Raw genomic sequence first — 141643 nt, forward strand, 5'->3', positions numbered from 1 at the left:
CCGCTGAGGTGGGCGAGGGTCCGCAGAAAGCCGGGAAGCCGGCCAGGAGCTCTGAGCAGATGAGGATCGGCACTAGAGGGCCCCCAACACCGCCTAGGTGTAGGGAATAAGGGGGCGGAGACGCCGCGGGGAGATGCAGACCCCGCGGGGAGGCGCAAAGGCCCCGCCTCCGGCAAGGGGAAGGCGCTGTTATGCTCGGCTTTGAAGCGCCCCACGCCGAAGCTCCGCCCCCGGCAGTGACAAGCCCCGCCCCCAGCGGTGCAGCCCTTCGGTGTAGGAGGCCGCCGCGGCTCTCTAACCGGGCTCGCACAGAGGCCCCGCCCCCGCCCTTGCGGAAGCCCCGCTCTGCTTTGCCGCAGGAACCCCCACCTCGTCTGCGCAAGACGTCACCCCCTTTTCTCCCGGGTGCGACCTCCTTTCCGACTTTAGCCCTGTTTCGCCCTTCAGCCCCAGGGCTGCAAGGAGCTTGCTCTATTTAATCAGCCACCAGGTGTTGGCGCTTCGTCCTTCCCTGAGTCGTTGGGGGCGAGAGATGGTGCCAGGCCTGGGTAGGCCTTGAACGCTGCGGGGGCCGGGTCCACTCGGGTCACCTTGGCCTGCAGTGTGTGAGCCATTATTTCCGGCAGTAGGAGGCAGCTGGCAGACGTGTGTGTAGGGAGAACAAACCGGTGGGCTTAGATCCTCTGAATGTGCCCGTGCCAGGATCTCAGATCCCTTTTGACTGAATTAAGACTCTATTTACAAACCCACTCTTCCGGGGGGATTGCAAAGTCGTGGCCCTCATGTTAAATGTGGCCTGTAGTGATGTTTACTGTGCTAGCACAAGGTTTAAATTCTTCTCATTTGGTTCCAGTTAGGGACAGTTCCTTTCCCTCCCTATGGTATTCATCTCCCCCACTTCGCTCATTTTTATGAACTACCTGGCTGGTAAAGCATCGGAGTTTGCCACCTCCCCTCCTGCTACCAGCACCTGGTTCCCATTTATAGGTGCCAAAACCAGGTTCACCATCTGGCTTGTGGGGAGGTTGATTCCTCCTTCCTGGGTGCCAAGCCACACACCTGGTTTTCTGCTTGGAGACCAATGTTCTCCTCTGCCAGGGTCACTTTTAATGCATGCCAGGCACAGGCCCAGACACATCCGCAGAAGATGCCAGCCCTGTGTCACATGGCAGTCCTGACTCTGGGTACACGTGTGAGAAGACACAGCTCATGGGTTCCTCCCTTACTAAGGGATGGAGCCATTTCTCAAGTGCCCAGGATGTCCCCAGCATCGAACACTTGACTCCCTTAATTTTATTTGAAACCATTCTCAAGGGTTCCTGGTTATTCTAACGCCCCAATTTATGGATGAGAGAATGAAGGCCAGAGGGGCAAAGTTACCTGCTCTAGGTCACAGTGCTGGGAAGTGGCAAAGGCCACATTCAGCCCCAACTCTGAGTCTGAAGCTCACCTCCTTTGGAATTTTCCAAAACGGACTTGCTCTGAGAGAGACAAACAACACCAACAATAGGGAAACGTGGAGGCAGACACTCATGCAATTTCACGGGGACTGCAAGCAAGGCGGGGGTGCTGAGCTGTGTGTGACGCAGGCGTCTCTGTGTTCACGCGTGTTCATGGATGTTGCCCAAGCGTGTTGTGTGCAATTCTTTAGTCCCTCAACAACGCCTGCACTGCTCTTAGACACCAGGGGCTGCAAGCAACAGTCTTGACGGAGCTCACAGCCCATGCGTCAACAAATACCTGGAACAAGATAATTTGGAGTTTTGTGACAAACATCAAACAGAGTGATGTGAGAGACTATGACAAGGAGAGGGTGGTGACCAGGATTGAATTGGGGTGATCAGGTCAGGTATCTGAGGAGGTGAGGTTGGAGCTGAAACCTGAATGAAAAGGGGGTTAGCATGGAAAGTTCTGGGGAGAGGGGCACTGCAGCAGAGGAAGGGCCGACCTCTCTGTGTCTGGGTTACGTGGCGGGTAGACGGTCTGACCCGGGCCGGGCCTCCCCAGTCTGTGGGTCCAGCCCCACCTCACCTGACCCACACCTTCCCTTCCTCTGCCTGTGCTCTTCCTTCCACCTGGATAGCTGCCCTCAACTCTCCTCCTCTAATCTTTCCCTTGTCCTCCAACCAGAAGTGATTTCTCATGACCCCTCTCCTGCTCAGCTGGGCACCAGAGACCCCATCCCCACCCCTGCTCCGCACCCATGTCAGCCCTCGGAGGGGCTTTGTTGCCTGGCTCATCTGAAAATTGCCCTCTTCTCCTGATGGAGGGCTGAGGGCTGTCCTGGTGTTCCTCGCATTCGCCTGTCTCCCTCGCGGTCTCCCCACCCCCACCCCTAGTAATTTGGCTCCACAGCTTTCTCTGGAACTTTATTTTTGTTTTCTCCCTTCCCTATTTATAGCTCTCTCCCCTCCGAACCATCCCTGCATCCATCCCGTTGCCTAGAAACTGGCTCTGGGCTGAGGGTGGGGGAAGGCCAGGCCGAGCCCAGGCAGGGGGAAGGAAGAGCTGTCACCCACTCCCCCTCTCAGCACCACCCCCAGGCTCCCAGAAGCCCACCCCGCCCTCTGCCCAGCATCCATGGGTGTTTTTTAAAAGATACAACAAAATGTAAAAACCAGCAGCTTTTGTGATGTCCTTCACAGCCTCTAAAGGGCATGACGCCTGTGATTTCCCTTGTGCCTCGAAATAGCCTAACCCTGTCAGAGGCCTGGACCCATTTTTTCAGATGAGGAAACTGAGGCTTCGGGAAGCAAAAGCCCCACACCTGAGGTCTTCTCAGTAGCAACTCTGCAGCTCTGGATTTGTTAGCCTCAGGATATTGGCCTGAAACACTGAAAAAGAAGATTCAACAGTATTAAAAAATTCCATAATCCGGGAGTTGCCGAGGGTAAAGAGAAAAATGTTGTCATGATCCTGCCGCACACTAAGCAACCGATAATGCCTCTGCCATACCCTCCACAGTGCCCCTTCCATGCTGCTCCACCAGCATCCCCTTTTTTTAGACGGGGCAGGGGCAGAGAGAGATTCTTAAGCAGGCTCCACACCCAGCATGGCACCTGATGTGAGGCTTGATCTCACAACCCTGAGATCATGACCTGAGCCAAAATCAAGAGTCGGAGGCTTAACTGACTGAGCCACCCAGGTGCCCCCACCATGCCCCTTTTGCTGCCGCAACCATGCTTTCACAGTCCCCCTACCATGTCGCCACTATACCCCACCATGTCTGTAGCTCATCTCTGGCCCTAACGCTTATCTTCCACAGATTGGACCAGGCATCCTTAGCTTGGTTCCTGGCTCTGTCATGTCACCAACTGGGTGACCTTGGCTAGTTCATGTAACCTCGGCTAGTTCATGTAACCTCTCTGAGTTTGTTTGCTCGGCTCAAAAGTAAGGATACTGATTTTCACCCCATAGCACTGATAAGAGAATTAAATGAGATACTGATGAAAAGGTGTTTTGCAAACTGTAGAGTGCTGTAACATGTGAGTGATCAATTAGAATAGTAAATGTTGTTATTGTGGTTATTATCAGGGCCAAGAGATGGGCAGGGCAACCAGAGTGGGCCCTGGGATCAGAGAGGGAGCCCATGACCCATGTCCGAGAAGAAGGAGCTCCTTCCCTGGCAGAATGAAGGGCAAGGGTGGGAAATGCCTGAGAGCACCTTCAGACCACTGAGGAGTAGAGGACAGCTCAGAGGCCCTCTTGTGCCTGATTCCTCTTTCTCAAGCGCCCCTGTTCCCTGTCCCCATCCCCTACTACCCCCTCTTCCTGTCCCCCGCCCCAAGGCCCACCTCTGCCTTCAAAATAGGCTCTCTGGGCAGAATGGGAGAGAGGGCTGCCAAGGAGCAGCTGGGCCATGATTCAGCCTGAGTCACCCATCCAAATCCCAAGGCCGCCCCCAGCTGGGCCGGGGCCTGCAGCTGCCAGAGGGAGGGGGATAGAGAGAGGGAGGGAGGGGGCCTATGTGGGCAGCAGACTGTGCTCATAGGTGCCTAGTACAGGGGCTCTCCTGATTATCAGGGCAGTGCTGTGAGGGCCTGGGAGTGATGCATATGAGGAGTCCAGGGTGGGTAAGGTCACTCCATGGACATCAGCTATCTGGGCTGACCGAGGAGGCAGGGTTTCTGTGTGTGTGTGTGTGTGTGTGTGTGTGTGTGTGTGTGTACGCCTGCACAGGCATGCGGTGTCACACATATATGTGACTAAATGAAGAAGGGCTAAGAGTGTGGGCAAGAGTTTTGCTCCCAGCTTTCTCACTTTCTAGCTGTGTGACCCTGACAAGTTACTTAACCTCTCTGAACATGTTTCCTCACTTATGAAATGGGAACAATATTATCAATCTCAGGTGGTTTTCCTTTAGTATTAAATGTAATAAGATGATGATTGTGAAACACCTAGGCCATCAGTGGATGGAACACCACTACCACCACCATCATCATCTAGGGTATAGTGGATTAGACATTGCTTGCGTGAGCATGGATACATAACTGAGTGTTCATATTCAGGTGTGTCTGTACAAGCCTCAGTGGGGATGGGGGTCTGGATGAGTGTTTCTTGAAGAACTGCATGAATGTGTATTGTGTGTATGTCTCTGAAGCAAAGATAACCCACTCTTCAGAAAGTGGGTTTATATGGCACTGTTTGCCATATCATCCCACCCCGTTCTCTCCCCCCCCCCGCCACACACACACACCCCACACCTTCCCTAGAGGCCACGATTTGCTGAAATTCAGCCTAGATCAGGACCAGTGCTCAGGCAAAGGAGCTGAGAAACTGGATGCTGTTATATTGGGAATCTCAGACTTTCTCGAAAGCCTTTCACCTCAAGCAAAGCTGGAATGGGTGTAAAAGGGGGAATGTGTGTGGTGGAGTGGACATGAACATGATATGAACACGAGAGAGCACGAGGTGTGTGTGTGTGTGTGTGTGTGTGTGCACGCACGCATGCACACGCGTGCACACTGGGGTGGAATTGGGGGGTGGCTGCGTCTCTGCTCTGGTACAGTGTGCTTGTCTCCATGGCGCCTGTTGCCACACACGCTTGCTTTTCAGAAAGTCACTGGGATTGTTTATTCCACCCCCAGCCTGGGTGCCAGCCAAGGAGCTGCAGGCACTTGTTTATCTCCTGGTGTGTAAGAGTGTGTATGGCTTCCCAGCAGCAGACCAACCTGAGACACATGCGCACACACTCACATGGGTGTGGTGACCATGTTCGTTATCACCTGGGCCCCCGCAGATGGGCTCCACATGGGGACAGAGATGACGCCCCAGCAGCTCCAGGTAGACACACCACTGATTTAGCAATCCCCAAAGCTCCAGGGACGTGTGAGCGCCAGTTGCCCTAGCCCCACCCCCAGAACTAATCACTGCATAGTGGTTGGTCAGGCCTAGGTCACTGCCCACCCCTAAAGCTGACACTAGGCCCATCCTACCCCACCACCTGGACTGGAGTGGGAAGGTGGTTCCCCAAGGAAAATGGAGGTGCTGTGGTCAAAAACGGGTGCACAGGACTGGCCTTGCCACAACCCTGCCCTCTACCATGAGTGCTACACTGTGCTTGCTGCTTGGTGGTTTTATTTCTCCCTGTATCCTCTTCAAAGCCCTGAGAGCTGAGTTACATAGGATAAAGTTGAGGCTCAGACAGACCTCAATCAAGGCCACAGCTGGTTGCTGGCAAAGTCAGGATCTGAACCCACACTGCCTACTTCCATGCCCTTTTTGAGCTCCCACTCTACCTTAGCAAGCGTTTTGTTTTGTTGTCTGGAAATTATCATTTTTTAACATGTTTATATCAGTAAGTCCCCATGGAAAAAAAGTCATTGGACAGTGTGACAAAGGGCACAGATGGAAAGAGGCCCTGACTGTGCCCATGTAGCAGACACAGCTGGAGATCTGACCACATCCCTTCAGATGCCCTTACAATTTCTGTGCCCGCCAGCAAGACTCCCAACAGGCGATACCTGCATCTTTGTCAAAAATCTGTCCCTGGGCTCTAGAACCCACTTTACCCACATGAACTGTGGGCCAGAAGTGCCTGGGAATTAACAGATAGCTCTATGGGTTGGCCCTTCATCAATGTCTCCCAGGTGCTGGGATATAAATACACCAGCTCCCTTACCCTCAGCCAGGGGAATTCTGAGGTGTACATTTACCCCATTTTCTAAAACTTCCTGCAGGATTATGCTTCACCCACCCACTACGATAGCTGGCTTAATAACCACCTCTTATTGGATGACTTCCCCTCCTGGGTCACCTTCCCACTCCCTTGCTGGTGTCTCTGCACCTCCCAAATAAACCACATTTCCTCAATCTTCATCTCAGGATCTGTGAGCTGCCCCAGGGCTCTGGATCCCATCCTCTTCTTTCACCCTGAGCATCTGGGCCCAGCCATTGTGCTCTTCCTTCCTGGCATCTTCCCTTTCTCTCCCTACTGGCCCCTCTCATCAGAATTTAAATGCCTCCAAATCTCCTCAATTTAACCTCCTGTCCCGCTGTAGAGATTATGATATTGCCTGTCTCCCTCCAAGCCCAACTTTGCTGAGATAGTCATCTGTTGCTCTCTTTACTTCTTTACTCCAATTTACTCATCAATTCCCCCACCCCAAGTCTGCCTTCCACCCCCAGCACTCCACTCACTGTACTTTCATCAAATTTCCATTACCTTCTTTGCAAAGTCCAGAAATCATCTCTCAGGCCATATCTTGTCTTCCTGATGCAGTTGACCCTGCCTTCCTTCTGGAACATTCTCTCCCCTTGGTTTCTAAGGCATCATTCTCCTGAGTTTCTCCTGGTTTATCAGATTGCTATTTCTCATTCTTTGCAGTCTTTTCCCAGCTGGTACCTTAACGTTAGCATTCCTCAGGGTGGACATAGGGCCCTTGTCTCATCTTATTTGGTCTATACTCACCCTTCTTATACTGACACTCCTCTCATGACTTCCATCACCAGAACCCTGGTCTGTCTCCAGCCTGGCCACTCCAGAGCTCAGTTTTAGACTCAGACTTCTCAGCATGGTGGCCTCACAAAGCTCCTTCTTTCCCCAGGGTTCATCAGGTACCTGTCCTCCATCCACTCAGCTCCCCAAGGCAGAACTTCAGACACACAACAGAATCCTCTCTTTCCTCACAGCCACAACCACCCATGACCAAGACCTGTTGATTTTAACCCTAAATAGGTATCAAACCCTGCCCCTCCTCTCTATCCCAACAAACACTGCCATGTTTCAGGCATCATCATTCCTCACCTGGACAACCTCATGGCGTCCTCACTCATGCCCTGGTTCCACTCTTATCCACCCTCACCCTGCCCCAGGAGTAGCTTTTTAGATCACAGGTTGGTCCTTGCCACTTTTCATGTCTTGTGAATCTCCCTAAGACTCGATGTCTTCATCCGTAATATGGGGCCAATAATGTTTACCTGGAAGGATTGTAGGGGGAATAAAATGAAACAATAAATGTAGAATAGGGCATGTAAACTGTGAAGTGCTCCTTTGGGCAGTGAATGAGCAATTTTCAGGGCCTGAAACATAGAGAAGCAGCACTTGTGTGGGTGTTGTCCATGGTACTGAAACCTGGTCCTGCATCCTGAGGTTTTCTGCTTCCCTGGGATGCTGGCTGAAACCCCTGGTCCCATAGATTCTCTTCATTCACTACCTGGATTTTTAAAATATCACGGTGATTTATGATTCACCAGGTAAGCGGGAGGAATAGAAGCTAAAGGTTTAGCGTGAGGTTTCAGGAGTTAGCTCCACTATTAACTAGCTGTGTGAACACAAAGTAACCTACCAGTATTTCAGTTTTCTCATCTGAAAAATGGGGATATAATAAATAGTAGTTGGAAATTGAAATTTTATGACACCTGTAACAAAAACTTAGCACGGTGTCTGCTCCTAAATAAATGTTACATTAACATTAGTTGTTACCATTTTTAATAGGTGGCCTTACTGTACAGGTGAGAAGATTTTATCACCTCTTGGTAATTACAGAATTATTTGTTCTCCTCTGGGAGGTCAAAGAGAAAGGGACTATTTCTCTGCGAAGAAATGCTGAGGAGGGTGGTAGACAAAAAGGCCTCATGTTTGCAGTTCAGATTCAACTGAAAACCCCTGAACACCTACTTTGGGCTCCTTCATCCTTCCAAGACCACTGTGAGGTGATTAATGTTAGTCCCATTTTATAGATTGGGAAGCTGAGGATCAAAAATGGGGAAATAACTTGCTCAAGGATACCCAGAGGGAAGAGAAACGAGGTTTCATAGAACAGAGAGTGGGCGGGCACCGTGGCTGGGGACGCCGGTAGCAAGGGAATCGAAGGAGCCTCGCTCCCACCCTACTCGTGTCCCCTCAACTCGCGGGAGCGTGGGCGGTGGCGAGACAAAGGGGCGGGGGCGGGGCGGGGTGTGCGGAGAGAAGGCCGGAAGTGCGGCCAAGGCGGAGGAGGGAAATTTCCGCGCAGGGGGAGCTCGGAGATCGCGCCGACCTGGGTCCCTATACAGGCGCTGCGTGCCGTTGAACAAGTGGCTTTCCCTCTCTGAGTCCCAATTTCCTCCTCTGTAAAAGTAGTAGAGGGTGTTCTCGGGGCTGGATTGAGTGAGATCTGACAGGCAACGCGCCCCGCCCGCAACAGGCGCGCAGCAAATGGGCAGGCGCTCCGCCCCTCAGTCTCCCTGTCTGTGAAATGGGAATTCGGTCGAGGAGGGCGGGGAACCCAGGAGCCCCCGGACCGCGGTGAGGAGCGCGGGGCGAGGGGCGCCCCTTCTTCCCTCCCTCCCTCCGGCCTCCTCTGCCTCGCCGGCACCGCCCCCTCCCGGCTTCGGAAACCGCCAGTCGACCAGCGCGCATGCCCGGGGCGGGGCGCGAGGCGAGAGCGCGGAACGGGCGCGGGGGACGGCGGCGCGGAGTCCGCGGGTCCGCCCGCCAGCCCCGCCGGAGGCAGCCGAGGCCGCTCGGGCGGTGGCGGCAGCGGCGAGAGCCGGAGCGCAGCGCGCCAAGGAGACGGAGCGGCAGCACTGTCGGGTAAGCGCCTAGCCCGCACCTGCTGCCCGCTTTGGGCGGGCGGCATCGACCCCATTCCTCTGTTCCCAGCCGCCTCGGAGCCGCTGTCCAGGGTCCCCGAACCACCTGGGTGGCGGGGCTCGCGCACCATGCGTGGCGGGTGCCCAGCGTGCGCCCGGGGTGTGTATGTGCGCGCGCGGCCGGGGGCGGCGGGTGTCCATTTCCAGGCTCCTCGCCGGGGCGGGGCGGGGGCGGGTCCCGCAGTCGGGGGCCGGGCACTGGCGGGGCCCTGAGGGCCGGCCAGCCCCGTGTGTAGGACCGGGACACCGCGCCCGGCCTCGCCTCGTGCGGCTGCATTGTTCGACAGGGCTGTGCGGGAGGGGCGCTTCCCGCCACCGCGGGGAAGGGGGTCCGCCCGCGTTGATTCATCTCCCCCCCCCTCCCAGCGAGCTCTGTGCTCAAGTGGCTCCACCGGAACCACTGGCACCAATGAGCACACTCGCTGTCGCACGCTCAGTGTGGCACACACTCTGGGGCACCATCACACACCCCATCACACACTTAGCGCGTTCACACACCGGCACCTCACACCTGGGTGAGGCCACGATCTTCACACACACACGCACACACACACACGGACCCTTGGTCATTCCATCACACTCATACACATGGCCACCTGTGCACCCACCCAGTACACCAAGTGGGAGCCTTGCGTATACACCCAGGCATAGCTACGCATTCACACCAGACATCGCCTATCACAGCACACTCACAGCCACCCTGCTCTGGCCTGCTTGTCCTTATTCACACTTGTTCATGGCGTCCCTCATGTACCCCTAGACCCTGGAGTAGGCTGTGCACACACTTCCTCTCCCATACTCTCCATCTCTTAGCTTGCTGCCCATCCCCTGCACTCACTCAGCCCAAGTGTGCACACCCCTGCAAGTCTACTCTTGCCCTCCTGTGGATGAATGGATGGATGGTCTGGGGGCCACTTCTGGAAAAAGGTATGGCTATCACCCTTTGTTAGACTCTTTCTCCCCTACAGCCCCAGACAGGAGGTTTTGCTGCTCCAAGGATACTAGGAGACAAGGGGCCGAGAGGGTGAGGGGCAGCAGACCAGGATTGTCAGACACACACACGCTCACACCTGCTAAAGCGCTGCAAGCCTTTGTTGGTCTCGTCACATGGGAGGAGGTGTTTGCAGGTGCCTGGCAGCCCTGGCTTCATATTGGGAAGAAATCCTAGAAGAGAAAGAAAGGGCTGGCCAGGTCTCTGGGCCAGAATAAGCATTCACAGAGGCTGCTCTGCCTAGGGGTGGGGACAGGCACCTGTGCATGCAGCCAGGCCAGCTCTTTAAGAGACGCTGAGGCCATGCGGCCACGCATGTGCACACCCACAGGGTCCAAGTGGGCCCCCCCCACAAGACATAAATACACAGGCCATTGTGCACATACAAGTTGCATGTATACACACCAAGCTCTTCGTAAGCAGAATGCAGGGGCCAGGTCCTGGCTCTCCAGCTGGCCTAAGCCGGCACGGACATCCATAAGCAGTCTCCACGTTCCTCTGCATGCCAGGTGAGCTGGCCCACACACCTAGGGGATCATTTCAATCTTTTACCTCAATCAGTTCACATAGCATGCAGACTCATCTGTTCACCTTGGTGGGTGTGTGCATGTGGGGACACTCATACTTCCTCAGGTCCAGGGGATCGGGAGGACCCTTGGCTTGGCCCCAAAGAGCAGAAAGGGGCTTCAAGAGCCAAGCGTCAGTGTCCAAAATCTTAGCGGATACAAGCAGGAAGAACCCAGGCTTTGGGTTCAGACACAGCAGGCTTGGAACCACAGCCTCCTGCCCCAGCTGTGTACCCTTGTCAAGTCTTTTCTCCCTCTGACCTCAGTGTCCTCATCTGTGAAATGGAATGACAGTGCCCCCCTCATGAAATCATTGTGGAGTCCAGACGACCAAATGAGCCTGAGAGTGCTGGGCCCAGTGGGAGATGGAGCTGGGTTCCAGTGGGAGGGCTGGGCACAAGGAGGGGGCACCCCAGGCCCATGCTGCCTCTTGGAGAAGTGGCTTGAGGGTATCGAGGATCCCTCGAGAGCCAGAAGCACCCAGTAGAACTGTGAGCGGCAGAACCTCTGAGAATGGTATCTTGGCAAATCTTAAACCCAGGGCTGGGCCAGCAATTCTAGATATAACTACCTCCCTTCCCCCATTTCACAGACTGAGGCCCAGACTGTGGAAATACTCAAATTCATGGAGCAAGTCAGTGACCAAGCTGGCGCCTGACCCATCTTTCTAATGCCCTGGCCAAGCTCTTCATCCCTACCCCAGACCTTCTTCCGTATCAGAGAACTGCACGCTGGGAACCAAGAAGCCAACCTTTTCCACAGGGGTTTTCAGAAGAGACGTGTTATCAGCTGGGCCATACCAGCCTCTCAGTTTCCTCTTATGGAAAATAAGAACACAGGCCCTGCCTGGCAGGTGTATGGGGTCTGCACAGAGTAAACGTACTGTAAAGGCTTGATGTATGCGAGGTCACCTCCCACCCTTCTCAGCATCCAGGTCCAGCGTCAAACGTCAGGTGGCTGTAGGCCAGGGGGATAGTCCACATGAGGGGCTGGCTATAAGAAACACGAGTCAGTGATGGCCAGCAATGGGCAGTCAGCCCCAGTGTCCAGGACACCATAGGGAGGGGTGGAGATTGTGGCTAATTGGAGAGCACACCCCCATCCAAGAAGCAGCCACTGCTTGGCTCCAGCTGACTGTTGCCACGCAGGAAGCATGCTCAGATTGCCAAATTTCAGGTTTCCAAGAGAGTCTGGAAATCTGACTTTCACATGAAGTCTTCTAATTTTTAAATGTTGATCAGTTAACTCCTTTAAAAATTTCTTTTCAGCACTCTGGTCAAACAAGCAGGTCTGAGGCTAGATCTGGCCAGTTTGTGCCTCTGCTACAGGCCGTTGGTCCCCTGCCCCCTCCTGGGAGCACAGCTGGGCTCTGACAGGCTGAGGAGATAAAAACAGGCCTTTCGTGTACACAGCCCAGCCCTAAAGCGAGCAGAGCCCCGCACACCCCTCATCTTCTCTAGTCCTCACAGCAGCCTCATGGGAGCAGGGACGGCTTTGTCAGGGTCCCCAGTGAGGAGAAGGGACTTGCCTGAGCTCATAGAGCTGCTAAGTGGGTAACCGCCTCCTCTCTCTCCCCTTCCAACTTCACTCCAGCCACTCCGGCCTTTTCACGGCTGCCTCAGACGCTACCTCCTCAGAGGGGCCTTCCTCGATCAGGTGTGTAAGCCAGCTGCCCCCCTCCCACAGTCACACAGTACCTCCGCTCAGTTTCCAAAGCCAAGTGCCCCATTGTCCTCTGCAGGACTGCCCCTACCCCGGTGTCCCCATGTTGGTGATGACCCCCATCCACTCAAGTCCCATAAGCCCAAAGCCTGGGACACGGTGGTGAATAGTGTCAGCTCAATCCCCATCCAGTGACTCAAGGTCTAGGCAGGGATCCAGGGGTATAAAGGGCAGAGTGACATGTGTCTGCTTAGGGGAAGAACAGGAAGCCATAAGAACTCCCAGGAAGCTGGTGGGCAAAGAAAGCTCCCTGGAAGAGGAGACATTTGAACTGGAACCTGAAGGTTTAATGAGAGTCAGGCAAGAGGGTGTGTAGAGGCTGAGGGGAGAGAGACTGTGAAGCCGGGGATGAGCCCAGAGAGGGTATAGCGCACACGCACACGTGTGTGCCTGCGTGTGTGCGCGCAGGGGTGTGTGTGTGTGTTTGTGTGGACTTTGGGGGAGTGCGTACTAAAAGGTAAAGCTTAGCGGGCAAGTAAGTACACAGGGGCTTGGAAGCACATTATTGAATTGGACTTGACCCTAAAGGTAATAGGGAGTCATTAAGGTTTCTTTTTTTCCTGGTTTTTTTTTTTTTAAGATTTTATTTATTTATTTGACAGAGATAGAGACAGCCAGCAAGAGAGGGAACACAAGCAGGGGGAGCAGGAGAGGAAGAAGCAGGCTCACAGCGGAGGAGCCTGATGTGGGGCTCGATCCCGTAACACCCGGATCACGCCCTGAGCCGAAGGCAGGCGCCTAACCACTGTGCCACCCAGGCGCCCCTTTTTTCCTGTTTTTTAAAAAAATAATAATATATGCACACATAACCAAGATTTCATGCATCACAAAGGGGCATAACCAAAAAAAGTCTCTTCCACCTCCAGATCCCTGGTCTCACTTCCCAGAGGCAATTGCTACTAAGTTTCATGGGTTTCCTTCCAGAAATTTTCTTTTTATAAATAAACCCATATATGTATATCTATCCCTTTTCTTGTCAGCATGCATGGAATCCCACTAGCCCTGGCTTTTTTCATTTAATTTATCTCGGGCATCTTTCCTCATCACTCCACACACTCTGACAGCTCTGGGGGGTTCCATGTGGCTGCCCCGTATTTCACGAACTGGCTTCTGGTTTTTTCCCATCACCAGCCATGTTCTCGTGTACTCTTGGTGCACCATCGATCCATCTTCAAGACCATTCCTGGAGGTGGGCTTGCTGACCTAAGTGCCAAGTGCATTGTAAGCTTTTATAGGAATTGACAAATGTCTTTCCAAAAAGATTACAGCCAATTTACTTCCCTAGCAAGAGCAAGGAGGGGCTGGAGCCAAGGAGTGGCATGTTGGACCAACATCTTAAAAAGATCATTCAAGTTGTTCATTTAACAAATATGCCTAGGGGGCTACTGGCTTACTATATGCCGGTCATTGTTCTCAACCCTGAGGGTATATAAGTAAATACCACAAAGTCCCCATCCTCCTGGAGCTGACATTCTAATGGGAGAGACAAACCATAAGTAATAAACCACTGGTATGTAATATATCAGATGGTGACGGGTACTATGAACAAGAGCTGAGCAAGGCAAGGGGGATGGAGAGTGCCAACCGGTGCTGGGAAGGATGGGTCAGGGAAAGCCGCAGGGAGCAGACCATGCAGATTTTAGGAGGGAGAGCATTCCAGGCAGAGGAAACAGCTAGTACAAAAGCCCCAAGGCAGCCCGTGTCCAAGGATCAGCAAGGCAGGCGGTGTGACTGAAGCAGCATAATCGAGAGAAAGTAGTAGGAGACAAGGCCAGGATGAGTGATGGGGCCAGAAGATGCAGGGACATGTAAGGAGTTTGCTTTTACTTGGCATGGGATGGGGAGACACTGTCTGGTTCTCAGCAGAAGTGGGGTGAGCTACCTTGGGTCTTACTAAGACCCTTCCAGCTGCTGTGTTGAGAATGAGCCGTATGGGTTGAAGGAAAAAGCTGGGATGATCCAGGAGGGAGATAGTGTGAGTTCAGCTCGGGAGAGTGGCCAGATTCTGGCTGTATTTTGAAGGGAGATCTGTTATGTGTTGCTGATGGATGGGACATGGGTGTGCAAGAAAAGTCAAGGCTGATTCTAGGGCTTTTGGCCTGAGTGCCAGCGAGATGGCTTTGGGAAAGATGGTGGGTGGAGCAGGTTTGGGGAATCCAGCGCGCTGCTCGCTCTGGCTGCTGATGCGTGCTGGAGTGAAGTTGCTTGCAGACCCAGCTGCCTGCCAGACGCCCTCCCTGGATGTCCCCCAGACGCCGCACACTCAGCTTGTCTAAAACACAACTCCCCTTTTCCCCAGATCTGCCTCACACCCCCCAGCCCTGGCCAGAATCCTGCGGGCCACCTACTGCCACCCCCTACAGCCGCTGGCTCCTGTCAGTTTTCCCCAGGACCTCTCCATTCTGCCAACTCTCTATCCCTTGGACCTCTACTGTGCCAGCTTTCATCCAGATTATTGCAGAGAAGGGCTGGGTGAATGAATGAAGAACTGGAAGAATGAGAGGTTAAAGAATGGTGGACTAGCCCCTCTCCTCCCACCTCCACACCATCCCAGGGCAGTCTTTGAAATCTCATATTTCAGACTATGTCCCTTCCTCAACTACAAATCATTTACATCTCCGCAGGGCCTGCACAGACCAAAACTGTGGCCTACAGACATATTTTGTTTGACCCACATAGTGTTTTTCTGTTTCGATTTTGAATTAGGATACCTTACGTTAAAGTTCTGGATCTCCTGCTACTCGCTGATACTACCAGGATGCATTTCTGCAGAACAGTACTTGGCTAGTGAAGGAGTGGCTCCCCCTTTAGACAGGGCTTGCACTCTCTGCTTTGCTGCTTTCCTTAGCACTCCCTATTGTTCTATACCCAGCCTGCTTTCCTCACTGAAATTACCTACCTGGCCCATGTGGCATCAGAGTTTGTGACCTGTGGCCTAGAGGACAAAAGCATAACTTCACGGTAGCATGCTGTATGGGGTGGGCCGACAAGGAAGATGAAGGGTGCATGCTGCACGGGGTGATGGTAAATGAAGTTGAAAAGTTAGACCGTGAGGGCGCCTGGGTGGCACGGTCCGTTAAACATCCGACTCTTGGTTTCAGCTCGGGTCGTGATCTCTGGGTGTTGGGATCGCGCCTGGCATCAGGCTCCTAGGTCAGTGTGGGGTCTGCTTGAGACTGTCTCTCCCTCTCCCTGTGCCCCCTCCCCATGTTCTCTCTCTCTCTCTCTCTTAAATAAACAAATAATTTTTTAAAAAGGGAAAAAAAGACTGTGGCCAACTTGTGAAGGGCCCTGAATGCCATTTAGGAAGTCTGACCTTTATCCAGAGGACGACTGGGAGCAGAGAAGCAGGGGAGTGATATGGTGGGACAGGAGAGGACCAGGTGGAGGCAGAGAACCCAGTGAGGAGGCCCAGCTGCTAGGAGAAGGGTGGGAAGGAGAAGATGAAGTCTCCTCCCCACTGGGTCTTCCCTGAGTCTGAGTCTGTTTTCTTTGTGTTTCAGAACCAGATAGCGGCCTGGGGCACAAGTATGGTCATGAGGGCAGTTGGGCAGTGCTGAAGACCCAGCCTGGCTCCAGCTTCTTTGAAAGAACTCCAGCCCCCCAGCACCTCAGCCCACAGCCCTCTGCTGCCCACAGGATGGGAGCCTGGGGGCTGGGAACCCAGCCATGAGGGACTGCTGCCCCTCCCAGCAAAAGGCCAGCCCTGCACCCCCTAGGCACAAGCCCGCCCCAAGCCCAGGCATGGACTCCAGACACAGCAGCCCCAGTGGGGCTGGGGAAGGGGCCTCCTGTTCTGAGGGTCCTGCCGGGAGCCTGGCCTGCCCCTCCCTGACCTACATCCCTCCCCAAGAGGCAGCTACCAAGGAGACATTGGGGGCACATGGAGCCTTGATCTCAGGGACACCAGAAACCACCTTCTCTGGGAAGCCAGAGCCTGTGTCCTCAGTGAAAACTGATCCCTCATCCTGGGAGAACAGAAATCCTATGTTTTTGGAGAAGATGGATTCCAAGTCTTCAAAGCAGGCAGATTCCGCTTCCGTAGGAAAGGAAGAGGCTGGGTCCTTGAGGAAGGCAGATCCCATGTTTGTAGTAAAGACAGAGCCTGCAATCTTGGGAAAAGGGGATCCTTTGTCTTCTGGAAGGATGGATCCTATGACCCTGAGAAAGGAGGATCCTGGACCCTTGGGAAAGGTAGATCCTGTGTGCTCTGACAAGGGGGGTCCAGTGCCCCCAGGGAGGGAGGATCCCGCACCCCCTGCCCAAGCAGATCCTGAGTTCCCAAGAAAGGAGGGGCCCAGGTATTCAGGAAAGGAGCTTCCTGTGGCCTCGGAAGAGGCGGCTGCTTCCTCGGTGGGAAAGGCAGATCTTGTGTCCTTGGGAAAGAGAGATCCTGGGCCCTCAGGAAAGATGGATCCTCGGTCCTTGGAAAACACAGATTCTGCAGCTGCAGGAAAGCTAGACCCTGGGTCCTTGGCAACACTGACCGCAGGGTCATCAGGCAAAACTGAGCCTGTGTCTCCGGGAATAGTGGCTCTGGGGTCCTCAGGAAAGATGGATGCTACTCACTCGGGGATGACAGACCCTGCATGTATGGGAAGTGTGGAAACTGTGTCCTCCACAAAAGAGGACTCTCAGTTCCTGGGGAAGACGGACCCTACCTCCCTGGGAAAGGGAGAGCCCGCGTCTGTGAGAGTGATCAAAACCACATCTGCCGGGCAGGTGGACGCTGTATTTTCAGGAAAGACAGAAACCACGTCTTTGAAAAACGTGGATCCTGGGTCTTCGGGCAGGGTGGGAAAGGTGGATCCTGGGCCCTCAGGAAAGCCAGAACCCTTGTCTCCTGGGCGGGCACAAGCGAGGTCAAGCGGAAAGACAGAGACTATCTCATCACGAACAGAGGACCCCGTGCCCTCCACAAACGTGGATCCCATTTCTGTGGGAAATACAGAAACATCATCTTCTGGAAAAGTGAATCCTGAATCGAAAGGAAGGATAGACTCTGAGCCCTCAGGTCCAGGGAATCCCAAATTCTTGGGGACAGCAGGGCCCTCATCCTCTGTAAAAGCTGAGACAGAGACTGAGGGGAAAACAGATCCACTGTCCTCAGAGAAGGCAGGTCCTATGGCCTCTGGAATGGTGGGTCCCACGGCCTCAGGGAAGGTTGATCCCCTGGCCGTGGGCAAGATAGACGCCGTGAGCAGAGGGAAGGCAGAAAGCGTTCCTCCTGGAGACGCGGACTCTGTGTCTTTGGGAAAAGTGGCCCCCGTGACTCTAGAAAAAACAGTCCTGGCATCCTTGGGAAAAGCAGAAGCTGTCCCAGAGGGAAAGGTGGACCCTCTGCCCCCAGAGAAGGGGAATCCTATGAACTCCGCCAAGGTGGACCCCAGGGCCTCAGGGAAGGCAGAACCCAGGTCTGAGGGCAAAGCAGAAACAAAGCCCCTTGGGCAGGAGGGCCCTGCTTCATCCGGAAAAGCAGAGGCTGCATCTCTGCAGGAGAAGCCACTGGTCTTGGGGCAAGGGGAGCCGGAAGCCTCAGGAAAAGCAGACCCTATTGCCTCTGGGAAGGTGGAGCCTGTGATCCCCGGGAAGGCCGATGCCGCGCCTCCAAGAAGAGCAGAGTCCCCAGCCTCTGGGAAGTTGGCCCCCCTGACTCTGGAGAAGGCAGAGGCCTCCTCCTCCAGGCAGTCAGAAGGCAAACCCTGCGGCCCAGGCCCTTCTCCCGCGGGGGCCAGTAGTGGCGGAGGCCTCTTGGAGCCAGTGCCCGTGCCCAGCACAGAGGTCTCCAGCCTAGGCCGGAAAGACCTGGTGGCCGCTGGGGCCGAGAGAAGCCCCGGCCCGGAGGCCGCAGGGCCCCCGCCTGGGCCGCGGACTCGCGACAACTTCACTAAGGCGCCGTCGTGGGAGGCGAGCGCCCCGCCGCGCGAGGACGCGGGGACGCAGGCGGGCGCGCTGGCCTGCGTGTCGGTGGCCGTGAGCCCCATGTCTCCGCAGGACGGCGCGGGCGGCCCGGCCTTCAGCTTCCAGGCGGCGCCTCGAGCGCCCAGCCCCGCGCCCAGGCCACCCTCGCGCCGGGACGCGGGCCTGCAGGTGTCGCTGGGCGCCGCCGAGACGCGCTCCGTGGCCACCGGGCCCATGACGCCGCAGGCGGCAGCGCCGCCGGCAGCGCCGCCCGCCTTTCCCGAAGTGCGGGTGCGGCCCGGCTCCGCGCTGGCGGCCGCCGTGGCGCCCCAGGAGGCGGCCGAGCCAGTGCGCGACGTGAGCTGGGACGAAAAGGGCATGACGTGGGAGGTGTACGGCGCCGCCATGGAGGTGGAGGTGCTGGGCATGGCCATCCAGAAGCATCTGGAGCGACAGATCGAGGAGCACGGCCGCCAAGGGGCGCCCGCGCCGCCGCCGCCGCCGCCGGCCGCCCGCCCGGGCCCTGGTCGTGCGGGCTCGGTGCGCGCCGCGCCCCCCGAGGGTCCCGCCAAGCGCCCGCCCGGCCTCTTCCGCGCGCTGCTGCAGAGTGTGCGCCGGCCGCGGTGCTGCTCCCGAGCCGGACCCACGGCCGAGTGATCTGCTCCCCTTTTGTACGCCCGGGTTTCCAACCTTTTCAGGCTCCCTTCTTGACCCCAAGATCCTAGAAGGGATCCCCTCAACGGGCGGGAGGCCTCCTGAGGGGTGGGCAGCCTCTAGGGCCTTCTCATCCTCTTCTTTCCAGCCCCCTCCCCTGCCAAACTCACCAATGAACCCTCTCTTGCCCGGCCCCCTCATGGTCATGGGACCACGAACCCAGCTCTGACACCCCCCTGTCCCCTTCCAGCTCTCAGCTCCTCTCCCTCCCTGTCACACTGGGTTACCTCGGGGATCTGCCCAGCAGGCCCAGCCCTGAGAGCTGAGGCAGCCTCCTGAGATGTCCAGACTGGTAGGCTGAAGTCTTCAGTGGCTGCCAGGTCTCCAGAATGGGAGAGATTGTGTACAAAAGGTCCAAGTGTGCAAGGATTGGTGTGTGAGACCCCTGAGAGTTCAAGGCTCCAAATATGGGGCCCCTGGAAGAGTGTGTGTGTCCATGCAGTGGGCTGGCCCCCATGGCCCGGGCATGTCTTGCATGCTGGTAGTTGTCCCCAACTCCTGTCTCCCCCTCATCTGGCCCCGCCCCCAGCCCTGTCCACCCTCACTGGACACTGTTCACAATTCCTGACCGGGGGAAGGCAGCTGCAGGAGTGCCTGGGGCAGCAGTTGAAAGGAGAGTCTCAGACAGGTCTGGGAATCACAGTTAGAAGCTCATGGAAGGTTCTTGGGTCCCAGGCAGCCTGACAGCTGGTCTTGGGTATTGGGGGCAGGACAGAGAGCTCACTCTACAACCACAGTTGTCCTTTAATAGCTGCCCTCTCCCGCCCCTCATCCCTGTGTGTTGTGAGCCCCACGAGTCCCTTGTGACCACTCAATACCCCGTTCCCACCCCTCCAGCCACAGTTTTTGGCTACAAACTGTCACAATATACATTGGTAATAAAATTTCCCCCAATTCTTGTCAGCTGTGATTGGCTACAAGCAGAAGGGGACAGAGTAGCATATGTTATTGTGTTCAGAGAGGGGTAGGTGTGGTTTGGGGTGACAAGACCTCTTCTGAGGTGGACCAGAAGAGTGGGGGCCCACGTGGGGCTCTGCAGCAAGGGTCCTGTGACAGGGACATCACAGGTCTGTGGTGTCCAGGCCAGCATTGGTGAAGGGCAACGCATGCTGTCCGCCTCTGTCCATCTTCCTTCCTGACAGCACCACGCCCAGAGGCTCCGTATCTAGCTCCATCGGACTGTGTAGGGGCTCATTCTGTGGGGAGAAGGAGGGAAAGTGTGAAGGGCAGAGATGGGGTGATTTCCCCAGTCCTTAGGGGAGTCTTCAAGCCCATGACAGATGGCTCCTTAACTGGGGTCCCACCTGCTCTTCCTGGGGCCTCAGGTTCCTGGCTGTGTCCCAGAGGTGACCATGGCCACTAATGGTGCAGATGGGCTCAGGTGAACAGGTGAAGGGGTGGACCTGAGTGGGGAGGTCTACTCTGGCCTTTGCCCTGCTCCACGGACACAGCAGGACTTTGGTGTCCTTCCCAAGCCTGAATAATGCCAGGCTCTGCGTCCTGTGCCAGGGGTCAGTCCGATCCAATTTCTGCCACCTGCACCCCAAGGCAGACACTGTCCTGGGCGCAGTCCATCCATTACCTACAGTACCTGCAGGAACCCCCTGAGGGAGGGATCTTGTACCCCACTTTACAGATGTGGAAACTGAGGCTCAGAGGGCTCTCACGGCCAGGAAGAGGCAGAGCAGGGTTTGGATTACTGGTCTTGTTGGCTCTAAAAACTGTCCATTGCTGCCCCTGGTTGAATTCGGCATCTCCCTCTGCCACCCTTAAAGGGCCACGTCACACCCAGGGTCCCACCTGCAGTTCATCATGGCACACACTCATCTTCCTGCCTTTCCTCTTCCCTCTCCCCATGCAGCTTGCCACACACTCACACCTCCTCACAAGGATGCCCTCCTGTGAACCATCCCCCAGGCTCAGCTGCGCCAGCACAGGGACACCTATGGGGGCAGAGTCCCTGCCACCATCGTCCCCAGGGCATTCCACAGGCTTTTTCCAGACTAGGGCTCTTCCGGACCCTGGTAAACAGTAGAACATCTGAGGGGCCCCAGGAAGGACTAAACAGGGCTCCTCAGAGTCCTCACCATAGACCCCCAGTGGGAGCCGTGGGTGCAGTGCAGCCTAGGAAAATTCAACCTACCCTTGGAGACAGGAGACCTGAGTTCTGGTCTGCCCTTGCCTTGCATGTTTTCTGACCTCAGGCAGGTTAGCACCCAGAGCCTTCTGGCCTTGGTTGCTTGTGAAGGTTGGATTAGATCACCTCTCAGGTCTCTCAGACCTTCCACACAAACGTTTATGGAGGTCTTGGGTAAGTTGGGGCACCAAGAGATCCTCGGAAAAAGACCCCACCTGTGTTCTTCACCCAGAGACCCCCAGGCCCACCCACTGTTGCAGGAGAGGTGGTAGAACCTTGGGCCTTTCATTTCTCTGAAATATAACAACCCCCTGTCATCCTAGGACAGTCTTGGCTCTTTTCTGGCTTTTGAAGGTTGTCAGTGGCCCAGCTTCTCTCCCTCTCTAGACTCTTCTCTCAGGCTCCCTGCCCCTCCCAACCCACAGGTCCAGCCCCACCTGAAATTGGGACTCCACTCCCCTCTAGGGGTCAGCCTTGGCCTCCACCAGGGGTCACCTGCCTGGCCACAAGTTCTAACCCACAAGAGTGTTCTCTTCTTCCTCAGTTCCCCGCAGACATGTTCTTTGGAGTTTTGGTCCCAAACCATCTTCAACCAGAAATGAGCCATCCACCCCACTTCAGCAGTGCCTGGCACCCTGGATTGCCATCCATGACCTCCAGCTTTGGGGGTCTGTTTGGAGGCCTCCACGTTACAGCCAGATCCCTGTGCAACATTCCCACACCCCGCCTGCTGATCTACTCCCTGGTTCTCTAGCCTGCACATTAGAACCTCAAGAACTTTAACAACACGCTCAAGCCCAGGCCCACCCCACCCATTGGATCAGAATCTCCAGGCTGTGACACCTCATTGGCGTGTCTGAAGAGTTCTCCTGTGTGATTCCGGGTGGCAGCCCAGGCTGTGTGAACTGTTGATCTAATTGAACCATCTCACCTACTGAACAAATGGTGGCACTGCTGTGTATTTGAGCCTACCCTCTCTACTAGATTATGTCCACCTCCAGATTTCTTCCCTGCACCCGGCCAGCTTTCATACAAAGGGTATAAACTGAGGGAACCAGATTTTTTAGCTCTTGCTTCATGCCAGGTGGTTTTCATACCCTTTCTAACTTCATCCTCAAAAAGCTCTGCATGGTTAGTGTTCTGATCCCCATTTACAGATGAGGAAACTGAGAACCAGAGGGCAGTAACCCACCCCAAGTCACAGTGAACCAGTAGAAAAGCAAGGATTGGACCCTATTCCAAAGCCATGGGCTTCCCAGGGCCTGGTGCAGAGACATGTGCCTGTCGGCAACAGGTCCTTCAGCTCTGTCCCGAACCCCACCCTTCAGAGAAGGACCCCAAGTCAAGAAGCCCCAGACACCAACTCATCCCCCATCTTGCCTTGGTTATCTCCTTGTCCTTTTCCAGGTCGACAGAGTTGTCATCCAGGGAATTGAGACTGTGGGGGAGATGATGGAGCTCAGATAGTTAGTAGCCCCAGTCTTCCTTGTCCATGACCAAGAACCACCATTGCCTCCACCACCATCAACACATGACCATCTCCACCTCCACCACCATCATCTCCACCACCACCATCATCATCACCTCCACCACCAACTCTGCCACCATCATCTCCACCACCACCATCACCATCACCACCTGTACCACCACCACCTCTGACCAGCATGGCTGTGAGGGTCACTGCTTACCTCATGTGGTCTAGGTCACTGGAGGAGGATTGGGACTCAAAGTTCAGGTCCTTGGTGGGGAGGTTCAGCATAGGGTTGGCCCTGGAGAGAAGTCCTATTCAAGCAGTTGTGAACTTCAGACACCCCATGGAGCCTCTTACCCACTCTTCGACCCCCACTCACCGCTCAGTGGTGTACATGTTCGTCCCAGGGATGGCAGAGGCTAAGGGCATCACCCCTGCCGCTGTCTTCCGGGCCTCCTTGGCAGCCTTCACAGCCCGAAGCTTCCGGTGGTAGCTGTGGAGAACCGGGGGCTGGGGGGGTCACTACTTTCCCTGCACACCCACTGTGTGCCCAGTGCAGGCACTGAGAGCGTGACTTCACAACAACCCTGGCAGGTCAGAGAGTTAGTGCCATTTTACAGAGGGCACAAGTAAGAGCCAGAGAAAAGAACTGACTCGTCAAGGCTGGCCAGTGGCAAGGCCTGGAGTCAAATGCATATATGGCTGCTGACTCCAAACATATTGCAAAAGGAAAAAGAGGCAGCATTTATGAAATGCATAGTATGTGCCAGACATCTTGCTGGTTGCAGGACACACATTGCATCCTCGTGTGCCTTGAGGAATCTAGTGTTGTGCTCATTCTGCAAAGGAAACTGAGGCTCAGGAAGGGCAGATGACCTACCCAAGTGGCCACGACGGTCTCAGAGGATTAAATACAGATATACCGGATGCCTAAACCCAAGCTTTCTCTACCCACCAGATGTCTCGGATGGTGGGAAAGGTGGGGTTGGAGACCCCGGGGGTGATGGGAGCAGTACCTCTTCCGGGTACACAGGAGGGCCGTGGTCATGAGCACGATGACCAGCAGCAAAGCCACTCCCAGTCCTGTGGTGACACCGATGAGCAGCTTTGGCAGGTCCGACTCCTGGCTCTTCTGGGAGCCCTGGAGAAGAAGTGTGAGGGAGGTTGTGGGTGGACACCCCCCCCCAACTCCCGCATTAGCCCCGCCGAGCGGACACTCACCAGCACCACCAGCCCCAGCTGCAGCAGCTGCATCAGTGAGTCCTGGTCGTTCCGGATCATCCTGGCCACAGAGTCCCACTCAGACCCGAGGGACACTGGCATGCCCCAGGCACTTTGCTCACCCTCCTGCCCGCCCCAAGGGGAGCCCCACTCACACACTCAGCTCATCAAGGGTCAGGGCTGTCCCATTCGAGAAGACAAAATAGGCATCAAGGTAGGAACGGCCCCGGGCCCTGGAATGGGGGAGGGGTAAAGAGTAAACAGTCCAGAACCACCCAACAGGCCCCTCATGCTGCTGTTTCTCATCCTCACTCCAACCACTGGGCCTGTGGGCACTCACCGAGCCGTGGATTCTATGTCCTGAATGCTCACAACATAGACAGTAGTCCTGGTGGCCTGAACGAGAGCCCTGAAAAGGGGGCAGATGTCACAGAGGCGTAGGGTAGGGGCCTTAGGCCAGGCCTGTGGCCAGGACTCTGCCAGTGGAATTAGGAATTGTGTGAATTAGAAAGGGGTGCCTCCTCCAGCCAGCTTCACTGTCTACTAAGATAGCACCTCTGTGCAAATTAGACAAGACAGGCCCTTCCTCTGGGGCTGGGTTTAGGACTGAGCAAGCACAGTGCCCTTGTGCAGTACACAGCCTTCGCAACTATACATGGAGGCCCTGTTTAGGCCTCGCTCTGCCCAGCCAACCCTAGGCTTCTAGGAGCACTGGGAAAGGAAGTGCAGGTACAGGTACAGATAGAAGACAGGGACAAAATCAAGTGCAGGTCAGAGACAGGTTTGACATATATTCCGTCCAGGTCTTGTCAGGGACCAGACTCCCAGGCCCTGTTCTTCCCCACAGCCCCCTCTAGGTGCTCCAAACGTACGCGGTAATCTCGTCCATGTTGGCGCCCACCTCCTCCTTGGTCATGGAGAACTGCAACCTCACGCGCAAGCTTTGGTCCACAGTGAAGAGCTACAGGAGGGAGGCGTGGGGCACATGAGGCACAAGGGACCCAGGAGCTGGCAGGGGGTCCCGGGGCTAGAGGCAGGGCCCAACACTCACGTCCAGGGTGATTTTGGCTTCCAGAGCAGGACCCACTGAAGGTGTGTCCTGGGCCTGGACTGTCACTTGGTAAGCGCCTTGGAGAGTGGAATCAAGGTTGGTCACCAGCCTATTGAAGACAGATGAGCACAGCTCAGTCTTGGTACCCAAGCTGGAGTCTTCTGGAACCTACTTACACCCCCCAGGGTGGGGAACTCACTGTCTTGGGACCCCCTTGCCTCCCCCCCATCCAGGGGCTGCCCACAGTTACTCAATGCTGCCAGTGAACACGTTGGCCTCCGAGGAGGTAGTGACCCGGAAGAAGCCCTGGAAAGGGGTCGTGGCCCCATCCTTGGTCATGAAATCCACTTGGAGGATGGAGAACAGGATGGCCCCGTTATTCCCTGAGTCATCGTCTCTGGCCTGGGAGAAAGAATGGACAACACCTAGGGGCCAGGCCAGGCACCCCTCCACCCCCAGCAGGAATCGGCAGCTGAGATGGCCTGGGAGGCTGGTCCCAGCATCTCCATCAGCCTCCTCCGGGCCGCCCCCAACTAAACAAACACCTTAAACGATGCGCTTGCTTTGCAAACCCAGGGTTGGACAAGTCCCTGCTTCTGGCCCCTAACTCAACAAGTTGCTCTCCAAAGTCCATCCCATGTGGAAATCCTGCCCTGCTTCCCCCCCCACCCACTGCCACACACACACACACACACACACACACACACACACACAACCATACAGACACTCAAATTTCCTGAGCACCTACTGTGTTCCTTCCCTTAAATCCCTCATTTCAGTGTTTACTGACATGAGTACAAATTTCCCTAGTGGGCCATGAAATGATTGGAGGAGACGGCATAAATATTCTTGTTAATTCTGGTGCCTTTTAGAGAAACATATAGCCAACACACAGACCCGTGAGCCCACTGTTCAGACTGAGACCAAAGCTGGTGATTAAATTTCAAAAAAAGAGTCAATTTAAAGAAAATGGCTCCAGCCTATGGCCACACTCACGACATGGGAATGCAATTGGCTGAAGATTGGAGGACTCTTTAAGGCTTGAAAAAACCTGGAGAGAGAATTACTATCCCCATTTAATGAGAGGAAACCAGGGCTCTGAGGGAGACCCTGTCCTGCTGAAGACAGCTCGAAGTGGGGAAGGCTGGCCTCCTCCCATGGCACAGGGAGGGGCGCACATACCCCCAACCTCTTCACCCCACACGTCACTGCCAGGACCTGCCAGCTTCTTTCAGGAGAGAAACTGAGCCCCAGGAGTGCAGGCAGCACCCCAGGTCAGTAAGAGGCCCCACCAGACCCGGGCGCCTGGGCTGTGTGGGAAGCCTCGCTTGCCCGCGTGGCACGCCCAGCACCCTCTAACAAACACTCCCACGTCCGACGCCGTAAAATCCTGAAAGTATTTTTATAATTTCACTCTGGAAATTATGTATCTGCAAGGAACTCATTTAGTTTACAGTTGTTATGATTTGTCTGTATGACTCAAGAATTGTGGTGTAGTGAAAAAAAATCTAGCCTACGAATAGTTTTTATGGTCATGAAATTTTTATGACAACCAAATGACAATTAAAGGAGTTTAATCCTATCAATTAGGCAAGTGTTCATCTCCATTCTGGGGTTTTCTTTTCATATGTTGGAGCCAATAAATTTCCTTTCTAGTGTTAAAACATTTTGGGGGCAGCCAAAAGGCCTGAAGGCCTTGGTCCTGTGTCTCCCGGGGCTAATGTGATGGACAAAGGCAGGAGCCAAGGGCTTACCTGGACAGAAGCCACCTGCTGGTTGGGCACCACAAGTTCTGGGATGATAACTACAAGTGTGGACAAGAAGGGGTCACTGGGGTCAGGGCCAGCGCCCACCTGGCTGAGCGCTGATCACAAGCCCAGCTCAGGATGCAGTCTCCCCAAACCTTCCCTCAACCTCTCTACCATCAAAACCCCCCATTACAACAGCCTCTGAGTCATCAGTTAGCAGCTCATCCGCCTCCCATTGTGCAGATGGGGAAACTGAGGCCCAAAGAGGGAGGCCCCGGCCCAGGGTCCGATATGAGTTGGGGCAGAGCTGCGGTCTCCCCTCCTGTTGAAGGCCTTCCTTTCTTTCCAAGGGCGCTAAGGGGGGTCGATGTGAGCTGCTCAAAGGAAATCCCGGCCGAGTATGGAGGGAAAGGCTGGCCGCTTACCAAAAGTCTTATTGGCAGGCAGAAAATAGGGAGCGTTGTCATTCATGTCCTCAATGGTGATGGCGAGGCTTCCTAGAGGAACAAGGTTGGCTGGTTCTGGCCTCTAGGCAGAGGCCTGACCCAGAAAGCCTGCACCTCAGCCATGCCCCCCCCCCCCGCTGCCTCCCTCCCATGCATCTCCTATGCACTGCCCCCTGCTCCTGCCCTGGGGCGCTCACTCAGTTTCCTCTGCGGCACAGAGTATCCTCCCCATACCTCAGAGAGGGTAGCACCTTGTCCGAGATCATCCGGCCGGGACAGCCCGGCCCGGGTACATGCCACCTGGCCACTACATGAGCCTGACGCTTGCTAGCTGTGTAAGCTGGGTTACTGATCTGGCCGCCGTCTGCCTCAGTTTCCTCATTTATAAAACTGGACAGGGATCCCCTACCCCACCAGTTGTGTGGGAGTAACATAAAGACGTGTTTTTAACGGTGCCTGGCCCAGCTCTCGGCTGCGGGACGGTCTCAAAGCAGGCGACTGTTAATATGGTTCTTCAAGCCGTCACAATCAGAGGGGGGTATGAGCACCCAAGACACCAGCGAGTCTGTGCCAGGCACCGCGCTAAACGCTTTTCTCGCGTGTTCTTGTCTTCGCGGTCAACCTACTGCCCAGCGCCACTTGACAGGTGGGGATGGAAACTTAGGGAGGTGTCACAACTTTCCCGGTGACACAGCTGCTAAGGCCTGGGGCCGGAAGTCGGACCCCAGCCCGTGGCCCCCGTGCCACAGCCTCCCGAGCCCAGCGGGCCGGGCCGCCTCACCATTGTCGCTGTAGGCCAGGAAGCGGGGGTCCGTGGTGAGGTCGCAGGCCCGCACGACCAGCGTGACCAGGTCACAGGTCTCATAGTCAATGGCCTCACTCTGCCTGATGAACACCGAGCCGTTGGCCAGCACAGAGAACCAGCCATGGCACAGGCTGCCCACGTTGACCCCAGCCTTGGTACAGATGACGTTCACAAGTTGTACCTCCAGCTGGGCCATGGTATCCACGTCCCGGGCAATCACCTGGGCCACCAGGCCGTGCTGTGAGCCGTTCTCAGCTACGCGGATGCCCCGGAGCGAGGCTGAGTCCAGAGTGGGTGCTTCATCATTCACGTCCTCCACGGCCACAAAGACTTTCGCCGTGGCCTCTTTCCCCTGGGGGTCTGGGTTCTCGGCACTCACTGTCAGATTGTAGGCGGCCTGTGTCTCATAGTCCAGGCTCACGTCCGAGGGCAGCCAGAGGTGGCCCTCAGCCCACCCAGACCCCAGCAGCGAGCCTCGGAGCACGAAGTTGTTGGCGCCGCTCCCCGACAGGCTGAAGCTGATGCGGTTGTTGGCTTCCGTCTGATCCGCATCCCAGGCCTTCACCACGCCCACCAGCTCTCCTGCGGATGAGGGCAGACTTCACAGGGACCCTGGCCCAGCCACGGACGCTTCCTCTGCCCTCGCCTCCCTCAAGTGCCCCTGGGAGGGGTCAGATGCCTCACTGGGCCCCAGCCCCAGTGCCCGGCCTGACTCAGAAAGGACTTACCTGGGTCCCTCTCCTTCACCGAGAAGGAATAGACGGACTGGTTGAAGATGGGCAGGTTGTCATTGATGTCCTGCGGGCAGAGGAAGTTCTGAGCCCGGGGGCCTCAGGAGCCCCCACGGTTCAGCCTCCCCAGAGCCAGACTGAGAAGCTCGCGTTTCCTCTGACCAAGGCACAGACTCTCACTCGGCGTCTCCTCAGTTCACAGATGAGAAAAGGGCCTCTGAGAGGAGAGAACTAGCCCAGGGTGCACACCTGGGGCTCGCAGGCCTGTGGCAGGACCTCAGAAGTTAGTTTTACACGTTCAGGGAGCCCCAGCTCCTAAACCTGTTTCTCCAACCACAACTCAGAGCCATCTCAGACTCTGCTCTCAGGAAGGGTGGTTGAGTCCCTATCGGTGTCCCTGTCTGGCCCAGCTTGACTCCCCATCTCTCAGATTTATTGTGTTGGTACCAATACTGCTGTTTCCACAAAGGCCCCATGGCCCAAGCTTTCCCTTGTCCCCTCTTTTCTCCCGTCCCTCCTGAGCTCAGGCGACCCCAGGACACTTGCTCTGTGCTCAGGCAGAGCTGAACTCCGGGCACCTGCCAAGGCTTAGGCCTGGCCCTGGCCTTAGATGCCCACTGTTTTCTGTTCTCAACTACCCTCTCCGGCCCTGGCCACCCACACCTACAGAGACTGCCACTGCTGTCACCGCACGGAGCTGCCTCCAAACTGCTTCCTCCCCAAACACCGGTGTATGCTGGGGGTGCCCTTGGCTTTTCCAGCCCTTCCCCGGGGCAGCCCACACGTGTCTGCTTCTGCCTTCAGCTTTTTCTAAAGAATGGTTCAACAGACATCTTTGAAAACAAAGCCATCTCCCCCTTAACTAGATGTATTTTCTGCTGGTGATTTCCCAGAATGGCGTTTCTGGCTCAGTGCATGTGGCCAGCTGCTTCCTAAGTCACAGGGGTGGCAAGAGCGCAGCTCTGAGTTAAATCCAGCCCCGCCTCTGCCTCACATGTGACTTGACTTCTCGGAGCCTCAGTGTCTTCATCTGCAGGATGGGGTCATAGTCCCCACTCTAGGGGCGGTTGTGAGGACTAGTTTGGGGGTGTGAAAGGACCTACTCGCTCACTAAACACAGTTCTGCTTTCTTCCTTCTTCATGGCCTACTTCACCCCAAGGACAGCTGAACAAGCTGACAAGTCCTAATTCGGCTTCTGTTTCTCCATTTTCCCTGAGGTCTCCCTCTGATCCTTGCAGGAAAGCAGCACATCCCACCCCAGTGGCACACAGGGCTGCACTGTGGGGTGGTGTGGGCTGTGCACTGCACAGGCTTAGGGGGCGCCATCCACATCACGGGCATTGTAGAGGCGCCCATTTGTTACAACGCTTTTGTAGAGGAACGTGCCCTGTGGGCTGGTGGCAGCCTAAGAACCAGACAGACTGGGTTCAAAACCCCATTCTGCGGCCCTAGACAAGCCTCTCACCCTCCGTGCCTCAGTTTCCTAATCAATAAAATGGTAATAGGGGCGCCTGGGTGGCTCAGTCGTTAAGCGTCTGCCTTCGGCTCAGGGCATGATCCTGGCGTTCTGGGATCGAGCCCCGCATCAGGCTCTTCCAGTGGGAGCCTGCTTCTTCCTCTCCCACTCCCCCTGCTTGTGTTCCCTCTCTCGCTGGCTGTCTCTCTCTCTGTCGAACGAATAAATAAAATCTTTAATAAAAAATAAATAAAGAAAATGGTAATAACCATCCCTACCTTGCAGGGCCAGGTGTGTAGTAAAACCTGTAAGTGCTGATTTCCCCCTTCTCTTTACCTTGAATGGCGGTGAGGTGATAGGAGAGTTTCAGCAGAACTTTGGGAATGGTAATTAGAGTCAATATGGTAAGAAGTTGCTGCCCTATCTGTAGGAGAAACGTTCCAAGGCCCCCGGGAGATGACTGAAGCCACAGGTGGTACCAAAACCTGTATACACTATGTTTTTTCCTATACGTACATACCGGTGATAAAGTTTAATTTATAAACTAGGCATCGAATATACTATATATTCTATATATAGTAGAGATAACTCATAATAAAATAACTAATAATAACTAAAAATAAATAGTTAATAATAACTAATGATAAAATAGAACAACTATAACAATATACTGTGATAACAGCCAATGTGAATGTGGTTCCTCTCTCTCTCTCCAAATATGCGATTGTCCTGTACTCGTCCTACTTCTTAGAGATGATGACATGTGCACGCGATGAGATGAAGTGAGGCGATGACGTGGGCATTGTGACGTCGCTAGGCTGCTCCTGACCTCCTGACGATCTGTTACGTCAGAAAGGGGATCATCTGCCCCCGGATCGCTGCTGACTGCCGCTGACCCAAACTGAGCAAAGTGAAACCAGGAAACGCGGAGGTCGGTGGCAGGGGGTGACTGCGTACACTGAGTACCTTCCTTGGGTCGGGCACTCTGCAAAGCACTGTCCATTCGTTAACTCACTTTCTGGTATTTTTATCACCATTTTACAGGTGAGGGACTTGAGGGCACAGGGAGGTTGAGTGATTGCCTAAGTCCACACAGCTGAGCCAGAACCCTAACCCAGGCAGCCTGCTTCCAGAACTCTCTTGCCCACACGCTGCAAAGGGCAGAAATGTGACTCCAGTTGGAGGGGTGGGGGCTCCGGCCGTCTGCTGGGAGCTCTCCAACACAGGGCCCGTCCTGGCACCCTGCCTGCGGCTGAGCCAGGCCTTACCTCCACGTTGATGGTGACGTTAACTTCAGTGCTGAGGACAGGCACGCCACAGTCAGCCACAAGCACGGTCAGCACAATCCGGCCCCCCAGGGCAGGTTCAATGGCCTCTCGGTCAAGGGGCCCCAGGTTTCTGAGGATCCCTTTATCAGGGTCCACCGAGAAGTTGTGGCTGTAGGGGCCCGGCAGCAGGCTAAAATGCAGACGGCTGTTGTTGGTGTCGGGCTGATCGTTGTCCTGAGCCTGTGGGAGAACCAGCATCCGGACATTAGGTCTCAGGGGCTCCCCAGCTCCCCAGCGCCTCCCCTGCAGCCTGGCCTCCCCCTCCAGCACTGGCCCATAAAGGCAGTAACTGGGCCTAATGCCAGTGGGACACGGGCCAATCTCTCAGCCGCAGTCTCCCATCAAAGAGGGTCCGATCAACAGCTTGCAAGAGCTTCTGAGGTCTTAAGCCCTGAGGTCACTCATCGATCCCACAAACATTCACTGCATACCGACCATGTTCCCGGCCCTGTTCTAGATGCTGGCACTGAGTCATGAGCAAGACGGTGCCCTTACGAAGCTGAGGTTCTAGTGGGGAGGAGGCGTGGGGCAGTATAGCATAGATATTCAAAATTCAAAAACAAGTATAAAATAAGTGTGAAGTCCAACGAGATTCTGGTTTTCCCACAATGACTACTTCAGTGCTGTTTTTTAAAACAGCTGATTCTTCACCCAATTCATGTGCGTGCGTGCGTGCATGCGTGCGTGTGTGTGTGTGTGTGTGTGTGTGTTCCTGGCCTGCCAGGGTTCTGAACGTGTGCTTGGTTTGCCTTTGGGGTGATCCAGCATGAAGAATACAGCAGGTTTGTCCCCGGGCCTTTGCATAAGCCTTCCCCTCACCCTGAATGCCCTCTACACCTCTCTGTCTGACTCCAAGCCAGGTTGGTGATTCCCCAGGGCCTCCGCATCCTTGGAGCTATCTTCAACACAGCACAAGTGACACCCTTGGGTGTGTGGCACCCTCCCCCTAAATGAGAGTCACGTGGGGGCAGGAATTATGGTGGATTCATCTCAGGGGACTGGGGCCCAGCAAAGGGCCTAGTGCACCACAGGTTATCAGCAAATGTGGCTTTGAATCCAGAGCTGGGCTACTCTGACTTGGAACCTCGTCTTGTCCCTTCCTCCTTGCCCATCCCCCACCTTCAGCTCTTTCATTTCAGTTCCTTTGGGATCTTGTGTATTAAATGCCTCCTGTACAGGCAGCCAGAGGTGGTTTTTCCAGAAGCCTGAGCCTGTCTGTTCACCTCTCAGCACTTTGAATTCAGGCCAATTAATTCACCAAGCGCTTCTCAGAGCTCACGCTGGGCGCTGTGGTTACAGCAGCAGATCTAAAATGCTCCTGCCCCAAGGAACCCACAGACCAGAGCAGCAAGAAGAAAAGGCCCAGGTTTCAGGGCAGAAAGGTCTGAGCTCTGGCTTCAGGGCTGCCACCTACTGGCTGTGCGAGCCCAAAAAAGTCACTTAACTTCTCTGGCCTCAGTGTTCTCCGTCTGAGAATTGGGGAGCATTAGAGCATCTGCTTCACAAGTCAGTCAGGACACCGGGGAGGGGACTGTGCTCTGGAGACCTCACAGCCCCGGGAGTAGGAGTGCGCTCTGTGGCCACGTGATTGCCATTCTGAGGACCTGGTTTCTTTCCCACTTCTTCCAAGGCCCCCTTTCAGATGACTCCGGGAGAGGCTTGCCTCTGATGTTGTCTGGAGCCAATCGTGGATTTTTACCTCACGGACCCTGTGAACCTGGCCACTGGTATTTCCTTTTTTGCACTGGCTATCAGGAAGCCCAGAACTGAATTTTCAGCTCCCCTCCTGGCAATTGTGTGGTTCTGGTTCTAACTTTACCTTTGTGCCCGTTAGCAACACCATTCTCGTTTTCCCTTTTTCCTTATTTCTCCGTTTTTTTTTTTTTACCTGACTTTTTCATCAAAGTCACCTCAAATCCTTTTTGGAATGAGACAGGGGCTGGAATTAAAGAGCAGTATGTTTTTGAGGACATGCTCTGTGCTGGGCTTTGTGCTGAGACCTTTACATGTATTATCTCATTATTCCCCAAGTGACCCTAGGAACAAGGACCATGATTGTCCTCGTTTTCCAAAGAGGAGACAGAGGCCCTGAGAGACGGATAAACATTCTCAGGACCCCAGAGGAGACCCCAGACTCCAACCCAGGGCCAGCATGACTACAGAGCCAGGCTCAGTCCCCCGCCCCTGTCCCAGCCGCCGAGTCCAGGCCGGCCCGCACCTGGATGGTCACGAAGACGTCGCCCTCCTCCTCCTGGACAAAGATGTTATAGGAGCCGCTGACCACAGGGGAGTTGTCGTTGATGTCCAGCAGGACGACGTGCAGCGTCGTGGAGCCCGACAAGTTCCCACCATCTGTGGCCTGCAACGTGAGGTAGTACTCGGCCTGCTGCTCTCGGTCCAACAGGTCGCTGTTCCTCACTGTCACTGTGCCCGTGTCCGGATCCACCGCAAAGATGTCTGCCCTGCTCAGCATGGCCAGAGGCAGCAAACAAAGATACGGGACACCCCCTTCAGTTAGAGTTTCAGGTAAACCACGAACAACGTTTTAGTGTGCCCCACGCGATATTTGCCACCTACTTATACTAAACAAATTATCTGCTGTTTATCTGAAATTGAAACGGAACCGGGTGTCCCATAGTTCACCTGCCTGCTCTAGCCCCACCGCGAGGCAGAGAGGCAGGGCTGGGCCTCGCTCGTCCGCCTGCCCCCGCCCACCCTGAGACCTTACCCGCTCCCTGGAAGCAGGCTGTAGGTGATGCGGCCCCCCTCACCCGTGTCAGGGTCAAAGGCCTGTGAGGCAGAGAGATAGGCAATGGAACATGGTTTGGAAACGATGGCACTCACTGCCAGCCACACAATCGAAGGGGACAGGGCTATCCTGCTTCCTGTCACAGAGGGAGAAGGCCCAACGCACTCCGATTCACAAGCAGACACCCCCCCACACATGCGTGTGCACTGGCTCAGGCCTGAGGACATTGGATGATACCGAGACTTGGGCAGGGTCACGGTCCCCAGGTCTGCCCTTCCCCGTGTCTCGACAAGCCCAGCCCCACGGGGTCCCCACCACTCACATGGATGCTGTTGGTGACCACAGTGCCGTTTGCACTGTGCTCCTGGACGCTGAGGTTGTACAGGCTCTGGGGGAATGTGGGCCTATGGTCATTAATGTCTCTAAGGTGGATGGTCACCAGGGCGACGGAGGCGTTCCCACTGACTGAGTCCGTAGCCATGACCTAAGGACAGAGGAAGAAGCAGCAGCAGTGGGATCAGAGTGCCCGTGGACTGTGCTCCCGGGCGCCCCAGAGCGGCCCTCACCTGCACAAGCATCACCGTCTTCGTCTCGTAGTCCACCAGCTCGGGAGCCCTCACCAGCACCTGCACGTCCACGGAGCCTGCTGCCCGCTCGGGGGAGACGCTGAAGGCTGCGGCATCAGGGCCCGCCACGGTCAGCAGGAAGGTGCCGTTGCTGCCCTGTGGAGACGGGCCTGGGGTATAGTCGAGAACCCAACCCCTGCAGTGCACCAACCTGCATCTGGCCCCTAATCCCTGGAGCCCATGAGAGGGGACTTTTAAAAGACTGCGGCAAGAGGGCCCTGGGGAAGCTGGGCTGCTCACTGTTCCCTGCAAATGTGGGCTCATCAGGAGAAGATGTCCCCAGGTGCCTGGGCTCCTGCCTTGGGCTGGAAAGACAGAGCCTGGACATACTGCCCTCACTCCTGGAAGACATCACTGAGTCTTCTTTACCAACCCCCACTCAACACGGTCCACCACCCATACCGACACCAAACACCAGCAACACCCAGCATCACCCCATTACCCACACCACCCTCCCTTCCGCACCCCTTCCACCTCACTCAACTACAACCACCAAATCAACACACCCACCCACCTACCACCACCCAATACCACCCTCCACCCCACATTTTGTACCAACTCAACATCACCAAATACTACCAAACACCGTCCGTAGGTGTTCATTGCTCAGTGCCACCAGCTCACCCAGCACTCAATACCCACCCCACTGAAGAATACCCTCCAACTTCACACTCACTCAGGCCATTTTATGCTCAACACTGCCGCACCCCCAATAGCCAACACCCCAACATCCCTCTCCTCAACACCACTGAACACTATACCCCACTCAACATTACCTAGCATCCAGTATTAACCCACTCAATCCTGCCCTTCTGTTCAGCACCACCTCGCATTGCCCTGAACACAAAGCTACCCACCAGCGTGACATCACCCCACATTTCCAAATATCACCTAACAACTCCGATTTTCCACCACTGTTCAAGTTCAGCACCACAGCCGCCACCACTCACCCCCCCACTCTGCACCGTGGTACCGAATTCTGTGGCTCACTCCCCACCATCACCCTCGCCCGGCCATCCCTTGCTGGGGTGCACCTGCCTTGTCTGGGTCGTAGACCACCATGGTGAGGTCATCGATGGGGATGCGGGTGGACGCGTGCTCATCCACGTAGCCAGTGAAGTTGACCTGAGCCTCTTGGGGGGTGAAGGTGCAGGCTGGAAGGCTGCAGTTGTAGAACTCAGGTTTGTGGTCGTTGACATCTGTCACCGTCAGCGTGACCCATATGCTCACTTTGGCCTCCTGCCCATAGATGTTGGGGTGCATCTCGGTGGCCTGGGGGCCGAGCAGAAACCAGAGAGCAGAAGTCAGAGAACCAAAGCTCAGAGAGAACAGAGGTCAAAGGTGTGGTACAAAAGAGGCAGTGGACCCCTCACTCACCGTGACCTGCACCTTCACCTCCTCATCCTCATCCAGCAACTGCTCACGGTCCAGGGAACCACTGACCGTGATCACCCCATCCAGGCCAATGTTGAACCAGCCGGGCCTTGTGGAGTCTGGGGAGAGGCAGCAGGAGCTGCTATTTCCAGTGGCTCTGGCAGAGCCCCCACCTCTTCCTCCACCTGGGGACACCCCCGTTCTCACTGGAAATGCTGTAGGTCACTGGGTCATTGATGCCTTTGTCACTATCCACAGCCTCTACCTTCAGCACCGACGTTCCCTGTGCAGAGAAGCAGCTGGTTTCAGGGTGCTAGACCCTTTCCCGGCCTCTTGTGTCGACCCAGACCCCTCCGGGTCCCGTGGCACACCTGGGGTGCATCCTCAGCCACAGAGGCCGAGTAAAACTCCCTGACAAACTGGGGGTCCAGGTCTGGCTGGTCGATCACAGAGATGGACAGGAAGACAGGCGAGGAGCACTGGACGATGAAGATGTTGTTGTATGTGCCGCCCGAGTCCTGCAGGGAGACAGGTCTCCATAAGGCCAGGCCTCGGGCTGTGGCGCCCCTCCGTCTGCACCCCCACTCACACAGGCCTTCAGCTCCAGCTGATAGAAGGCACTCTTGTTGTTGTAGCTGAGGCTGCCATTGAGGACGATGGAGCCGTTGGGGAAGATCTCGAAGAGGTGCTGGCTGTCCCCAGTGCTAGGGATGACCTGAGGCAGAGCACAGTCAAGCCAGAACCCCCCTCTGAGACACTGGGGCTCGAACCCTGGCTCTGCTCTTGACCAGCCCTGCCGCCCTCACCACGTCACATGACCTCTCTGAGCCTCAGTTTCCACCTCTGGGAAATGAGCTCAGGTGTCTCAGCAGTGGGTTGAGAGGAGAGTCCATGAGGTAAGGTATGTGCTGGGGTCATCACGGGCAGGAGACAGGAGCTGTAGCTGGCAAACCTGTCTGCAGGAGAACTGGGGTCACGCACCCCCGCTGTCTGTGTGACTTTGGACAAGACACTGTGCCTCTCAGTTTCCTCTTCTGTGTATCATGAACTCAGCAAGGGCCCAAACAGTGGCCCAGGCGAGAGGGTGGGAAGAAGGGTCCTGTCCATGGCAGGCACCCTCCTTAAGTAGTTTAGGCAAGTGAGGTCCAGAGGGGGCCAGCAAAAGGTTTGGGAGCCAGGGCTGGGCCAGCACTAAGACCCTGTCCTCATCCCAATATGCAAAAGTTCCTGCAGGCTGTGTGGGAGATGCTGCCCCCTGGTGGTCTTGAGAAGCAGTGGGGCCCATATTCCCCCAGGACTTGTCCACGCTCACCTCTTCTATGTGGTACACCACCGATCCTGCCGACCCCGTGTCTGGGTCCGTGGCCAGCACAGAAAACACCAGGGAGCCGACGGGCAGGGTCTGTAATGAGGAAGTCCAATCCATCCCGTCTGTGACCGAGCACTCATTTCCCCTCCCTGAGTTCGTGCCCCAATTGTACCACAGGGATAAGGCTTTCTGGAGCCTGAAACCCAGTGTTCCCCTTTCCTTCCCACCTGGGCTGGGCCTCTGGAGACAGCTGGGGGGAGGGAGGGATGGGAGCAGAGTACCCCCTCTTCCTCTCCCTACCACCTCAGCTGGCTTCTGATATGCAGAGCCCCTTGGGATAAGGATGCACAATCATTCCAGAACCCAGGATGTGCCACTCTCCTGCTCAAACAGCCCGTGGATTCTCTCCAGCCATAGCAGTACATTCCAGACAGCACCCTGCAGAGCTGGAAAGTTCTTTGGAGAGGCCGTTGCCCCCTGTGACCTGTCCACACCTTCAGTATTTCCACACAGTGGTCAAAGTGATCTTTGAAAATCGTGAATCAGACCACATCACTCTTGTGCTAAAAACCTTCCGGCCACCTCCCCGACCTCACCTCCTCCTCACCTTCTACTCTCCATTCACACCAGCTTTCTGGTTATGCCTAGAGAACTCCAAAGTCATTCCCAGCTCAGAGCCATTGAACCTGCTGTTCCCTTGCCTGACACATCCTTCTGCTGGGGCATCCCATGGCTGGCTCCCTCTTGCCGTGTAGGTCTCTGCTCAGTTGTCACCTACTCAGAAACGCCTTTCCTGGTTGCTCAACCTAAGCCAGACCCCTTCCTGGTTACTTTCTTTTACTTTGCCCTGTTTTACATTCTTCATGGAGCTTATTTCCACCTGAAATAATCCTGCTTATTTAATGTCTCATTGATTATTATCTATATTCTTCATTAGAATTCAAGCTACTGAGGGTAGTGACCAGGTCTGCCTTATTTACCAGATAGTTTCAGCACCAAGGACAGTGCCTGTATACAGTAGGTGCTCCATCAGAGTCTGTCAAAGGGCTGCCTGGACTTCACTGGTCTTATGTCTGACCTAGTGTGGGGCCCCATACCTCATACACCTTCAAAGCCACATGGTAATGAAGATCCAGGAGTGGTGTTTGTGTTTGCTGCTCAGGGGCCATTGGGGAACCTCCTTCCCGTGCAGGCCGTTCAAGTGCGGCTGCCCTCCCTTACTAGAGGGGAAGGCTCATGATGTAGACCTAGCCAATCAGAGTGTTCCGTACCCCTAGGTTGAGAGGCACATGACCCAAAGTGAACCATGAGAGTCAACCCTGGAGTTTTAGCCAGGACCATGGAGAAAGAAACAGTCTGTGTTCAACTTGCCAAGCAGGGAGCTGCTTTCTTATCACCACAAGAGAGAATGGCCTCCTTACCCAAGGATGGGGGCAATAAGATAAGCCAAGCTGAGAGGTGGAGAGAAATCTCTTCTTGATAACATGGTTTGAGTACCTGGATACACCATGCCTAAAGTTAGTATACCTCTAAATTGTTCAGATACATGAGAAAATCAATTCCTTCTTTAAAAAAAAGTTTTGCTCTCATAACTGAATCATTCTAATACGGTCTGATTGATTGCAACGTGTTGCTGAAACTATTGTTCATGGGGTTACATTCCCCTGAATTTGGTTACTGCAGCTGCCCCTTTAAGGGGTGCTTTTTCCTGATCCTGAACCCCCCCTCTGACTGTCTCTTGTCCTTCGCACCCTGAGAAGAGCTTCTGGGATGCCTGCATCACACACACACACACATACACACACACACACACACACACACACACACACACACACACACACACACACCCTATTAAGGCAGATGTTACCTCATTGATGCTGGTGGAGAAGCCAGTATTCTGGAAAACAGGAGCATTGTCATTTCTGTCCTCCACGATCACCTGCATTGTCCTCAGCACCTGCAGGTGAGAAAACCCAGGTGAGCCTGGAAGATGCGAGAGCTTGAGAAGACAAAGGGAGGAGCGTCTGGGTGGGACTGCAAGTGGGCTTCGCTTCTCGGGCAATTCGGCAATAGTTGGGGTTATCTCATTTTTGATACAATTTCAAACACCAGAAAAGTTGCAAGTATAGTACACAAAACTCTCAATACTCTTCATCCAGATTTCGCCATTGTTTGATTTCTCTCTCTCTCTCTCCACACGTTTACAGAACCATTTCTGAGTGAGTTGCAGACCTAATTAGGTTATTCTTTAAAAATCTGGAATGTGTCCTACTACAGGAATGTTCATTTTAGCTTTGTTTGCTGTAGTTTTAAGCTGTGGACAACCTAAGTGTCTGTTGGAGGACACGAGTGAGAGCATCACAGTGCGTCCCCATGTAGAAAATAGGGCAAGAAATGGGGGACTCATGAGGCTACACGGGCAGAGCTGCAAAGCTGATTGCTGAATGAACAGGGCAGTTCAAGATAATATGTACAGTAGGACCCCGTTTGGGTTTCAGGAAATGCATGGAAACTACAATCTTTCTTCCAGGGATTCATATAAATGTAAATGCATAGTGAGGGGTGTGGAAGAGCGGTGACCAGACGCTTTGGCTGGGAGACGGCAGGTGGGAAGGGTCACGCCGGGGACTCGGGCTTCAGCAGCAGTTTTTGAGATGTTTACGAAGAGAATGTATTCACGAATATCCAAGTCATTAAAGTGATTTTTTTAATGGACGGGGTTTGGGGAATGTATTTTAAAGACAAAATCCTCAACTTCCACAGACATAAGGCACGGTGGTGTCTGCGTGTTTTTTAGAAATAGGAGTGCTGACACCAACACATTCACCTGGGGGAGTTGAAAGTGACTGCCTTGGAAGAGCTAAGATAGGGAGGCATTTAGCACTTGTTTTTTAATTAACATTTATATTAACATTAATTAATATGATTAATGTTATAACATAAATGAGATCTTTATATAATTAAAGTAAATTAATAATAATGTTAAAATCTTGGTAATATTGTGTGACCCAAAATGGACAAGTATAATTGGAATGAAAATAAACATTACATTCAGTTTTTGTTAGCGAGGGCTCTCTCTGCTTGCTTGAGGTAGAGGACATAGTCAGGAAGGGCCCCTAGTCTCCTGCTCTCTGATCCCAGGGCCACCCTCCCCTCCCCTCCCCCCTTCCAACTCACTGGGTTGTTGTGACTGTCGCTCACGGAGATGGTGATGGCGAACAAGTAGAGCGTCTGCGGGGCAGATAGAAGAGGCCCGAGGTGAGCCCCTGCTCGGGGTGGGAGCACAGGCAGGGCCCCCACCTCCCCACCCCCCTGCCGGGGCCTTCCCAGGCTGCTGCCCTTTACCTCGTAGTCCAGAGGGCTGGCCAGCTTCACTTCCCCCGTGGTTGGGATGACATTGAAGAAGTAGGCAAATTGGCCACTAATCCCATAGGTCAGTGGGTCGTTGTCCCGGTCCTGAGCTGCCAACCAGAAGGCCTCGGCACCTGGAGGTGGGACAGGGAATGCCCACGGTCCATGGCCACCTCCTTCAGCGCCAGCCTGGCTGAGCTGGGCTAGGGGAGCCTGTCTTCTATGTGTGCAGAAATCGGGGACCTCCCAGCCCCCAGGGCTCTGGCCTCCGTGGCCATAAATGTCAAGTTTGGCTTTGTTACAGCACCCGCTCGGTGGCTTTCATAACAGCATGCTGATTTCCCCTAGGGGAAGACCCCATCTGCACTGGACACGGTGGGGAGGGCTGCGATCCAGGCATCTCCCTTTCTCCTGGCCCTGGAATTCCCTACCTGGAATTCCTTGAAACAAGTCCAAAGAGGGCTGCAGCAGAAGTATCTAGCTGCAGCAGCTAGGATGGGAGATGGCTAAAGTCTCTCTGGAGGTGCCTGGGCCTCCCCGAAGCCCTCCCTTCACCCAGAGAGCTTGCCCAGAGACTGCCAGAAACACCATCTGCTCCAGTGAGTGTCTGCTGCTGGCCAGGAGCACCCGCTCTTTCACTGCGCCCCCAGCGGGCTTGTCCCTGGGCAGAGCAGGGGCTTAGAGATACCGGCGGACTGGATGATCCCAAGGCCATCGACTCTCCAGTCTGAAAGAGACTTTCTACAGATCCATCCAACCCCTCTCCAAGACCTCACCTCCTTTATCACATCCAGCCTCTGCTCAGCCACCGCCAACACGACACTTACTTTCCTAGCCACTCCCTTCCACTGTCGGACAGCTGCCCCTTGGCAAGGGCTGTCTCCATTTCACCAAAATGTGCTTCCCTGTAAGTCCCAGCTGTGGGGACCCAAAGGCTTCATCTGTTCTGCCCATGAGGTGTGGTGCCCAGGGCCATGAGACTTTTAGGAGACCCACAGGAATGTTTCACTGCTGTCATAAAATATAATTTTAGGGGCGCCTGGGTGGCACAGCAGTTAAGCGTCTGCCTTCGGCTCAGGGCATGATCCCAGAGTCCTGAGATCGAGCCCCACGTCAGGCTCCTCTGCTGGGAGCCTGCTTCTTCCTCTCCCACTCCCCCTGCTTGTGTTCCCTCTCTCGCTGGCTGTCTCTCTCTCTGTCAAATAAATAAATAAAATCTTAAAATATATATATATATATATATATATATATATATATATATATATATAATTTTAATATAGAGTCAGGGGCCCACAAAGGAAAAGAAAATATGGGAGGTGAGTGGATGGGCTTAAGCCGTATGCATATGTATTTGACTAGGGGCATAGAAAGATGTATCAGGGAGGAAATGCTCTTTAAAAGTTGACCTGAAGGGGCATCTGGATGGCTCAGTCAATTGAGCCTTCAACTCTTGATTTCGGCTCAGATTGTGCTCTTGGGGTTTCAATCTTGAGGTTGTGGGATCGAGCCCCATGTCAGGCTCTGTGCTTGGTGTGGAATCTGGGCGTGGATTCTCTCTCTCCCTCTGCCCCTCTCCCCGCTCACACTCTCTCTAAACAAACAAACAAACAAATAAACAAATAAATAAAATCTTTTAAAAAGTGGCCCCAAAAAAGAAGTTAAATGTAACAAATCAATAAATCTACAAAAATAAAAGACATCTATTAGGTCTCTGTATATTAAGAATTCTATATGTTTGTCACTAAACTAAAATTGATTTTTAAAACACCATAATTCTATATTTTTAAAAAGTCTGCCTGATAAAGCAGAACTATTGTATAGTGTTAGTGTCAGGAAAAGAGGTCTTGTGTAGGGGAGAAAGGACAGGGAGTGAGTGACCTAAGGGACGAGAGAGGGGGACCTGGGGGTGTTGGCAACATCCTAGTTCCTGATCCAGTGGTAGTTACATGGGATTCGATGCACTTTTCTGCACATATATTTTACTTCAAAACAGAAAGTCTAAATGACATAGTTTTTAAAAAATCTGACTGGGGCACCTGGGTGGCTCAGTCGGTGAAGCGTCTGCCTTTGGCTCAGGTCATGGTCTCAGGGTCCTGGGATCCAGCCCCGCATCGGTCTCCCTGCTCAGCAAGAAGCCTGCTTCTCCCTCTCCCACTCCCCCTGCTTGTGTTCCCTCTCTCGCTGTCTCTCTGTCTGTCAAATAAATAAATAAAATTTTTAAAAATCTGACTGAAAATCCTTTCCCATGTTAGGAGAGCCATAGAATTTATCTCAGGAAGAAGGAGATCACCCTTTGGTTTAAGAAAGCGCAGAGAGGAGCCATGTGGTTATCAAAGAAGACCCTCATTTGGTCTGGCTCAGGGACGGAGGCGCGCTGCTCTCAACACTGAAGTTATTCGTTTTCTGTTTCCAGGGGGGTTGCAGAGGGCCAAGCGTGCCGGAGCCCCAGGGCTGGGGAGGTGAGGACACGTGCAGGGGCCCGGTGACCTGGCCAGGCCTGGAGAGGACACTCCGGTGACAACCGAGAGTGTGGCTTCCTGACTCATGCTGCCGTCTCCTCCCTTCTCCCCACGTCTTCACGAGGGCCTGGAGCTGGCTGGAGGGGACCAGGGACTGGCCAGGGAGCAGCAGGAAGGAACGAGAGGTAAGCCTCAACCTCCAAAAGAGCACGCACAGCAAGAGCCTCCGAAATTAAGATGAGAATTCCAACTGTTTTATTTAGGTATTAAAGGCTCACCCGGACCATGGAGCTCTTGAGAGCATTTGGGTTATAATATTTGCAACATTTGTTTGACATTTGTGTATGTGTTTTATCTATGACCAAACAGCTGTGAAAATATATGTCAATATTGTTCACATATATACATTACTTCTCTTTTGGACAAAGAACATTTATAGATCTCAAATAGTTTGACCTCAGCTCAATCTTCCAGGGGAGATTGTGCCATCTCAGAGTATAATGAGACTATCACCTCCCTCATCCTGGGTATTAACTCTTTACTAATATAACCCTAAATAAATTTTGCTATCCTGGCAACCACACTCAAATGCATGTGGCCTTCGTGCCTGCAAAGCCTTCCCCCATCCTCTCCTTCTGTACTCTGGCTTCTGAATCCCAGGGCCATCCTCCCCTCCTGTACTCTGGCTTCTGAATCCCAGGGCCATCCTCCCCTCCTATACTCTGGCTTCTGAATCCCAGGGCCACCCTCTCCTCCTGTACTCTGGCTTCTGAATCCCAGGGCCACCCTCCCCTCCTGTACTCTGGCTTCTGAATCCCAGGGCCACCCTCCCCTCCTGTACTCTGGCTTCTGAATCCCAGGGCCACCCTCCCCTCCTGTACTCTGGCTTCTGAATCCCAGGGCCACCCTCCCCTCCTGTACTCTGGCTTCTGAATCCCAGGGCCACCCTCTCCTCCTGTACTCTGGCTTCTGAATCCCAGGGCCATCCTCCCCTCCTGTACTCTGGCTTCTGAATCCCAGGGCCACCCTCTCCTCCTGTACTCTGGCTTCTGAATCCCAGGGCCACCCTCCCCTCCTGTACTCTGGCTTCTGAATCCCAGGGCTGACTCTGGGTTTCACCTTCTTTGATGCAGTCTCTTGTGTCATCTGGTAGCTTTACATACCTGAAATCCCAATTCTGATGCTACGACAAAGACTGTGGCTTGTCACCCAATATTCACACCCTTCCTTTCTCTCAAAGCAAGAGAACCCCGGATTTTGAGCTGGGCACATGGCCAACCAAAATAAAGACCTCGTTTCCCAGGTTCCCTTGCAGCTAGGTGTGGATATGTGGCTAAGTCTGACCAATGAGATGTGAGCAGAAAGAACAGTGTGTAAAATCTGGAGCCTATCCTTACGAGAAAGGGCTGAGCCTGCAAAGCCCCTTCCTCCCAGGCTGGCTGGAATCAGGCGTGGCATGAGCCATCTTGGACCATGTGGATGAGGACCACACCCTAGGGAAGGCCAAGCCTGAAGATGGAAGGAGGGTGCCTGCCACCAGAAGCATAAAGCAGGGAACAGCCTGATGGAACAGAGCCCCAGACAGCCCTGGACGTGTTGCTGTAGATGGCTACATGAGAGAATTGTCAGCCTTGACCTTGTTTACGCCTCTGTTATCTGAGGTCCCGTAACGCACAGCTGAGCCTGTATCCCAATGAACAGAGTCGTCTTCTGTTTCTGCTTCCCCAACCATATCCTGCCTGATGGGAATTAGGTATTCAGTCCCTATGGCTTCTCCCAAAATGATGCTTCCCAGATGTCATTCCCTCTTGTACGCTGCCTCCATCTTTACCATATTCAGTGTCTCATTATTTATGATCCTTCTTTTAATCGACTTATCATTTCACATAAATACATTTATTTTAAAAGTAAGGTTTAGGGGTGCCTAGGTGGTTCAGTCAGTTAAGCGTCCGACTCTTGGTTTCAGCTCAGGTCATGATCTCAGGGTCGTGGGATCAAGCCCCACTTCGGGCTCCCTGCTCAGCACAAAGTCTACTTGAGATTCTCTCCCTCTCCCTCTGCCCCTTTCCCCACTTGTGTTCTCTCTCTCTCTCAAATAAATAAAAAAGATCTTTTTTAAAAATAAAATAAAATAAAAGTAAGCTTTAGATCGTAGCTGTAAATCAAAATCCATTTCACTTGCCATAGATAGAAAGTTAGCTCTATGGACAAAGGCAATGAAAGTAAAGCACAGTTATTAACATCTGGCAAGGAGTGTGTGAAAGGCTTTGAGCCTGAAACCTGCTCCCTGTTTAGGGGGGAGAAAGGCAGAGGGTGCAGGGAGGTTAGCAAGTGCAAGAGGTGGAAGAGAAAGAATGGTCCCACATGGACCCACTCTCTTTGGGGCATCAGAAACACCAGCAGGAGATGGGAAACAGGAAGAATGTTCTCATGGGGTGTCTTGGTTACTTGCAGTTGTGTGAGAGCCCTGACACACAAGCCGAAGAGGGAAAAACAAGCTTCTAGAACAGACTCCCTTCAGGCCACCTTTGCCCCATGATGAGCCCCAGAGCTGCAGAATGGGAAACGAGCCCATAAGGGAGCCCCTGGGACTCTGTGGGTAAGGACTTGACACAGCCTGTGCACAGGGTTGGTGACTCACCCACGGGTAGGTCCTCGGGCAAATTCACTCTCGACATGTTTGCCAAGAAAGTTGGGGCCACGTTGGCTGCCACTGTAGAAACAGAGGACACTTGGAACACCTGGATGCCCCTGCAAACCTGACTCCCAGCTGCCTCCCATGGGAGCCCACCCCAGTCCCAGCCTTCGGCCCGCTCACCCGCCTGGCCTGGATTCGCCCCTAGGCCTCCCCAGGGCCACCGTGCAGGGGGCGGGGTCATAGGACATGGGAGTTTGCTGATGAGGCAGTGTCCCTCTCTCCCGGAGGTCCTGCCAAGGATCTCCAGGCTAGCGCTACTCTGGTGGGGGAGGGGAGGCACCCACCAGACACCGTGAGGGTAAAAAGCAGGAGGCACGACAGCCACGGCAACGCCATCACGTCTGGAAGGACCTAGGGGAAGAGGGATCAGGGAAGGGGCAACTGTCCCCAGGCCTCCCTCCCTTTGGCGGACCCCCATCTGTCGGGGTCTGAGCCAGGCCCGCCCCCCACTCCCACTCATAGTTCTCCAGCTTTCAGGGCCCCTGTCACCCACCGCCCTTTTCCAGATGTTCCACAGTAAGGGGGAACCCAGAGGGGTGGGCAGTGTTACTGAGCCTGGTCTGAAATTCCAGCCTGAGAATGACCCTGAACTTGACTCCAGAATTCAGTGTCCTGTGTAGCAGGGGCTGCTCTAAGCACATTACATGTGTAATCTTGATATCCCACAAGTACAAGGTGGCTGAGAGAAGAAGGGGCATTCCTGAGGCCACAGGGGGAATTGATGACAAGACCCTGCTCTGAACACAGGAGTTTGGGCTCCAGAATTCCTTCCTGCAACAACTACCCTGCCCCGCCTATCTGAAATGTCTAAACTAATAGCATCCTTCAAAATCAGGTGCCTGAAGAGGGACTGTGACTTATCCAGGACAAGCCAGAGGCTCCACGGGTGGGCAGGGTCCTTTGTCCTGCTTGCCGATGCATTTCATAGCTGCCTTTGCAGCCTTTCCCAAAGTGTGCTCCATAGAACCTTGGCCCTGTAAGATGTCCCACAGCAGGGGGGTTCCTTGGTCAAATCAGTTTGGGAAGAACTCAAGAGAAAATGACCCCAATCTATGGCTGATTCCAAAAGACGGGGTTCTCCAAGGGGGAGAGAAAGAGACAGCAGAGCAAGAAGGGCTTCCAGAGCTGAACCTTGACAATGAAACAGCATCAGCACCCAGAAGTCTTCTCCCTCACGCCTCCCTCCCCTCCTTCCAAGTTCCCACCTCAGGGATGCACCCATTTGCCGAGGTCACCCTTGATTCCCCTTTTCTGGAATGCCCCACATCCAATCTATCGTGACCCCTGCATTTCTCTCCATCCCACAGTGGCCACACTCACGGCCACCTTCCCCCATCACCTGGCTCAGCCCTCCTCCAGGCCTCCCTCCCTTCAGTCTCTAATCCAGTTCGCTCAGCCCAAGTGATCCTTCCTCAACCCCTCTGATGACCTCCCTCCCCTGTTCCGAGCCCTTTGATGGCTCCCCATCTCCTGAGTCCAAACTCTATAAAAGGGCTTCCACAGACCATCGTGCCTGTCTGCCGCCTCCCTCCCCAGCGTCACTTCTAACCATTTCTTACCATGCCCCATTTCACCCCTCATGCTTTGCATGGCCACAAGTGCACCCCGTTTTCCCTCACTGCTGGGGTAAACAGGCAATCAGGAGGGTTAGTAATTTTAAATGTCTGCTGACATTTCCTGAGCACCTACCATGTGCTGGGTACCCTGATTCATTCATTCATTCATTCATTCGTTCATTCATTCACTCATTCTTTTAATAAATATTTATGGATGTCCACAGTCCCCTATGTGCCAGACCTTGTTCCCAGCACTGGGGGAGTAATTGCGAGCAAAAGGGCCAAGGGACTGCCTTCACCCAGCTCATGGCTTAGTGAATGAGACAGACCCTAACAGGTAAACAAGTCTAGCTGCTTGCTGTGCTCTGTGCTATGCAGGGAGAGAATGAGGCTGCTGTGGGAGCGTGAGGAGGGCGCAACTTTAGGCAGCGTGGCAGATAAAGAGGGCTGCCAACCTTTTGACTCTGCTCCCAGCAAGAGATGAGGCCTATGTCTGCCATCCCCCCTCCCCTGAATCTGGTACATTCATCATGTTTTTATTTTCTCTATTTATGAGGTTTTAACATCTTCAGAGCCTCACCAGCCTTGCCCAGGTGAGCTCCTTCCTACACTGCCTGCAAAAACTCCTCTCCTATATGAACCAACCAATCTAGAGCCCACACCCCAACTCCCTCCTTTGTCTAACTCATACATCAAGTCAATATTGTCCCTGCCCTGAGTCACCCCAGGGTCAAGCACTGGACAACTAAGGACGACCCCTTCATCCCACCTAAATTATTCCCACTATTCAATCCTAAGCTTGCTCCTCTGCCTGGCCTGCAGCTTCCTTCCCACCTTCCTTCCACAGAACGCAATACGCATGAAGGCTCTGGGGCACGCTTTTTCCTTTCTCCTTCTGCCTCCTGACTGAATGCTTCCCCATGTGGCCTTGCATGGCATGGCAAGCCCCCTTCTCTAGAAAATTGTGATAAAAATCTTCTTCCAATGGCCTTAGTCTTTCCATGTCATTACACAGTCACCTCCATAAATTAAAAATCCCACTGGTTATATAATTAAGACATCTGGGCAGGCCCCCTGACCGATTGACAGAATATGGTGCCAGAGATGCTGTGCCAGGTTCCAGGCCTTGGCCCCAAGATACTGGCAGTTTTCCCTTCCAGTCTCTTGGAACTCAGCAGCCATGCTCTAAGAAAGTCCCAGCAGCGTCTTGAAGAGACTCATGTGGAGAAGAACCAAAGTCCCTGGCCAACAGCCCAGCTGAGCTCCCAGTGAACAGCCAACATGCACCCACGTGAGTAAGCCACGGGCATAAACCATCCCCAAATGGACCTTGCTCCGAAGGAGCCGGCGGCGCTGAGCCCCTCCCACAGGGCAGATTCCTAATCGTAATAAATGACTGTTGCTGTCGGCAGGTAAGTCTTGGGGTGGTGTGTTACGTGCAGTGGCTGATGAGAACACACAGGGCGGAGTCTCTGAGGAAGGGACTCGTCCAAGGGTGGGAAGAGGGCACACTGTGAGGGGTGGGGGAGGGGGCTTCCTCCTCAACCTTTACCTCCACTTCCTCCTTCTTGAAGCCCCACTCAAATGATGGTAAAGATCTTAGAAGTTCAAAAGAGTTGATGAGAGATGGACAACTTTTCAAGCTAGTGATGGTTAAAACCAGAGTGGGGAGCAGCTGGGTGGCTGTCAGTTAAGTGTCAGACTCTCGTTTTCAGCTCAGGTCATGATCCCAGGGTCCTGGGATCGAGCCCCCCCATCAGGCTCCCTGCTCAGCCGAGAACCTGCTTCTCCCTTTCCTCCCAGCTCGTGCTCTCTCTCTCGCTGTCTCTGTTGCTCTCTCTGTCTGTCTGTCTCTCTCAAATAAATAAAATTAAAAAAAAAAAAAAAGACACCTCCCCCAACCACCGGAAATAAAAAACAGAGAAAATGGACCCACTCAAGAGAAAAAAAAACCCATAGGTTCTGAAATGTGGGGGCCTCCATTGGATCACTTTATGAGGTGGTCTCCAAAAGACAGGTTCCCCCACAACCCAGGGATCCCACTGGACTTAGAGCCTTGTTCTTAATCATGAACAGGGAGCACCAGACACTGAAGGGAAGACGGGAGCCATCGCGTGCTGGAGCTGTTACTGAAAACCGCCGGAGCTTCAGGAATTTTACAAGCCGGTTGGCATTGTGTTCGAGGCTCTAAATGAGCCAGCGCGGACGTATTGACAGCACAGAAACAGGCAAATACAACACATTATGGAAACCTGAACACCAGTGATGGACACTGAAAAATCCAAACCCAATCAAACAAAAATATGGGTAAAGGCAACTCAGAAGTGGATTGTTATTATAGATCTTACAGTATTATTTAAATTTTTAAAATTCAGTGCCCAGTCGGTGGAGCATGCCACTCTTGACGTGCGGATTGCGAGTTCAAGCCTCACGTTGGGTGTAGGGATTACTTAAAAATAAAATCTTAAAAAAAAAAAATCAGTCCTGGGGCGCCTGGGTGTCTCAGATGGTTGAGATTCTGCTTTCAGCTCAGGTCATGATCTCTGGGCCCTGGGATCGAGCCACTGCTCAGTGGGAAGTCTGCTTCTCCCTCTCCCTATGCCCCTCTTCCTGCTCGTGCTCTCTCTCTCTGTATCTCTCTGTCTCAAATGAATAAATAAAATCTTAAAAAAAAAATCAGTCCCTCTTACACTGCTAAAGCAAGCACTGTTAAAAGGTTGCTCCTGGTAACTCGGCCAATATGAGAGATGGCCCCTGGCCAACTAAGAGCCAGGTGTGTTCCAGGAATTGGAAAGAGGGGTTCTGTGGCCAGAGCAAAGGGAGCGAGGGGCAGGGAGAGAGACAGGATGAGGAAGCAGGCAGAGGCAGATCGTGCCTGGCCCTGTAAGACTCGGTGAGGGCAGTCTGCTTTAGGCCAAGGAAAACAGAGGGTCATTTCAAGGTTTAAGCAGGGGAGTAAGAGAGACTAATTTACTTTTCTAAAAGATCTTTCTAGCTGCTATGTGCTGGTGGATTGAAATGGTGGCAGCAGGGCTGGCGAGAAGAGGCAGGAATAGAGAGATAATTTGGAGGCAGGACATTTGAAATTCACATAAATTAATCTCCGCAGCAACCCATTTTGCAGACAGAGAAACGGGCTCAGAGGAGCTCACAGCTAGAAGTGAGGGGGTCTCTCCCATGCACAGAGGGAAGGGTGCAGCCCTCACCTTCCCCCAGGGCTCCAGCAGGAGGGGAAAACCCCAGTTCAGCTGTGAACTCCAAACCTTCAAAATATTTGTCCTCTCTGACCTGGTAGTCTAACTGACTTAAAATAAGGAAACTCTTGCAGCAGCAAATTGTTCATCACAAGTGGTTGTTTATAATCATGGAAACCGGAAGTAACCTGAGCGTAGGAACAGCAAGGAATGGTGAACAAAGCTGTCACCAAGGCCTCAGTGGAATATGAGGCAGCTGTTAAGCATCATGACGGGGAGCAGCTACCATGGAAGGAATGTCTACTCTGCACCAGACACGGAGCGGGACACGACTTGACATAAGAACACCTAAGACAGGTACCGCTATACCCACTTTACAGATGGGGAAACTGGAGGTCAGAGAGGCAAATTGCTTACAGCCCTGAGAAGCAGCAAAGGCTCTCTGCGCAAGTCACTGCCCTCCTCTGAGCCCATTTCCTCAATTTTTTTCCCCTAAAACATTTTATTTATTGATTTGAGAGACAGAGAGAGAGCGAGCAGGAAGGAGAGGTTGGGGAGTGAGGGGCAGAGGCAGTAGGAGAAGCAGACTCCCTGCTGAGCAGGGAGCCTGATGCTGGACTTGATCCCAGGACCCTGGGGTCATGACCTGAGCCAAAGGCAGATGCTTCACCAAATGAGCCCCCTGGGTACCCCCACCATTTCCTCATTTGTAAGATGAGACTGACAACTCTAAGAAGTTTAAGGGGTGGGGGAGGGGAGTAGACTGCACCAACTAAGTGCCCTGAACACCGAACACCGAAGGTGCTCAGCAAATGCAAATCCCGTCCTTCTGCCTGTTGTGGGGTCGTCTTTACCTTGTGACTGCTACTCCCACTCCTCCGTGACACAGAGGTGGCCGTGCTCTGGAGGGTGTCGGTTTGATGGAGCCGAGGTCAAGTGTAGTGACTGAGGTGGTCCTGGAGCTGGGCGTGGAGGTGGGGTTGGGACAGTTCTGTTGGGGTGGAGGTGACAGTGGGGAAGGAAGCAGTGATGGGGACGGATGCACTGGTAACATCTGTGATGATGAGGGTGGAGAGGCAGATGGAGCTGGTGGTGGCTGGTGGGGGTGGGGTGGTGGTGGTGGTGGGCACACGGTGGGCCCACAGATGGAGCTGGATGCTGGTGATGGTGGTAGGCTGCTGGCAACCACCCTGTGAGCAAACTCCAGGGCACCTCAACACCGGCTGGATGCAGCCAGCCCTGACATCCCCTCGCTGTGCGGTCTTGGACCTCACCCCTCACCTCTTTTCTCCTGCTTCCCCTTGAGGGGTGAGTCAGCAGCCACAGGACAATTCGTCATTAAGTGTGCAGCCACAGGCGTGCAAAGTGTCCTCTTCACTATGACAAAGTGCCATTGGGAAAACAGGAAACTCCTGCCCTCGGGATCCAGTCCTCGAGGGGAAGGAAGCTGGCAAGGATGGGCCCAGTGCTGTGGCTGGCACTTTGTACCCTGTGCCATTCGGTCTTCGGCACACCATGGTCCAGGAGCAGAAGGGACGTGATGCAGTCAGTAATTGGATCAGAACCCAAAGCAGGAAGTCTGTGCTCTCTCTTTCCCAGCTTCTGGTTTGCTCTTCCTCATCAGCCAGACTTCCCCCAGGCACCGTGGAGCCCCCAAGGGCAAGGCAGAGGGACAACAGCCTTAACTGGCAGCCTCTCCCTCCAGGGTCCCTGAGGCCTCCACCCCCAGACCCCTTCCTATAGCCAGCTACACTCATCGCTCATGGAAGCTTCTTCGACTTCCCCCTCCCATTCTCACGGGGCCTCAAGAAGCCTGGTCTTTCTCAGAGCACCTGCGATAGCCCCCTACATTAGAGCCGGCAGACCCAAAGTCTCCCCCTGCATCTGGTCCGGACCAGCGTCCTAGAAGGGAGAGGTGGCTGTCGATCGCCTTTATGCCTGAGCCCAGGGAGGGTAAGGCTCCCACCCAATGCCCCAAGCCAGCTGGGGGCAAAGCTGGGGCGCCGCTCCTCTGACTCCCATCCCACCAGTCCAGTGCTCTTTCTTGCTGTGGTCCTGCCTCTCCTCTCCCCCTTCACCGCCTCCACGCGGCGTTTCCCACAATCTTGGCCCTTTGCTTGAGACTTTTTACACACACACATACACACACACACACACACACACACACTGATTTGATCATAATGAGGCCAAAGTTCTTTGGTCCAGAGAGTCACCTCTGGATTTGGTCATTTGAGAAAAATGTAGAGGGCCCGTGTAAGCTGGGGAAGGAACAAGAATAAACCTGCCCAGCAGTGAGCCTTCCCACCCACTGGGCGCAGCACTCTGCCCTGGCTCTGGCTGGCTGTGGGACACACTTCCTGCCCACCCCACCCCCACCCCCCTACCCCCCGCCTGGCAGGCTAAGTCCTCACAGGTCCTGAGTTTCTCTTCCCACACAAGCTCCTGCCCTGCCCCCTCCTGTGGTCCAGGGGCACAGAATGCTCCCCTTCCCAGTCCACACCCTCTATTTTCCTCCCTCCAGGTATTTGCATATGCTGTCTCCTCGGCCCTGAATGCCTTCCCTGGCCGTCTGCATCCGTGCAAACTTTCTCCATCCTCTAAGGCCAGGTCAGGTGCGGGGCCACGTGTATGTGTTGGCTGGCCCTCTTCTGGCCCGAAGTTCTTGGTCTCCCAGCAGGGGGCAGGGGGCAGGGGACAGGGGACAGAGCAGTTGCAAATGAACAAGATGTGAATGGAGTTGACTATGGGTTGGGACTGGGGAGAGGCCTTGAGGGTGCCCCGGCCAGCCCACCCCAGGCTTCCACGGTGCCAACCCACCCTGGGCCTGCCCTGTGCCGTCTGCCCAGGGCCTCTGCTATGCCGGGGGCCTGGGTGTGAAGGAGGCAGACTCAGTTCAGCCCCAATACCACGCAGCCACCCCCAGAAGCTCTTCTTTCCTCCTCTCCACCTCTCAGTCTGCCTTCTAAAAAATGGGACTATCTACATTCTAGAAATTCCAGCTTTCTTCCCCCCACACTTTCCTTACTCTCAAAAAGGGCTGCTTGGAGAAGGGTCAAAAAAGGACACAGAGGGGAATCCGGGTGCTCCTGACCCCCCAGGAGGCACACTCACCCTGGGCCTGGCGGCACGGGCTCCTTGACCCCAGCGGGCGGGGGCACCAGCCGCAGCTCCCACCAGCCCAGGGCTCCCAGACTTTCTCCCCGACTGGAAGTGAGGACCCTAGATGTGCCCAGGGCCTCTAGGAGGACCAGAAGGGAGGTGCCCCTCATCACTCACGGGCGCCACCGTGGTGGCCACTGCCGCCTCCAGCTCACCACATACTTTCACTTCCGCTCTGTTTACGTCTCACAGCTGTGCCCCAGGAATTATTGCCCCAGGGTCCAGGTGAGAAAACCGAGGCTCAGGGAAGCTCAGAGAGGGCTGTCCAAGAGCAAGGGACAGAGCATTAGACCCGGGCTAGCTCCAAATCCAGGAGTCCCTGGGTGAGCCTTGGTCTGGGCTCCATTTGACTCCTACCTACACCCACAAGGCAGACGCCAGCTCATCCAGGGAGCCCTGGTGCAAGGATGTAGACCCCAAGGGCACCAGGCTCCCTGCCATAGGGCCCCTCCAGTGCCCATCACCCTGGCTGCTTCAGCGGCAGACAGATAATGGAGTCAAACGGCCCTGGTTCAGATTCCAGAACCTCACTTACTCACTGTGCCCTCCCCCCGCTCCAGGCAAGTCCTTACTCTGGGCCTCAGTTTCCCTGCTGAGAAATGGGGTGAGGTTAAGAGCCACAGAGTCCACACTCGTTTCCATTCGTCAGATCCCACTGTTTCCTGAGCCTGGGCTGGGCATCTGGTACCCCAGCCCCCCAGTGCCTGCCTCAGGGAAGAGGCCCACCCTGCCCCTGCTTCTACCAGGCCTGGAATGAGCCAGAGTTGAGAGCCAGCCTGCAGTCAGTGAGTGCCAGCCAGACACGTCCTGGAGCTGGCTGAGGTGGCAGTCAATCCATCATGGGCCACAGGCCCGCCTCTGCCTCAGGGCTCTCCAGCTTCCTTCCTGCACTGGGACCATCCTGCTTCTACAGATGTGGAAACCGAGGTCCAGAAGAGTTCCAGAGCCCCCCAAAGCCAGGATGGAGCTGGGATCTGAACCCAAGCAGTTGGGGTCAGAGCCCCGTTCTTTCTCCTCGAGCTCTGCCCCCCCCACCCCCGTCTCAGCAACCCTGTCTTTACCCCCTAGTGTTTCTTGTGAAAGAAGCCCAGGCAGGTCAACGCACTTCTCTGAGGGAACTGCCTGCCTTCTGTCCTGTGAAGAAACCTCCGTGTGTCCAAATGACCCAAGGACTTGGAAGGGCGGGGAGCCATCAGAACCTGGGAATAGGTATCATCACCCCCACACGGAGAAGAAACAGGCCTTGCAGTCAGCCTGGGACTCAGCTCCAGGCTGGCCCAACCCAGCACCAGCATGCCCACCCAGCTGGGGGGGGACCCCCAGAGCTCGCCTGGGCCCCCACAACCCCACTCAGCCCCTACCCCCAGCCAGAAGACTCCCGAGCCCCTGCTGCAGCCAGGCTGTGCAGTTCCTACCTGGGCCCCAGAAGGGGCCGCAGACGCGGCAGATGGGCTCCGGCGGGCACCGTCTGGGGCCTGCCACAGAGCAGCCGGCAGACTTTGGCACCATCTCCTCCTCCCTTGAGCAATCATTAACCCTGCCAGACACCACACCTCCCAGGATGGGAAGGATGGGACTGACTCCTCAACAGGCAGGGACCATGACTAGTGAGGGGGCAGGAGGGCAGGACTGAGGTGACCCGCCCTAGTACTCCCAGGACCAGGACAGGAGGCTCGGGCCCCAGCAGAAAGGGCCTGGCAGAGCCCGAGCCCAGAGGACCTGGGAGCCAGGCCCAGCCTTGGGGCAGGCAGGAGGTGGGCAGGAGGACAGCTGACAGTCCGAAAGTGACACCTAGGGCCCTCCATCCCCTCCTGGCTGTAAGAGGCCTCAGTGACGGGGAGCCTGTGGAGAAGGTGAGAGAGTGATTAGGTCAGGAGAGGGAACTACTAAGCAAACATGGAGACTCCGGAGGGCACCTGGGAGGTTTCAGAGAAGAGCAGGGGCAACCTTGAGCTTGGATAATGCACTCTCCTGCCTACTGTTGCTAATACTCCTCTTCACTGAGGCCCTCAGAAGGCATCTCCCCTCCCCCAGGGGTTCATGCACCCCCAGGCTGGCTTTAAATACCATTCAGGTGCTCAGCAGGGTCTGAGCCCCCAAATCCCCCTCCAGCGCCGCAGGCCCAACCATCCCTGTGTTGACACGGGAGAAAGGGGACCCCCGGTACAAGATCACCAGCCTCGTCTATGGGGGTCCTCTCCTTATGGGCAGGGACCACTCCTGACTCTCAGTAGGTACAGGTTAGATGTTACTATATTGATATCAGGCAGTTTCACAGGGATGTTTGCTCCCCACCCCCACCTCCACCCCTCAAATTTAAAATAGGTTCTCAAAGTACACATGCCTTGTGTACACGCACGGTCATAGCATCCTTATTCGCACTAGCTAAACCATGGACACAACCCAGCGTCCATCGACCGACGAGCGGATGAACGAACCGGCGTCCGCTCGCAGTGCGGTGTGGTTCGGCCGTGAAGAGGAAGGAAGGTACCGCGCGCGGTAACACGGAGGAGCTTGAGAACATCGTGCTGAGTGAAAGGAGCCATCACACGAGAGCAAAAGCTATGCGATCGCACTTACGTGAGGTGTCCAAAGTCGTCCGTTTCGCAGGCACAGAAAGCAGCATGGGGGTCACGAGGGGCTGGGGGAGAGGGAATAAGCTATTTAACGGGGACAGAGTTGCAGTTTTGCGAGATGAAATGAGTTCTGGAGACGGATGGTGCTGACGGTTGCGCAGCGTTACCAACGTACACTTGAAAATAGGGAACATTCTGTGTATTTTAGTGCAACTTAAGAAGTGCAAAGAAACTATATGCTTCAACAAGCTTAAAAAGGTGAAGAAACCAGGATGAAGGGGAAAAGTCTGAGAAAAACAAGGAGAATATAGGCCTGAAGAAAATCCGTAAAATACTTAAATATTTGCCTTGAAGTTCTGGCTGCTTGTCAGAGGTGAGTCCTGAATTGCACTCTGGCTTCTCAGCAGGCAAAGGGAAGAGAAAAACAGGATCCATTAAGTGCGGCATCCGTCCACTAAATGTGCGCGCGCGCACACACACACACACACACACACACACACACACACACACACAGCGAGGTGGGGGGTTTGGAGGGGAGGGGGAGAGAGAGCATGCAAATGATAGGATCTGGGAGCCAAGGCGATCTGAGTTCCGATCACGGGGAAGTGTTTCCTCTCATGTGTCTCCAAGGAGTGGATGCTGCCGAAGGCGGACAGCACTTGACACGACTATTGTAAGATGTTGTTAAGGGGGCTCCTGGCTGGCTCAGTGGGTAGACTCTTAATCTCGGGGTTGTGAGTTCAAGCCCCACGTTGGGTGTGTGGATTACTTAAAAATAATAAAATCTTTTTTTTTTTTAAAAGATTTTATTTATTTATTTGACAGAGAGACAGCCAGCGAGAGAGGGAACACAGCAGGGGGAGTGGGAGAGGAAGAAGCCGGCTCCCAGCGGAGGAGCCCGATGTGGGACTCGATCCCGGAACGCCGAGATCACGCCCTGAGCCGAAGGCAGACGCTTAACGACTGCGCCACCCAGGCGCCCCTAAAAATAATAAAATCTTAAAAAGGGGGCACCTGTGTGGCTCAGTCGCTTGGGTGTCTGACTCTTGATTTCTGATCAGGTCATGATCTCGGGGTGGTGAGACAGAGCCCTGCATGGGGCTCCTGAGCTCAGTGCAGAGTCGGCTTGAGATGCTCTCCCTCTGCCCCTCCCCCACCCTCGGACTCCCTCTCTCTCAAATACATAAAATCTTAGAAAAAACAAAACAAGGTGCTTGTTAAGAGATAGTCAGGTTCAGTTGTGGTGGAACAAGTTACATCACCTCTCTAGGCCTCAGCGCCCCTGTCTGTAATGGATGACATATGAGACCCATCTCCGAAGGTGGTGGTGAGGACGAAATGAAGTCGTGCATTTAAGGTCCCGAGCACGGTTGTGGGATCGAGCCCTGCTTCGGGCTCTGTGCTCGGCGCAGAATCCACTGGAGATTCTTTCTTTCCCTCTGCACCTCCCCATGCTCACGCTCTAGATGATAGATAGATAGATAGATAGATAAATAAAATTTTTTTTAAAAATAAAAAATAAAGTTGCAAGCACAGTGTCCAACACAAGGTAAAGTTTCAGTGGATGTTAGTTTCTGTTGTGGTGTGGTGGGCTTGCTGGTGACCTAACACGAGGAAGCAGGGCAGGTAGCTCCCCACGAGGCCCTGGGCTCCAGGCCTGTCCCAGACCAAGGGAGGCAGCCTGGTCTCTCTGCCCAGCTTCAGGTAGGGCAGACCCCAAACCCAAGCCCCTGGTCTCCCTTCCTGCTGTGACTCCTGTGGCCCGCAGCTCTGAGTCACTGCTCCAGCCCCAAGAGGACATGGCCTACCCTGCCAGACCTTTGGACAGCATCTGGATAAGCCAGGTGTGGCCCAATGGTGCCCCGCCCATCTCAGGTGGTACCTGTCTGCCTGCCACAATGCAGCCTGAGAAGCTCACTGAGCTCTGGACTGTGAAAATCCAGGTCTGAGTAAAAGCCCCAGGCCCAGGGTCAGCTTCAGGGAAAGGCAGGCTGCCAGTCAGAGAGTGGGGCTAAGAGGCCAGGATGTGGATTCAGATGACTTGGGTCCAAAGCGCTTCCCACAGCTTACCAGCTGGGGGCCTTGGCCATCTCCCTGAGCCTCAATGTCCTCATCTGTAAAATGGGTGTGACAGCAGAACCCAACTCAAAGGTTTATTATAAAGATTAATCAGGTAGGCGCAGCTCTCTCTCTTGAGCTCACCCACTCTCATTATCTGGAGAGTGTACTTTTTCCTTTCATAAATTTCCCGCTTGTGTGACTCATCCCCTATAAGAAACAAAACAGAACAAAACAAAAGCCTCAGGTAATACGGTGAAGCGCTTAGCACAAGAGCAAGTGATGGAGAGATGTGCACATGATACAGCAATTCAGACACACACCAGGGCTCCTTCCTGGCCACTGTTCTAGGTGTGTGGTTTTTAAAAATTTTGTTCAGAGAAACTTCTCATTGCCTGTCTTTGCTGGCAACCTACTGTGTGCGCCCACTGTGTGCTCAGAAATGGAGCAAGCTGAAATCAAGTCCTCACTTGTCTCTGACCAGCTGGATGACATTGGGCAAGTCACTCCTCTCTGAGCCGCCCCTTGTTCATCTGCAACGTGGAGACACCATACAGCTCCCCTGCCTCCCCCCACACGGTACAACTTCAGAGGTCGAGCTGGAGAGCCTGAGCTGAGAGGGGCTCTTTGCGGCGAATGCGTCCAACCCCTCCTCAACTTCCCAGTCATCCCTCCATGTGCACACAGCTCTGCAGAGTACGAGAATGCTTCCTTGCTCTGTTCTACAGCAAAGGGACTGGCCCAAGAACAGCCCCTCCGTGTCAGAGACTCCCAGCCTCCAACCCTAGAAAGAATTTAGGACCCGAGAAACCAACTCCTCCCCAACCCCAGACCCCTGAGCCCCTTTCCAGGGCACACATTCCCTCTAAAGTACCCTTTCCAGGTGGCTGCTCTGTCTTGCTCGCGTGCCTCCAGTGATGGGGAGTTCGCCTGCTTCCATGGCCTCCACTCCATGACCCCAACTATACATGTTTCAAGTTGAGAGCTGCCCTGACCACTTCCATCCGGTCCACCTTCTGAGAGTACCAGATCCTGCTTCCTGTCTCTGCTGTGAGACAGCTCCTCCAGAACTTTCCCTCAGGCCCCTCCAACCACGCCCCACTACCACCAGAGGTAGGCATAGCAGCCACACAAACCTGGGTTCACATTCCAGCTCTGTCTCATTTCTGGCTGTGTGTCCTAAGAAAAGCCACTCTCCCTCTCTGAGCTTTAGCTTCCACATTAGGAAAATAAGGGGAAAAAAACCATGAGGCTGTTTCCTTTCAGTGAAGTTAGTGGAGTCCTAAGATGGAACATAATGCCTCTGAGCCCTCTAGGAATGTGACTTGATGCCACATGGCCCTCCTGGGCCTCCTCGCCACTTCGGTGTTCATTCAACAGACAGGGATTGAACACTCACTTTATGCCAGACACTGTGCTTGGTACTGGGCACTGGCAGGGTTGAGGGGACCAGGCATTCCTGCCCCACAGAGGGATAATCTGATAATCTGCCACGGAGTCGCAGAGTAGGCCAGGCCAAGAGCAAAAAGGGAAGCCCAGGGGTGCCTGGGTGGCACAGCGGTTAAGCATCTGCCTTCGGCTCAGGGCGTGATCCTGGCGTTATGGGATCGAGCCCCACATCAGGCTCCTCCGCTATGAGCCTGCTTCTTCCTCTCCCACTCCCCCTGCTTGTGTTCCCTCTCTCGCTGGCTGTCTCTGTCTCTGTCAAATAAATAAAATCTTTAAAAAAAAAAAAAAAAGGGAAGCCTAGGCACAGGGAATAGGGTGTACAAAATCCCATTCCAGAAAGAGCCTGACCCTTGGGGGGAACTGAAAGACCAAGGCTGGAGCGCAGAGGCCATTTGCTCAGAAGATTGGGTTTCAAAAACGATTGTACATTTATACAGAGGAATACTGTTCAGTGATTTAGAGACAACTCTGTCTTCATGGCAGTATAATTCACAGTAGCTGAGACATGGAAACAACCTCAGTGTCCATCAGCAGATGAGTGGATAGAGAAGATGCGGGATACATACACAGCAGAATAGTACTCAGCCATGAAAAAAAAGAAGGAAATCCTACCATTTGTGACAACATGGATGGGCCTGGCTGGCATCATGCTAAGTCAAATAAGCCAGACAGACAAATACTGCATGGTGTCGTTAATATGTGGAATCTTTTTTTTTTTAATTTTTAATTTTATTTTTTTAAAGATTTTATTTATTTGAGAGAGAGAGCATGAGCATGAGGGGTAGATGGAGAGGGAGAGAGAGAGACTCTCAAGCCGACTCCACGTCAAGCACAGAGTCTGACACAGGACTCAATCCCAGGACCCCGAGAGCATGACCTAAGCCGAAACGAAGAGTCAGATGCTTAACCAACTATGCACCCCAAGTGCCCCTATACGTGGAATCTTTAAAAACAAACAAACAACTGAATATGTAGAAACAGATTGTAGAATGGTGGTTGCCAGGATGCCAGGGGCTGGGGCATGAGGGAAATTGGGTGATATTGGTCAAAGGGTACAAACTTTCAACTACAAGATGAATAAGTTCCGGGGATTTAATGTACAACATGGTGACTACAGTTAACAATACCGTATCTTATTCTTGAAAGCTGCTGTGAAAGTAGAGCTTTAATGTTCTCATCTTAACAACAACAACAACAACAACAAAATGGTAATTATGTGAGGTAAAGGATGCAACAAGGTTACTGTGGTAACATTTTGCAGTATATACATGTATCAAATCATCCTACTGTACACCTTGAACTTACACAATGTCATATGTCAGATATATTTCCATAAAGCTGGGAGGGGAGGGGAAGAATCAGACTACTAATACACACAATAGATGGATCTCAAAAATACGATGACCATTGGAAGGAGGCGGTACATACGGACCAGCCATTCGGTTGATCTAAAGTTCTAAACACACAAAACTAACTATAGTGACAGGAACCAGATGAGTAGTTATGTCTGGAGGGAACTGACTTGAAGGGGGTAAGAGGGAACTTTCTGGGGTGATGAAAATGTTCTCAATCTTGATCAGAGTTTTAGTTATACAGAGGTATACATTTATGAAAAATTCACTAAGCTATACATGTAAGATTTGTGCATCTTACTGTATATATGTAAAATACATTCTAAATTAGCCCTTAATGTAGATATAGTTCTGATGAAGGGAAGGGGAAGGGAGAAACACGTTTAAGGATGAATCAGAGTAAGGCAGAAAGCAGGCTCCAGGTGTCAGGAGTGAGTAGAAATCTTGGACTCTGCCACTTCCTAGCATAATATCTTCACCTCACTAATGCCTCAGTTTTCAAATCTATGGAACAGGGATAATAATAACTTTTCCTCGCTGAGTTGTTAGACTTTAAGGAATAACCAAGTTAATTCACGTTAGAATATTGCTTTGCACGTGGTAAAAACTCAACAAATGGAAGCTTTAAAAAATAAAGACAGCCTCCGTGCAGCTGGCAGAGGAGCCCATCCCTGGGTTGAGAACCGTGGGGGCCTCGTGGGGCCCTCGTGGGACAGCCTCTGCGAGGCGAGGTCTGCGGGAACTACAACAACGGGCAGGACCTGGTGGGCGCGGGGCAAGCTGGGAGTTGTAGTTCTTGGCAGTCTAAAACGCCCACGGACGCGGGGCCACGAGGCTCAAGGATCCGCTTTAGGAGTGAGGAATACCCGGCCTGAGCAGGGAGCGGCCCGCTCTGCTCCAGGGTGGCTCTAGCGATGGGCATATGCGTCCCGTTGTCACTGGAGTCTCCTAACCTCCCGAAAGAGGTATCAACGCTCCCAGTTCGAAGACAAGGAAACAAGCTCAGAAAAGGGGCAGAGCGGGGAACCAAGATCTGCTGACCGCAGTCTTCACTCTGTATTACCGACCCTGGCCCCTTCAATCCGAAGCGGGGGGAGAGGAACACACTCTCCGGGAAGCCAAGGTTCTTTCACGGCCACGGAGTCGCGTTATGCTCCCCATTTCACAGACGAGACAGAGTCATTCACTCGTTCAAGGTCACGCGTGTATTAAGTGTGCTGCTGGGATGACAGGCCCTGGGCGCTTCGCCCTTGCGCGCCCTTTGCCGCCAGACACCGAGGGGCGTGGCCTAGAGACGCCCCGCCTCCTCCACCCTCTGCTCTGGCGCACTTGGTGCAGTCCAGGTAGTTCCACACGTGCACAGAAGCGGGGGTGACGCTGCGCAGCTGGCATAGGGCCGGGCGCGCGCGCCAGCGCGCGCGCGGGCGGTGAGGTCCGCGGACGGTTCCACTGCGTGAGGCCGGGGGGGGGGGGGCCGCGGTAGGCGGCGCTCGGGCCGCAGCGGGACCGGGACCCCGGGCTGCAGCGGGAGCTACTCGCCGGCCGCCCGGTTGGGGTGGAGCCCAGCCGCGGCCCCAGGTAATGCCTGGCCCCTGCGCCATGCGCCGCAGGCGCGAGGCCAGCGAGGACGGAGCGATAGGGGGCGGCCGCGGGCTGACAGAGTAGCGCAGGGACGTCCCACGAGGCCTCTGTCTGCGTCTGCAGCGCTGAGCTAATTGTCCCGGGACCCGGAGCCAGAGGTGCTCCGCTCATCAGTCCGCCCGCTAGGTCCAAGTGCCCCAGTTCGGGGACGCAGCTACCCCCTGGGAACTACAAGTCCCAGAGTGCCCTGCGCCCCGCACGTGACCCGACCGACCCTCTCCCCCTGCCCTTACCGGCGGGTTCCGGTTTCGGCAGGTGCCCTGCCATCAGGGAACGAGAGCTGAAGACGCCCTGTAGTCCTTTGGCTTCGTAACGTCCGTCCCAAACGTTTTACCAGCAATCCTTGTGCCAGCCGCTGGGGAGCCAGAGCTTCCAGAGCCCTGACCTGGAGTGGCAGCGGGTCCGGGGAACAGGCCACTACACCCCAGAGCTGTCGATACAGCATTCATGTCAGAACGCCGGGGGGTCCAGAGAGGGTCTGTCTTACAAGGTCACACAGCTTCCGTTACCTGTGGATCTCTAAGCTCGAATCAAGCTGCTATCGGGGGGTCAGGGCGTTGGGGTGGGCAGGACGGGGGTAGGAAGCTGGCCCTCAGTAGGAGAGAAACTTAAGGTGGAGAGAAAATGGGGAATTCGGTTGGACTCATTCCCCTGGGTCGGCCGGGAGCCCGCACTCCGGCAGCTCCCGGTTTTCATCTCTGGATCCCACCTTTGCAGACCCTGGGAGTTACAGTGGCCAGAGCTGGAGGGGGAAGGGAGTCAGAAGGGGGAGCCCCTTTCAACACCGTACCCACAAAGCTCCCACATTCAAGTGCAGACCCAGACCCAGAAAGTTGGGCAGGTACCGCCAAAGATGCACACATAGTGAGAGCCACCGTTGACTCTCCTCTGTTTCACACCTGGCCAAACTGAGCCTCAAAAAGGTAGTGACTTCCTCAAGATCACAGAGCTGATAAGAGGCAGAGCCAGATTCCAGGCCCAGACAGGCTGGCTTCAGAGGCTCTGTATTGTTAAATACAGATGGTTACATCGGTGTATGCCTGTCCTCAGTAGCCTACAGGAGATGAATTACAGTGGTGCAGACTAACTGCTCAGTAAGTATCATGTGTCACTAGTGTTACTGTCCTGATTTACAGATAAGACTAAGGTGGAGAGAAGCCAAATAACTGACCCAAGTCAGAACTAAAGGACCCCTGACCTGAGCCCCGGGCCCATGAACACCTTAACAGACGCCCTGCCCTACCCCCATATGCACAAACACAGCCACTTCTTTTTAGGGGAGCCAAAGCTTGGAGCGCAGATGTGAGGGTGGTGTGTTCAGGCATGTCCTGAGCAGAAAGGACTTGGCAGGGAGCCCATCAACCCCCACGCTGGGGTGTGGGGCTCTGGGCTCAGGTCTGCAGTGCTCTGGGGCAGCGAGAAGTGCTGTGTCCTGAGCTGGCAGTGCCAGGCTGTGCTGTGTGTCCCTGGTGATCCCTCAATCTCTCTGCTCTGCAAGCTCCACCTGGGAAGGCTACTGGGCCCTGCATCTGGAGGAGAATTTGAGGGGTCTTAGAAGAAAGGAGGGGGGTGATTTCTGACCCTGAGGAAGGAATGGAGGCAGCCAGCTGTCCCAAGTTCTTGGGTAGGGCAAGGAGGGCAGGGCCCCAGCAGGAATCCGTGACCCTCCCCCCTTCCTGCCAAAGTGTAGTCCCTCCCATCTGATGAGGAGGCTTGGGGCTGGAATCTGGAATGCAACATCCAGTGCTTTGCCCTTGGGACTAGAATTTGAATCCTCAGCGGCCCATCCACCAGTCCATGAGCCTCCATGTTCTGCTCTTGCCTTGGAGTAGCTGTGCTTTTGATGACTGAGCAGCCCTGGGGACTCTGTTTTGACATCTGTATCCCATGAGCCAAACAATGTGAGATTAGACTGTGATCCCAGGTTTGCCCCTTGATGGCTGAGTCACCCCCCCCCCCATTTCCTCATCTGCAAAGTCCTGGCACCTAGCTCTTAGGTCATCAGAGGACCAGTGAGACTCAGGATGGGACCTGCTTAGACGGTGCAGGAAACCCTAGAGCCCTGATTGCTCCACAGAACCTCACTGCAGATGCTTGGGTAAGAATGAGCCACCCTCACCTGTGGCTTCTGGAACCCACTGGGCCTCACTTCCGGGATCTGAGGCGAGGAGAGGCACTTCCTGAACCGCTTCCCTCATCTGTGAGATGAAAACAACCTGTCTTCAAGGGGCAGGGGTGGAGTGGGGTGGAGGGAGGAGAGTGAGGCACACAGTAGGTGTGCAGGCCGCAGCACCACATTGGGGTTCCAAAGCAGAAGACCTGCAGGTGAACTGAGGGGATCTCACAGGAAAGCCCAGACTCCTGGCTTCTCTGGAAACTCTGGAATTGAGCCTCCTCCTCACTGGCTCCAGAGTGAGGCTGCATGTGCCCAGGAAGGTTTTCAGATCAGAAGGAGATGTGTTAACTGGACTCTGGCCCTGGGGGCACCCTGAGGGGCTGTGGGTGTTTGCTGAGGGCCTCCCAGGGGAGTAAGCCAGAGGGTCATGCGTGAGAGAGGACAGAGCAGGGTTTTCCCAGCCCTGTAGCATCAGAGGTGAGAGTCAAACTCAGAGCCCCTTCCTCGGGCATCCGCCACCGTGAGCCAGAGCCTGCTGGGGCAGGGGAGCAGTCCCCATGCAATGCGGTAACAGCCCTGCTGGCATTAAGGAAGGCAGAGCAGCTGACTGCCTGCAGACAGGTCAGGGAGGCTCCGTGGAGGCAGTCTTGGAGCTGAACCCCAAAGGCCGAGCAGGCTTTTGCTGGAGTTAAGGGGTGGTGAGGATGTTTTAATTAGAGTTGTACAGCCAGAGGTTTGGTGGCTTCAAAGTATATGACTTGATTGTGGCTGAAGAATTGAATTCTGAGGGTGCAGGAGTGGTACGGTATTCTCACTGTGGCCTTGGGGAAGTCACTTCATTCCTTGAGCCTCAGATCCTCACCCATAAAATGAGGCCTTTCAGTGAAGGCTAGATGATAGTGCACTTAAAAATGCTGAATCCCCTTAGGCGCACCAGGGGATATGGAGTGAGACATGAAGCAATGTGACTGTGACAGGGCTGTGTGCAAATTAAATGGTAAGAAGTGAACTGGGGTACATCTAGCCCTAAGTTCAGAGATGGGGGAGGTTCAGTACAAGCTGCTGACCCCAGAGCCTCCTGTAAGAGGTGAGATGGGAACAGAGACCTGAAGGACAGAGAAGAGAAATAGATTGGTAGAAAGGAAGAGAGAGGGCATCTCAGGCAGGCAGTCCAGCTAAGCGCAGGCAGGAAGGTGGCAGGCAGGGAAGGCCAGTGGGTGCGCGATCATGGTTGTGGGAGGACTGGGGAGAGGTGAGCCTGAAAGGCTGGGGGAAGCTGGTTAAGCACAGCCCTAGAGGCAGGCAGTAGGGAGCCATTGCAGGTTCTGTCCCTACACAGGCAAGTAGGGGCTGGTCTTAACAAGGTAGCACCTTCCATCGAGGGGAGGATTTTCTAATTACTTTTACATACTGGGAAAAATAAAAGGGCAGAAGGGATATAGGAGAAGGGAGAATTGAGGGGCGCCTGGGTAGCGCAGTCGTTAAAGCGTCTGCCTTCGGCTCAGGGCGTGATCCCGGCGTGCCGGGATCGAGTCCCACATCAGGCTTCTCCGCTGTGAGCCTGCTTCTTCCTCTCCCACTCCCCCTGCTGTGTTCCCTCTCTCGCTGGCTGTCTCTCTGTCACATAAAATAAATAAAAAATCTTTAAAAAAAAAAAAAAAGGAGAAGGGAGAATTGAGGAAAAGGAGTTGGTTAGAGAAAGGCATCACCCTGTACATCTCTGTTCATTCTCATGCACACATAGTTATATCGACAGTACCGCATCATGAACTTGATCTTGCTTAGAAATCTGCAGAGTGCCCCAGGTACCATCTTCAGTCATTGCATTGCTGGCTGCACACCCACTGTGCAGTAACAGATTGTGGCTGGTCTAAACGAAACTTGAATAAGTATCTCTGTTTCACAGACTGCCTTCTGGATTGTTTCCACTGGATACCTTTCCTGAAGGGGGATTTCTTACTTTCAGGGAACAGTTTTTATGCCTCAGAAGATTTAAAACATCTTTCACAGTAATTTTTTAAAATTTCTGTAATTTTAAAAAAGATTTTGAGAGAAAGAACAAGCGAGGGACATGGGGCTCGATCCCAGGACCCCAGGATCATGACCTGAGCCAAAGGCAGACGTTTAACTGTCTGAGCCACCCAGGCACCCCTCACAGTAATTTTCTTTACAATTTTCTGTACAATTTTCTGTTATATCGGTTTTTTTCTTCTTTTTCTCTTTTATTATTATTTTTTCACCGTGATAAGTGTACTCTTTAAGCCCCCCTCCCCTATTTCACCCATATCCCCACCCAGATTGTACAGGGTTTTGAGTGGTTTTTTTTAAAGATTTATTTATTATTTTAGAGAGAGAGCACACAGAGAGGAGGGCAGATGAGAGAGTCTTAAGCAGACTCCATGCTGAGCATGGAGCCTAACACAGGGCTCCGTCTCACGGCCCTGAGATCACGACCTGAGCTGAAACCAAGAATTGGAGGTTTAACGGGCTGCGCCACCCAGGCGTCCTGTATAGGGTTTTTTAAAAAGAGCAAACGTACACAAGCATATACAATAAAAAAAAGTCTATCCTCCTGATCCCATACTTTCTTCCAGTTCTCCCTGAGGACAATTGTTAGTTTCCTGTATATCCTTCCAAAAGCATTCTGTGCAAATATTGTATATATCCAATTTTCAGAAAAATGGATAGTTACATTCTGTTTGGCAAATTGCTTTCCATTTTTATTTTTAAATTTGGGGTTACGAAGTACACCAAAGCAGCATAGAAAATGACAGCACCACACCCCCAGTAGCCCTACACACAGGTTTAACAAATGTTAACATTTGGCACTGGCATCTTATTTAGGGAAGTAGCCCTATGTCAGTGCAGCTCCATGCGGAGGAGTCCGGTTATTGATCATACGCACATTATTCTTTTCAGCCTGTGCCCAGCTCTTGGATATTTGAGTGTTACTGATTTTTCTTCTTAAATAACCGATGTGGAGGTAATACCCCACTTTGTATAAAGTCGCCCCGGTATTAAGGCAAAGGGGAACGAAGCTCGGCTGTGGTTTCGGTTCAAATACCTGTTCAGCCACCCTTCATAGTTGTGTGACCTGGGGTGAGTGAGTGACGCCCCCCTTAATCCTCTTGACCCATCTGTAAAATGCTGTAGTAATCCCTCCGCCTCATTGCTGCTGGGAGGAGTACAGTAGAAAACTGAGGACTTCTTTGGGCTTAGTTTCCCAATACCCTTAAGCAGGAAGCCCTCCCTGGAGGAGACCAAGCTCTCCTGGCCACGCGCCGAAAGCTACCAGAGGCACGGACAACCGCAGCTCAGGCTTCAAACTGTTCCCCGCCCCTTTCCCGGGCCACGCTGGGGGCGGGGCGGTTAAATGTCTCTCTGGCGTCAGCGCACGCAGGACCAATCCCCCTGCCCCGCAGGCGTTAGCTCGTTTGCATGGGTTACCCGCTATTGGTCCGTTGGGCAACCAGGCCGTCCCCGCTTTTTAAAGCTGCCGCGTAGTATAAACAAGGAGATGCTGGGCGGCCAGGCCATGATGTCACCGCGGCGCGGTAGCTCTTGGGGCTGACGTCATCTCCGGGGAGGTTGCCGACCCAAGGCTGTTAGAGCCTTCCTAACCCAGTTGAGCTGGCTTAAGAGGCCGCTCCTGCCCCGTCGAAGGTCAGTCCCATTGCACTTCAGTGTCCCAGGCGGCGCCCCGTTCCCGAAGAGAACACCATGACACAGTAAGTCCGGGCTGCGGCTCTCCTAGGGGGACCCATTTCTCCGGCAGGGAAACTGAGCCTCAGAGGCAGGCGCAAGTGGTTCGCGAGTTTGCATAGCAAGTTCGAGTTGCAGCCGGTTGGCCTTGCCCACCCCGGGGTCTCCCATCTTTAGCTCAGGCCATGTGGCCCCGCCCCTTGCTTGTGATGACGGTGGTCACTTTAAGTGCGAAGGTGGGGGCAAGAAGGAGGTTTTAAAGAAAATCTGCCTTCCAAGATGGCGTCCCATTAATCACGTGCCGAGTCGCGGTGAGTGATTGGTCCTCATAGCCCCCGCGGGGCGGAGCTTTTGGCGGGGCTGCCGCGGGCAGCGGCCGGCTACTGTTTGCCGGAACCTCCCGGCGCGCCCCCGCGAGCCCCCCTCCCGCCCGGCGCGCGACCCCGCCGCTCCGAATGTTGTGAATCAAATGTGGGGTTTGTTACATTCCGCTGCCGCCGCGGACAGTTCTTAAAGGGCCAGCCGCCTGCAGCTGCGCAAACCCGGCTGCGTCCTGCGCCGCCTCCCGCTCCCGGAGGGCCTGGGCTGATAGAGGCAGACCGCGCGTGGGCCTCGCGAGGCAGACGCCGGCGGACCGACAACAAAGAGAGAGCCCCGGAAGGAGCTGGACTGCCCCCGGACCGGGGGGTGGGGAGGGGAGCACATTGTTCCGCAGGGCGGGGGCTCTTAAAGGGTCCAGGCAGCCCCCCTCCTCTCTGTCCCGCTTGGCCGTCCTAGATCGGGAACAAAGGATCCAACGTGTGGCCCGGTGGCCGAAGGTGAGTAGGGGCCAGAGCCCCAACTCCCTATTTCCGCATCCCTGGAACTCCTGTCTTCCTCCCCTGGGACTGGGGGCTGTGATCTAGCTGGCTCCGCAGGGGTTAATCACGGGCGGTCCAGAGGGGGGGACGCAGAGACCTCTAGAATTCAGGAGGATTCCCCCCCAACCCCCAAGGGCCAGGTCGAGTCTCCCTTCTCCGGAGGCTGAGTGCTGCGGTTGGAGAGGAAGGAGCCGCCCCCTCCCCCTGCCGCCGCCACTTCCTTTGTTGTTGCTTTTGTCTCACGCCGAGCACATGGTCCGGGATCCTCGGCTCTTAAAGTCACAGCGCTCTGGCCCCAACGCCGCAGTCTGGCCTCCCGCCCCCCATGCCCTTCCGAGCGCGGCACAAATGAGTGAGGGGGGACGTGGGGGTCTTCTTTCCGGGCGGATGCCTGCATCTTGGCCCCCCATCCCCGGGGAGGGGTGGCTGAGGAAGCTCCCCAGAGTCCCGCAACCTGCGGCTGGCCCAGGTTGAGGAGGGGCCGGTCCTTCAGGAACACTGGTTTCCTCCCCCGCTAATGTGACCGCCTGGTTTCTTGCGTCTTGTTTCTTCTGGCTTTATTTGGGCGTTCTAGGAAGGAGAGATTTCCACCCCCATTTCACAGCTGTGACAACTGAGGCTCAGGGAAGCGGAGAGATTTCCTTGACCAAGGTCACCTAGGGAACCTGGGCTAGCCAAGGACTCCTAGCTCCGAGGCTGATGGTTCTGCCCTCAACTACCTCCAGGGAGCACACATTTGGAGAGCTCTGCTTGCCTACCAGGCAGTGGTGGCCTAGCCTGCCCCTTGCGGGGGAGGGAGCTTCTCATCCTGCCTGAGTCTACTCGGAGTCTCAGGCAAACATCCCCCAGGGGTAAATGACTTGGCAGGGGTTCCCTAGACTTGGTCTGGGATAGCTGCATGGGGCACTGGAAGTAGGGAGTTGGCTGCCTCCTGGGGAAAGGAGTGGATGCAAAGTGTGGTGCCTGCTTCCAGGCAAGACTGGATTTAGGGATGGGACCCTGCAGACCCATTTACCCAGACCTCATTGAAAGCACAGCACACAGGACTATGGAAACGCAGAGAAACTGGGGATGGTCACCTGGCCACCCTTGCAGTTTGACCTTGAGCAAGTTGCTACCTCCAACTCTGGGCCTCATTTGCTTCATTCACCACAATAGGGTTAGTCTTGAGTGCCTACAACAGAAAACTCTCAATCCCCTTTAGGGACTGAAATTAGTTGGGATTAGGTGGTTATTGGGGCTACTGATGCTAATGAGAGAGTCGGGGAGGGGTTGGGGGAATCTGGGCCTTGGTGGCCAGCCAGGCAGAACTAGTTCTGTCTCTCTCTGACTTTGTGGGCTAGAGCAAGTTACTTCCTTTCTCTGGGTCTCAGTTTCCTCAACTGTGAAGTGGGTGTGTCCCCTCTGCGTGGCCTCTGTTCGTAGTAGGACTTCCAAGAACCAGGGGTCCCTCCCTTGCCAGCTGGGGTTTTCCCCTAGGGAGGCATATTTGCCAGCTATCTCTTGCAGAGCTTGACGTGGCACCTGATTTCTGTTTGTGGGGGACAGAGTGGAGGTCAACTTCTCTTAATTTCTAATAGTGATCACTCACACCTACGCTTTGCAAATCATCTCTGCCTTTGAGCAGTTCTTGCCAGTCCACTGGCAGGTGGTTATCTGGCTGTTGCATCTTAGAGCTGAAGAAGCTGAGGCTGAGAGGAGAAGTGATGTGCCCAGTTCTCAGCCAAGATTCTGGCCAGAGTCTGGGTAATGTGTGTAAGAATGCTAGAGTTGACACTTTAAACTTAGGCCCCATCATCTACAGCTGGAGGCCCTACTGGCTGCTGGTTTGGTTTCTCAGCTCCTTGCCACTTCCCTTTCCTGAGGAATGGGTGTTTTTGAAGGGGCTGGCCAGAGCAGATTCCCATGTTCCTGGGCCTCTGTGGCATCCACACCCCCCAGACTTCAACAAAGTAGCCTGGCACAAGAGGAGCCATTGAAGCCACTGCCTGGGTCGTGTCCCAGTGCACTCACAACTCTGGCTGACAAGCTCTGGGCCTCACCTCTCTGAGCCTCAGTGTTCTTACTTCTGAGGGTTGCTATGAGGGCTCAAGATGGCATGTGAGGAGTGTCATAGTTATTACTGTTAATATTCTTCACCAGCAGGACTGTGGGCTCCCAGGATCTCTGAGTTCAGTTAGACCAGAGGTGCCCAAACCTGGCTGTGCCATAGAAACTGCTGGGGAATTCGGTGAAGTATCTAGATGTCCTTGTTCTCCAACCCACCAAAGATTCTGATCCAGAAGGCCTGGAGTGGCCTAGGAATGTCTTGTTTCAGATATTTAGGGGTGTATTCTGAGTATCTCTTGCCCTTGGCTAGGCTGGATTGTCAGCAAGTCAGGAAGGCTGTGGGTGTGCACATGTGTGTAAGGACGTGCACTCAGTTCACACCAGGGGTTACAAACCTTGTCACCTGTGGTGGGCAGGTAGAGAATGGGCGTTGGGTGGCCTAGACAGAAAGCTTATGCTCCAGTGAGGGGAACCAAGCAGAAATGAGGGCCTCATGGGACCAGATTTTCTGCTTTTTTTTTTCCTCGCAGGAAAGACCAGATTTTTATGTAATCTCCCAATTTTTAATCATGGGCACCAATTTCACTCCTGCCAGACTGTGTGATTGGCTCTCGAGTGTACATTTACCACATCAGTGCTGGACACAAGCTGGTCACTGGGCTCTGCCCGCCCTTCTGCCAAGTTCCAGAGCCCAGGTTAGGAGAAACGTGAATTCCAGCTCTTACACTTCGGCTGTGGCCATGGCCAGGTGCGGTCCTAGCAAGTAAAGAGCTTCCCCTGCAGGCTGGCTTTGAGAGTTAGGGCCCAGGCTTGTAAAGCTGAGCACAGAAGACGTGTTCTTACTACAGTTGGCAGGAACGAACAAGGTGTTGAGGGTATGGTACGCTGACTCCCTGGCTGTGTCAACAGCGAGGTAACACTGAAAGCTGGGTGTCAGAGATGCGTAGTTTTGTCAGATGGAGAAGGGGCGGACGGAGGAGGCCTCCCTGTGGCTGGAACAGCAAAGGGCTGGTCCTATTTGATGCACCCTTCAGCTTTGCAGGGCCTGACAGATTCCAGAGTTTTCTCTGCCAGGGCCACATCCCAACCTCTGGAGTTAATAAATGGTCCCCCCAGCTTATCCCACCTGGACCCCCAGCTCTTACCCAAGGGAGGAGACCTGCCCCACCCCATTGCCACTCAACTTCCTCTTTTAGGTTCTTGCTTCCCCTTTTCTCTCAGCAAGCCCCACCAGCACTTGGGGGCTGTGTTAGGCCCCCAGAGCAAGGCCCTGGCTGTATGCCAGACCCATCCATCCACCAGTGGCTACTTCCTTCATCACCTCCTGCAAAGCGCTTGGGCTGCAGCCCTTCTTCCTGGCAGCAGGGTGCAGTGAGAGGCTTGTGGCCAGCTCACCTCCCAGCTTTGACACTTGGGCAAGTCCCTTTCAATCTCTTTGAGCCTCAGTTTTCTGTTCTGTGAAATGAACCTTGAAGAGTAGAGGAAGTCACATGTGGGTAGGCACTGTGGGAGCTGGTTATGGAAAGAAAGAAAACTGACTTGAATTGGGAGCCCCCGAGGGCAGGCACCGGGTCAGAACCTCTTACCTGGCAATAGTGGGAAGAGAAGGCCTGATCGGAATCCCTCCAGAGCCAACCCAGTGGAAGGGAGGAAGCTGGAGTACCCTCCCAGGAGCCCCCAGCTTCCTGGAGTCAGCTGAAGTTGTAGACTGGCACACCAGGACAAGGTGCCCTGGGGACCCCACCCTGAGGGAGCCTTACTGGAGCCACCTGGCCTGGAAGCATGCTGGCCAGCCCTCCTAACTCACCACAAGCCTAAAGGGGAACTTGATCCCATCTCATAGAGCAGGAAACAGACCTGGGCTCCCTCTCCCTGATCTGTCATCCCTGATCCCCAGTGCCCAAGAAGAAGGCCAGACTCAGAGTGCACACTGCACATGGAGTACAGGGGCGTGGTGGACATCAGGAGCCCTTCGAATCAGACTGCTGAGGTCTGATTCTGTCTCCGTAATCCCTAATGGGGCAAGTGACTGGACTCCTGTGTGCCTCAGTTTGTTTATCTGTTTGCCTCCTAGGGTTGTGAGCCCTGGCCCAGCCCCTCCACCCCTCTGCCGCCCCTGATGCGACCATGGGCTCTGGCAGTGACTAGGTGGCCACCCTCTGCCCCTGTGGGTCAGCGGCGGTTCTCTGTAGGACCTGGCACTACCCCGGGCCAGCTCCGGGGAAGGTAGGAAGGAACCTCCTAGTCCTACAGAGCCTAGAGCCCCTGGTACCGGGGCTGTCAGCTTGGGTTGGGGCATAGGGGCCAGGGGTGGCAGGGCATAGGGCCCTGAGTGGTCTTCCTTCCCTAGTGGGTAGTGACCTTGGCTTCTCTCCATGCTGTCTGAATGAGTGGCTCCCCTCAGTCCTGCTGGGGCCTCCTCTCTGTGGTGCAGCCCCGGCCGCGAGGGCCCCCTGGCCAGCCTGCCTGCCCAGGATGAGCGCTTACCCTCCCAGCAGCCACCATCCCGACCACCACACCTCCCTGTAGAGGAGCACCGAGCCTCGGCTCCTGCCGGCAGGAGCCCCCGAATGCTGCACCCAGCCTCCCAACAGAGCCCGTTCATGGTTGATCTCCACGAGCAGGTAGGCAGAATACCCATCACCTCTGTTTCCCCACCCTGCTGGCCCCTCCCCACCAGCCTCTGGCAAGCCTGTGTGGGGAACAGAGGTAGCAGAACCCTGATTTCCCCTTGCTTAACTCATTGCATATTCAGTGAGGCATTATTAGCCCTGTTTTACAGGTTGGTAAATTGAGGCCCAGAGAAGGGAAGGGCCTTCCTTGGGACTATGCAGTGGATGAGTGGTAGAGTTGGAAGCCCCTCCCAGGTTCCCAGAGGGTTCTCTCTGCCCTGTAGGGCTTGGGACAGGGGTACAGGCAGGTGTGTACCTAGGTAGGCGCCAGCTAGAGAAGGGAAGGGAGGTGGCCTAGCGGGGCTTTCTCATTTGGGGGCAGCAGCATGGCCGTTTCCTCCCTACGCTTCCCGGGTTTCTCTCTACCTACAGGTGCACCAGGGACCTGTCCCTTTGTCCTACACAGTCACCACAGTGACGACCCAAGGCTTCCCCTTGCCTACAAGCCAACACATCCCTGGCTGCAGTGCCCAGCAGCTCCCAGCATGCTCCGTGATGTTCAGCGGGCAGCACTACCCCCTCTGCTGCCTCCCACCCCCGGTGAGTGAGTGCCTCCACCTCCTGCCCCATCCCCACTTGAAAGCCCCAGATGTAGGCCAGCAGCAGAAGCAAGTGAGCTTATGACACCCATCCAGGGTGTCAGAGCACCTACCCAGCTCCAGGCCTCAACTCTGCCCAGAAAAGCATGTGTGCATTCACGGATAGTGAGAGAGTACCTCAGGGTTCAGGGATCTTCCTGCACCCCAGTGCCTTATGGTTTGGAATTGTAACTGTGGGTCTTAAGAGTGTAGTGTCCTGCCTAGATAGCCTCTGGCAGGGGTAGGAGGGGCCAGAGGGCTTCAGTGGGGATCTCTCGATGGATGGGATGGCCCCTGGCCCTTGGCACAGGCATAGGCCCAACCCAGAGCCTAGAAGAACATTCTACAGCCCCCCATCCCCTCCCTGTCTTGGCAGCTGATCCAGGCGTGTACCATGCAGCAGCTCCCTGTGCCCTATCAGGCCTACCCCCACCTCATCTCCAGTGACCACTACATCCTGCACCCCCCACCGCCAGCCCCACACCCCCAGCCTGCCCACATGGCACCTCTTGGGCAGTTTGTATCGCTGCAGGCCCAGCACCCACGTATGGTGAGTCTGAGCAATGGGTTTGATGCTATAGGGGTGGCGGCATGGGGCGCAGGGCTTCCCTCGTTACTGACTCTGGCTGGCCCACCCCTGCCTCTTCCAGCCCCTGCAGCGGCTTGACAACGATGTGGACCTCCGGGGGGACCAGCACCCCCTGGGGAGCTTCACCTACTCCACCTCTGCCCCCGGCCCAGCCCTGTCCCCATCTGTGCCCCTGCACTACCTGTCCCATGATCCACTGCACCAGGAGCTGTCCTTCGGTGTGGTAAGTACCGCCCCCAGCCAGACTCTAGGGCGAGCAGGAGACAGGCCCGCTGGGCTGACTTGCACCTGGCACCCCTCTCGTAGCCATATTCCCACATGATGCCACGGAGACTGAGCACCCAGAGATACCGCCTGCAACAGCCGCTGCCCCCGCCACCCCCACCGCCGCCCCCGCCACCGTATTACCCCAGCTTCCTGCCCTACTTCCTGTAAGTACCAGCACATCTGCCCCAGAGCCACGGTGCTCTGGTCTCCTGGGGCCTCCAGTGTGGGACCCACACAGAGCCCCATGGGGTGCCTGGGGCCTCTAAAGCCATCTGGCATCCCCACCAAACCACACAAATTCTCAACACTCACCAGCTGGGTTCCTGGCCCTCCTACAATGTCCTGGGACAAACACTGGAGTCCCTGGTGTGAACGGTGAAGAGCTCTGGGCTTTATTTCATGGAGGGAGTCGGGAACGGCTCTGCACCCCCTTATACCTATTGACCTTGACCCTGGGCCCCCCACACCTGTCTCCCCTCCCCTAGCTCGATGCTGCCAATGTCACCAACAGCAGTGGGGCCTACCATCAGCCTGGATCTTGATGTGGATGACGTGGAGATGGAGAACTATGAGGTCCCGTGGAACACTGTCCTGGGAGGTGGGAGCTTGGGGGACCTGCAGCCCTGAGCATTAGTGACCCTCCCCTCCTGCCTGGATACAGGCCCTCCTGAACCTGGCAGAGCGCCTGGGAGATGCCAAGCCCCGAGGCCTCACCAAAGCGGACATTGAGCAGCTCCCGTCGTACCGCTTTAATCCAGACAGCCATCAGTCAGAGCAGACACTGTGAGTGTTGTGCCCCCATCTCCTGCCCTTCTGTGAGCACAGGGGGACTGCAAGGGGACCCCTTCCTCCAGGGGGTCTTGTGCTATGTGATGAGCCTCCCCCTGATGCTCTGTGCCCTCTCCCAGGTGTGTTGTCTGCTTCAGTGACTTCGAGGCGCGGCAGCTGCTCCGGGTCCTCCCCTGCAACCACGAGTTCCACACCAAGTGTGTCGACAAGTGGTTAAAGGTAATGCAGCCCAGGCCAGATTGCAGGTGTTCATCATGTGGTGAGGGAGGGGGGTGGAGCTTGGAGGCCTTCCCCTGTCGTCATCGAGAAGTTCAGGCTATGTTCAGGGGTGAGGTCCCAGAAAAGCAGACCCAGCTGGGGTGGAGGACAGGCAAGAGTGGAGCCTGATGTGTGGCTGCTCCCCCAGGCCAACCGGACGTGTCCCATTTGCCGGGCCGACGCCTCCGAGGTGCCCAGGGAGGCTGAGTGAGGCCCACAGCCGCCCAGGATACCCTGCCTGAAGCTCTGGAAGCTCGGGTTGGGGGGACCTGGGGAGGACGGGGAGGGAGTGGCCCAGGCCTGCCCCGTCATTCCCGCCTGCATCTCCAGAGCTGGTGCCAGGGTCAGCCCCGAGAGAAGCCCCTGCAATAAGCCCCTGCATTTGCCAAGCTCCAAAGACTCCTGCCCCGATCTGCCTGCCAGTCCACCCACCACGGAGCTGCCTGAGTGTCCCTAACTCAGTCTCCCTCCTGTTTGCCCTTGAGTCCGTCTCCTTTTCCTTCCAGCCCTGGGAGCCAGGGGTCCATCCCCCAGAGCACAGCTGGGGGAGATCCTCAGCCCCAGGATGGGCAAAGGGGTCTCCATCCTGGGTTGCCTGGTCTCTTGCACTGAAATGGTATGCCGTCTGACTAGGTGGCACTGACAGGCGTGTGGACAGAGGGTGGCATGAGGCCATTTCTTAGACCCAGGCCTGGGTCCTCCTGCCTTGACCCCAGACAGACTCAGGCAGCCAGCCCTGCCCAGGCTGCTGTGTGGGTTGGCTCCCTCAAGGACCCTCACCCCAGTCACAACATTCCAGCCCACCCCCAGGCTGGAGGGTATCAGAGCCAGCCTCCTGAGCAGATGGGAGACAGGCCCTGAGCTGGGGTGGCCTGTATCCTGAGGGGGCCTGGGCCATGCAGGGGAGAGTGACCTCCTGTGTTCCTGGTGGCCACCTTTCCTGGCAGTGATGGCGGCCAGACACACGCCCAATGTCCCCTCTCTGTTGTTTTGCATGAACGTGAGGAGCAGCAGTTTTTGTTTATTCATTTGGCCCAAAATCGCGTGTAGGATTTGGGGGTGTGGACTTTTAAATAATATGTTTCCTTTTGGTTTAATGGGGGATGTAGGGACCAACCAGGACCAAGTGCCCAGGGGGCTGGGAATGGTCTGGTGGTGCCGCCTGGTCTGCATGCATGTGTGCGGCTGGGGCTGGGCTGGGCGGCTGGCAGTCATGGGTGGGGTTGGGGGGTGGTCTGTGCTCAGCTGATAACTGCCATGCACTGTACTGCACACGTCCCCAGAACCTACCGGGACCGTACGCTTTTCAGGGCATTTCTCCCTCCAGCCAGGGCCCGTCTCCCACCTGACTGGGCGAGTCTCCTCCAAGGAAGTCCCAGAAGGGCAGGGACCAGGGAGGGCGTGGACCCCACCTCCAGGGGCCCCCTCCCAGCCTGAGCCCTGCCCTCCAAGGTCTGGAGGAGGCCCCCTTTAGGGTCTGGCTGAGCTCCCACCTTCTCTTTCCCTGGTCCCATTCCTTTCCTGTCCTACTCCCAGCTGGGGTTGCTGCCCTGAACGAACCGCGTGTGGGGCCGGCACATCCTAGCAGGCAGCCCCTGGCGCCTGCTGCCTCAGGGATGCTCCAACCACCCTCGTTCTCCCCGCAGCGGCCCTGGCTCCCTGCCTCCCCTCAGCCTGCCATGGGGCCCCATCAGCCTGGCCCCACCCCCGTGGAGAACCCAAAGTCTTACTGTATATAACTCCAGGTGACGTTTCTATATTTATAGCAGTGTTGAAACCCCACGTGTTTTACACAGAGAACCACCCTCTCCAAACCCCTCCCTTTCCCACCCCGACAAAAGGTTTTCAGAACCCTTAAAGTTCCTGGGGCAGGCGGAAACAGGCTCACGGATTGTGTGTCGGCTGCAGCAATGATTCCAACGAGCAGCTATGGGGGGAACACAACATTTAAAAAAAAAAATCATTAAAAAAAAGATTTATAAAACAATTATTTAGGATGTTTGTGATTTGCCGACCTTGCTATAGATGCCATGTTACCAATGATTTCCTGTGGTGGGGGCTTGTCATTGTTTACTCTTTTATTTACCAACTTCTGGCCTAGGCATGACAGTGGGCACCATCCCCCAGCCCTGGCTGGGCCCAGCACCTATGTTCTGTGTTAGAAAGGTTATATATATATATATATATATATAAAATTACATATATATATATATAAAAATATATGTAATTGGGGGGGCCCTGTTCCTTGCACATTTTACAGTTACCTCATTTTTCCCATGTATGTATTTGAGAAAATGCTAATATATAGAGAAAAAAAATGGTTCTTAAAGCTTAAATGTGTGGTTTTTTCCATTGGATTCACATTGGTTTGTAGCATTTAACATAACTAGTATGTTGTATTATATATATGTGTATACTGATTGAAATTTTTAACAGATTTGTACTTTTTTTAAAATGAAAGTTGCTAGTTCTGCTTGACCAAGTAGTGCAATCATTATTTTTTTTAATATTGTTGCTGATTTCAGAGGGATATTCACTAATAAATGTATGATGTATATCAAGCATTGCCCAAGCTGCCTTTGGCTACCTGTGTTCTTTTGGTGGGAAGCAGGGGTAATGTCAGTCTGAGAGTGGGTAGGGGATAGGGATGAGGTGGGCAAAAAAGCCTGTTCTCTGCTGTGGCACCTTGGGGTACCTCCTGATCGAAAAGGCCTGCCAGGCCCGGTTAGTGATGACATTCTGGGCCATTCTGCTTCACACTCAAATTGGGCAGGATTCCATCTAACTGGTTTTACAAAAGCTTCACTTGTTGGTCTGTCATTGCAATTCTGGAGGTAGGTTCTGCCTCAAGCATGACTGGATTGGGCTTGACCACATTACAACCAAGGTCTCCTTCATTTTACAACTTTGTTTTGAAGGAGCTGCTTCTGTGTGGTGGTTCTTGGTAGCTCAATCTCAGGTTCCGTTTCTTCTAGTTCAGCATCATTCCATGGGAAAACCATTTTTTTTCCCCCTGGGATTCTAATGGGCTTTCTGGGACAGAGTCTTCTTAGACCCAGTATGCATTGTGGGTGCATCCCTGAGCCATACACTACCGTATCAGGGAGACACACCAGCATGACTGGCCTGACTTGCATTACATCCCTCCTACCCACAGGCCCTGCTAAGACTACATGGACTTGAGTCCCTCATCCCCAGGCTCAGTGGGGACTAGGGGCCTGAGAACCTCCCAAGGGACCAGGTTGGTGATGCGGTTACATTTCTCTTACCCATGATGGTCTATGGTGCTGCAAGGATATCAGCTGACTTGTTCGCATGTCAAAGCAACATGGTCTGGAGCAGGAACAGTGGGCTGGAGTCAGGAGACCCAGGACCTGGTGTGTGTGTGATGCCACTATCTGTAGCCTTGGTCAGGTTACTTCTGTCTCAGCCTCTGGATCAACTGCAAAATAAGGGACAATTGGTCGAGTGGTTCCCTAACTGTTTCAGAGACAGTGCTATGGGTGCGTAAGGGGGGTTTAGAAGGGCTATGTGGTTAAACAAGTTTGGGAAATTCCACACTAAAGGTAACAGGAGCCTATGTTGCAGGGCTTCTCTGAGGCTTGATTATGCTGATGTGTGTTATAAGCCTCTAGGAGTGGATACTGTGAGCAGCACTTCCTGTATTGGGCTTGTTTGGCTACATGTAGTGCTCAAATTGCATTCTCTGGGGCACAATGGGAAGTGCTGGACTAGACCAGTGATAGCAACAGAGTTCCCAGGGCTCTAGTCTGAAGTCTAGGGAAGTCTCTTAAGCTTTTTTCAGTATTTAAAAAAAAACCCATGGGAGGGGTGCCTGGGTAGCGCAGTCGTTAAGCATCTGCCTTTGGCTCAGGGCATGATCCCAGCGTTCTGGGATTGAGCCCCACATCAGGCTCCTCCGCTAGGAGCCTGCTTCTCCCACTCCCCCTGCTTGTGTTCCCTCTCTCGCTGGCTGTCTCTATCTCTGTCAAATAAATAAATAAAATCTTTAAAAAATATAAATAAATAAATAAACAAATGGGAAAGAAGACATGATCTTATCAATTGATGAAAAAAACTTGCCAAAATTGAACATTTATTCATGATAAAAGCTCTCAGCAAGCTAGAAATAAGAGGGTAACTTCCTCAACTTGGTAAATAACATCTACAAAAAACCCAACAGCTAACATATACAATGGTGTAAAAGACCAGGTGCTTTGCCCTGAGATCAGAACAAGGAAAGGATATCCACTCTCACCACTCCTATTCAACATACTGGAAATCCTAGTCAGCACAATAAGATGAGGCAAGAAGAAGGAAATAAAATTAAATGTACAGAGTGAAAAGAAAATTGTCCCTATTTGTTAATTTGATAACCTATAAATTATCAAAATCCCATGGAGATTTTGAAAATCCCAAGGAATCTACAAAAAAGCCTAGAACTAAATGAGTTCATCAGGTCATAGGTACAAGATGAATATACAAAAATTAATTGTATTCTATATAGTAGCAATGAACAAATGAAAATCAAAATTTAAAACTATATAATCACTGAAAAACCTAACAAAACATTATGAGATTTGTGTGTTGAAAATTAATAAACACTGGATGAAAGAAATCAAAGACCTACCTAAAAGGAGAAACGTGTCATGTTCTAGGGTTAGAAGACTCAGCAACAGGTAAAGATGAGATTACTTCCCATTTTGATCTATGGGTTTAATGCAATTCCTATCAAAATTCTGGCAAAGTTTTTTTTTTTTTTTAGAGGACATTTTTCAAAATTTAAATGAAAAGGAAAAGAAACAAGTAGCTAAGATAACTTTGAAAAGCAAGAATAAAGCGAGAAGAATCACCATACCTGATTTCAGGAGTTGCTGTACATCTGCATTAAGACAACATGGCACAAGGACAGACAAGTAGATCAATGGAACAGAAGGAAGATCCCAGAAACAGACCTGCACAAGGATGGCCAGCTATTTTTGAGCATTCAATGAAGGACAGGCTTTTCAGTAAATAATACTGGAGTAGTTGGACATCCATAAAAAAATTAAAAAGAATCTTAAGTCACAATACAAAAATGAACTCAAAATAGATCATAGATTTAAAGGCAAAACATAAAACTGGAAAACTTTAAAACAAGTAAAAATCTTCACTAGGACTTGGAGCTAGGTGAAGAGATCTTAGACATGACACTGAAAGCAATCCATAAAAGAGAAAAAGTGATAAATTAGATTTCACCAGAAATTAAAAGCTTAATTTGCAAGTCACATATGTGAGAAATGACTCATGTCAGATAAATAAAGAACTCTCAAAACTCAACAAAAGACAGTCCAATTAGAATATGGGCAAAAGACATGAACACGTTAAGCAAAGAGATATTTCATCTGTTCACCACCATAAGCTATTAGGGAAATGTAAATTCAACCAAATTCAATAATAAGACTATTACACACCTGTAAAAACAATGAAAAAAATAGTGACAATATCAAATTTTGGTGAGGATGCAGAGAAACTGGATTTCTCATACATTGCTGGCGGGAATATTAAACAGTACAGCCACTCAGGAATAGAGTCTGGCAGGTGTTTTTTGTTTTTTAACATTTATTTTGATACAATCTATCATAAGTCAACAGAGATTCCACTCTGACACTGAAGCAGCATCTGTGAAGAGCCCTGCACCATTCAACTGATGAGCATCTAAAGGATGCCCCATCTTTTATCCCAGCCACCACACACACCTTCCATGTTGTTCCTGTCCATTAACTGCTTCCAAATCCAGATGACCAAATAGTTCTTTATCCCCTAAGTAAACTAAAAATGGTTGGTTCAGACATTCCAGGATCTGCACCCCTCTTAAATCCCAGGTAAATCATGACAGGAACAAGGCTCCAGTGGGTGGCAAATTGGCCACCCCTGAAAAGCTGCTGCAGCCTCTGCTTGGCCTCTTTGCTCAGCTTCACCATGGTGACAGCCTGGCAGTTTCCCCTAAAAAAACCCATATACTTACTAAATGACCCAACACTCCTGGGCATTTATCCCAGAAAAATGAAAACATGTCCACACAAAAACACGTACACAAATGTTCATAGCTGCTTTACTCGTAATCACCCCAAATGGGGAACAACCACATGTCCTTCAATGAGCAAATGGTTAAATTGTGATCCATCCAGATCACAGAATACTACTTAGAAATAAAAAGGAACAAACTAGGGGCTCCTGGCTGGCTCAGTCAGTGCAGTGTGCGACTCTTGATCTCAAGGTCATGAGTTCAAACCCCACATCTGGTGTAGAGCTCACGTTAAAAAAAAAAAAAAGGAACTAACTATTGATACGTGCAACAACTTAGATGGACCTCAAGGGAATTATGGTGAGTGAAAAAAGCCAATCACAAAGGTGACGTATATATGTCAATATTATGAGAGATGGAGAATAGATTAGTGGTTGCCAGCCAGGGGTTAGGGATGGCGGAACAAGGGTGTGTGTGTGTGTGTGTGTGTGTGTGTGTGTGTGTGTGTGTGTGTGTGTGACTATAAAGGGGTAGCAGGGGTAATGGTTCTGTATCTTGATTATGGTGTGGTTAAATGAATTTATGTAAGTAATGAAATTGACAACTACAAACACAAACAGGTAGATGTAAAACTGGTGAAATCTGTGGATTATATCAATGTCAATTTTCTGGTTTTATGTAAGATGTTATCATTGGGTTATCTAAGGGTTACATAAGATCTTTTTGTAATATTTTTACAACTTCCTATAAATCTATATTTATTTCAAAATAAAAAGTAAAAAAAGAAAAAAAGCCTGTAGGAAATTGGATAAAAGCCAACATTATGAATCAGATTAAAATCCTATCATTTTTGTACTACACATAGACAATCCTAAAAAGTCAACCAAAAACTACTAAAAGTAATAAAAGAATTAAGTGGCAGGATACAAAATTAATGCCCAGAAATTGGCAGTGTTTCTATACACTAATAATGAAGTAGCAGAAAGAGGAATTTAAAAAACAATCCTATTGACAATTGCGCCAAAAAGAATAAAATACCTAGAAATAAACTTAACGAAAGAGGTAAAAGAACTATACTCTGAAAACTATAAAACACTAATGAAAGAAACTGAAGATGACACAAACAAATGAAAATCCATGCTCATGGATAGGAAGAATTAATATTGTTTAAAGAATTAATATTGTTAATATTCTTAAAATTTCCGTATTACCCAAAGCAAGCTACAGATTCAGTGCAATCCCTATCAAAATACCAACAGCATTTTTCAAAAAACTAGCATTTTGACGGGGTGCCTGGGTGGCTCAGTCATTAAGCGTCTGCCTTCGGCTCAGGGCGTGATCCCAGAGGGTCCTGGGATCGAGCCCCACATCGGGCTCCCTGCTCCACTGGGAAGCCTGCTTCTTCCTCTCCCACTCCCCCTGCTGTGTTCCCTCTCTCACTGGCTGTCTCTCTGTCAAATAAATAAATAAAATCTTAAAAAAAAAACACCTAGCATCTTGAGAAAGAAGAACAAAGCTGGCACTATCATAATACCAGATTTCAAGACATACTACAAAGCTGCAGTAATGAAAACAGGATGGCACTGACACAAAAATAGGCACATAGATCAAAGGAACAGAATAGACACCCAGACATAAACCCACAATTATATGGTCAATTAGTCTATGACAAAGGAGGCAAGAATACACAATAAGAAAAAGACACTCTCTTTAATAAATGGTATTGGGAAAACTGGACAGCTACATGTAAAAGTATGCAACTAGACCACTTTTTAACACCATGCACAAAAATAAACTTGAAATGGATTCAAGACCTAAAAATGAGACCTAAAACCATAAAAATCCTAGAAGAGAGTACAGGCAGTAATGTCTCTGACATCAGCTGTAGCTACACTTTTCTAGATATGTCTCCTGAAGCAAGGGAAACAAAAGCAAAAACAAACTATCGAGACTACATCAAGATAAAAAGCTTCTGCACAGCAGAAGAAACCATCAACAAAACAAAAAGACAACCTACCGAATGGGAGAAGATATCTGCAAATGATATATCTGATAAGGGGTTAATTTCCAAAATATATCAAGAACTTATACAAATCACCAAAAAAACGAATCTGATTAAAAAAATGGGCAAAGGACCTGAACAGACATTTTTCCAAAGAAGACATACAGATAGGCAACAAACACATGAAAAGATGCTCAACTCAACATCACTAATCATCAAGGAAATGCAGATTAAAGTTACAATGAGGTATCTCCTTCCACCTGTCAGAATGGCTCAAATCAAAATAACAAGAAACAAGTATTGGCGAGGATGTGGAGAAAAAGCAACTGTTGGTGGGAATGTAATGTAGTGTATAGCCAACTGTGGGAACCTAGAGGGACCTAGAAGGTATTATGCTAAGTGAAATAAGTCAGACTGAGAAAGACAAATACCATGATTCCACTCATAAGCAGAATCTAAAAAAAAATTATTAAACAAAAAGCAGAATCAGACCTATAAATACAGAGAACAAACTGATGGTTGCCATAAGGGAGGTGGGTGGGAGGATGAGCAAAATAGGTGAAGGGGAGAGGGAGATACAGGCTTCTAGTTATGGAATAAGTAAATCATGGGAATAAAAGGCACAGCATAGGGAATATAATCAATGATACTGTAACAGCGTTATGTGGTGACAGCAGCTACACTGTAGTGAACATAGCATAATATATAAACTTGTTAAATCACTAAGCTGTACACCTGAAATGAATATAATGTTGCACGTCAACTATACTCAAATAAAAAATAAATTTAAAAAAAATTTTTAAAAATCCTATCATCTTGGGACTCCTGGATGGCTCAGTTGGTAGAGCATGAGACTCTGGATCTCAGGGTCATGAGTTCAAGCCTCACTTTGGGCACAGAGCTTACTTAAAAATTAAATATTTTTTTAAATCCTATCATCTTTGGGCTGTAGTTCTGTTACTTAAAGATGTGGCAGTTGGGCGGGGGTAGAAGGTCATTCTGGTTACTGTTCTATCAGAAGCTCTGCCTGCCAGCAACTACAATTATGCCTGGCCCATGGTAGCCATTTCTTGAAGAATGAATGAATGAATTGGCAGTAAAGTGTATCTTTAATAATAGTTGGTAGAATTGGTAACATCTCTCCAAGGGGTGCACACCACAGGTCCTTGGAGGGAGGAAGGTGGAGTTCCAGAACAGATACTTTCTCACCCCTTTGGCCCTAGTGCCTCAGAACCCTTTGAACTCAGCCTGTATACTGATGGGAAAGGCTTTCAGAATTCTTCTCTGGGCACAGAAGGTGTAAAAGGCTACATACTCTATAAGGGCAGTTGAACTGCCACTAAGTCCTCAGCACCTTGTAGGATGTGCTTTGCATGTTGTTTGTGCTAAACAAAGTCATTCAAAAGAACTGGCTGAGTGTTTTTGCCCAAAGCCACGCACTGTTCCAGGTAGTGGGGGACCTCCAGTGAATGAGACAAAGTTCCTGCCTCCAGGAAGCTGGCATTCCAGGAGAGACAGACAATATATAAGTAAAGAATAACTTCAAATTATCACAAGGGTCATGATAATGGAGTGGTCTCCCAGAGGAGGCGACATTGAGATCAGTGAGACCTGAATGATGAAAAGGAGCTAGTCAGGTCAAAAGCATTCCAGAAGGAGGGAAGAGAATGTGCATAGGCCCAGAACCAAGAGTGAGTGGGCTTTAAGAGCACAGGCTGAAGTGGAAGAGATGAGTTGAAGAGGAAAGAGGTCAGGGGCCAGGTCCCAGAGGGCCTTATAAACCATGGTGTTTCATTTGCTCTTCAGCTCCCTGAACTCGCGAGGCATGTATTATCTTTGGTTTCCATTTGGAGGAGCTGTGGTTCAGAGAGGCCCTGGGCTAGACCTAGGCCCAGGTAGAGAATGGGAAAATCAGGGTAACCTGGTAGTCTTTCCACTCTTGCATTCTTCAAGTCAGAGAACCCACTTCTGAAAAACCCTAACAGAGGTCTCCTTCAGTCTGTTTTCCCCCCTCCATGCTTCACCGCCACCTTACAACTTCCTGGGATGCAACAGGAAATGGAAGTCCTCTGTCCCTTATGGGATTCTTGGGGATGACAGCCACAGAAGGAGTCTTGTTTCTTCTTTTCCTTTTTTTATGAATGGGGAAACTGAAGTCAGACTGATTGCAGCCCTGAAGATAAACCCCCTTTGTCATTTCACTGGAAGATGGGTGATGTCAAAGAAATGGGGTTCCATACTTATCTTTCCCTCCTCTCACTTGCCTCTCCAGCTTCCCTATGGGAGGGGATGGAGGCAGTAGAACTATTATCCCAATCTGGTCTCACTCTTGTCAGCCCCTGCGTCTCCCTCCTTCCTTCAAGTCAAACCAGGTTCTCATGGTTTCCCGTTTTTACCCCCGTTGTGCATGCTGATCCCCCTGCTTGGAAGACCATTCACATTTCCCGAGTGCCCACCATGCTGCCGAGTTATCCCTCATGGGGTCCTTCTTCAATTTTCTTTACTGTAAAACTGTTACTACTCCCCTCATAGTTCCTGCTGAGGAAAGGGAGGCTCAGAGATGGGAGAGGACTTGCCAAAGATCCTGGGGCCAATACACAGTAGAGCTGGGATCAAAGGATCAAGCCCAGGTCCGTCTACCCACCCCTGCAGCCTTTGCCCTTCAACCACACTATTTTGTCTCAAATGCTTTAACTTTTCCTGGTAAGCACTCTCCTTTTCCAAAGTCCGGTTTGAAAGTCCCCTCCTCAAGTGAGCTCCCCAGATCCCTCCCTCAAGCCAGAGCAGGCCACACTTCTACTCTCCTTCCACAGCCCACCATGCAGATGGCTTTTCCCCACACGTCTCACCTGTTATGATCAATCCAGCTGGCTGCCCATGTCTCTACTTCACTAGACCAAGGGCCATCACAGTTACCACGTTCCCAGATCCTAGCAAAAGGGCATGGACACAGCAGGCATCAGTGAGGGTTTTCTCAACAGGGGATTGAGTAAGTGAACAAATGAGCTGCCGGGAGGGAAAGCATGTGGGAAGTTGACCCCAGTCCCAGGGCCCAGGTGTTTGCACAGGCCCTGCCCTCTCTTTCTTTCCAGAGTCCCAGCATAGTGAATTAACTGTTATCTGTCCCATATCCAATGATCTTTCTGTATGATGATGATCCCTGGCCTCCACAGTTCTGACAAGCTGGGGCAAACCCATTGGCCTCTGCTGTTATTTCAACCTCAGATCAAGTCTCTGACAGATAAGTGCACACTGGGAAAGCCCTCCGAACAAGAGGGCTCACTGCGGGTCAGTGCTCAACACAATGGCAGGTTGATCAGGCAGAAATTAGCCACATCTGAGCATGAATGGGTTTATTTTAACAAATGTATAAACATTTTATGTGACTTTAACCAAAGTATATCCAGGAAAAATAAAACTTGAAGCAAATATGCCGAAATATTAATAATCTGGGATAGTAGGAATGTGAATAAGGGTTATTTTCTCCTTTATACTTTTCTGCAATTTTTTAAAAGAAAAGGCCCTGCCATATATGGGGTGCAACTAAGCACAAAAACCCCAATCTACTTGCCAATTATGTTCCTCCCTCCCAAAGGTGAGAGTCCTGATATCCCAAGGGTGTCCTCTACCTCTGACAACACCCTCCCACCAACCCACCTTTCCTGAAACCTGGACCTCACCCTTTCTGAGATTTGCCTTTCAATTCTGGGACCTACCCCATAGTCTTTCAACACATCAGTTTTTTTCCCTTAAATTAGCTATAATGGGTTTCCTGTTTCTTACTTGCAACTAAATATCTCTGACATAGGCACCGAAAGGTAAGAGCTATCTGAAAAGCTCCAGGTGTATACAGTTACTATGTTCCTAAATTGGTATACCATGCTAATTATGATTTATATCTACTCTCCTTGCCAGTACCTGTGTTACAATAAAAGAGAGTCTTACAAATACGATTCTGGTCTTCCAGAGTCACGTGGTCTAGGCGCTGCCTGGCTGGCAATTAGAAGAGTTTGAGAAATTGACAGCGTATCTTTTAAACCATTTCTCTTGAGTGTCAGTTGTGTTAGTCTATCTCTAGGCAGGAAGTGCATGGTGTGTTTAGGGAACAATCAAGAGATCTGTAATGGCAGCGTGACCTGTGGAAGAACAGAAAAAACAAAGCTGTAAAGTTCTACAAGGGCCCAGAGTTGAAGTCCGCAACTTCCAGGCAGAGGAGCTGGACTTTCATCTGGGACAAAGGGAGTGCTGAAAACTGAATGCCCGCGCGTGACCTCTGCTCCCACCGTTCCTCCTAAGGCCAACCCTTCCACCACCCCAAGGGGCATCTTTCTATTATCCTTTCTCTGTGCATCTTCAAACTTTTTCTCTAAAACCTCAGCACTTTTAACATTTACACATAATGAAGTCTCTCCCACCTTACAACAAATAACTTTTCCTCATTCACAGCTCCTCTCTGGCTTGTTCTATTTCCTCCAATACCTTCCACGAACAAATTTCCTGAGAGCTGCCCATGCTTCATTCTCCCACTTCACCTCCCATTCATAACTTCTGCCTCCTGACACTGTACTCCACTGAAACAGCACATGTGAAGGTCCCAGTGACTGTTCCTAAATGCAGCTGTCAGAAACCTGGACATCATCCTCAATTTCTCACTCCATCACCCTCTGTATCTTATCAGCCTCCAGGTCCTCCCTGGTCATTGCGCTTTCTACCTAGTTCTCATTTCCATCATTAACACCTCACCATCCCCAAGCTATTCCTAATCCAAGACTCTATCGTATCACCTCTTAGTTCTGCCCCCTCCCGTCCAGTCTCCCCAATGACAGAACCAGCTTTCTAAAACCCAAATCTGATAATATCTCCCTTGCTTAAAGCCCCTCAATGGCCCTCAGGATAAAGTGTGATTCCCTAACCTAGTTCACATAATCTGACCCCCAATCTGTGGGCCAGAAACAAGGGGACACTTGCCTCTGTCTCGGGTACCAACTGGGGAACTTTTACATTTACAGAGATCTTGTAAGAGACCAATGAGCATGGTAATTAGGAGGTTACAGCTGACCATAAGAGATGGTCAGTGGGGATGGAAGTTCAATCAACAGGAGGTTAAGAAATAAGTGGAGGCTGGTTGTGCAAGCCATCTTGGCAGGAAAGGAGATAGGGTAGTAACTTGTAGGTAAGATTAAGGTTTTGCAAGGGAGGATATGCCGAACATTTTTAGATGGAACATGAAGAGAGATTCAAGTGATTGAAAAGGGGATAGTTGTTAAAAAAGATCTTTGCAATGACAACACAAATGGAAGACTGAGCACACACTGATGGCAGGAGTGTAAAAAACTGTTCTGGACTACAATTTGGAAATCAATCATTAAAAAAAGCAAAATTTCCATCCTTTTGTGACTCACTAACTTTACCTCTAGGATTTTTTTTTTCCCCTGAGAAAACAAGCATGGATGTGTACATTTAGTGCTACATGGATGTTTATCGATCTGTACTTAGAAAAGAAAAAAGTTGAACAACCTAAAATGTCATAAGAGGATTTTGATCAGTTTATAGTTTATGGCACATCCATTCAGTGAAATGCTGCATAGTCATTTAAAAAAATACAGAAGTTGTGAAATTGAGATAATACAGTATTTACAATGCCATCCCATTTTTGTAGAAAAAGAAGTTTTTATATGCAAAGTCTGGAAAGACATACATTGGAATATTAACAATAGATACCTCTGGACAATGTGGTATTATGAAGTTTTTTTATTGTTTCTTCATACTTCCTAAAGTTTCCTGTCATGAATAGGAATACCTGAATAAAGAAAACAATTTATGGGGTGCCTGGCTGGCTCTGTCAGCTTAGTGACTCTTGATCTCGGGGTCGTGAGTTCAAGCCCTATGTTGGGTGTAGAGATTACTTAATTAAAAAAAAAAAAAAAAACCAGGACCGCCTGGGTGGTTCAGTGGGCTAAGCATCCAACTCTTCATTTCGGCTCAGCTCACGGTCTCAAGATCATGAGATCAAGCCCTGCATCAGGCTCTATGCTGGGTGTGGAGCCTGCTTACGATTCGCTCCCTCCCTCTTCCCTTCCCTCCTCTACCCCAACTCATGCGCTCTAAAAAAACCAAAAACAATTTATAAAATCACACACACACACACACACACACACACACACACACACACACACACACAGAGTGAGTCCATTCATATGAAGTTTAAGAACAAGCAAAATTTCTATGGAAAAAGAAGCCAGAATAGTGGTTATCTCTGAGGAGCTACAGACTGGGAAGACACACAAGGTAACTTTCTGGGGTGATTAAATATACTGCATCTTGTTTTTGGTGTACACATAAAGGTAAAATGTTATCAAGCTGTGGATTTAAGATTCGGGCATTTTACTGCGTGTAAATTATATCTCCTTCAAAAGAAAATACACCCACAAGACAGAAAGGAAAGAGGAAGCAGGTAATATCAACAGAACAATTCTGAAAGAGGCTGAAGTTCTGTGAGAAGCTCTCAAATTTCTCAGGAAGTAGGCTGTTTAGTAATGGACTTAGACTGAGGAGGATGCATGTGGGCTTGGATTTGAGAAAGGGGACAAAGCGCACCAGTGTCTATGCAGTAGAAATGGATGAGTTTTCTAGAGCCGGATCACGTAAGTGGGCACCAATATGCAGGCTCCTCAGTCTACTGTACACTAGGACTCTGCAACTTCAAGAGGAGAGAAATCAAATGGTTCAGTTTAACTCTGGGAATTGTGACAGCACTGGATTGTAGTGGAGGGGGCATGAAGCCAACAGAATTCTAGTAGGGAGAATTGAGAGGAGTGGAGAGGGACAGAAAGGCCATATGGGCAGTGTAGGGACAGTGGAGCTGACGCACTAACGGCTGTGGTCAGGAAGGGTTTGGTTCTGAGATCCTGAGAGTGAAGCAGTTCACACTGAAGGCTAACCTCAAAGCACAGCACTGCTGGGAAGGACAGGAGTGAAGAATGAAAACATTTACTAAGCATCCTTCCACCTACCATCAGGAACTTCACAGACAACAGTCCATTTAAAGAGCACCTGATCTTTGCAAGGATGCACTGCCTTGATGTTTACAGATGAGGAAACGCCCTAGATCATTAAGCAAGGAGTACTTTCAAGTTCAGATTGGACTCAGTCTCTTTCCACTACATTCAGCAGCTACACAAGTCAAACAGGAACAGTAGGACCAGAATTTTAGGAAATCCACATATGTAGATGTAAGAGTCACCTAGGTTGCTGGTGGAGAGGAAAGTATCAGTTGCCACCATCTGGGGGAACGTCCAGTAGCAACCAAAACAGGATAAAGTAGTCCAAGCAGACGGCATGTGCTTCAGGAGCACTGTCCTGGACGACGGTGCGTCAAAGACGTAGAAGAGAAACACAGATCCATTTCCTGGTTCCGAGATTTGAAGGAAAATGAATAGTATCTGCTTAAGGGTTTTTTGAAGTGGCGTCTTCAAGAGAAAACCAGGTTTCAGCTTACCAGGGTTAGAAACCTGGGAGTTTGGGGCATCGTTCGGAGAATTACCAAGAAGGGCAGACAGAAAAGGACAGAAGTAGAGCCGTGAGGAGGAGAGGCTGAGGACAGTGTTGGCTGAGCTCATGGTCAGGAGGAAGAGACCTTGGCGGCTGGTGGCTCCATCAGGGAAAAAGTACATGGAGTTACACCACCGGAGGCATGGGAAGAAAAAGCATCAGGCATTATCTGCCCATAAACAAAGCCTCAACTTAACCTCTCCCCTTTTTCTCTCCTTCATCTGTATCTAGGATGAACTGTTAGCAGTGGGCAAGCTACAGACTGTGCTGAAAACAGTAATAGGAGCTATTACTCACCGAACAGCTACTGTGTGCCAGGTAACTGCAGCAGCAACTCATTTCATCCTGACTGCAAGGCTACAACCGGGTCCATTTTAGAGATGATAAAACTGAAGCCTAGAGAGCTGAGGTCACTTGGCCAAAACCATGGCCACAGCCAGGATTTGAAACCAAGTGTACGTGGCATCAGAGTTCAAATCTTCCTTTACTCTATTAATTGATGGCAAAAATTTTGTACATAAACTTCACAATCAATTGTGAAGTGTTCATTTTTAAAAGTGGACTCTGACCTAAGTTGAACAAACGCTTCTTGCAGACTACACTGAGCAGAAGACATTCTAGTTCACACTTAAGATCTACATTTAACACCCCCCCCCAAAACCCCAAAAAACAAAACAGAAGCCCACATCTTCAGATAAGCAACAGGGGAGATTCTGAAGGCGACAAGAATTCGTAGCTCACAGGAATGAGTTCTTTGCACAAGGTCAGACAGTGGGGAAGAGAAAGGCAAAGAACCGAGGCTTACGTTTCCCCTCAGAAATAAAAAAACAAGCAAAAATACCTTAGGAGGGGAGCTCCGATAGTCCAGACTTCGTTAGATCAAAGGCGACTCTTCTTTAGGCACTCATTCACAAGGACATAGGTCTGTTCTAGCAGGAGACATGGCATCCCTTACGAAACTGACAGTTAAAACTGCAAGAAAATATTCCTTCAAAACACACCCCCATGGAGAAAGGGAACAATGACACCTGTGTTGGATACTTCATATACATTAACCTACAAACCCATCCTGAGTCAGATGGTGTTAACTTCATTTACAGTTGGGGAAAACTAAAGAACTTGTCTGAGGTCAGAAAAGCCCAAACTTGAACCTGGATCTGTCTGCTCTTCCGCTACACCACACCAAGTTGCTTCCTTTCACTGGAATACACCATTTTAACTCCTTGCTCGGTTCATTCTCCCTTGCTTTTCAGCAATGCAAATACCTTATTCCCACCCTCATGGCTTCCCAAACTTGCCTTCACACAGAAGAAAATACCTACCACATCTCTCCTGGACAGAAAGACCCACAACTTGTTCGGAGATTTTTGTTATAAAACATTTAATGTTAACCTACAATACAATGTAAACTTTTATGAAAAAACTTTAAAGTACACTAGATCTCTTCAGTCAATTATCACGTAACTACTCAGGTGCGGTGCAAGTTGGGGCACTGCAGCCTTTGTGGATGGATTTCCTGTTGCTGCGTTCCTCACAAGTCCTTTAAAAAACCAGTTGTAAAGTGGAGCTCCTTGTTCAAGCACCAGATAATACTCCCCTGATTCTGCATTCTGGGGGTTATCACTCCTTCCCACAGTCATTTTCTGAAACTCTTTCCTTGGCCTTGGCACCATTAGCAATTTTCATAATGACTGCTCAGTTGAAGATTCTAGGTTCTTTTTTTTTTTTTTTTAAGAGAAAAATATTCTCCTCTGGTCATTTTTTTATCCAAACATCATAGTGGAGGAAAGCAAGGACAAAGAAGTATTTGCTGCAGGAAATTCTGCAGACGTGGAAGAAAAGACTAGAAAGGACCCACTGAGGCTGCAGAAATTCAACTGACTCCAGCGGGGTGTCTTTGCTTGGTCATTTCCCATGGTTATTCAGCTGAATCTACAACTTCGGTTTGGGAGTGCAGAACACAACTTGAATCAAGTGTTTTTGTTAGGTTGATGACTTGCCGTTTGATAAATAGCTGAAATAACCCAGAGGTGATCTGGAAATGAGCAAATCCTTGCAGATTCTTCTATTTTCTCCCTTGCAGGTCCCATCGAGTTCCCAGAGGTCCTTGGGAGTAACATACAGATTGTACTGGCTTTAAGTGACAAAACATGCATCCTTCATGGAGGAGGAAAGGATGTGGCACCTACGCAGCGGCCCTAGGGTCAGCAAGGAGACAGGAATGGGGTCTGAGCAAAGCAGGCCTGTTTCAACATAGACTAGGAAGGAACGTGTGCTTCAGATAAAACCTCTTGAAACCTAAAGTAATGGGTAGGCCAACCCAAGAACTGTACCGACATAACTTTTTCTTAATATTCTGGCATCTGACCTCCTTCACTGAACAGGTTTTAAAAGGGCAAGAGACATAAAGTGCACATTGTAGAATAAGATGCAGACTGAATTAAGGAAAAAGTTTTATAACTTCCCAAAGAGGTGTGGGCAAGATACTTGGTACACCCAACCTAGTGATGGCCCTTAATATCCTCTCCTCCTGTATACTGCCAGGGAAACAGCTATGAGTCCAACAGGGAGGGAGGCCCGGAGTTAAGTGGAAAAATTCCTCTTTGCATGGCTGTCAGCAGGAAGCAGAATTCACGTAAGGTTGAGTGGAGAATATGCTTTATCTTGGTATTCGCTCCAGATTCCTTTCGTGCCAACACAACATGAGACAGTGATTTCCCACTCATCTGGGCTTGAGGCAGCAGGAAACAAAGTGGAATAATAGGCAGCCAGGAGCAGAATCAAATTTTCCTAGAGATGGTGTTCTAGACACCTGTGCCAAAGCCACTGGGAAATTCCCACGCTCCCCAGGTGCTGTGTGTGAGATTCCTTACTCTGTCCCTTGGTGTTTACCCCAACCACTGAGGGCTGCATAGAGCAGAAGACATGTCACTGCTACCCAAGAGAGTGGCCATTAGATTTTAGGTAAGCAAGAGAAAAAACCTTTGGAGACTGCAATTCTACCAAGTTATGTTTTATCTTGGTATGAACCCCTGGCCTCACAGCATGCTAGTTACTTCAGTAGGTTACAGTGCTACGAGTCTGCACCAGTCTAGCTGTAGAACACTTTGGAGTATTTGCCAGCTCATGCCGGCATCTGTTAATACATGGCCTGACCCATGTACCCATTACCATAAACTCAACCACAGAACGGATGTCCAGAGGTTTAAAAACCCTATTACTTCAACACAGCAATAGAGAGGATTAAAAACTGCCTCCAGCAGGTAGCTACATCAGAAACTAAATGTGCCTTCCAACAGTTTACACAGGCTGAGAGTTCTGTCTTGGCTCCCTTCAAGGTCTCTAGTTCTACCCTTAAACCACCACCACCACCACCACCACACTCCCACTGAGACAGGCAGGGAACTCTCATGGGGTTCTGCTGGTTCTACCATAGGTCCTGCTAGTCCTTTGGGAAAGCACCAAGCTTGGCAATTCAGGAAAGCTCAGGGCTGGGCAGGAAAAGCATTCACATGTCAGAAGAGGAATGAAGAGCCGCTATCCTTTGGTTCAGATCCCATAATAACCACCTGGTACAGATTCCAAGGGAAAGCTGCAGTCCTGTGTATAGTGAGTATACACGGAGTTCACACCGCATATATGGGTATATCTGTACAGACTTTTGGGGTAACGAACCCAGATTTCCTGTCAATACTCCGAGTGGGGCACATAGATGGCAAGAAACGACAGCAAGAGTTGGACCAAAAAGAACCACCTCTCTGGGAATGTGAGAGGGACAATGGCAGAAATAAGCACAAACCAGCCCAGGGCACCTTTATTACACTCTCGTGGGCTAAGGAGCCCAGGGCATGAACTCATGGGCTTAAGAATTGGCTCTTATCAAATAAAGTTAAGGAAAAAAAACACCTATGTCAGCCTCATTCCTTTGGTCATTACAATGCAACAGAAATCATTTAGAAGTTATTCATAAATTGTGGGAAGTTCAAGGAACATCTCTGTTCTGTGCCTTCTCTTCCCTCTCTTCTCCAGTGGGGGGAGAAGCAAGTCCTCAGGAGATGCTGCAGTAGCTGGCTGATGGAGGTTTTTTCACTTTTATTTTCCATAAGAGCAAGAATGAATAAGAACTAGTGGGAATGTCCCCTTCCCCAGTAGGGACAATGACTGGGTTGGAGGTGAAGAGTCTCCTTTCGTTGGAAGGTGCATGGTGCAGAGGCAGTAGGGAAGGGTGGGCTTGCCAGCGGGAACGTTCATTGCTGACCTCGCGCGCACACACAGGTGGTGACTCTTGTAGGCAGCATGGTTTCTGATCCTTCCGTAGGATGCAGCAGTCTTTTAAAAAAAATATTGTATTATAATAATAATAATATGAATTTCTCTCTCTTGTTTTGTTTTTGTTTTTCCATTTCTTTTAGGGATTAGGGTAGGAGGGGAGAGGAAGAAAAAATGTCATTCATCTGTTAGGTCCTGAACAAAGAGAACTTCTGTGTGGCTGAGTCCGGCCTCCTGCAGCGTGGGGGGGTTGGGCCACTCCTCTGAAGGGATGCAGGGTAGCACCCGCCGGGGAAAGTTGGCTTCAATCTGAAACTTTTCTGGGCTTTCTTTCAAGGAAAATAAGAAGTCGTGGATTACCTGCAGATCATATAGAAAAAGGGCGGTAAGAGAAAGACAAAGACAGACAACAACTATGAATCAAATATCCCCCCAACCAGCTCTCTCCAGGATGACTCTGAATATGAAGTCATTGCATGACACTGGAATGCTATTGTGAGGTCCTTCCATTTCACAGAGCAAATACGTAGAGCAGCTCTTTAAAGAGATTACACAGTCCAATGCTAGTTCTACTTCTGAAGTGATTCATCTGTTTTTTCCTTGACAACCTGATATAGAGCTAAAAATTTATTTAGAAATAATCAGAGAGTTACACAACAGTGCGAAGTACAGAACATAGAATTTCTTTGAACCATTTGAGAATAAGCTGCCAACCTGATGTCCCATCACCCCCAAAATACTTGTGTATGTCTTATAAACAGGATGGTCTCCTATATAACCATAATATAGCCCTCAAACTACAGGAAATTTAACTGGCACATTAATGCTGTAACATTAACAATATATATTAAATTATTATTAAAGTTTTCGGGTTTTGCTAGTTGCCTTTTATAGCAAAAGCATCCAGTTTAGGATTATGTGTTCCATTTCACTGACCCATCTTCTAAGTCTCCTCCTTTAGTCTGGAACAAATCCTTACTCTTTCATGGACTTTCACGACCTTGACACTTCTAAAGATTACTGGTTATTTTGCAGAATTTCTTTCAATTTGTTTGCCTAATGTATACTCACGATTAGATTCCAGGTATGTTCTTTGGCAGTAATGTTATAGAAATAATGCTGCATTCTACTAAATGCATCCTATCCATTCCAATTTGCCCAGTACCTATAATGCACCCTTTGATCCCTTCGTTAAGGTGATGACTGCCAGGCCTCTCCACTGTGGCAGCCATTCCTTTCTCCTTTGTAATTAAAGAGATCTTGTGGGGAGGTACTTTGAAACTACAGAGATATCTATTCCTCAAACTTTCAAGTTATTTACTTATATTAACTTAGAGTCATGATTCCCTATTTTATTCAGCAGGGTATAATATTATAATATTTATTTCAATATTCAAATGTTCCAGATGGACTCAGAAGAGCCCTTCCAAGATGGCTTCTGTGTCTTTGTGGCAAGTCTCCATCATTTTTTGAATAATTCCTTGCTTTCTGGCACAAGGTATTCCAGGCTGATCTTGTGTTTTCCTGCCCCAGATCTGGAATCAGCCATTTCTCCAAGGAGCCCTGGTTCTTCCTAATGGACAATGGTATTTAAAAGCCACGATCTAGGTGCTAGGTATGTTCGTTGCTATTGGGGTGTTGCTGCTCCCAAGCACCCTCTGTGGAAAAAAACTAGAGAATATGTGTATATACATACACACATCTATGTCTATATTTCTATGTATGTACAGACACAGAAAACCACGAGTTCGTTTCCCCCTCCTCTTCCAGTTCTCAGGCTCTCACTTTGTGCACTGGACAGTCCCCACATGTGGACACTCTCCTTAATTTGGTCAAGATCTGACATTCTTGGGGCGTCTGGGTGGCTCAGTCATAAGCGTCTGCCTTTGGCTCAGGTCATGATCCCAGTGGGGTCCCTGCTCAGTGGGAAGCTCACTTCTCCCTCTCCCACTCCCCCTGCTGGTGTTCCCTCTCTCGTTGTCTCTGTGTCCAATAAATAAATAAAATCTTAAAAAAAAAAAAGTCTGACATTCTTCATGTGGAGCTCTCCTCTATGAGAATGCCCTGCTCTGGCTCTGATAAAATAAAGGTAAATTCTTAATGAGAAGTAAGGTGACATTAAGAAAACTCACATTGCTAACACTTAAAATGTGAGGTATCTATGGAATAGTCCACCTTTATCACTCCCTGTCTCGTGATGCCACATATTAAGAACTGGCCCACTGGACACACTCTACGGCCCTCTTCGTCTAGCATGCTACTTCTACCAAAGAGTCTAAAGGATGTGTTGTGAAGGGCACTGCTAACCTCCTTTAGCTCAATCCCAAAGACCAGGAACACAACACTCAAGTTACCCTTACTGTTTTGAGGGAATCTATTTTCTTTTTGTTCTACCTCTCAGAAGTTTAGTCCCCTTTGTGCGAAGCAGTCCTTTCCTCATTTGTCTTAAACTTACCTCTTTAGAGCTTTTAAGAGGCCACATATGACTCCAGAATTTAAGGAGTAAATCTATGCTCCTCTTCCCTAAATCCATTCATGATTTTATAAATTTGCATATTTTAATCTATCAACCTCAATCATTTTACAGTTCCTGTTTCTCTGTGCAATTTCCATTAACATTTACTTTTCTTTTCTTATATTGAGATGCATCAATTAGACTTGCAGCAAGTATTACTAGTATGAACCCAACATAGGCTTTAAACAGTATTTTGTTTCCTTTTTAATCTTGCTTGAAAATACTCAACCCTGGTATAAAATTGGCATTTTCTGTTTACCACTGACAATGCACATCACCTCCAGAGGTCGCTTTTGGTTCCTAACAGAAAAATGAGTCCTGGGCTGAGTATAATTTGGATTCGCTCTAATATGCATTCATTTAACAGAAAGTCAGCTGCCACTTTTCTGCCCACCCATGAGACCTGGAGATTTTTCTACAGTTTATTCTTTTTTATCTTAGCATTTTACTACGATCAAGAGCTGAGCTTTGTGCAAACAGTATTTCACTGCACATTCACTCTTTGAGATTATTTATGAAGAGGGGATCTCACAGGAAGATGACACAAAGTCTGATAGAGCATGAAAAACTATAAAAACTATAAATCTTTATGTTATAAACTCCATAAATGTTAAATTAAAAGCCCACACCATCACCACACTTCTCCTTTATACTTGTTTCCCATCTCTGAGCCTTGTACCCACTTATGACCAAGTATTTCTCTCAGTCTGAGGTTTGTTTTTAAAAACTGAGAACCTATTTAAGAGTCTTCACGGATTGGGGGGGGGGGGCTGGGTGGCTCAGTTGGTTAAGTATCTGCCTTTGGCTCAGGTCATGATCTAGGGTCCTGGAATCAAGTCCCACATTGGGCTCCCAGCTCAGCAGGGAGTCTGCTTATCTCTCTCCCTCTGCGCCCCCTCAATCCCGCTTGCGCTCTCTCTCTAATGAAAAAACAAAATCTTAAAAACAAACAAAAAAAGTCTTTCAGGATAAAATAGTTAACAAATGGGTTGGGTCCCCTTTGGCCAGAGCCTGTTCTATTCCACAATTTTAATAGATTTTCTTCTGAAACTCTCAAGAGAGTTAATGTTTGTTAGGTTTTTCACATACACAATTAAGTTTGGGGAGTAGAAGCTCCATAAAGCTCAGGTGTACTATGATGTGAAACTGTTAGTGAACATGGTTGCAAGCTAAAATCCAATGCAAACTCGAGCAGTTAGGAAACACACCAGGGGGAAGGGAATGAACATTTAGTAACCACCTACTACTACATGGTATGTACTATGTGAGGCTCATTCATGTTATCACAATTTAAGAATTCAAAGTTAGGGATGTGAGCACTTCCCTCAACAGAAATAAATGCATAAACGCAAGATGAACAAATAAAATGAGAAAGCTACTCACTTTTCTCTCGCCAGGATGCCTCACTTTTTTACTTTGGATTAACTCTTGGGTCTTACATTCCCCACTGGCCATAAGCTCCATGAACTCCAGAAACATGTCTCACTCATCTGTATAACCCCTAGAGTGCCTAGCACAGTGCCTGAAATATCTTCAGTTTAAAGTTTAAGGGAAGACTGTATTTCCATTTAACTGATGAGGTATCTGAGGCCCTGTAAAAGATTCTGCAACTTATCCAAAGTTCTTTAACAGAAGTAATAAATGTGCTACCTGGCCTCACTTGACCACAGTGCACCCTCATTTCTATTATGCAGTTTACTCTTGACTATTTCGAGTGATCAGGGAAATGGCAGCATCTACTACAATGGTAAATTTGGAAAGACAACATACCAACTATCAATATAAAGAGAAATTTCCTTTTGGTTATAAATACCAAAAAACAACAGTTAAGCATTTGAGTGCGTACTAGGAGCCAGCACAATGTTGAGCCCTTACATATGAACTTAATCCTAACAACAATCCTATTAGAAAGTACCTATTATCATACCCATTTTACAGATGAAGAAACTGAGTCAACAACGTACACTGACCAAGAAAACACATCTATTCATCTTAGAATGAAAAATCTGATCCTTTTTTTAAAGATTTTATTTATTTATTTGAGAGAGAGGCAGAGAGCACATGCATGAGTGGGAGAGGGGCAAGGGGAGAGGGAGCAGCAGACTCCCCGGTGAGCAAGGGGCCCAACACAGGGCCCCGGATTCCAGGACTCGGGGAACATGACCAGAGCTGAAGGCACAGGCTTAACCAACTGAGCCACCCAGGCGCCCCATCATTGTGTGAGACTTTAACAGATGCTGCTTTTAACTATTTACTTCTAGATACCAAATATACAAGGTAGCCAGCCCCACAAAATGGGGCTTCTTACAGGCTAAATGGATAGAAAGGGAGAGTGACAACTGCATGCAAACTGTACAAGCATTTATATTCAGATGTGTAATTTAGGTGCTTTCAGGTCAGTGGAGACAGAGTTTTCTGTGGAGACAGAGCAAGGGGGGTTCTGGTGGGATTCTGAAGCTAATGTAAGCTGAGCAGCATGGAAGAGCCTCCCACCTTAAATACCCAAGTCTTTCATGGAGCTTCTTAGTAAGGTTCACTTCAGAACTCCAACATGATGAAAGAAAACCTTAACAGCTCCCTTGAGTTGGCAGCTAGAAGGAACCTCATGTTTCACTGCATTCCTCTCTCTGTCCCACCCTTTCCTGCCCTGTTCATCAGAGCAACAGATACACCAATACCACTTTCAAGAGTCCTTAAAACTTCCAAATCTATAGCCCAGACCCTACATACACTTCACACAACTTAGGCAGTCCTTACTGTTAGAGACTGGGAAAAGTGGAATCGTCTCTCTACTCGAGAATCATTGGGTAATTTGAAAATGATCTTGACACTTTCAGGGTCATCAGGGGAAGGCTCCGGGGGCAGGCACTCCAACTTCCTTTCCTTTTCCTCTTGTAAATTCTGTACAGACACAAAGCAAAGTTGAGGCTATGGCTCCAACAGGGCAACAGGAACACTATCACCATGTAGGTTTACTGTGCAGCCAGAAGAAATATGAATGACTACTACTGTAAGAAAAACTTCTTGGCAAGAGTCAGAAACACCACAATTCAAAGTGCTAATGCATCACATATATTATTTATTAACTATGTTAGGGTATTTACCTGTCGGAAAAAAAGGGAATAGCTTAAAGACACTGGCTATAATCAAGTAGCAATACATGACGAAAGATCGTGAATGAAATGCCAAATTAGCTAACACTGGCTGGTGCTAAGAAAGAAAAACTATTGCTGTGAATTTTGAACCGCTTGTTATCCATTTACACTTGCTTTTCATGGAACAGAGTTGTTTTACCTGACTTTTGCTCACTGATGTATCTGTTGTTAAACATTATTTAAAAATTTTTTTAAAAAATACTTTTTGTGAAAATGTAGTAAATATAAAAATGGCAAGGAGGGGGCAGCTGGCTGGCTCAGTCAGTAGGGCATGGAACTCTTGATCACAAGTTCAAGCCCCACACTGGACACAGAACTTATTTTTTAAAAAATGGCAAGGAATTAAAACACCCACAAATCCCATCATCTTCAAGTTTTCTTCCTTTCACACTTAAGATCAGTTTGGGAATCACAAGGAGTAAAGACAGGTTCATTACCCGCCGACGTCTCTCCTCTGCCAACTTTTGCTGTTGCACTTCTTCCTCCTTCCGCCGCTTCCGCTCCCGCTCCTCCCGTTTCTTCCTTTCTTTCTCCTGGTCAGCCCTGAGAGAGGCCAGATAGGCCTCATCCTGCTGTTGTCTCAACACCTGGGTCTGGTTTCGTTCTTCCCTGTGGCCAGATCAAAAAGCAGAGAAGGCAAAGAAAAATCTCTTTTTTCTCACACTGAAACTTCTGGGGAGGTAAAAAGGTTGACGATCTTGACAGATGAGTATTTCACACTACCATAAAGGATTCCAAAGCAGAGCATGGCAGAATTGGAATGAGCCATCTCTTTTCCCAGTTTAATTTGGCAGAAAAAGAAAGGGCAAGCTCTTCCTTTCCCTTTTAACTTCACAGATAAAACCACCCTTTTCCCAATTCTAACAAAAGTAACAATATTATTGCCTAAAAGCAATCATCAAGATCATGTTTTACAGTTAAATAACCTTTTGGGTTATTGCGTTTTTGTATATATTGCTTTTATAAAATGAAAAACCACACAGATGCATCTTAGAAGATTCAGAAAATGGAGAAATACCTTGTTCAGAATTCTACTAACCAAAGAGAAAATACTGTAACATTCTAGTGTACTTCCTATTTTCTCTCCAAAAAAAGTGTGTGTGTATACATAGGAGTGAATGAGAGAGAGTAGGTGTCTATAAAATAAAATACACCAGAATATTAAAAGTTGTGGTAGGACTGTGGGTGTCTTTAAATTTCTTTTTTGTGCTTTTCTGTGTTTTCCACATTTTCTACAATTAATGTACGCTATTTATGTAATGGGGGGAAGAGCGCTAACAATTCCACATTTTTTACATTTAAGCTCCATACACGGTTCAGGTGTTCTAAATGACATGATGTATATATTCTTGAGCACAGAGTCTTATCCTTATTTTAATTCACATTTACAAGAACAGATGACCTGATGGGAGAATTATTTCAGTCAAAGTACATAAATATTTTAACACTAAATGGTTTTCAAAGTTGAAAAGTTGTCTGTTTCTAAGACAGAGAATAAGTCAGAATCTGTGAAGCTCTGGGTCAGCCACCCAAATTTGTAGCTGGTCTCTCTCTGTTCCAGAGAGGAACTCCCCTGTACCTTTCAAGGCGTTCTGACACCAGGTAAGTCTGGTTTGCATCCATGATAAATGTCAGCTGGTTAATGAGGTCATCGGGTTGAATGAGGCCTTCTAGCCGTCCCACCACAGTCATTCTCCGATCCTTCAGCATAATCATGGCCAGGAATGGGTAGGTATTCTCTCGTAAAGCCTGTGAGACTGACAGAAAGACGAGCCGACAGGTCAAGGGCAGCCCTTTGTATGAACCAGATCAACTCTCAGACTTTCCATAATGAGCAAGAGAGAAAGGTTTTAATCCAACTTGGGAAAGAAAGGAGATCTCACTTATTCTCTGAGTACCTTCTTTTCCTCCTAGTTTCTTAATCTTTGCTGCTGTTGTTTTATTTTTGTGTCTCTATTCCCAGGTAATTTGATTAGAATAGGACAGGCTTTTCTGGTGGGGGTGGCTGTCGTTAACATGCTAGGGAAGACTGCAGAGGTCAAGGACATTGTCTTTTTGATAAGAAAGGATCTATAAAGAATCTGACTACTGCTGAGCATGATTTTTCCCTATGTCGGGTATCAAGCCTAAAGGAAATAAGGCTCCAAGTCTCAGCCTTATATCACTGGTGATGAGCTCCACAACTGCCTTCTGCCTTTTCTTCCTCTTATTCAATCCCTTCCTTACCCCCTTTCCTATGTCTCCCCCACCTCACACTCACACAAAAGAGCTAGTTTTTCTGTTCTAAAGGAGTTTTAGAAAGTTGGTTTTCCAAATAGCCAAGGTTTTACCATAACGGAGTTTCACTTATGTTTTCCTCATGGTTTGAAAAAAGAGATTTTATAAGCTTCTATAAAAAATATCCTTAGTCTCTATCCACTACCCTCCATCCCCAAAGCCATATTACAACAGCAAAACGCATGCTGTCCAAGCTTATCATATGCTTAAAAAACAATTAGGATTAAAGATTCAGATTTTAAGATGTAGGCAAAACATCCTGATTCTAAGATCTAGCACAGTGCCTAGTATGCTAGTATAGACGCAAGCTGCCGAACAGAAGTAGCCGCAAAGTAACTACATTTTTCTTTACTGGATACCTTTATATGTTATACTGACTTCTAAAAATACTTATCTCCAGTGAAGAGTTATTGTCAGCAAAGATCTGAACTTTCTGAATCCCTATCAGCACTCAAGGTACTCAAACAACTAACTCACTGTGCAAGAAGCTCTGTTAAAATTGCTGATGATAAGAGTAAACTCCTCAGTAAAAAGCCCTTTATATTAAAAGCAAGTTCCTGGGCAGGACTGGGTGTTTTAAAAATAAAACAGGCCCTGCCAATGGTTACCTGTAAAGAATGGGCTAGAGTCTAACAGACCTGAGCTTGCTAACTGTACGATTTGGGGCCAGTCTCTTAAACTCTCTGAGCATCGTCCCTTAAACCATGAAATGGAGATAATACAACCCCCATCTCAGGACTACTGAGAGGATTAAATAAGATAATGTATAAATAATAACTAGCACTATGTCTAACACGGAATAATCACACAATAAATGGCATGTTTTCCCATATTATTCCAAAGATATCTCACCAATCTCAATGAGGAAAAAGAAATACAACTTACCCCTGTATCCCTCAGGTTTATTTGTGGAACATGCCCAGAAAAGCATCCTAGTGTTTATTAGGGAAATAACTTCAGGTGCACAGAGCGTGTTGCTATGGAGAGGGATGAAAAGGACATGAGAAGAACTTGCCTACTACAAAATATCAGCAGATTAAAAAAAATTACACAAATAAACAAACGATCAACCCACTTACCGACAGAACTCATCAGAGTCCTGGTGATCGTCTCCATGAAGATAAACCAGAAGGAAGCGAAGCTCTCGCTTGGCGTCATTAAGTGCCTGTGAGAAACAGAAGACCACTGATTATGATGATGACTGTGCCTTCAGCTTTTAATTAGGCTAAAAGAACAAAAGGAGAAACGAGGAAAAAAAGGTGAACAAGAAATCAGATTCTGGGCTCCTACCTTGACACCCCTGGCATTTTTCTCCCTACAAAAAGTCCACGCTAACAAGCTTTAATGAAAAGGTTTTAGCGTTGTTAGGATTTAAACTGTATTAGGCACATGACAGTAGACAGGCTGACAAAGAAAGGTCCCCAACAAATCACAGAAAAGTCAGTTGTTTCCACAGTCTAAAGGAAGATAAAAATAGGAGAATCTGACCATGTGAAAGGGGAGGTGAGAATTTTGCCACTTTACAGCTACAACATCTTTGTCCATAAAAAATACTGCAAAGATGAGCCTGATCCCAGGCCACACACCAAGCAGGGACGAGAGACTGCGGGACCCAAATGCATTCTAAAGAGCACAGGGTTTAAACGATCTTCAAAGACAAGGCCAGTGCCCAAGATTCCTACGTATGCTTTTGCATAATCCTGAGCACATTACAACTCAATTAAGATTTCCTGAATGACCAATGGCAGTCTAACCTCAGGATCACAGCAATGAGGGTACATGAGAGGTACCCATCTCATTCACATCTGTATCTCTAGCATTGAGCACACCATCTGGCATATATAGTGGGTGCTTAATGCTTGTTGAGTAGGGTGGCAGCAGGGCCACTGAGGAGACCAACTATGAGAAAAAGGCGATATAGGAGAACCAAAGCAGGAAGCAAGAATAAGCATTTTTCTTTTTTACCAGACAGATTCAGGAATACTGGAAGGCTGAAACAGAACCATCCTTTGGACTATGTTCACAATGTTTTTTTCTACATTTTTCTCTGGCAAACTAGAGATATGCCTAACACCCACGAACTCTTAATTTTCACCCCTGAGAGGTAACGGTTCAAAAGCCTGTGTGGCTTGGGTTGAATGAGATGTGCTGCCTTGAGTCTATGGTCTATGCCCTTACTCAATTCTGTGAGGGATCAAAGACGACTTGGGCTTTGCCTTCAAGGGGATTATTGTCTGATAATAGGAGATAAAACACGAACATAATCAATCATAATATAAGGATGAATGTGAAACTGCTTTAAGTTTTCAAAAAAAGCTATGAAAGCACAAAAGAAAAGACTACTATTTTAGACTGCAAGGTAGGCCAGGTAGGACACATCAATCAAAAAGGGTAACGGAAGGGAGTGATATGACCTAGCTGAAGGATGTGCAAGTTTCCATTTAGCAAAAATGCGAGGAAGGCATTCCAGGTGGAGGGAAAAGCAAAAGCAAAGGCACAGAGGTAAAAAAGTACAGAGTATGTTCAGGCAATGGTTTAGCTGGAACCTAGGGTATGGAGAAACAAGTTATACAGGAAAAAAATCTCAAAAGGAGGTTGGGTTAGATCAAGTAGGGCTGGCTTTCTTTTTCTGTAAGCAGTGAAGAGGTATTTAAGGTTCTTGAGTAAAAGAATGACATGATCAGTGCTGGGCTATGCTTCCCTTTGTGGATAGAACCATATCAATAAATTGGCATCTATATGGTTTGTGGCACTGACCTGGCTGTACGTTCCCTGGTAGAAGACAGGGTGTGCCCTCCCATATTTCTCTTCAAAAGAGTGCATAAATGAAACAATGTCCCCAACGGGGTCAGTGACCCGGCTGCGAGGGTCAGGCCGTATAAAACGAAGAGCAAACCTGGGGAGGAAGGAATAAATATCACATGAATCGGCTTACTGTAGTGCAAATGGAGTGGGCCAGTTTGTAAAGATTCCTACAACAGAGCCACAGGCATGGCAGCAAAAGGAGGTGAACGGTCTGTGAATGGACTATCAAACCTGAGAGTAGAGTCTGGCTCAAAAGCTGCAAAGCAGCAAGTGTTTTTCCATTGCCTGTTCAAGACAAATGTAAACTACTAGGATTATAAGTTCCAACACTGGCCTAAACAAATCATGAGTGCTTTTTGCAGAAAAATTCAGGACTAGAAAAACTGGGAAAGGAAGACACAGTCCAAAAAGATCATAGGTCAGGCTGTGCCCCCAGACTCTCTAGAAGGGCACTGTCTAATAAGGCAGCCACTAGACACATGTGGCTATCTAAATTTAAATTAACTAAATAAAATACAAAATAAAATTCAGTTCCTTAGTCTCTTTTGCCACATTAAGTACTCAATAGTCACATGTGGTTAGTGGCTTCCACACTGGACAGTGAAGATACAGAATGTTTCCATTATCACAGAAAGTTCTATTGAATAGTATTATTCTAGAACAGAGCTCTGTCTCTTTCTGGTTGTCCTACTTGCCTCTCCCTCTCCTTTCTGTTGTCCTGGGATTTTGAATTTTTAGTGCATACTCCCAAGGTATTCAAATCATGGACAGGCTTCAAACCCAAACCTGCTGTCATGATTTACTTTTCAAGGGGGCAAGTAAAATTCTGCTTAATGATTTATGGTTAATAGCATCCATGAAGGAAGTTGTAAAACCGATCTAGAGTACACTGGTAAATCTGGAGACCTGGCAGCTACTGTCAAGTTAAGGATGATACCACACATCTGTTTCTAAAAAGCCTATCTTATCATATTTGTATAGCACCACGTATTTACCCTTTGGGTTTCCAAGAAGGCAATGGACAGAGTTTTGATAAGTCAATGTGCTACGTAACATTAAACAAGTTGTTTGGATGATACAGTTGCATTAAAATTAGTCACACATGCCATGCATACTTTTTTCCAAGGAAAGCAAACAATATTCACATACTTGAGGCATTTTCAGCACAGAAAAGGTAACTAAACTATGACACTTTCCTTACCAAATACTGAGCCAATTCCTTAGCCTCTCAAATTCCCCATGTGTATACAATTTCACTGAGAAATTCTCCTGAATAATCCAATCAAATTCACTGACACAAACATTCCAGAGGAAATTAAAAACAAATGTAAGAAGTTGTATATGTGGGGGAATGGTTAGAAATCTTTTAGAAGATTGATATTTTGATAACTTTCTCTGAAATTAAGTATTTAAGACTATCTTATTAGTCTTTTAAGTTTTTAAGTTTTGATGAGCAAATGGATAAAGGCTGTAACTTCTTTCTTTCTAATTACAATATATTCCCATGGCCTAATTAATTCAGGACAATCAGCTTAAAAAAAAAAAGATCTCAATCCAGTCTTTGTTATGATTTTAATGGTTTATATGTGCTCATTTTTAAATAAAATAGGATGGAAAAAGCACCAATTGATTAACTGGTGACCAATAAGAACTTTGCTAAAGCATGGAAGTCATTAAGCAGGCAGACTCCTAAAACACCAAGGAGTCACGGTAAAAGGTATTACCTGACCCTTGCACTTTTACATCTGCCGGGTCCTCACCTCCACAGCCTTTGCTAGTCTCTAGAGCAAGGTAAAGCTTCTCCATATACGGGGGGAAATATAGGTTGCCCTGTATGCAAGGCCCAGACCACATATTTTAGCTCCATCTGTTGGCCTGGATGCCCATAAAACATTTTAGTTCTCTCTAAAGCCTAGATATGGGTTCATTTACTACTCAAGCTCTAAACCAGATGCCCCAAAACTGATATGCCAGAAATTTGGTCCCCTTTGACATTTTCTAGCCCTGGCCCCTCTTTCTCTTCCAGTGCTGAGCTCTCTGAATGGTACATGAAAGAAGCGAGAAGAAAAGTGAAAGTGTGAATCAAGGGGGTATACGTATGGAAGGGTGCCAGTGTCAGCAACCTATGGGTTGCCAGGACAGAGGAGAATGTATAGGAGTGTCTGAGAGGTAAACTGTTGTGGGAGGGGAGAAAAATGGGTAATCTCAGAGCAAGAAAGTTTGTAGGGATTATGAGTAGTCAGATGAAGTTAGATGGTTTAGGGTAAAAGTTGTAAGGAGTGTACTAGATAATGGTGGTTAGAAAGAAAAGGGTGTGAAGATTAATTAGGGAATGTAGAGGTGACAAACATGGTGGGAGGACGGAGGATAATGATAAATGTAGGTAGAATGACTCTGAGAACAAAGGCAAGACTACTTTACAGGGTTAATTTAAAACAGTTCCATTTCACATCATCTGCTATGTTTGATCAATTTTAAATACTGTCATACTATATTAAAAGATTGTTCAGGAAGAGTATTCAATGTGATGACAAATTGGCAAGTCAAAACTGACAGAGCATAAACCTTATTATTCTGGTCTATGTTTCAGCTCCAAAGTCCGCATTATTGGTACTGACGCATAAATACAAATGTACATACCTAAATATATCAAGTATTGTGTAATAGGTAAACCGGAATGGAAGCATTATCAAGTAATAACCCCATCCAAGCAGCCCCTGAAATTCCAAAAACAAAGTTAGACACCATTCTCTCAATCCCTAACACCCTGCAAAATGACTAGTTCAGATTTTCACTCCTTTTTTGTTCTTTCACATGATTCCTCCCTCCCTGTACAATAGGATTCCCTCTTCCTGGCTACATCATCCTACTTAAAGACCAACTGCATTTATCTCATTTCATCTAATACCATTATATTTTTCTCTTACCACATAATTTTTGTATTAAATCTGCTTCAACACTTTCTGCGGCTACTTATGCTAGTTGTCAAATTTAATTACAAGTATGCCTCCCTAAATCATAAATATTCATTCTTTCCTTTCCAGATTTACACATTAAAATATGGTATACAGAAGTAATAAGAAAGATAACCACCATTACTACCTTGGGACATTTGTATATAAATGATAAATAATTACATTAACCACAATTATAAATCTCCATATAGCTGTCAATCTTAGTAATAATACTAATTATTATTTTAGCAATGCTGATTATTGCTGCTGTTATTAACTAGAATATATAAGGGGCTCTATAGTTTACAAAGCATTTCTTCTATGTCATATTGTGTTAACCTGAGACCTTCCCTGTGTCTACGGCCAGGGGGCTCTGAAGCCCCATGTCTGACATTAGGGTCCCAGACAGAGTCAAGCCCAAAACAAACTGAGGAAATATTAGGCATATATAGAATTTCTGGAGTCATATAATTGCTCTAGGAATCTGTTTTCTTCTACTTCAGAATACCTCAAAACAACTAGTTAGAAACACCATCTTTAAAACATTCTCAAGTACTCCACAAAAAAAAGTATGATAATGGAGTAAATTCTAACTGCTGCAAGGTTAAAGAGAGTGCTTTCTTGGAATTCTAAGTCCAAGTATAAGAGGTTGAGTGTAACTCCAAGAATAAGAAAGAGAAACTCCAAAAAATCCTCTGGAGGGGCGCCTGGGTGGTTCAGTTGGTTAAGCATCTGCCTCCGGCTCAGGTCATCCTGGGGTCCTGGGATCGAGCCCCATGTCGGGTTCCTTGCTCAGGAAAAAGCTTGCTTCTCCCTCTCCTTCTGACTGCAGCAATCCCTGCTTGTGTTCTCTCTCTCTCTCTATGTCAAATAAATAAATAAAAATCTTAAAAAAAAAAACAAAAAACCTCCTCTGGAGTTCATTATTAGTATACGTATCTGACTTTCGTAATCAGACTATAAGAGCAATGTGAAGGGGGAGGGCTGGCTCTTTATTCATATCTGGATCACCAACACCAAAATACCAGGTACAATGGAGCACTCTTAAATGTCTGTTGAATTTAAAGGAACCACCATCCCCTCCCTGATACTAGCCCTTGTTCAAGACGAATATCAAAGATACGGCCAAGGTCTCCATAAAGATTCCAAGTAACTTCCCCAGAAGTAGCTTAAAATTAAATAAAACGAAGCAACAAAGAACCAAGTAAACATTCTAACTTAAAAGTGAAAGTGAAAGACCTAGGGCTGCCCGGCTCAGGTTAGAACATGTAACTCTTGATGTCACGGTAGAGTTTGAGCTCCGTGCTGGGTGCAGAGACCACTTAAAAAAATAAAAACTTGAAAAAAAAAAGTGAAAGATCTACTGAACATGCAGCAAACATTTCTAGACATGTAAATAAAACTGTGTACTCAAAAACAAGGTACATACAACTCTTCAAATAACCAGCAAAAAAAAAAAAGATAGTTACTGTTATCAATTCACTGAGGAATCAAGGGAAAATGATAAACCTAATAAATCTATCAAGGAGTCAGATCTAGCTAACAGGTTCACATTCTGAATATTTCCTTTACTCCTGTCATACAAAAATCAATACAACCTAGTGAATGGACTTGTAAAATAAATAAGGGAGAAATTCCAGCTACAAAATAACTTGCCCTTGGTTGCGGTCTTGAGACAACATAACTGTAGATCCTGTGGTCAGCTGTATTAACTTGCAGGGGTCGGGATGGAGGTGGGTTGAAAACACTTGGTACACCTTCTTGCTCATTTAATCGGTCCTGTACAGCAGCCTAAGAAGGAAAAAAAGAGCAGTAAGAGTTTCAGTGATACTCAAATCAACCCAAAAGAAAAGATGAGGCAACCATTGGTTAGTGTTTCAAAAAGGATCACCTGATGAGTATATCTTTATAGACCTTTAACTGGCTATGCTGGGAGGCAATGTGTGGTGATGGCTCCAGAATTCACAAGAGTCCAAGAAACTTGCCTGGAAGCTCCATTTATGCATCAAACACAACTGCTGTTATTCACATGCTATGTGTTATTAAGGGTGGCTGGGATCCAAGGTACTTCACTGTAGGAAGGAAAGCCATCCACAGAGAATACAATGTAGAAAGTGCTCCCAGAGCTGTGCAATGCAGCAGTCATGACAAGGAGTGTTTGATGGAGGGCTTGGCTTTGAAACAGAGAAACTTAGGTCTGAATCTTAGCTCTACCACTCAGAATAGTTGCTTGGCTTATGAGCCTCAGTTTCCTCATGTGCAAAATGAAGGAATAGTATTCTCGGAGTTAATTTGAAAATTTAATGAGATGTCCATATGTAAAGATCCCAGTATAATTCCTGATAGATTATTCAACAAAAACCCTTATTTTCTTTTTTTAATAAAGATTATTTATTTGAGAAAGAGCAAGTGCACACGAATGAGGGGAGGGATAGAAGGAGAGAATCTTAAGCAGACTCTCCACTGAGTGGGGAGCCCCGCACAATCTCATAACCCCAAGATCATGACCTGAGCCAAAACCAAGAGTTGGATGCTTAGCCGACTGAGCCACCAAGGGCATCCCCAAGAACCTTACTCTTAACTCTACCCCAGAAAATGGATATTTGTCAGTGTAGTAAAAAATTTGGCCCTACCCAAAGAGAGATCTGGTTTTTGGCTTTTGATTCTCCGAGATAATCTGTAACTGATAGGAGTGTCTTTGTTACCAGATTTTAGGATGAGAATGGCCATCCCAGAAAGACCAACCATACGGTTTAGGGTGGGGACTTTGTATAATGAGTATCAGCTGACCTGGAGACTGAGCTCAATAGCAGGCAACCAATTAATTCAATCATGACCATGTAATGAAGACTCAATGAAAACTCTGTACCCTGAAGCAGAGATGAGCTTCCCTGGTTGGCAATACTTCATGCATAATGTCACAAATCTTCCACAAAAGAGGAATATGGAAGCTTTGTGTTTAGAACTCAAGATTCTGCCCTATATGACTCTTCCTTTAGCTGATTTTCATCTATATCCTTTCCCTGTAATAAACTGTAACCCAAGTATACTAGCTTTTAGAGAATTCTCCTAGAAAATTCTCAAACCTGAGGGTGGTTTTGGGAAATTCCTGAACCTGCAGTTACTGTCAGAAGTGAAGGTGGTCTTTTAAGAACTTGTGTGCTAACCATGACAGCTGATTTAAACTTTGCAGTATGGCAAACTCCTTCACAGGTAGTTCTCTAAGTTTTCATATTTTTTAGTATTAAGGCACAATTTGATGTAGAAAGAGCAGTCTTCCAACAAATGATGCTGAGACAACTGGATACTGACGTGGAATGAACTTGAACTCCTAAATCACATTATATACAAAAATTAACTCAAAATACATCAAAGAGCTAAATGTAAGAGCTGAAATTACAAAATTCGTAAAAGAAGACAAAAATGAAAATCTTCATGACTTTGTATTAGGCAACTCTTCCATAGATATGACACTAAAAGCAACAACAACAAAAAATTAGACAAACTGGACTTTCATCAAAAATGAAACCTTTTGTGCATCAAAGGGACACTACCAAGAGAATCAAAAGAAAACCCACGGAATAGAAGAAAAGATTTACACATATCTGTAAGAGTGTGGTGTCTAGAAAATATTAAAAACCCTTACAACTCATCATCAAAAAGATAATAACCCAATTTAAATATGGGCAAAGGACTTAAATAGACATTTCTCCAAAGATGATATACAAATAACCAACAAACACATAAAATCATGCTCTATATAATTAGCCATCAGAAAAAATGCAAATCAAAATCGCAAGATAGTACTTCACATCCACAAGAAGGCTATAATATAAAAGATATTAACAAATGTTGGTAAGGATGTGGACAAACTGGAACCCTCATACACTACTGTTGGGAATGTAAAATAGTGCAGCCTCTTTGGAAAAGTCTGGCAGTTCTTCAAAAGGTTAAACATAGAGTTGCCATAGGACTCAGCAATTCCACTCCTCAGTATACCCAAGAGAAATGAAATCATCATCTCCACAAAAACATACACACTAATGTTCACTGTAACATTACTGATAATGGACAAAAGTAGAAACACCCAAGCATTTATCAACTGTGGTATATTCACAAAGGGAATGGGATTCATACAAGGGAATGAAGAGTACTTCACACATTCTATGACATACATAAATCCTGAAAACAACACGCTAAGTGAAATAAGCCAGACACAAATGGACAAATATTGTCTGATGCCATTTATATGAGGTATCTAGAATAGCCAAATTCTGTAGAGACAAAAAGTGGAATTGTGGTTACCAAGGCAGGGGAAGAGAATAATGGGAAATAATTGTTTAGTAAGTACAGAGTTTCAGTTTGGGATGATGAAAAAGTTCTGAAAATGGACAGTGCTACCACTGTCACAACAATGTAAATGTACTTAATGCAACAAAATTGTAAACTTATGGGATGCCTGGCTGGCTCAGTCAGTTAAGCGTCTGCCTTTGGCTCAGGTCATGATCCCAGGGCCCTGGGCTCCCTACTCAGTGGGAAGCCTGCTTCTCTCTCTCCCTGTGCAACTCCCCCTGCTTGTGCTTTTTCCCTCTCTGTCAAATAGATAAATAAAATATTTATTTATTTATTTATTTATTTATTTATTTATTTATTTATTCTAAAGATTTATCTATTTGACAGAGAGACAGCCAGAGAGAGAACACAAGCAGAGGAGTGCAAGAGGGAGAAGCAGGCTTCCCACTGAGTAGGGAGCCCGCCGAGGAACTCAATCCCATTACCCTGGGATCATGACCTGAGCTGAAGGCAGAAGCTTAATGACTAAGCCATCTAGGCGCCCTGATAAATAAAATCTTTAAAAAAAAAAATTGTAAACTTAAGAACGGTTAAAATGGTAAACTTTTACGTTATGTATATTTCACAATACAAAAAAAGGAATGCAGTACTGATACATGCTACAACATGGATGAACCTTGAAAATATTGTTATGTGGAAGAAGCCAGTCACAAACGACCACGTTCTATGATTCCATTCATACAGAAGTCCAGAAAAGGGAGATCTATAAACAGAAAGTAGATTAGTAGTTGCTTAGGAGCAGGGAGGGATAGAAGTGGGTGGGTAATAGCTAAAGGGTATGGGGTTTCTTTTTGGGATAATGTTCTCAATATTCTAAAACATTTTTGGGAAAATGTTTTAAAATTGATGGTGGTAATGGCTGCACAACTTTGTGACTATACTAAAAACTACTGAATTTCACATTTTAAATGGGTGAACTGTTTGGTATGTGAATTACATATCAATAATAAAGCTGTTAGTTAAAACCCACAGCAATTGTTGTCAATTATAAATTAGAGCTTCCAGGCAAAAATTCGAATTTTGAAAAACTTGTATTTGCCATTGTAAACTTGGGAATTTCCTAATACCTTTTAAAAGCTTTTCTGATGAGTAGGGTGGTGCTATTAACACATGAAATTATATAGTAAAATGCAACACTTGGAAGATCTGTATTAATTCAGTGAACACTATTTCCCAAATAACCAATGCTTGAAGTTATGAAATCATGCAATGGTCAAAGATCCTTACAAAGTGCAATGTCAATCACCTTTCAGTGGGACCTTGGGGAGGGGAGTGACAAGGGGAGTGACAACGCAAGCACGAAGCTCAGGATGGTGAAGGAGAGACCGGAAGTAGTTTTAACACAGACACAGTCAAGTTAGACATGAAGTCAACTACCATGTTGGGAGAATACTCAAGCAGTCACATAGAGCATTTCACATGGCAGGGAACTGACAGCCTCCTGCCAACCACCAGCACTACCTTGTTAGATGTGCCTGGATTTCCTCTTTAAACTGGTGCTCATGGTTTGGCTTTCTACAGAAGACAACAATACCTACAGAAGTAATGGGGGGTTAAAGCAGGTGGCAGACACCAGAGAGCTTATCTGATAGCTGCTGCTGCCAATTCCACTTCTGACTCATAAAAGCTTTTAAGGAACAGTTTATTCTTGGGAAACAGGTATGGGGGAAGTTCAACACAGGAAAGAAGGACTAGAAGTATAATTTAAGAAAAAGACGACTGGATCCAGCATCCTGAAGCCACCTATTCCCACACATTCTCTCCACAGGCAAGGTCAAGGCACAAAGCAAAAGGTGAGTAGCCACTGGGCTTCAAGGATGATGGGAGGTAATAAACTGAAGAAAAACAGATCTTAAAAGTTTTCATTGCAAGAAAAAAAAATCTATAACTATGTATGTTGACAGACACTAATCAGGACTTATTGTAGTGATCATTTCACAATATATACAAACGCCGAATCATTATGTTGTATATCTAAAACTAATATAATATTATATGTCAATTACACCTCAATAAAAAACATTTTTAAGTAAAATAAATAAAAATTAAGACTAGACCTCAAAAAAAGAACTGAAGAAAAGTGATGCCCCTCAGAAAATTGTATGTCAAACTACTAAACTACATTCAAAAGACCATTCATGGGGAGCTTGGGTGGCTTAGTCAGTTGAGCATACAACTCTTGGATTTTGACTGGGGTCATGATCTCAGGGTTGTGGAATCAAGCTCCAACAAGAGAGGCTCCCTGCTCAGATGGAGTCTGCTTGTTCCTCCCCCTCTGCTTTGTCCCAGCTCGCATATGCACCCTCTCTCTAAAATAAATAAATAAATCTTTTTTTTTTTTTTTAAAGATTTTATTTATTTATGTGACAGAGAGACAGCCAGTGAGAGAGGGAACACAGCAGGCGAGTGAGAGAGGAAGAAGCAGGCTCCCAGCGGAGGAGCCCGATGTGGGACTCGATCCCGGAATGCCGGGATCACGCCCTGAGCCGAAGGCAGACGCTTCAACGACTGCGCTACCCAGGCGCCCCATAAAATAAATAAATAAATCTTTAAAAAAAAAAAAAGACCATTCATAAGAAACTAAACAAAAAAATGCAAGACAGATCAATAGATTTCAAAGTAAAAGAGAATGAAAAGTTCCTTCATATGGTTTCAAATTCCATGTTACAACTAACCCTTAAGAAACTACCATAGTATCAGAGAACATCCATGGTCATCTGGAAAGGCTATTGAAATACTCCTCCCATTTCCAACTATAATTGGGTGAAACTGGATTTTCTTCACATACTTCAACTAAAATGATGTATCACAACAGGCTAAAGGCAGTGCAGATGAAAATCCAGTTTTTTTCCTCTATTAAGCCAGACATTAAAGAGATTTGCAAAAATTTAACATGTAATGAGTTTACTAATTTTAAGATGAAATAAAATTTTTTTTCAGTTTTAATTTGTAATATGGTAATAAATATCAATTGATAAAACAATATAAACAGAAGCTCTATGGAGGTTCTCAATAATTCTTAAGTATAAACAGTGGCATGAAAAAGTTTGAGAACCTCCGGGTTACCTGGGGGAAAATATACACATATATTTTTAAACAGGCATAAAAATATCTGGAAACAAATTAAAAAATGTTAATATTACTACATTGGGAGTTTAAGACTAAGAGATTGTGATAAGAATGTGATTTGAATGGGATTTTTTTTTCATATTTTGTCTTAGGCTTTGAACTTTTTAAAGCCAGGATTATTTTAATGTATTTCATGTATTATTTTTATGAGTTACTAAAATAGACTAAAGTGAAAAAAACTGTAAAGATGACATAATCCCACTTGTGTAACAAGAAAATTATACTTCAATCTATGGAGTCTTATAAATAAATATAAAAAATCCAAAAGGATATACACTAAAACTTAACACCAGCTATCTAAGAAATGGTGGAACTAAGGGAGAGCATTTTCTTCTTTATGCTTTTTGGAATTCTTTGTGTGGGTATGCACATGTGCACAGGTATTTCTGCAACAAGCTTTTAATATTTTAGTAAGTTATTTCCTATTAAAGGATGGTTGACATTATACTAGGTAACTGAAAATCAATAAAGAAAAGCAGAGGCAACAATATTAACACAACAAAGTAGAATTTAAAGCAAAAAGCACCCTCTGATACTGAGATATTACAAGAAAGCTCTAACAGCCACTTGTCTGTGTCACATAGTCAAAACCATGTAAAATTAGAAAGTGTCTCCCCAAAAATAAAACAAAATTAATGTACTTTATCTGCACCATGCACTGCCTTTCCACAGCATGTACAAAAGATTAGAATTTCTTTGATATATTTGTTATTAACACGGGAAACATATATTAAAACATCAAACATAGGGGCGCCTGGGTGGCACAGCGGTTAAGCGTCTGCCTTCGGCTCAGGGCGTGATCCCGGCATTCCGGGTTCGAGCCCCACGTCAGGCTCCTCCTCTATGAGCCTGCTTCTTCCTCTCCCACTCCCCCTGCTTGTGTTCCCTCTCTCGCTGGCTGTCTCTATCTCTGTCAAATAAATAAATAAAATCTTAAAAAAAAAAAAAAAAAAAAACATCAAACATGGTTATCTCAAGTGTGATTACCAAGAACTTTCATTTTATTTTCTATATTTTTAAGATTTTATTTATTTGAGAGAGAGAGACACACACACACACACACACAAAGCACCAGCGGGCAGGAGCAGAAGGAGAAAGAAAAGCAGACTCCTTGATGAGCAGGGAGCCCGACATGCGGCTCAACCCCAGGACCCTGAGATCATGACCCGAGCTGTAAGCAGATGCTTAACCAACTGAGCCACCCAGGGCCCCTAGGCCCATAGTCTTAAATTGCATAGTTAAATTAGATTTCATTGGACATTGCCTATTTTTTTTTAATTTTTTTTTTAGAGAGTGTGAGCGCACAACTGGGGGCAAGCAGAGGGAGAGAGGGAATCTCAAGCAGGCGCCAAGCCCAGCGTGGAGCTTAATGTGGGGCTCGACCCCACAACCCCAAGATGATGGCCTGAGCCAAAATCACAGTCTGATTCTCTACCAACTGAGCCACTCAGGTGTCCCAAGAACTTTCATTTTAAACTTTATCAACTCTGTATTTTAAACTTGGGGTAGACATGTATTGTTTTTGTTAATTAGAAAAAAAGACACCACCAGTGAGAAATAAATCCGACACAGGGCTCGATTCCACAACCCCAGAGATCATAATCTGAGTCAAAACCAAGAGCTGGATGCTCAACCAACTGCGCCACCCAGGCACCCCAGGAAATAGCAGATTTTAATTATACATGTAATAAGCTTGATTGAATACAGACACCAAATCTATCTCACACAAAAAAACACATTCCTTGATAAACACCTAGTTGTCAATAGTGATTACTTCTTAAAAAGAAGGAAAAGAAAGGAGGTGGGGGGTTGGACAGGGATGACATGTAAGCAACTTACATGGGTGTGATTTTATCCATATTTATTTTTTTTAATTTTTCATTTATATTTTTTACATATGCATTTTTTTCAAATTTTTATATAAATTCTAGTTAGTTAACATACAGTGCAGTATTAGTTTCAGGAGTAGAATTCAGTGATTCATCACTTACATACAACACCCAATGCTCATCACAAATGCCGTCCTTAATGCCCATAACCCATCTAGCTCATACCCCACCCACCTCCACCTCCCTCCATCAACCCTCAGTTTGTTCTCTATCATTAAGAGTCTCTTATGGTTTGTTTCCCTCTCTATAATTTCTTTTTTCCTCCTTTCCATACGTTCATCTGTTTTTTTTTTCTTAAATTCCACATGAGTTAAATCATATGGTATCTGTCATTCTCTGACCGACTTATTTCACTTAACATAATACACTCTAGTTCCATCCACATCATTGCAAATGGCAAGATTTCATTCTTTTTGTTGGCTGAGCAATATTCCACTGTGTGTGTGTGTGTGTGCGTGTGTGTGTACACACACACAAACAACATCTTCTTTATCCATTCATCAGTCGATGGCCATTTGGGCTATTGTTGATAATGCTGCCATATATATTATATATATATATATATACATATATATATATATATAAAATATATATATAAAATGCTGTTATAAACACTGGGGTGCATGTACCCCATGGAATCTTTATTTTTGTATCCTTTGGGTAAATACCTAATTTGCAATTGCTGGACTGTAGGGTAGTTCTACTTTTAACTTCTTGAGGAATCTCTGTACTGTTTTCCAGAGTGGCTGCACCAGTGTGCATTCCCATCCAATAGTGCAAGAGGGTTCCCCTTTCTCTGCATCCTCGCCAACACCTGTTCTTTCCTGTGTTGTTCATTTTAGCCATTCTGACAAGTGTGAGGTGGTATCACATCGTGGTGGTTTTTTTTTTTTTTTTTAAGATTTTATTTATTTATTTGACAGAGATAGAGACAGCCAGCGAGAGAGGGAACACAAGCAGGGGGAGTGGGAGAGGAAGAAGCAGGCTCATAGTGGAGGAGCCTGACGTGGGGCTCCATCCCGTAACGCCGGGATCACGCCCTGAGCCAAAGGCAGACGCTTAACCGCTGTGCCACCCAGGCGCCCCAGGACCTCACATCGTGGTTTTGATTTGTATTTCCCCTATGATGAATGACGTTGAGGATCTTTTCATGTGTCTGTTAGCCATCTGGATATCTTCTGCCCATTTCTTAACTGGATTATTTGGTTTCTAGGTGTTGAGTTTGATAAATTCTTTATAGATTTTGGATATTAACCTTTTACCAGATACGTCATTTGCAAATATCTTCTCCTATTCTCCTTTCAGTTTTGTTGATTGTTTTATCCTTATTTGTTTAAAAGAAACTTGAAACAAGTATTGCAAAATGCCTGGCTTTCAGGAGCTGGAAGGTAAGTACATGGCTTTTCACCTTATCTCTGTATTTTTCTCTAAGTTTAAAATATTAAAAAAATATATCTCGGGGCATCCGGGTGGCTCAGTTTGTTAAGCGTCTGCCTTTGGCTCAGGTCATGATCTCGGGGTCCTGGGATTGAGTCCCATGTCAGGCTCCCTGCTCGGCGGGGAGTCTGCTTTCTCCCTCTCCCTCTGCCCCTCCCCTATCCCCTCTGCTCTTGCTCTGTGCTCTATCTCTGTCTTTTTCTCTCTCAAATAAATTAATGAAATCTTCAAAAATAAATAAAAATAAAAAAATATATCCCATAATGTTAATGCAACATTATTAACCCACAAGGACCTCAATACACGCCTATATGAAATAAAATAAAAGATTAATATAAAAGGATAAACAAAAAAACAAGCTAAGAATTCCAAATATGTTCCTAAATAACTTTTGGGTCAAAAAAGAAAATCTAAACTTTAAAAATGTATTTTCAGAAGAAAATTCACAGCCTTAAATGCAAGAACGAACATAAAAAACCAAGCTATAAAAATGCTAAGAAGAATATAAATCTACTAAAGTGTGAAAGTAGATTTTTCTTTTTCTTTTCTTTTAAAGATTTTGTTTATTTGAGAGAGAGAGAGCACAAGTAGGGGGAGTGGCAGAGAGAGAGGGGGAGCCGGATGTGGGGTTCAATCCCAGAACCCTGGAATCAGGATCTGAGCCGAAGGCAGATACTTAACTGACTGAGCCACCCAGGCACTCCAGATTTTTCTTAAATTAAAAAAAAACAAAAACAAACAAACAAAAACAGAAAAAAAGAACTGATAAATACAAGAGCTATTTATAAACCAAACACACAAAAAATTAAAATAAACCAGTCTCTAGCAAGTCTCATTTTTTAAAAAGGAAAACATAATAAAAACAATGAGGGCTGCCTGAGTGGCTCAGTTGGTTAAGCGTCTCTGCCTTCTGCTCAGGTCATGATCTCGGGGTCCTGGGATCGAGCCCAGCAATGGGCTCCCTGCTCAGTGGGGAGTTTGCTTCACCCTCTCCTTCTGCCCCTCCCCCCATTCGTGTTCATGCTCTCTCTCTCTCTCAAATAAATAAATGAATAAAATATTAAAAATAAACAACGAGGGGTGCCTGGGTGGCTCAGTCATTAAGCATCTGCCTTCGGCTCAGGTCATGATCCCAGTATTCTGGGATCGAGCCCTGCATCAGGCTCCCTGCTCAGCGGGAAGCCTGCTTCTCCCTCTCCCACTCCCCCTGCTTCTGTTCTCTCTCTCGCTGTCAAATAAATAAATAAAATCTTAAAAAAATAAAATAAAATGAAATAAAAATAAACAATGAGGGGATGCCTGGGTGGCTCAGTTAAATGCCTGCCTTTGGCTTAGGTCAATATCCCAGGGTCAAGTCCTGCATCAGGCTCCTTGCTCAGCAGGGAGCCTGCTTCTCCCTCTCCCTCTCTCTGTCTGCCCCTCCCTTTGCTTGTGGTCTCTCTGACAAAAAAAAAACAACAACAACAAAAAAAAAACCCACAATGAGAAGAGGGGGCTAACAGAAGAGATACAGAAAAAAGTAGAAGATATGCTACTTTGTACAGCCTATGCTAAAAAAAAACTTGAAAATCTCCAAGAAAAAAGTATCTCTTAACAAAGCTTATCAAGAAAGATGTAGCAACCTCACACTAGTCAGAATGGCTAAAATTAACAAGTCAGGAAACAACAGATGTTGGCGAGGATGTGGAGAAAGGGAAACCCTCTTACACTGTTGGTGGGAATGCAAGGTGGTGCAGCCACTCTGGAAAATAGTATGAAGGTTCCTCAAAAAGTTGAAAATAGACCTACCCTATGACCCAGCCAATTGCACTACTAGGTATTTACCCCAAAGATACAAATGTGGTGATCCGAAGGGGCACCTGCACCCCAATGTTTATAGCAGCAATGTCCAAAACAGCCAAACTATGGAAAGAGCCCAGATGTCCATTGACAGATGAATGGATAAAGAAGTGGTATGTGTGTGTATACATACACACACACACACACAATTGAATACTACTCAGCCATCAAAAAAAATGAAATCTTGCCATTTGTAATGATGTGAATGGAACTAGAGGGTATTATGTTAAGTGAAACAAGTCAATCAGAGAAATATGATTTCACTCATATGTGGAATTTAAGAAACAAAACAGAGGATCATAGGGGAAGAGAGGAAAAATAAAACAAGACAAAATCAGAGAGGGAGACAAACCATAAGAGACTCCTTTTTTTTTTTAAACATTTTATTTATTTATTTGACGGAGACAGAGGCAGCAAGAGAGGGAACACAAGCAGGAGTGGGAGAGGGAGAAGCAAGCTTCCTGCTGAGCAGGAAGCCTGATGCGGGGCTCCATCCCAGAACACTGGGATCATGACCTGAGCTGAAGGCAGACGCTTAACGACTGAGCCACCCAGGCACTCCAAGAGACTCTTAATCATAGGAAACAAACTGAGGATTGCTGGAGGGGAGGGAGGTGGGGGGGTGGGGTAACTGGGTGGTGGACATTAAGAAGGGCACATGATGTAATGAGCACTGGTATTATAAAAGACTGATCAATCACTGACCTCTATCTCTGAAACCAGTAATACATTATGTTAATTAACTGAATTTTAATAAGTCAAAAAAAAAAAAAAGAAAGATGTAGCAAAGAAATTATGGATGGGGGAAAACATGAATAAGTTAATAAGAGAACTGGCAGAAACAAATTTTTAAGTGCTTTCTTTCAAATCTATGCTATGTACCCTTCTCAATTCATTTTATCAAGTCAGTCATCTTATAAAGCCAGCACATGTTTGAAATAAAAATCTACCAAGAAGATAGCACAAAATTATCATACAGAGCAACATCATTCCCTCTGCCTAAAATGCATTCTCTGCCCCAAATGTTCACATTCATCATTCCTTTTCATCATTTAGTTGTCAGCTCAAATATAACCTCCTCAGAAATGCCTTACTTCACCACCTTATTTAAAATAACTCCGAGATCCTGTGACATTTCCTATACTCATCTTATTCACAGCATTTATTAAAAATTAAAATTATCTAGAATTAAGCTCCCTGAGAGTAGGATATTAGTCTTGTTCTCTGGTATAATACCAGAGCCTAGAATTTAATTCCTCAAAAGTATGTTGAATAACTAAATGTAATTTAGGAATATATTTCCAGAAATCTAGCATCCTATTCAAATAACATACTATAATTAAAACATAGTAATCTCAACAGAGAGATCTACGAATATACTAAGATTGGAAGATAGTCGGCAGATATTTATTGAGAGCGTATGATGTGCTGGAATGTTTTAGATGCTAGGAAGACAGCAGTTAACAAAACCAAAAAAAAATCTCTGTTCTCATGGAGCTTAATTTCTAGTGATCTATTTCAAAATAACATCACACTTCATAATAAAACATTAGAGACATATAGTGAGGTCAGTGTTTGCTATTACCATTATTAAGTGACACTGTTATGAAGTTCTAGAAATTCAATGATCAAGTAAAAGAAACAAAAGATCTATATATTGAAAAAAAAATCATTGAGTTGCAGATGACACAGCCACCTAGAAAATCCAAAAGAATAAACCATAAAATATGTAATAAGAAAGTTCACATTAAGGTATTTGGTTACAAATCAAATATATAAAAATCGAGTTTTCCTTAAGAGCCACTGAAAAAAAAATAGAGAGGGGCACTATACAGAGGGATCTGGTCACCATCTTCCGTAAAATTTTATAATAAACTTTGATCATAATTTTTAGTTTTCCCACACATTTATTTTTAAAGACTAAAGAGCTATAAATTAAAACAACAACAACAAAAAAAACCCCGACGTCTATGAAAAGGATTCCTGCTGTGAAAAAATACATGTCTTTGGTTCATTCTTAAACCAGGAAAAAAGAAAGCAGCTCAGAATGAACCCTACTATACCTCTATGTTCCAGTTATGCTGTTCCAAGGTATGGCGACATTGATCCATAGATTCTATGCCAGTCAGATCCTGAAAAGAAGGAAAAACCAAAAAGTTACATAGGGAGAAACCAACAGTAAATATGTAGATATTTTTACCCCTTGTACTTACGAATGTTGCTGGGAAACTACGCTGGACAGCACTGAAGACAGATGCTCACGTATGGTAAAAATGTCACTCTTCAGAATTTATCTAGTCAGTTACAGCAGGTATCACTCCCATAGGAAAAATGAATGAAAGTTTCTTACCCTTTAAAACTTCAAGGCTTTCAATTAAGATGACTACTGATTAAAATCAATTTCTCCTCTCAAATTGAAGTTTAAAAAATTAAAGATCTTCAACCACTGGGTCCAGCAAAATATTCTTTAATGTTCAACAATTCTGTTTATAATACATAATAATAATGCAGGTTTCCTGCAAAATGTAATGCCTTACAGTAACTTACATCATTGTACCTACTGGCATATAACCTAGCTTATAATACAAACTGTGTAAAACTGAATCTGTTATTCATAGGTTTCCCCATAATAAGTATCTTCCCTATTCCCTTCTCCTTGGACTGTTCTCAGATTTCACTTTGTTCCTTCTCTGGCTCCTCTTCTTCCACCCCCTTAAATGGAATTTCCCTCAGGATGTGTTCCTCCTGGTTTCCATCTCTCTATACCTACCCCTCCTTGGCAATCTCATTTAAAGATTTTATCTATTTATCTATCTACTTAGGCAGGGGTAGAGGGGGAGGGAGAGGGAGAGAGAATCTGAAGCAGACTCCATGCAGAGCACAGAGCCCGACACAGGGCTCAATCTCATGACCCTGAAATGAGGACCTGAATGGAAATCAAGAGTAAGACACTTACCCGACTAAGCCACCCAGGTGTCCCTCTGGCAATCTCTTTTAATCCTTAGTCTTCAACCACCCTTTCTACTCAGATGACTCCTTGTTTAAGCTCTCGGCCTGCCATCTCTTCTGAAGTTTAGCAGCATATTTCCAAGAGCCTATTCAACACTTCCACCCAGATGTGGCATCAATAGCTCTCACGCATCATTTAAAACCACTACACGTGTTAATGACACCACCACCCTCCAAAATATACAGGCAGGGGCTCCTGGGTGGCTCAGTCAGTTAAGCGTCTGCCTTCGCTCAGGTCATGATCCCAGAGTCCTGGGACTGAGCCCCACATCAGGCTCCCTACTCAGCGGGGAGTATGCTTCTCCCTCTCCCTCTGGCCCTCCTCCTGCTCCTTCTCTCTCTCTCTCTCAAATAAATAAAACCTTTAAAAAATATATATACAGGGGCGCCTGGGTGGCACAGCGGTTAAGCGTCTGCCTTCGGCTCAGGGCGTGATCCCGGCGTTACGGGATCGAGCCCCACGTCAGGCTCCTCCACTATGAGCCTGCTTCTTCCTCTCTTGCTCCTCCTGCTTGTGTTCCCTCTCTCGCTGGCTATCTCTGTCTCTGTCGAATAAATAAATAAAATCTTTAAAAAAAAAAAAAATATATATATATACAGGCAAAGACGACCTTGGAAACCTCAGCGTCATTTCTGAGTACTCTATGCCTTAACTCCACACTTCATCAACAATCAAGTTTTGACCATTTTCTGTATTACATCTGTAACCACATTTCATTCCCATATCCTTCATCTTTAATCAAGCTTTTATAACACTTCAACTGAATTGTCAAAATCATCATTTTCGTGTGTGTGTGCATATGTACATGCATGTATGTGTATTACTCCACTGCTCAAAACTTTGATTGGATAGTAAATTCCAAAACCCTTAGCTTGTCATTCAAGTGTTCCTATCATGTGGCCCCATCCTAGCTTTCTAGAGTATTTTCTATTTCCCTTTAGGTGTCCAATACTTAATAAATCTAACAGTTCATACATCTAAAGACCAGAATTTCCACAGGCTAAATCCTAGACTTCTTTGGACGTCGACTGCTATTATCTATTCTCTTTACTACTTATTATGCCCAAGAGATACAGAGATGAATAGGATAAAGTCTCTATTCTAAAGAAACTCCTCTTAACAACCAGCAAGCAACAGAAGAAAAGCGATTGATCTCAATCTCACAATAATGTGGTAACATGCACTTCTGAATCAGAAGCCTGAGGTTCTTGCCTTGATTCTGTACCCTGTAACCATGGACCAGACACATTTTAACTCTTTACGATTTAATTCTAAAAGATTAGTTTCCTTTATGTGCACCACGAGGGACTTAGTTTGGCCTGGTTGTCCTTTCCAGACCTTAAAAAAAACAAAAAAACTGAAGTTTGGATTATTATGGTATGCAACTATTTGAAACAAAAAACAAAAAACAAAAAACCGACCAGTACATAAATTTTGATAGGAAAAATTTTTTTATGTTTAAAATACTGTACAAATTTCAAAACTAAAGTTGAAAAACTCTGTTAATTACTCTAGAGCTCTATTAGTTAGATCCAATGGCTTTGGGATGCCAGGGTGGCTCAGCTGGTTAAGAGTCCGACTCAGATCATGAGATCAAGCCCCGCATCAGGCTCTGCGCTGGGTGTGGAGCCTACTTAAGATTCTCTCTCCTCTGCCCCTCCCCTGTCCTATTAAGGGGAAAAAAACACACAAAAAACACAAAACCACTGGCTTTGACAGTTCTAACAGTCTGGACTTTAGTTTCTGACCATTCCAGGCCTTTTATCAATTTGGCTACTGCCTTTTGACTTTTAATAGGCTCCCCCTTAACTTCCAATTTCCTCACAGCCTTGATGCCCAGGGTTTCCCCTCCTCGATATATATTCTCTGTAAGAATTAGACTCCACTTTTACCTTCTTCCCAGGGTGAATGCCTGCTCTGCTTTAAATTGTTTTCTATCTTTCTTATGTACCTGTTATTTTCTGCCTTCTACTATGATTATTTATACTCACTCCATTGTCTTATCAGAAGATATAGGCTCCCTGAGGGCAGTGTCTGGAATATATCTATAGCACACAATAAAGACTTAAAACGTTACAGAAGTTACTTGGCACACAGTAAGGACCTAAAAAGTTACAGAAAAAGTTAGTTCAAATTAAAAAGACCTTTTTGTATAAGCTTTGATTACTGTTGCTATAAACTGAAATCATCCAGACATTCTCACCAGGTCTCATTGTATATTCATACCCTGGGGCTTTAAAATCCCAAAAGCTCTGACTAGGTGTTAAGCTGGGCGTTACAAACACAAATCTGCAAAATCTTCCTGAAGGTAAGTCAGAGATGAAGCCTGGGAATCTTTTTTTTTTAAAGCTCCTCAGTAAATTCTAACATACACCAGACTGGGAAATTCATGGTATCGCACAGTTCTACATACTATGAGAGGCTATACTATATGTCACTTATTAACTTTTTTTTAAAAAAAAAGAGTTATAAACATTATAGGAGAGAACAAAGTAATTGCACATCTTCAATATACTAAAACACTTAACCAAAGCAAAACTCTTTTGTAAGTAGTGCATCAGGGTAAACTGGAAGCCCAACTGAACAAGCCTGCTTTTGATCACTACTGAGGAGGACTAAAACCACGCACTAGAAATAAGCAACGCTGGACACACCTAGGGCAAGACTATTTATTCATCTATCAACAAATGTCACCGACCCAGTATTCTAGATATCCAGGATACAAACACAGTTCCTGTTTTAAGTTTATATCCTATCAGGGACAGACTGACCAAAAACAAAACAAAACAAAACAAAATAAAACAAACAAACAAAAAACCCCACAACCCCCCACACACAGAGCAAATAAAATGAACACTCTTTTAGGCTACGGGACTCCTTTGGATTGAGTGTTCAAGGAAAGTCTCTACAAGAGCTAACACTTCAGCAGAAAGCTGATGAAAGATAAGGGTCCAGCCATGGAAAAACATGCAGGAAGAGTATTCTAGGCAGGACAACAAATGCAAAAACTCAGACAAATGGATATATGACACTATGTATTTGTCAAAACCCATGGAACTTCACAGCAGAGTCAATCTTAATGCATGTAAATTTAAAAAAAATATTTAAAAGGTCAGAGGATCCTAGGATGGAACACAGATTATGACAAAAGAACCTAATTGTATTATAAATATATGAAACAACCTCACTGAAAGGGGGTGAAAAGGAAAGGTGCGGACCTAAGTAGCTGTGAAAACGAGTGGAATCTGTAAGACTAAAGGCAAAAGAAACTGCACATAAGTGCTGTTCTCCAGTTGATAAAGGTGTTTGCCATAAGGCAATCTGAAGCCACTAAACCTATTGACATTTACAGGCAGTGAATAATTAAGTAAATGGGGGGGGGTCAGTTTCTCAGTGCTGAAGTGGGAAGTTAGAGATAACCAAGGGGAGAAGGCTAGAATGACCCATGTGGTAATGGATTAGAGTTGGAGACATCTGAATCAACTCATGTTTAGCTTAATATAGAATGGTTACAGAGAGAAACCCTTGGCTTAGTACATACACACGTGTGCCCCTGTTCCATCAGCTGGGAGGACCTAGAAGCAACAACACGCACCCCAGTAGCAAGTACACTGATTTTGGTTGCTAACACCATTCTCAAAAAAAAAAGGAACCATGTGGGGCGCCTGGGTGGTGCAGTCGTTAAGGGTCTGCCTTCTGCTCAGGGCGTGATCCCGTTGTTCTGGGATGGAGCCCCACATCAGGCTCCTCTGCTAGGAGCCTGCTTCTTCCTCTCACACTCCCCCTGCTGTGTTCCCTCTCTCACTGGCTGTCTCTCTGTCAAATAAATAAATAAAATCTTCAAAAAAAAAAAAAAAAAAAAAAGGAACCAGGTTCCTTGGAAAAATGGGTGATCCTAGGACTAGGGCAGGAAATATACAAGATGAGCCTAGAGAATCTCCTAGTGCCAGAAAGTAAGGAACTGCCCAAAAGAACCCCACAATGATGGGGGTATATCAGGAGGAGTAAACTCAAAGAGCTACTACTACCAGTAGCCAAAGATGGTACAATTTGAGTAACAAAATAGTCACAGACTATAATACAAAATAAACATCCATGAGTCCATATAAACACATAACTGAATAAATAAACAGGACAGAAGAGACAAACATCCTGTACAAAACAACTCCACAAATAATTGTGTAGATACTATGCCTTCAAGGAGGTAGAACACAACTCTGTACTCCTTAAGTATGAGCTATGTGCAGTGACTTTCTTCCAAAGAGTACAGTATGGAAAAGGAGGGGAAAAGATTAACTTTGTAGTGAGGAAACCCAACACTACCACAACCAGGTGATCAAGTCAATGTAATGGTGATAAATTGTGTTGACATTATGTACCCTTGATAAGACGTAAAGCACTTTACCTCTGTAGTCTTCCTTCCAAAAATCCATAACCCTTGCCTAATCATGAAAAAAACATCAGACAAATCCCAACTGAGAGACAGTCTACAAAATACCTAATACTCCCCAAAACTATCAACATCATAAAAAACAAGGAAAGTCTGAGAAACTGTGACGGCCAAGAGGAGCCCAAGGAAACTTGGCTACTAAGTATAATGTGGTATCCTAGATGGGATCCTGGAACACAAAAAGGAACATTAGGTAAAAAAAAAAGGAAATCTGATTAAAGTATGGACTTTAGTTAATAATAATATACCAATATTGGTTTGTTAATTATAACAAAAGTACCAAATTAATAATGTAACATGTTCATAAGGAACACTGAATGCAAGGGATATGGGAAGTTTGTGTACTATTTTTCCAACCTCTCTGTAAATCTAATTCTGAAGTAGAAAGCTTACTTGAAAGTAAAAAAACAGAAGTGGGGGGACACTTCTGAGGCAGAACAAATTTGGCAAGTTGGCAGATAAGGTCTGAGAAGAAGGCAAGGGACAGAACATTTACCTAGGGTGGTAATTTCTCAGCTTTGCTTGCACATCAGAAGTACCTGTGGGAAATCTACAGATGCCGAGGCTTCTACCCCAAGCAACTTAATCAGACTCTGAAAATGCAGCCTCAGAATAAAATTTTCCTAGGGAGTGGGAACTTCCAGATGATTCTAACGTACAGGGTTGAGAATCAGTAACCAACAGCTTTAATTCTAAGTTCAGCAGGAGTGTCATGACCATATGCAGATTTTTTAAAAAGTCATCCTGGCTGTGCGAAGAATTAAAGAGGGCATGAAGGAGAGCAGGACACTAAAATACTATACAGAAATCGAAGGGAAAGAGAATGATAGTTTAGAATAGGATGGTAGCAAGTGAAGAGGTAAAGAGGACAGACTTGGGGTATATTATAAAGCTAAAGCCAAATGGATTGGATGATAAATATATGGGGGTGGAAGAGAAATACTAAGATGAACTCAAGCTTAAGCGGAGGAATGATAGTGTCATTTACTAAGAATGAGGAAAACTGTTGAAATAATTTTGCGTATCTTTCTAAGAAAAATTTACTTCTGGTAAAGCAAAGAGGTTTTTTTTTTTTTTAAAAGTTATTTATTTATTTTAGAGAGAGAGAGAGCATGAGGGTGGGGGGGGGAGGCGGAGAGAGAGAGAGAGAGAGAGAGAGAGAGAGAGGAAGAAAAGCAGACTCCCCAGTAAGTGCAGAGTCTGACACAGGGCTGAGACCCCAAGATCATGACCTGAGCCAAAACTCAAGAGTCAGATGCTTAACCCACTGAGCCACCCAGGTGCCCCTGGATTTGGGATTTTGATTTCACCTCCATCCAAACTTTTCATTACAGGGGGGAAATGGTTAATGGGCTTTGCTTCTCTTTTCTAGACTATAAACATCTTGAGAAGAATCCATCCACCTTTGCTTTTTGATCTTTGTAGGACACTTCTGGTGTTTTTTCTCTTGGCTTCTGAACCAATCCCTCCTCCACTCCTCTTTGCACTAACCAGCCCCACCTCCCACATCACTGATTACAGTCACCAGGTGAGGAGCTTTCTGTATATTCTCTTCCCTTAAGACTTCTCTTTCCTTGATACATAGAATTCTAAGCACGTACTTAATATATTAAGTAACCATTAGTTATATAATATTCCAATTGGTCAAAACAATTTACATATAGATGTTACAATTGCTTCCGATTTTCCACTATTAAAATAGCACTTTGATGAACATTTTTGCTTATAAAGTTTCTCTGTATTTAGAATTTCCCCCTTAGGATTCAGTTAAAATTATGAGCCAAGGAATATAATTTTTAAAGCTCTTGATACATATTCCCAAAATGAACTTTGAAAGGACTATTTCATTTCACACTAAACCGGGCTGGTTTCAATGTGAGTCAAATATGTCTCAAGCCAGTATTCATTCCCATTTCAGTGCCAAAGTAAGTTCTGCAATGCCAGCTTTGTTCGAACAAAGAATACTGCAGTTTTGGCTAGAGACATTGCATTAGCTTTGCGACCAATTCTTTCCTTACCAAGAACATAATATTTGGCTACTGGCACTTGGGGAAGACAGGTGAAACACAGAAGTTAACGAAATGCTGGGTTTAATAATCTCAGTCACTGGTTTCCAGCCTCTCCCAAATTAATTTCTTTAGATTTCAACAAGTTGTAATGCTATTTTAAAAGGAACTTTTTTTTTTTTAAGTATGCTCTACGCCCAATATGGGGCTTGAACTCATGACCCCCAGATCAAGAGTCGCACTCCACCAACTGAGCCAGCCAGGTGTCCCTCTTTTTTTTCCCCCTGCACTCAAAGGAACTTTCTTTTTAATATAACACCGTATGTTAACTATACTGGAATTTAAAATTTTAAAAAGGGGGCACCTGAGTGGCTTGGTCAGTTAAGCATCTGCCTTCAGCTCAGGTCATGATCCCAGGGTCCTGGCATCAAGCTCCACCTCAGGCCCCAGGGAGCCTGCTTCTCCCTCTTCTGCCTGCCGATCACCCTGCTTGTGCTCTCTCTCTGTGTCAAATAAATAAATAAAATCTTTAAAAAAAATAAAAATAAAATTTTAAAAAGGGAACTTTCTTTTGTGGAGAAAACCCATTTATTTCTGTATCTTCAAGATGTAGTGAAGTGCCTCAGCAAATAGTAGAAAATATTTGAATGAGGGCGCCTCGGTGTCTCAGTCGGTTAAGCATCTGCCTTTGGCTCAGGTCATGATTTCAGGTCCTGGGATCAAGCCCCACATCGGGCTCTCCGCTCAGTGGCGAGTCTGCTTCTCCCTCTCCCTCTGTAATCTCTCTTGCTTTCACTCTCTTTCAAATAAATAAAATCTTTAAGAAAAAAAAAAAAGAAACAAAATGTTTGAATGAATGTATCCTGTTCCTTTGCCAATAATCGACTTTATCTCTGTTTGTTTTTTTTTTTTTTAATCCATTTGAGAAGGGGGGGGGTGGAGAGGAGGAGCAGAGGGAGAAGCAGACTCCACACTGAGCTATGCAGCCCGACTTGGGGCTCGATTTCATGACCCAAAGATCACGACCCAAGACGAAACCAAGAAAAGGTCGCTCAACCAACTGAGCCACCCAGGCACTCCTCAAGATTTTATTTTCAAGCAATCTCTATACAATGTGGTGCCTGAACTCACTATTCCAAGGTGAAGAGTCACAGACTCCACTGACTGAGCCAGCCAGGCACCCCATCTCTCTCTAGTTTTTACATATTGTTCTTCTCATTATCACTTACTCCTACTTTGTGTCAGGATACTAGCCATCTTTACTACATTTTCCTCAACAATCCTATGAGATAGATACTGCCATCATACCCATCATCAGTTGAGAATACTAAGACTCTAAAAAGAATTATGTGGAAGTAACCCACACCAAGTCAGGTAGCACCGTAAGTGCTCAGTTAAAAAGGTTAGCTAAATCTGCTGATCTTTATCTCTTACCTGGCTTGCTTTTCAGAACTCTGGTTTACATTCAGATCTACTGACATCTGAGGTGACTTGAGACAGCACTGGATAAAACAGCCATGGATACAAAGGTTAATTTTAGTACTTGGATATTAACACCGGGACCTCTTTCTCCCTCTAATTTCCCAGGGCCAGCATCTAATGTCAACTGCTACTACAAATCCCCTATTGGGAAGATGCATCCAGGTCCGTCTTACTGAGAAATATCCCTTGCTCCAAGATGGTCTTTCCTTCCTCCTTCTCTCAGAGCTAACTCCCCTTCCATTAATTGCTCTCCTAAGGATTTAGGATAATACCGCATTAATTACAGCAATTTACACAAAAGTGTAATTGATTTATAGCATTAGTAGGAGAAAGGTATATATCTTTAGGGCAAAAAATACCCTGAACCCCAACCAATCTCTAACTAGCAAAATGCATTGGGGAAATTGGAGGAAAGTGTGTGGACTATTCTATATCCTTCTATTCCATCCTTGGTCTCCCTCCTCTCCCAAGTCAGAAGACAAGAGTACAGCGACACCACTTGGCAACCCACTTCCAAAACACTGTAATCCTTGACCTATCCCTTAAGTATGCTTCAAGGAAGATATCACAAACAATAAATGGTGTAGTGTTTCAACTAGATGTCTCATTCAACTATTCGGATATGGCTTAGGTAACACTCTAGATTACCCAAGTGTAATCACTAGAGTGCTTTCCTAAGAAGTGTTTCTCTTCCCACACCTCATCTGTTTATACTAACAGACACTATAGGAGGCTGATGTGAAATCTCAGTTGAAATTTAAGTACTCTCTCAATTCTAATTGGATTGTTGGCTCTATGTTGCTGGGGATGGATATTTTAACTTGTTTTTAGTTATTCCCAGAGAGAAACCTGGCAAAAACCAATGATCTTTGTTCCCTCCTGCCTACTACACAGATACCTTTGCTTTATGCAGTAAGCAATATGCCCTCTGGTAGTGGCAGGAGAAATGGAATTTGAGGAAGCAAACATGCACAGCCTCTGATCTATTACTGAAACTCTTACCCTTAGATCTTTGTTATTCACATTTAATCACTGAGCTCTCCTAAATTAAATACCAGCAGATGGGGTGCCTGGGTGGCTCAGTGGGTTAAACGTCTGCCTTCGGCTTGGGTCATGGTGCCGGTGTCCTGGGATCGAGCCCCATGTCGGGCTCTCTGCTCAGCAAGGAGCCTGCTTCTCCTCTCCCTCTGCCTGCCACTCCCCCTGCTTGTGCTCTCTTTCTGTCAAATAATTTAATTAAATCTTTTTTAAAAAATTAAATACCGGCAGCTTCCATTTACTAAGCACCTATTACTACGTAATAGGCACTGTAAGTAATAAAGCCCTCATTTTTACCACTGAGAAAGCCAAGTATTCAAGAGGTTAGGTAACTTGCCTAGAAATAACAAGAACTGGTAGAGCCAAGACTGAAACCTAGAATAACTACATCCAAAGTCCAGGCTGCTTCCTATGCCACACTGCCTCCCATTATCATTTGATTAATTCATATCAGAAAACAAATTTTCAAAAATTCTCAATTCGGAAAATTTTTTAAAAATTTGTTTGAGAATATCTGGAATGTTTCTAATTTTCATATTAAGGATTAAAGATAAATCGAAGAGAGTAGGGACTCCTGGGTGGTTCAGTCAGCTAAGCATCTGCCTTCAACTTGGGTCATGATCCCAGGATGGTGGGATAGAGCCTGCTTCTCCCTCTGCCTGCTGCTCCCCTGCTTGTGCACGTTCGCATGATCTCTCTCTGATAGAGAGAGAGAGATAAAATCTTTAAGAAATAACAGAAGAGAGTAATTCAACCCCTCATTTTGCACAAAAGGAAACTGAGGCTTAGTGATATGAAAAAGCTTTCCCAAGTTACAGAGCATCTAGAGGTGGCAGAACTATCTGGTCTTTGTATTGCTGGTCACTTCTTTCTTCCTTCTCCTCCCTGATCTGCCTGCCTGCCTGCCTGCCTTCCTCCCTTCCTTCCTTCCCTCCCTCCCTCTCTTTCTAATATTTTATTTTTTTAAGTAACCTCTACACCCAATGTGGGGCTCAAACCCACAAGTCTGAAACTAAGAGTCACATGCTCTACCAACTGAACCAGCCAGGTGCCCAAGGTCCCTTCTTTCTTAATTATACTTATTGGTAGCTAAATATCAGCTCACAGATGTATATAAAATTGTTCTCCTTTATGCCTAGAGTCAACAATTTATTGGTATAGTTTCGCTCTATGAACACAGGGTTTGGTGTCAAATAAGCCTAGAAAATGCTGCATACCCAAATCCCCTTTTTGAAAATTCCTAATACATCTTTAAATGTCTTCCTTTTAGGTAAAAAGAAAAGAAAATTAACTTCACAACTGCACATAGGGAAAGGTCTATTTTAAAGGAATACTATTAATACCCATTGAGGAGCTTTCCTATAGAACTGGCTTGGGAACCACAGATTAGATGCCATCACTGCATGTCAAACCAAATGGTCCATGGGAATCAAGAGAGAATCCTGCCCACCTAAGTAGATTCTTAAATACCTGAAAACTGACTGGACACAATGACAGTATATAGGATGTTTTATGTGCAAATATTTGAATCTACATTAAAATACCACATGGATGAACATTTCCAAAAAGAAATCCACAATATTCTTAATCCAAGCACTTAGAAGTAGGGAGAATAAGTGGTTGACCTTTGTTGGAAAGTTAAGAGGATACCAGAGACATCAATAACGCTTCATTCTAATTCTACTGCTAACTAGCTTGGTAACCCTAGGCATCATTCTGAGGTTCAGTTTATGTCTTTGAGAAACATAAATAAAAACAGTGATTAACTCATTGTGTTGTAAAGACTAAGTATACAATGCTCAATTCAGCTATTATCAAGAAACATGAAGGAAACATTAAAAATGAGAATGCCATCATAAAACTTAGTTTCATGTGGACAAGAAAAAGACATTTTATTTGTACATCGAATGAGTTGATCATGTTGACTCCCCCTTCCTTCTGTTAAGCTGGGTACTATACTGATGGGTGTTCATACTTAGAACCACTGTTGCATTCCAGGAATAAATCCCACTTGGTCATGGTGCATAATCCTTTTAATATGCTGCTAAATTCAGTTTGCTAGTATTTTGTTGAGGATTTTTGCATTAATATTCATAAGAGATAATGGTCTCTAGTCTTCTTGCTGTGTCTTTATCTGGCTTTGGTATCAAGGTAATGCTGGTCTCACAGAATGAGTCAGTAAAGTGGTCTCTCCTCTTCAATTTTTTGGAAAAATTTGAGAAGGATTGGAATTAGTTCTTTTTAAAAATTTATTTTTAAGTAATCTCTACACCCAACATGGGGCACCAACTCACATACCTGAGATCCAGAGTCACATGCTCTTCTGACTGAACCAGTCAGACACCCCTGAAATTAGTTCTTTATACAGCTAGCAAAATTTACCAAACCGTCAGACCCAAGGCTTTTCTTTGTCAGGAGTTTTTTATTATAGACTCAATCTGCTTACTAGTGATAGGTCTATTCAGTTTTTGTATTTCTTTGTGATTTAGTCCTGGTAGATCTTTTTTTTTTTTTTTTTTTTTTTAAAGTCCTGGTAGAGCTTACGTTTCTAGGAATTTGTTCATCTCATCTAGGTTACCCAATTTGCTGGCATTCAATGGTTCATAATACTTTCATACCAATTTTATTTCTATAGAATTGACAATTATGCATCCATTTTCATTTCTGATTTTAGTAATTTGAATCTTTTTTTTCTTAGTCCATTGAACTAAAGGTTTTTAAGTTTTGTTGATCTTTTCAAAAGAACCAACTTTTGGTTTCACTGATTTTCCCTATTGTTTTTCTATTCTCTATTTCATTTATCTAGGCTCTAATCCTAATTATTTCCTTTTTCTGCTAGCTCTGGGTTTAGTTTGTTCTTTTTCTAGCTCCTTAAATTATAAACTTCGGTTGCTAATTTGAGAGCTTTCTTGGTTCTTTCGTGTTTTTATAGTGTATAGTTAAAAATTCACTTCTTGCTGTATCCCGTAAGTTTTGACGTGTTTTGTGGTCATTTTCATTAGTCTCTCCGTATTTTCTAATTACCCTTGTGATTATTTCTTCAATCCATTGGTTGTTTAAAAGTGTGTTGTTTAGGGGCACTCAGGTGGCACAGTCAGTTAAAGCGTCCGACTCTTGGTTTCAGCTCAGGTCTGATTTCAAGGTCCTGAGATCAAGCCCTGCATGGTGCTCCCCACTCAGTGTAGAGTCCGCTTGAGTTTCTCTTTCCCTGTCCATCTGCCCCTTGCCCACTCGCTCTCTCTCAGTCTCTAATAAATAAATAAATATTTTTTTAAAAGTGTGTTGTTTACACAAATTGTGAATTTTTGAGTTTTACTTGTTATTCATTTCTAACTTCACCCAGTTGTGGGTGGAGAAGATAATATTGTACATATCTATGTTTTTAAGTCTATTGGGACATAATTTTTTATGTGTAGAAAACCCCTGGGGCACCTGGGTGGCTCAGTTGTATAGGCATCTGCCTTCAGCTCAGGTCATGATCCCAGGAGTCCCACATCAGGCTCCCTGCTCAGTGGGGAGTCTGCTTCTCCCTCTCCTCTGCCCTTCCCCATCCCTGCTTGTGTTCTCTCTTGCTCTTTCTCAAAAACAAAAACAAAACAAAAAAACCCCCAAAGATCTCACCAGAAAACCCCCAAACAAAAAAACCCTGTTAGGACCATTAAATGAATTCAACAAAGTAGCAAGATACAAAGTCAACACAAATTTCAGTTGTATTTCTTTACACTAACAATGAACAATCTAAAAACGAAATTAAGGAGTGCCTGGGTGGCTCTGTCAGGTAACAACCAACTCTTGATTTTGACTCAGGTTATGACCTCAGGGTTCTAAGATCCAGCCCCATGTCAGGTTCTGCACTGAGCATGAAGCCTGCTTAAGATTCTCTCTCCCAGGGTACCTGGATGGCTCAGTTAAGCATCTGCCTTCCGCTCACGTCTTGATCCCAGGGTTCTGGAATCGAGCCCCACATGGGCTCCCTGTTCGGTGGAGTGCCTGCTTCTCCCTCTCTCCCCCTCTGCCTGCCGCTCTCCCTGCTTGTGCTCTCTCTGACAAATAAATAAAATCTTATGAAAAAAAAAAGATTCCCTCTCCTGTTCCTCCCCCACTCCCACTCTCTTGCTTTCAAATAAATATAAAGAAAGAAAGAAACTAAGAAACAATTCCATTTACGATAATATCAAAAAGAAAAAAAATCAAAAATAATAAATTTTAGGAATTAACTAAGGAGGTGAAAGAAAACTACAAAACATTGGTGAAAGAAATTTTAAAAGATCTGCATGAATGAAAAGACATTCAGTTTTCATGGATTGGAAGACAATGTGTTAAAATGTCAATACTACCCAAAGTGATGTACCTATCAAAATTCCAATGACTTTTTTGGTAGAAATAAAAAAACCAATCCTAAAATTCATACGGAATCTCAAGAGATCCCAAACAGCCAAAACAATCTTGTAGAAGAAGAACAAAACTAGAGGACTCACATCTCCTGATTTCAAAACTTACCACAAAGCTACAGTAATCAAAACAGTGTGGTACTGGCACAAAGACCAATGGGATAATAGAGAGCCCAGAAGTAAAACAATGCATATGAAGTCAAATGAGTTTTGACAAGGGTGCCAAGATCATTCACTGAGGACAGAAGAGTCTTTTCAACAAATGGCGCTGGAACACTGGATAGCCACATGCAAAACAATGAAGGTGGACCCTTACTGTGAAGAGAGAGAGAGAGAGAGAGAGAGAGATCTGCCTCTAGTTCCTGACACTGAGCTCCTAAAACCCCTGTAATTTCCTAAGTGAGAAGCGTACTAGGAACACCTTTTGTTCTAATATTTGGTCTTTGACCTTGGTTCCTGTCAGAGAGATCCTAAAGCTGTTGGAATTTCCTGGATAGTAGCAGCATCTTTTGTTTAATGAGGTGATCCTGATGAGCTCCTGGATATGGACTGCTCACCAGACAAACCAAGCCATGATCAGAAGCTTGAAATTTTCAGCCATACCCCCCATTCTCTAAGAGAAGGAAGAGAAGCTGGAAATGGCATGAATAATCAATCATACCTACAAGATGAAGCCTCCATAAAAACCCCAACAGAATGAGGTTCAGAGAGCTTCTGAGTTAATGAACACATTAACATGTGGGGAGGGTGATGCATCCCAACTCCAAAAGGGACAAAGCTCCTGAACTTAGGACCCTTTCTGGACTTTGCCCTATGTATTTCTTCATCTGGCTATTCTTCGGTATCCTTTATCATATCCTTTCTAAGAAAAAGTAAACAAAAGTGTTTCCCTGAGTTCTGTGTACCATTCTAACAAATTATCAACCCCAAAGAGGAGGTCATGGGAACCCCAATTACAGCTGGTCAGTGTGGGAGACCTGTGATTGGCATCTTAAAAGGGGCAGTCTTGTGGGACTGAGTCATTTCTTGTGGGATCTGACGCTAATTCCAGGTAGCATCAGAATGAACTGACCTGAATCTAGAACTGCTTGATGTGTGGAAACCTCATACATCTGGTGTCAGCAGTATGGTGAGTGTGGTTAACAGTGTGAGAATAAAGGAGAAGTACAGTACTGTGTTCTTCCTATTTACTTAACACCATATATAAAAATTAACTCAAAATAGATCCATGACATAAAATAAGACCTAAAATAAAATTCTTAGAAGAAAACAGGACAAAATCTTCCCAACACTGGATTTGGCAATGATTTCTTGGATATTGTACCAAAGGCACAGGCTACAAAAGACAGACAAATTGGACTTCATGAAAATTTTAACATTTGGGGTCCTGGGTGGCTCAGTTGGTTAGGTGTCTGCCTTCAGCTCAGGTCACAATCCAGAGTCCTGGGATCAAGCCCTAGGTCAGGCTCCCTGCTCAGTGGGGAGCCTGCTTCTCCCTCTCCCACTGCTTGTGGTGCTCTTTCTCTTAAATAAATAGATAAAATCTTTAAAAATAGTTTTAAAAATTTGTGCATCAAAAGATACTATGGACAGAGTAAAAAGACAACACCTACAATAGGAAGAAATATTTGCAAATCATGTATTTATTTTACAAGATTATTTACTTATTTATTTATTTGAGAGAGAGAGCGAGCATGCACATGAGAAGGGTGAGGGGCAGAGGGAGAAAGACTCCCCGCTGAGCAAGGAGCCCAACGCGGGGCTCAATCCCAGGACCATGAGATCATGACCTGAGCCGAAGACGGACACCCAACTGCTGAGGCACCCAGGTGCCCCTGCAAATCATGTATTTGATAAGGGATTAATATCCAGACTACACAGAGAATTCTTAAAACTCAACAACAAAAAACAACCAATCTGATTCAAAAATGGGCAAAGGACTTGAATAGACATTTCTCCAAAAATATACAAATGACCAATAAACACACAAAAAGATGTTCAACATAATTAGGGAAAGGTAAATCAAAACTATGAGCTACCACTTCACACCTAACAGGATGGCTACTATTAAAAAAACAAACAAACAAACAAAAAAAAAAAACAGGAAACGGGGGTGCCTGGGTGACTCAGTCGGTTAAGCATCTGCCTTTGGGTCAGGTCATGATCTCAGGGTTGTCCTGGGATCGATGCTCGATGCTCACAGGGAGCCTGCTTCTCCCTCTCCCTCTGCCTGTTGCTCCCCTTGCTTGTGCTCTCTGTCAAATAAATAAATAAAATATTTTTTAAAAA

General features: G+C 48.2%; 4 protein-coding genes, 1 non-coding gene and 1 pseudogene across 11 annotated transcripts in view; 3 read left to right on the plus strand and 3 right to left on the minus strand.

Moving 5' to 3' along the window:
• The first annotated feature begins 15864 nt into the window (after positions 1 to 15864).
• On the plus strand, positions 15865 to 18916 carry GPRIN1 (G protein regulated inducer of neurite outgrowth 1). Its single transcript, XM_045804004.2, has one exon. The coding sequence runs from the start codon at positions 16024 to 16026 to the stop codon at positions 18910 to 18912; it is 2889 nt and encodes a 962-aa protein (XP_045659960.2). The 5' UTR covers positions 15865 to 16023; the 3' UTR covers positions 18913 to 18916.
• A 932-nt stretch (positions 18917 to 19848) lies between these two features.
• Positions 19849 to 55337, minus strand: CDHR2 (cadherin related family member 2). Of its 2 annotated transcripts, none has more exons than XM_045801079.2 (32): positions 55255 to 55337; positions 46215 to 46281; positions 45874 to 45945; positions 40768 to 40907; positions 40600 to 40653; positions 39290 to 39379; positions 37426 to 37515; positions 36703 to 36828; positions 36485 to 36631; positions 36321 to 36396; positions 36117 to 36232; positions 35778 to 36011; positions 34680 to 34835; positions 34436 to 34597; positions 34093 to 34154; positions 33583 to 33826; positions 31305 to 31544; positions 28577 to 28646; positions 27825 to 28430; positions 27023 to 27094; positions 26604 to 26653; positions 25100 to 25251; positions 24850 to 24958; positions 24671 to 24759; positions 24139 to 24207; positions 23954 to 24031; positions 23799 to 23859; positions 23594 to 23718; positions 22957 to 23070; positions 22795 to 22875; positions 22487 to 22544; positions 19849 to 20165 (listed from the first exon to the last, which is right to left on the minus strand). In XM_045801079.2, exons 2-32 carry the CDS (start codon positions 46264 to 46266, stop codon positions 20031 to 20033), a joined length of 3930 nt encoding a protein of 1309 aa, XP_045657035.2. In that variant the 5' UTR covers positions 46267 to 46281; positions 55255 to 55337; the 3' UTR covers positions 19849 to 20030. The 2 variants fall into 2 exon arrangements, with proteins under 2 accessions (XP_045657035.2, XP_045657119.2); XM_045801163.2 differs by lacking the exon at positions 55255 to 55337 and adding an exon at positions 51535 to 51557.
• Positions 55338 to 62743: 7406 nt separating this feature from the next.
• On the plus strand, positions 62744 to 79367 carry RNF44 (ring finger protein 44). 5 transcript variants are annotated; one of them, XM_045801565.2, is made up of 11 exons: positions 62744 to 62852; positions 73717 to 73868; positions 74047 to 74266; positions 74687 to 74854; positions 75269 to 75442; positions 75543 to 75704; positions 75788 to 75912; positions 76234 to 76321; positions 76410 to 76531; positions 76657 to 76756; positions 76944 to 79367. In XM_045801565.2, the coding sequence occupies exons 2-11, from the start codon at positions 73762 to 73764 to the stop codon at positions 77004 to 77006; spliced, it is 1329 nt and encodes a 442-aa protein (XP_045657521.1). In that variant the 5' UTR covers positions 62744 to 62852; positions 73717 to 73761; the 3' UTR covers positions 77007 to 79367. The 5 variants fall into 5 exon arrangements, with proteins under 5 accessions (XP_045657521.1, XP_045657443.1, XP_045657360.1 ...); XM_045801487.2 differs by lacking the exon at positions 62744 to 62852 and adding an exon at positions 63489 to 68759; XM_045801404.2 differs by lacking the exon at positions 62744 to 62852 and adding an exon at positions 69419 to 69551.
• On the minus strand, positions 79363 to 83315 carry LOC123795178 (mitochondrial import receptor subunit TOM7 homolog pseudogene; annotated as a pseudogene).
• Positions 83316 to 85627: 2312 nt separating this feature from the next.
• TRNAQ-CUG (transfer RNA glutamine (anticodon CUG)) lies at positions 85628 to 85700 on the plus strand. Its single transcript has one exon. It is a non-coding gene; the product is annotated as a tRNA-Gln (tRNA).
• An 8367-nt stretch (positions 85701 to 94067) lies between these two features.
• The window catches only part of FAF2 (Fas associated factor family member 2), a 66868-nt gene continuing 19292 nt past the window's right edge, over positions 94068 to 141643 (minus strand). For both annotated transcript variants that reach the window (XM_045801276.2, XM_045801322.2), the window contains 10 exons: positions 125041 to 125109; positions 111987 to 112121; positions 110017 to 110093; positions 107329 to 107467; positions 105651 to 105736; positions 105457 to 105548; positions 103874 to 104051; positions 102732 to 102903; positions 101897 to 102040; positions 94068 to 96984 (listed from right to left, as the gene is read on the minus strand). In XM_045801276.2, coding sequence (XP_045657232.1) covers positions 96802 to 96984; positions 101897 to 102040; positions 102732 to 102903; positions 103874 to 104051; positions 105457 to 105548; positions 105651 to 105736; positions 107329 to 107467; positions 110017 to 110093; positions 111987 to 112121; positions 125041 to 125109 — 1275 coding nt within the window. In that variant the 3' untranslated portion in view covers positions 94068 to 96801. The remainder of the gene's footprint in view (positions 96985 to 101896; positions 102041 to 102731; positions 102904 to 103873; positions 104052 to 105456; positions 105549 to 105650; positions 105737 to 107328; positions 107468 to 110016; positions 110094 to 111986; positions 112122 to 125040; positions 125110 to 141643) is intronic.

Source organism: Ursus americanus, chromosome 15, assembly GCF_024610735.1.
Source record: "Ursus americanus isolate L20-20 chromosome 15, mUrsAme1.1.p, whole genome shotgun sequence".
Classification (NCBI taxonomy): domain Eukaryota; kingdom Metazoa; phylum Chordata; class Mammalia; order Carnivora; family Ursidae; genus Ursus; species Ursus americanus.

Bases quoted from the DNA above. Each gene is read 5' to 3' on its own strand.
- GPRIN1 (XM_045804004.2), top strand. From the start codon at position 16,024: ATGAGGGACTGCTGCCCCTCCCAGCAAAAGGCCAGCCCTGCACCCCCT.
- CDHR2 (XM_045801079.2), bottom strand. From the start codon at position 46,266: ATGGCGTTGCCGTGGCTGTCGTGCCTCCTGCTTTTTACCCTCACGGTG. The intron at 26,654-27,022 runs GTAAGCGGCCAG...CCACACTTGTAG, and splicing joins GCCTGCCAATAAGACTTTTG to TTATCATCCCAGAACTTGTG. The intron at 24,760-24,849 runs GTGAGTGTTGGG...TCCCTCCTGTAG, and splicing joins AAGCCAAAATCACCCTGGAC to CTCTTCACTGTGGACCAAAG.
- RNF44 (XM_045801565.2), top strand. From the start codon at position 73,762: ATGCGACCATGGGCTCTGGCAGTGACTAGGTGGCCACCCTCTGCCCCT. The intron at 74,267-74,686 runs GTAGGCAGAATA...CTCTACCTACAG, and splicing joins TGGTTGATCTCCACGAGCAG to GTGCACCAGGGACCTGTCCC. The intron at 75,913-76,233 runs GTAAGTACCAGC...CCCCTCCCCTAG, and splicing joins AGCTTCCTGCCCTACTTCCT to CTCGATGCTGCCAATGTCAC.